Raw genomic sequence first — 144,179 nt, forward strand, 5'->3', positions numbered from 1 at the left:
TGATTGAAGAGATAACTGGAATATCATCTTCCACAGCTCAGCTCTTCATCTTCCTCATGACGTATTTTAAAAAGGCCGTTTTTAAGACACAAGGCTCAATTTTTTTTTTTTGTAAAGCGCACTGATAGATATTTATTTGCTCAGCTCTTAAGAACATTTTTTTTAAAGGATTCTCAGTCTCTGTGAACATGAAATCTTAAAAATATGTACTTCATCTACCTCCACTTATTATCTATTCAAAATGAGCATTCATCATAAACTCCTAAAGTAATTCATTCGGATGAATTATAGTTACAAATTTAATGTACAGGGTGGGCAAAAGTAGGTTTACAGTTGTTCATATGGAACATAAGACAACAATTAATAAATAGTAACACAATAAGAACTCTGTGTTTTGCACACTCACAACTGTAGACCTACTTTTGCCTCGCCCTGTATACATTTTTAGCTAAGTCAAAATTTAGCTGTGGAATCCATAATAACTGAAGAAAATAGGAACATCATGGACAGAAAGCAATAGAACATGCTACCTATGGGCTGCCTTATTGAATACTTAATCAAGTTTCAATATAATGGTGTCCTTTTGAAATCCGGAAGATTCTTACAGGGTGATTTTCAGGTCTGGACTTCTCCTAACTTTGATAAAGGAAGACTACTTATTTTCTGCTTAAACTATTACATAGGTCCTCCTTTTCCCTCCATTGACTTCTTCCAGCTCGTTCTCATACCCCGCTTCCCCTCCCCTCAGGCCCTCACCACCCCACTGTCTGTGTCCATGGGTTATGCATATATGCATACAAGTTCATTGGTTGATCTCTTCCCACCCACCCTCCCCTGCCTTCCCTTTGAGGTTCAAAAGTCTGTTCATGCCTCTATTTTTGATCATCAGCTTATTTGGTTCATTAGATTTCACATATGAGTGAGATCATGTGATACTTATCTTTTTCTGACTGGCTTAGTTCACTTGTCATAATACTCTCCAAGTCTATCCATGCTGCTGCAATACTTATTTTCTGTGTAAGTTCTTTAACTCACTGTGATGGGAAGTAAAATATTTTAGATGAAAACTATCTAGTTTTTTTTTTTTTTTTTTTTTTGGTTCTTGTGGGTCATTTTGCATAGATATGAAACAATTTTTAAAAAACATAGAATTAAGCAATAAATCTTGCTAAAAACTTCTCTATTTTAAAATACTAATAAAATATCTCCAATACATGCTTAAAGCCCCTTACTGTTTAGTTATTCGATTAACTAAGCTGCTGGAAAACATATTTTGGTGATTTAAAAAATATACCTAAAATAACTTTTAAAATTGAGCTACTTAATGAGTTAAATAATAAAATGGCAGCAACAACTATAATGTTTACAAGACAAAAGTTGATACAAAGGCAATGAATGTAAGAAATATATATAGATAAAATGGAGCATTTAGAATATTAAGGTACTAATGCATTCAAAAGATTAGAAAGAACCAAAATAATGTTCTCAGTATATCCTATCTAATAAAAGAGTAATATGCAAATTGACCATCACTCCAACACACAAGATGGCTGCCCTCATGTGGTCAAAGATGGCTGTCCCCATGTGGACACAAGATGGCCACTACAAGATGGCCAGCAGGGGAGGGCAATTGGGAGGGACCAGGCCTGCAAGGGAGGGCAGTTGTGGGCGATCAGGCCAGCAGGGGAGGGCAGTTGGCAGGGACCAGGCCTGCAAGGGAGGGCAGTTGGGGGCAATCAAGCCTGCAGAGGAGGGAAGTTAGGGGTGACCAGGCCGGCAGAGGAGGGAAGTTGGGGGGAACCAGGCCTGCAGGGGAGGGCAGTTAGGGGTGACCAGGCCTGCAGGAGAGGGCAGTTAAGGGCAATCAGGCTGGCAGGGGAGCAGTTAGGCATCAATCAGGCTGGCAGGAGAGTGGTTAGGAGGTGATCAGGCTGGCAGGCAGAAGTGGTTAGGGGCAATCAGGAAGGCAGGCAGGCGAGCAGTTGGGAGCCAGCAGTCCTGGATTGTGAGAGGGCAGTCAGACATCCCTCGAGGGGTCCCAGATTGGAGAGGGTGCAGGCTGGTCTGAGGGACACCCCCCCTCCGCACGTATTTCGTGCACTAGGCCTCTAGTCCTATCTAATAAAAGGGTAATATGCAAATTAACCATCACTCTGTCACAAAGATGGCGGTGCCCATAGCCACAAGATGGCGGCACCCAGTCCCCTCAGCCTCGTTGGAGTCCCCCAATCCTGGGCGGGGCTGCCGCTGAGAGTGGGCGGCGTGAACAGCATGGCGGAATGCTTGCTTTGTCACCGCAGCGACGGAGGGCCTCTGGGCAGCAGGCACGGAGCAGCCGGGATGGGACGCTTGCTTCGTCACCACGGTGACACCCCGGCCGCGGAGGGCCTCTGGGGGACGGGGCCGGCCCGCAGCCTCCGTGGCCGAGCGCAGACCGGAGAGGAGACGGCAGGCCCGCCTCCCACGGAAGCAGCGCGGCTCCCTCCAGGCTCCCGTGGAATCAGCGCGGCTCCTGGTGGTGCGCTGTGGTCCCCACCAGCTCTCTCGGAAGCGGCGGGCGGCCTCCTGCACTTGATATTGCGTGATGAGCTACTAGTTTCTTTAATAAGATATATAATAACTGATCTTTGAAGCCTGACAACTCTTTTCACCTCTCATTAACTACTAGTATACTCCCTTCTGCTTGCTATGTTAATCTATGACATTATCCCGCCAAAGGCCTATATACTTCATGCCTGAGCTATTCAGCTGCCCTTTAAGTCCATTCCACACTGTGGAATGGCATTGTTTTCTCCAGAGGGCCTCCATTTACTCTAAACAAGCATTTTCAGTGTTGTGACTTGCTACAATAAGAAAACATTTCTTTTCTCTTTCCCTTCCATTAAACTAAGCATTCCTAGTCCTATTTCCTTATGACGATGGTAACGTTCTTCTAATTTCAAAGCTTTCTTATCTCTCCTGTCTTGGTAGGTCACGTGCAGTGACATCCCAGTGTTCTTCTATTTCAAATACAGTGTCTTCATTCTCCAGGAGCCAATGCCTGGACACCTAATAGAAATAATAATACCCTACTGCCTCAATAGCTAATGGCCATTGACATCGAAGGCACTCTTCTTAGAGCATTAGGTGTATCAATGCACTGAATCTTCCCAACTACCCCAGGAGGTCAGTACTCTTTTCCTCACCTTTACACAGATAGGAAACTGAGGCACAGGGAAGTGACCTGTTTAGTCCAAGTCATAGAACTAGCGATTAGAAGAGCCGGGAGTCCACACTGGGAGTCAGAAACATCTGGATCAAGTTGACTCCTCCATGATGATAAACATCGAAGTAGGAACTTATAGATACAGGAATGAATAGAGGGATGTATTTCACATTTGAGGTGCCTTTTTACTCACATTCTGCCTTATCATAATTTTTTTATCCTAGCTTGGGAGATGGCCAGATGTCATAATCGTACACTGCTTCCTTTTTTTATTCTATCCACGAAGTCACAAACTTATACTGTGGATGGACTTCAGTTTCTCTCGTTTTAAACTGAGATGCACGTTGGCTTGGCACCTAGAGTAAGAACTAATATTGTGAAGTCTATAAATCCTTTAAAGATTTTTTTCACATAGCATATTTTATTTTTTAAAATCTTTATTGTTGAAAGTATTATATAGGTCCTCCTTTTCCCCCCATTAACCTCTTCCAGCCTGCTCCTGTTCCACCTCCACCCCCAGGCTCTCACCACCCCCATGGTGTCCACGGGTTTACATAGCATATTTTAAATCTACCCAGAATTAATGAGTCATTAAAAGTTAAGAGCCAAGAATTATGTTTGTACACAAAGCACTATCTGGATATTTAAAAAATACATTCAAATGTCTATCAAAAATCTGTAGAATAAGCTTCCTAAATCATGGATTTCATGGAAATAAGTTTAAGAAAATTATACACACAATTCCCTAGATTTTTCTTTGAAATTTCCACAAGCATTCCAAAATGTATTCACAGTGCCAGATGGTGTTACCATATACCCGTTTCTTTATCTATGTAGCACCCAATTTGGCAATGTACCCCCAAACTGTTTAATAAATGCATTTTGGTATTTATTTGGATTCATAAACACCAGAAACCAAAGGGTAAATAAGGCCCTGAGAAAGGAAATCTCTCATTATCTTTGAGGTTATCTTCATCTCCCATCTAAATGCCAGTCAGGTAAGGCTGCTGGAAAGGGGCTTTAAAATAGACAACCGCCAAAGAATTCCAGAGGCAGCAGTGTGCAGGCTAGCATACCTTTGCTGTTACACTCTTTTACTAGAAGCCCGGTGCATGAAAATTCATGCTCTAGAGGGGGGTCCCTCAGCCTGGCTTGCCCCCTCTCACAGTCCAGGAGCCATCAGGGGCGGGAGGCGACCTGGCAATCAGGGGAAGGCGATGCCCCATCACACCTCTGCTGCTGCCAATGCTGGCAGCACAAGTCTCGGCTGGCCCTGGTTACCTGAGCCTCGGGCGGCCCTGGGAAGCTGGGAAGCCACCATCCAAGTCTTGTCTGTACCTCAGGCCGGCCCTGGGCAGCTGGGCAGCTGCCATCCAAGGCTTGCCTGCATCTCAGGCCGGCCCTGGGAAGCTGGGAGGCTGAGGGGACTGGGGGATTCTGGAGGCAGGTGTGCGGAGCGGCTGGGCCTGACTGGGGCACTGCCATCTTGTGCCTGTGGGTGCCACCATCTTTGAGGGCGTGACAGCCAATTAGCATATTCCCTCTTTATTGGCTGTGGGCACTGCCATCTTTGAGGGCAGGGCAGTCAATTAGCATATTCCCTCTTTATTAGATAGGACTAGAGGCCCGTTGCATGAAGATTCGTGCAATAGGCCTTCCTTCCCCTGGCTGCCGGCACTGGTTTTCCTCCGGCACCCAGGACCCAGGCCTTTGCTCTGGCCACAGCAGAGAAGCCAAGCCTCTTCAGTCTTCAGTTTTTGCTTGGACCAGAGCCTTCAGTCTTCACTCTGTGCCTGCGTATGCAAATTAACCTTCCATCTTTGTTGGGTTAATTTGCATACTCACTCTTGATTGGCTGGTGGGCATTGCGGTGGTACCGTCAACTTGTATATTTCTCTTTTATTAGTGTAGATAATATAGCAGACAGAACCATGAACAGGCCTGGAGCATGTAGGTCATGCTGTTGCACCATAAAGAGGTCAACCTTGCCCAACTGGTGTGGCTCAGAGATTGAGCATCAACCCAGGAGCCAAGAGGTCCCCGGTTGGATTCCCAGTCAGGGCACATTGCCAGGTTGCAGGCTCGATCCCCAGTCTGGGGGGTGCAGGAAGCAGCTAATCAATGATTTTCTCTCATCATTGATGTTTCTTTCTCTCCCACTCCCTTCCTCTCTCTCTCTCTAAAAAAAAAAAAAAAAGAGGTCAACCTTAACTTTAACCTCTTTATGGTAGGAAGCCCAATTGATAAAATACCACTAAATGTTCATTATATTCTCAAATAGCTACTTTCTAATAGGATACAATAACCTAATATGTATAAAATACTATTTGTTTATGCAACATATTAATTTAGAACATATTAGAATCCGTTGTTTTTATAAGTGTGGCCCACTAATAAAATTATTAGTCTACCCACTTCAAAAGAGAATATGGAAAATCAGTAGTATTTGCTGCTTATCTGCCATATGCTGTTACTTATAAAAATTCCCTTTGGACACTCATCCTAACGTAACAATTAAGAAAATGTTAATTTATCAGGTTATCTCTAGTTATTTCTATACCATAGTAGTTCAGTTTCCTAATTTTCTGTGGATTTGTGAACATTTCCTATAACCTGTATGTATCACCTACCTAAAATATTTCCCAGAATATTTTATAGTTGTTGTTTTGTTTTTTTAAGTCTAGCAGGTCAGTATGACCTGAATTATTCAGGTCTGTGACTGAGGCCTAGAGCCATCTATTAATATCGATATAAACAGATCAAGGAGCCTTGAAAGGCACAACACTTTGTCCTATATCAGTGTTTCTAACTCATCCTCAGATAGCACAGCATTTACTGAATTGTCACAGTGTGTTGGCTCAAGTACAGAGTGTAATGGAGACACACAGATTTATTTTGGACTTTATAAGTCCTGAATTGAGCTTGTCCTATTCATAACTAATATAAAATGAAGCAAAATGTTACCAGTTACTCTTTGCCTGGAAAAGGCACAATTTTAGGGCATTTATTAAGAGCTGCCTAGCTTAAGACTAGATTGGATAGCCTAAGACTAGATTGGGTAGCCTAAGACTAGATTGGGTAGCCTAAGACTAGGTTGGGTAGCCTAAGACTAGGTTGGGTAGGTTAAAATAAGGAGCTAGGACTCAGAAGACAAGACTTTACATCTGCAGTGAAATCAGGTTTAAATCACATGTTTTTCCATCTTGTCCAAGTAAAGCAACAACATGGGCTGATGATAATAAACTGGGATAAATTGGGACAACCCATTTCACAGTATCACTGTAAGGATACAATGATGCTGTGTATGTGGAAAGAGCTTGCAAACTTTAAAATATTACAGAGATGTTATTAACATTGCCTACAAGATTTTCAGCTTCTCAGGCCAGGGATTATTATCTGTCCATTTTCTTAAACCTATACCACACCTGTCACAACTATAGGTCTTATGAAAAGCCTCTTACTTTTTATAATGGGTCATAATAAACTGGGGTGCTTCCCTCTTCGTTTTTCTTTTGGTCCTTGGGACAAAAAGATTTGTGATACGTGTGTTTTATAGCAGGCATTGCCTGTATTGGATATTTTGATTTTTTTCTCAATCATTCTCTAGTTCACAGACCTAGTATTTAAACATACGAGGACCTGAATATCCTGAGAGATATGTAGGGAAAGTAAAACAGATGGAAAGTTAAATATACTCAAGGAAAACTGAGAATTAATTTTTTCTTATATTTTGAGGTCCACGATTCTTACAATAAATGCTTAATTTAATGAATCTTTGAAGAAATATTTATAACAGGCTTGCTATTTACCGCCTGCTGTGCTATATAGGGTCTCCATCTTGTTCAACGGTATTCTGAAGGATTTTACAGTATATTTGTGGACTGAAGACTTTTGTAATAGAAACAGTTCAAGTACAGGGCATTTGGAAAAAATCTAAATCCCTTTGGAAATGCATTAATCAGTAACTGGGATTTATAGGAACATGTAGACAAGATCCATTTGTAAATCAGGGTTTGGACACTTATCCTGTAAAGGACAAGACAGTAAATATTTTAGGCTTTGTGGGCTAGACAGTCTCTGACACATTATTCAATTCTGTCGTAGTTCAAAAGCAGCCATAGACAATGAATAAGTGAATGGACGCAGCTGTGTTCCGATAAAACTTTATTTACAAAAAGAGCAGGCACGATGAATTTGGAGCATGAGCCATTATTTGACAACTCCCATTATAAAGAAATTCTCCCAGCTCTTTTTGTAATTGAATAAATGTTCAATATGCACCTTTCATGTCTCTAGGGCATGAATCAGTCACCCTTGACCTTTGTAATACATCACCTTTGACAAGGGAAATGGCAGCCACGACAAGATTCTTCATTCCTTTAAGGCTGAAAATGAAGGTACAGTACAAACGTGGGGGTTCTGGAGATGTTCTCTCTGGAAGAAGTGACAAAGTGAGATATCTGGGAATCTGGGTGCCAGGGTGCCATTCTTCTTGATCACCCTGTATAATGCAAGTCAGCAATTAATTCTATGTGGGATGAGGAATGTTACAAAGGAGTTCCAAATTGTAACTTGAACCTCACGTTTAGAACACAACCATTTATTTGGCTTTCTGTAGAGCTCTGACTTCTTCAGACTTTCAAAAGCCAAATAGGGCAGGATCAGAGAAGAAAATGAGTGAGTGTTATATGAGAAAAAGGAATATGTGTACATATATACACATGTGTAGCTCTACCTGCTAGATATCAGCATCCTCACCCCCACCCCCTTGGTTATGACAACCAAAAATGTCTGTAGACATTGCCGAATGAACCCTGGGCGGGGAGGAGGGGGCTGATGTAGGAGGGGGAAATGTTATCACTGGTTGTGACACCCTAAACCCACCACTTTGCCCACCCCACATATACCTCTAGAATAATTCTTTCCTAGCCAGTCTGACTGAACCTAAGGGCCTCTTTCCAAAAATCTAATCCCTGTAACCTGACAGCACAAGGCCTTCCACAGGTGTTCTAGTTTCTCTTGCAGTTGGAATCTAGTTTACTCCCATCATTGGAATCTAGTTTTTCTAGATTAGCCATGGTCATAGGTCCTGTCCTTACCTACTCCATTCATTATTTCAGCATGCATCTGAGCGCCTGCTATATTCTAGATACTGGGCACTGGGCACACACGTCTACCTCTGGTCTTCGGTAGTCCCGTCCAGTCTTCTGGGGGAGACAAATGCATACATGAACACCTGTCAGCCTTATGATGAGTGTTACGAGAGAGGTATGTGCAGGGTGCTACGCAATTGGGGAATATATTTCGTTCACACTGAAGGTGGTCACAGAAAGTGGCCGAAAGGAAAGTGCCAGCTAAGCCAGCCGTAGCTTCAAGGACCAATCAGAATGCACTAGGTAGAGAAAGGACAAGGCTTGCAGGTAGAGGGAGTAGTGTATCGAAAAGCAGGGAGGAAGAAAACCTGGCTTCTGGCTATAGCATCAACATAGGGTGAGGAATGAAGCTGGATCGTAAGCAGGGGCCAGGTCTTGAGGAGCCAATGAAACCAGGCCAAGGGGTCTGCAAGTTGATCTTGAAGGTTCACTAGAAGCCGAGGGAGAGAGAGTGCATCGGCCTTGCAATTTAGAAAGACCTGAAGTGCAGAAAATGACAAATGTGGGGGCTTCGAAGAAGGCGCTCAGGCCCCCCTCAAGATAAACATCTGGTGTACTGTCCAGTAAAAGAACAATCGCGCCAGATTTCACCCTTGCGAATCTCAACGTGGGAGGGATTCTTGTCCCAGGAACGTTGCCCAAACTGGCAAGCAGAGGACAGGCTCACAGCCCCTTCTTCCACCCAGGAATGTGGACAGAGGGAACCTTTCATCACCAAGGCAAGAAGAAAACCCCTTTCCTCTGGAATCTAGGACTTCACCGAGAGGCTGATTTCCCGATGGAAAAATCAAAATACTGTATTTTTCCCAGAAAGAAAAAAAAATGGATAAAGCTTCCTATTTTTAAAGATATGGTTGGGCTAATTTATGGGTCAAAGGAGTTTTGCATGCCTGTGTCTTCGTGCACTGGCTGTTGAACAGCTCATCGTTTCTATGGGAATATGAATTTCAGGTTGACTTTCAGAACACGAGCCATTCGCCAGCCGTGAACTGTGCATGCCGCTGCAGGGAATGTGCGAGCAGAAATGACAGTAGTAAAATGCACCGGACAAGTTGTGATTAGAACTCTTCCATCAAGAAGGGAATCTGGGGCAAGTGAAGAGCAGTACCGCTGACTGACGCCACATAACATGCACATGGAAGCGAGCTCTAGGCTGTGCAGGCCCTGCTGGGGCTAAGCGGGTCTGCGTGCTCTCCTAGGGCCTGCCACCTAGCAGGTGCTCCGTCAATGTTCGGAAAAGTGAGGTGGGTACACTGCAGTGGCTCTCCATACCCACATACCCGCTGGTTCGATGAGGCGCAGGAAAGCAAGGACGAGACAGGCAGCATGGACTTGCCCAGGACAGTGAAGTAAGCTAGCAAGTCCCTTTCTCTTAGGAGCAGAAGCCCCTAGGCACACGAGGTGACTTCGATCACTTCATAATCATCAGTAGAGTAAGTTAATGTGAATCCCATGGCCTGTTGTGATTTGTTTTCAGAGCTGTTTGTAGCTGAAACATGGGTAGCCTTCTTCCTTCTGGCTCAACCATTACTCAGAGGGCCCCAGCTTCCTAGAATTCTTCACGAAATTTCAATCGTAAGGGCCCCATTTTGCGTTTTCACTACTGACCTGATCTATCTCTTGCCTCTCCCAGTGGCAGCAGGCAACTTTTCCTCCTTAAAGCGGCGCTGGGATGAAGCTATGGCCTCTTTTCAAAAACCTTCTCCCCACCTCTCAGACACCTGCAGAATCAAGTCCAAACCTCTAGCCTGCCTTTGTGGCCCCGCAGAGCCCTCACCTGTAAATTCCACCCACCCCCACCACCTTTGTAGACTAGTCAGTATGATATCCTCAGTGTTGTCTAAATAGAAGGTCTTCATTCCTCCACTGCGCTTGGCTCATACCCCAGAGGCCTGAAATTCTCAATTCTTCCCCCTCTGCCTTCAAAGCACATTTCTGAGTCTGGTCCTGCTTGGTGCAGTAGAAGTCTGAGCTGATTTCAGCCCCCTCACTCCACTCCTTGCCTGGAATTATTCGATGCCCCCCAGTTCTCCATGAGCAATAGTGACAAGTGGAGGAATGACCCAAGGCCCTAGAAAGGCGCCTGGCACATTTTAGGAGCTCAACAAATGTCTGTTAATTTCGCTGAAGAAATTCAACAGATCAAATATTTGACACTGTGAATTTAAGATTATCACCCACCTTCTCCCTTTGACCAGGACTCCTCCTCCCTTCCTCCCCAGGTGAGAAAAAGCATCTAAATATTTTAACTTTGATCAAGTTAGCTTTGATATATAAAAAGCAGAACTTCCTCTTTAACCACAGAAATATGAACTCCCACTCCACCCACCGCCTGCTATTGAATTCAGGTTACTTGAAAATCACCGACCTGGATCATTTCTTACTAACTAAAACGTTGCATCTTCCCTGCAGTTGCAAAGGTAACCTTACCTCTAGCCAGCCAAGTCACCAACAGACTCTCCATGCGAGAAAAATGTTTTTTAAAAATGGAGGTGTGAGTATAAAACTCCCACAGGCAGGACCAGAACAACAGGTGCTGCCTGCAAACGCAGGACACCCAAACGGACCGTCTGAGGGAGCCAAAAGCTTTTAGGCAACATAATGTTCTTCAACTGTTGTTTCAGGGGCTTTTCGATAACAAAAGTCCCCCCTCCCCTTGGCCTTAACGTTTTTCGCTCACCACTTACTGCCGAGTGAGTGTCTGACTTATCTGAGCCCAGTCTTGGTCGCGGGCAGTCATCTCGCTCAGCGACCCGAGCAACCACGTTTCCTTAAATCAGAGCCCGGTGGACTCTGCCCGTGAACTACATTACCCAGCGGACCCCGCGCCCTTCGCAGGAAGGACGTCTGCGCACAAGATACTCAGTTCCAAGTTTGGAGCTTTTAGCTGCCAGCCCTGGCCCATCATGTAGCTGCAGCACAGCCTTCCCTAACGTTGCAACTGGGGGAAAAATCACTTTCCAGTCTGTTTTGCAAGGTGTGCATTTCCATCTTGATTCTCTGAAAGTCCATCTGCTGCATCGGTCAAGAGAAACTCCACTTGCATGAAGATTGCACGCCTGCAGCTTGCATCTTTGTTGCAAAACTAGCTACAGAAGAGAAGCAAGGCAAAGTCTTTTGTGCTCCCCTCCCCCATCAAAGGAAAGGGGAAAATGTCTCAGTCGAAAGGTAAGAGCCTATTTGCATCAATTGCAAAAATGCAAAGGGCTGTGCATGCATTTATGAATGCACGGATGCAATTTTCGCCTAGCGATTGCATGTTTAAGTTTGAGGTTTTCCACAGCTCAGTTGCATTTCCTGTTTAGTATGTGTCTTTTTTTTTTTGCAGACACAGAGAGTTCCTGTAAGGCAGGGCTTGCAGTTCAGCTGTGCATTGACGTTATTTGCATTCTTCTGCTAGGATTACTGAGCTCTTTTTGCCTTTTGCACAGTCAGGAGAGATAGAGCAGGTTGGTAGCGTCTAAATGTGCAATGCTTTATGTAATTATAAAATTCTTTGGTATGCACGCATATTATAAGTAATTTTCTGTGCAACAGAAATACAAACTTTTTAAAAGTCTGTGGGTGAAGATGAAAGGTAAAACTTGAGTTAAAACTAGTAGGAAATTAATGTAATCTTATATTCCTTTGGGAATGAGCCGTCGCTGTGCCAGTATTTAGCTAAATTTCCATTGATACGCTTTGAACATTAAGCAACTTCTGATTTTTAAAGGAAGTAAAGGTGAAGTGTGCATAATAGCATATTACAAATAAAAAGCAGACAAGGAGTCGTTCTCTTCGGAGATTTTGCACTTTACACTAATTGCTTATTGACTCACAATATTTAGAAGCAGTAATGAGGACATTGATGTTTTATGTCTTCCCATTTGGGAGTTACTTTGCATCTCGGTAGGGGAAATATTGGGAGAAAACTGTACTTTGAAACATTACACCAGCGTGGAGGGACTGTCCTGTTTCATTAACAACCATAATGAAATCTTTTAAGTGTAATTGCATATATTTAGTCAGTTATAATAGGTCAGAAGTTCCGGGTTATGGTGTTTTGTTTTGTTTTATTTAATGTTTTATTTTTTTTCTGTTTCTTTTCTTTTTTTTTTTTTTACACAGTTATATTTTGGAGGCTTAGTGTCATGCTGGGGAGGGGATTAAAAAATAAAGTTCCTGACATGGCATCAGGGAGCTGAGGGGGTGCTGTCAGGTGCTCTAGGACCCTAAGTCACTTGTTTCAGAACAAATCCTTAACCATAGAGAGAACATATGCCAAAGAGAATGTATGACTGAAGATGTGAGTTAAATACCAGGCGAGTTAGGCTACCTGGGGTCACTATGTAAGTAAGTATGCAGTGTAAGTACTAGGGTAAGAGCTGGTGAAATTAACGTGTTTCATAAGCTTTCTGCCACTTTTTTGGTAGTAGTTGCGCCACTTTTTAATTCTGCTGGATGGGAATCGTACATGTTAGCCCAAGAAGAAAGTGATATGTGTTCTCAAAAGTTCGAGGTAGGGCTCTGTTTTTCTTTGAGATTAGGAGAGCATGAAAATCGAAAAACCTGGGAGCTAAAGTACCTAGGAATTGGCCTTTGAGGTGCAGAGGTTCCTTAATAACAGGGGAAACCTACAATCTCCTAATTGATCTGAGAGGTAACAGTTTAGAAGTGATGTTCCATGCTTTGATGTATTAAAGAGATGGCATCTAGTTTGTATTTGGTATAGATTCACTCATTCATTCAATTCAGTTTTATAGTTTAGCATATGTATAAATATATTATGACATATGTGTATATACTAGTATATGTGTTATAATATAATATAATATAATATAATATAATATAATATAATATAATATATATCCCCACACACTGCACAGGATTTGAGTGCATACAAAAGTATTTAAAATGTAGTCGTTTGCATCAGGAAACTTACCATGCGGTTGGTGAAAGAAAGCATGTATTGTTGAAAGATAGCAAGTCATTATACTACAAGATAATCGCATAGCTAGTGAAGAGAAATGGCCAAAGTTGGAGTTTAAAGATTCCTCTGGGAGATAGTCAGGAAGATTTCAGGAGGAAAGTGGTGTTAGTCACAATCTTATCTTTGGACCTCAGGGTCTAAACGAAATCAGGTTTCTGTTTGCATTTTTTGGGGCCCACTCCTAAGGCAGAGCAAGTTTTTGAGTTGGGAAGCTAAAAGAGATACTAGCATGGTATGCTTCCATTATGGGTACGCCCATAATAAATCAGGTAGCTTTCTTAATTGGGTTCCATTTGGAAGGTGCATCTGGTGTGAAATTGGGGTCCCTGTCCAAAAGGAAAGTCATTGATAAAAATAAGTAGGTGATCATTTCAGAAATGACGAAGGAGCCCTGGCCTGGATTTTAAATGTGGAATTGGCCTCATTCAGCTATGGTATTCTCAAATGGCCAAGACATTTTTTTTTTTTTTCAATACCAAACTTCTTTGTAATACTAGAACCAAATGAAATGGGAGGAAAAGTGAAAGGTGGATACAACCTCTTAGCACATGAAGAATTTAACAACATGTTGAATTCAAGGGCCTTTCCGAACCTTCTAGATCACTATAATTCGGTTTTACAGACCTCTAATTTAAGGCACAGCACAGGCAAAAGAATTACAGGCTCCCTGGGAGCTGGAAGGACCGGGTTGCTTCTTTCCAGCCTTCCCAACAGTGAGATTCCGAGAAAGAATTTCTTAAAAAGAAATGTTGTTTTCCACTGTTGTAACTTTAGGTGGTATGCTTTTCAGCTTGTTTATATTAGCTGTCTGGGGTTGAGCTGACATTTTTCAAATATTAAAAGTGGTAGCATGCCTTTTGAGGAAATCTGAAGTGTAAGTTAACAGGAAGGGTACCCAGAAAGTGCAGGAATTCCTGCACTTTACAGGAAGACAGGCTACAGGAAAAATGTGTCATCTACATTACCCGGGAGAGCAGAACTATTGTTATCAGCCATAATGATCGGAGGGAGGGAGGGAAGCAGCAGGAGAGGGAGGTCAGGCATTTCCTAGGTCACCTGAAAATATACAAAAAGTTTGCCCCCGTTAAAATGCACTCTTCCTCACCTCTTCCTCCATTCACCTTTTAAAAATACTAGCTTATCTTCATTTAGTATAGTAAATATTAGAGAGTCCCCTTTTAAAATCATTTTAAAATAAAAAAATCACCTTTAAAGAATATAGTGCTAGGTCAGTCATGACATGACTGCAAGGCATAATCCAGAAGCATGTGGGAGAGTGATAGGCAAGGACTTAACCTCTCCATGGGTTCGTTGCTTTTGTAATTCATTCCACCCTGGGCAATGAGATGTGCTAATTTCTCATTCCGTGCAAATTCCTTTGTTAGGTTGTACCAGCCGGACTTGTCATGCTTAGCCTGTAATCTGAGCCAGTATGTTTTATACGCGCGTCTATCTCAGGACACAGAATCAGAATAGGTACCTTGGGTTTCCGGAGCTGGTTTTGTACTGGTGTGGCCTTCAGCACCAGACAGCAAGCTGCAAGTCAGGGGCAGGGGCTTGCAGGGGGTCTCTGGTGGTAAATGTAATGCTGGAGGAAATGGCTAAGATTCTCACCGCTTTGTTTTTTTCAGATTAGCATTATTGTAACCACTTTTCAGTGTTCTAAAATCTGAAAGATCTATAAGGATTATTTTTAAAACTTAAAAAAATACATAAATCATACTTGTTCATTATAGAAATATTCAAAAATATGGAAAAGGAAAGTAAGAACCACCAGTTACCGTTTTGGTATATGTCCTTCTGGATTTTTTTTTTCTATATGTATATGAATGAATCCAAAATATGTATAAAATTAATTTATATTTAGTTACCTTTTGTTTTACTTTCCAATATACTCCGAAATATTTCCAAGTTAATCTGTTTCACCATTCTTAATATCTAATTCTATTGTATTTATTGAAATAGAACTTTGGTGTTTATTAACTTATTAAAAATTGAGGTATAATTAACATACAAAATTATATTAGATTGAAGGTGTACAACATGATTCGATATCTATTTATATAAAAGCCTAAGCAACTGTTCGACTGTTTGACCGTTCGACTGGTAGCTATGACGTGCAATGACCACCAGGGGGCAGACGCTCAACGCACAGGCATGGAAACATGGAACAGACTGATGAATCTCAGAGGGGAGGAGGTGGAGGGAGGGCGGGAAGAGATTAACCAAAAATCTTACATGCATACTAGAGGCCCGGTGCATGAATCCTTGCACCAGGCCTCTACTTTGTATATATTATGAAATGATCACAAGTGTAGTTAATATCCATTGCCATATATTAGTTGGAGATTCTGTGTGTAATGAGAACTTTTAAGATTTACTTTCTTTGCAACTTTCAGATATGCAATACAGTATTATTAACTGTAGTCACCATGCTGTGCATTACATTCCCATGACTTATTTATGTTATAACTGGAAGTTTGTATCTTTTGACCACTTACACCCATTTTGCCCACCCCCACCAATGTGTTCTGTGTATCTATGAGCTCAGTTTTTGCTTTTGGTTTTTTTGGATTTCACATATAAGTGAGATCATATGGTATTTGTCTTTGTCTAATTTATTTCACTTAGCACAATACTGTCAAGTTCTATACATGTTGTTGCAAGTGGCAATATTTTATTCTCTTTTATGGCTGTATATATGTGGAATCATATATGAATATATGTGTGTGTGTGTGTGTGTGTGTGTGTGTGTGTGTGTGTGAGTGTATTCTGATTTTTTATGTATAACAGTCAGAGTTTTTTATCCATTCATCTGTTGAAGGACACTTTAGTTGTTTCCATATCTTGGTTATTGTAAGTAATGCTGCAAAGAACACGGGAGAGCTATTAACTTCCAATATTATGAGTATTACCATGATGACCATCCCAGTTCATATGTTTTTGTGCATTCTATGGCTTTAGACTAAATTGCCATGATTATCCAGTTCTTCTCCACTCTCCATTTTTGTCTCCACCTTTTAAATAGCTTTTTAAGTTATTGTAAAATGATATATACTCGCTGAAAATAAATTCAAACCAAAGGGAAATTCATTATAAGGAAATAAGAATCCTCATTCACACAACCCAGAGCTAATTAATACCTGTTAACATTTTGGTGACTATCTCCTTGCATTTGCACATACATAGATATACACTTACGCATGCTATTTTGCACACTACATATGACATTTTGCAACTTGCTTTATACTCTACCATATATCTTGGACATCTTTTCATATTTATACACATATAGTTACCACATTCTTTTTAACAGTTGCTTATTTCAATTTGTAAAAATGTAGCCATTTAATCAACCCTCAATTAGACTTTCACAAAGTTTCAGGTTTTTTTTTTAACAGCTGTAAACAAATTTGCAAGGAATACCTTGAATATACATCTTTGCACATTTGCCCTATTATGTCTTTAGAATGACTTCCTAGAAGTGGAAGTGCTAGGTCAAAGGGCATGCCAAATTGCCCTCCAGAGAGCTAATAATACATTCTTATTTCCACCAATAATGCTTGGAAGTGTCCATTCTGTTCTTTTAAACATCATGGTTAATATTGCCAAATAAATTGTTCTCCAGAAAGGTTATGCCTACTTTTCTTCATCCTAGGTAGAATAATTTTAAGAAATCTCTGCTACCCTAGCCGGGTGGCTCAATTGATTGGAGCATCATCCCATACACCAAAAGGTTGTGGGTTTGATCCCAGGTCAGGGCACATATGGAAGGCTACCAATGGATGTTCTCTCTTACACTGAGGTCTCTCTCTCTCTCTCTCTCTCTCTCTCTCTCTCTCTCTCTCCTGCTTTTTTCTTTTCTTTCCTTCTCTCTAAAATCCATAAGCATACCTTCAGGTGAGGATTAAAAATAGTAATAATAAAAAAATAAAAACGTATCCTCAGGTGAGGACTCTACCAAATCAATAAGAGTTATTAATACTTTACTCTCATTTGCATTTCTTAGTAATAAAGAAGTTGAATTTCCCCCTTTTTTGACATTTGTGTTTCATATATTTGACTTTTTTTTTTTCTCAGAGAATGTATCTTTAACATTTTAAATTGGGGATCGAATCATTTTAAAAGTTAAGTCAGAACATTCCAAAATTGCAAAGCTTAAGTAATCATGGGTTGAAAGATGGGTTCTCTGCATTTAAACAATTTGATTTCCTGGTGAGTTCTGATTTTCATTTTAACCAAAATGTCTTATGTAAACATCACATACTTTATAAACTCATTTTGTTGTACTGTCTGTAGCTATCGAGACCCGTATGCAAATACTAAGAAAAATGTAATGATCTGATTAACATTCCAGTCTGGGAAATGACTTACTTCTGGACATTCTACATTTTTCAGTTATCTCCACAGGCAAAAGCAGTTTTTCCTTAGTTTTATAAATAATTCTTACCTAGCACATGGTCGTGGTATGTGCATTGTTGCAGAATAATTTCTTTTTTTTTTTTTTTTTTAGCATCATGTGGAATGTCTAATCATAAAGTGTGGTTTACTTTAGTTTATTCGATTTGTTAGAAGAATTAGGGCTAGGATCAACTTTGATGATCTCACAAGTTAAAGAAGTCAGTCTCACTTACCATATGCTTAGGCTGGCCTTCCTTAGTGAATGTGCCTCGTTATGCATTCTGATGTAAGAATCTTGAGCTATGAAAGAAATTTTCTCGTCCAGCCGTATCTTTTAAGAAATGAGCAAACTGACGCCATGGAAATAAATGCTTTGCCCGAGGTAGAACTTACGTCTCTTGATCCTCTGTCTCAAAATTCTTTTCACCAAACCACACGCAAACACTAGTCATCCACATTTGCAAAACATTTTTTTTCCTTCATAATCTTTAGTATATTTCACATTTTTGGTTTTGTTTGCTTTTGTGGGGAGCAGCTTAGCAAGGGGGCTGATGGTCAAATCAGTGGGGGTTCTTTTTCTGTGCCCAAGAAATGGTGATATATGAATCATGGCGGTGGGGTTTCTTACCAGTTCTCTGCCAAAGGATATTTTGCAAATGCTTTCATTGTAATTCCCATTGCCTACACAATATAGCCGAAGGTTTAAACCACTGTAATTGTTGTTTGCCTTTTCCCGACAATCTCTGAAAGCCCCTGCTGGGTAGCTAACATTTATTCTGGTACATCTTTGCCTCTTCACCTCTTTGAGTACTGTGTTTATATACACTGAGTGGCCAGATTATTATGACCACCTGACGTTTGTAGGCAAATTAGCTGTACACGGCATCGTATGGGATATGGAAGCCGAAGGCCTGTTTGAACACCTTTGCTGTCTGCAATTACCAACATAAAACATCTCCAATTTGCACAGGAACACAAGGATTGGACAGCTGAGCACTGGAAAAAAGTCATGTGGTCCGATGAATCATGTTTCCAGTTGCATCATGCAGATGGCAGAGTGAGAATTTCGCGGAAACAGCATGAAAGCATGCACCCCACATGCATGAGTACAACCCTTCAAGCTGGTGGGGGCAGTGTTATGGTTTGGGGCATGTTTTCCTGGCATGATTTGGGCCCTTTAATTCATGTGGAACAAGGTCTGAATAGCACAACATACCTAAGTATGGTTGCTGATCAAGTTCATCCTATCATGTTGATGGCGTATCCCAATGGAGATGGCTTCTTCCAACAAGACAATGCGCCATGCCACGGTGCTCGTATTGTGCAGGAGTGGTTTCGAGAACATGAGGGAGACTTTACCCTGCTTAGGTGGCCCCCACAATCACCAGATCTCAATCCAATTGAGCATTTGTGGGACGAAGTTAAAAGAGCCATCAGGCAGCTGGTTTCACAAACATCAAATCTCACAGAACTGGCCAGTGCTATTCATCAGGCATGGTGTCAGATTCCTCGCATCACCTTTCAATATCTCGTGGAGTCAATGCCAAGAAGAATCACCGCAGTATTGAAGGCAAAAGGTGGCCCAACGAAGTACTGATGGGGTGGTCATAATAATCTGACCACTCAGTGTATAATAGGTGCACGCCTGGCCAGCATGGCTCAGTGGTTGAGCATCGACCTATGAACCAGAAGGTCATGGATCGATTCCTGGTCAGGGCACATGTCAAGGTTGGGGGCTCGATCCCAGGGGGGATGTGCAGGAGGCAGCCAATCAGTAATGCTCTCTCATCATTGATGTTTCTATCTCTTCCTCTCCCTTCCTCTCTGAAGTCAATAAAAATGTATTTTTAAAAAATAGGTGCTCAATAAATGTCTGTCAATGAAAGTAATTTTTATTAGTAGGGAATCTATTTCCTCTCACCTTTCATAAAAAGTTTGGGGCGACTAAATTATAATGTGCTTCCTTGTTTGCCTTCATATTCTCATTATACCTTTGCTTGATTATTTGGAGACTGAAAGAATAGCATAAACAGCAACTTACCATAGCTGAAGACATGTCATTTCTCCTACTGGTGCCCTTTAAACAGACTTAAAGGTTGCAGGATCCTTGGCTAACTAACTTTCCCTTTAAAAATATACGGAACTAAGATGAGTTGTCCAAAGAACCTAATGGGATAGGGTCAAAGTGAATCTCTCCATCCTGTGCTGGTCTCTGGGGCTGGTTTGCAAGTTACCTCTGAACTTGAGCCTCTGAAGGATTGTCAGAGGTAATCTGGAAGTTTTTAGCAGCTGGCTGCACCATGACAAAACAAGGGACTTCCCATGGATAACCCCCAAGGAAAACGATCCCCCACTTCCTCCTCGACCACTGCCACTGCCCCTGCTGCCCCCCAAACTCTGGGTTTTGTTGCCCATTCTGTCTCCTTAGATGGTCTCTTTCCCTGAGCTGCTCCATACAGCTTGGTCTGCAGCCCTGGAAACCCCCTCTTTCTACAGAAGGTTCAAGTTGTAACCCACACATGGGAAGTCTATTACAAATCCTAATAACTTAGTCAACTCTGTGCTGAGTTGAAGCATTAAATGGGCACTTGCTGAAACTCTCGTCATTTGTTTTATTTTCTATTCTATGCATCCCTCCTTAAATTGGGTTAAGATCAGCCCTTTTTTAAAAGACTATTATCTGCAGATCTAGATGCTGATTACAACCCACACCCCCACACCTAATGCTATCATCATCATCATCATCATCACTTATTTTATGAGTCACTTTCCATGTATTATGCTTTTGAACTTCACATGAATCCGTTGGGGACAGATACAGTTATCATTAACTTACAGATGAAGAAACTGAGGCTCAGGTGAGCGAACTAACTTGCCCATGGCTGGGTAACCCTCAGCAGAAGCAGGGTACAAAGCCAGGCGAATCTGACCGCAGGGACCACGCTCATAACTGGGGTTTGGGGTTGGGCAAAGTACCACTCGTGGGCCAAATCCCACCTGTTAAAAAAGAATCAAAAGAATAACATTTCATTACACATGGAAATTTTATAAAATTCAAAGTGAGTGTCTACAAATAAAGTTTTATTGGAAAACAGCTATGCCCATCCATGTATTTGTATGTTGTTCGTGGCTGCTTTTCGCCCACCATTGTAGTGTTGAGTCGTTGTGATGGAGACTATTTGTCCCACAAAACCAAAATATTTATTGTCTGGCCCTTTTCAAAAATAAAGTTTGATGGCCTTGTCCTTTATGACTGTACTTAGTCAGCGCCTGGAGTCTTTTCATGGTGGGGCCTCCATATTACATTCCTCTTTGGCTTTAATTGGAAGTTGTTAACCTGGTTATTACTTGCTAACTGCTCAGCCCGAGATCTCGGGGACCCACCCACAGGAAATGTCTGAGAGATGCTTCTGCTTAGGAGATGTGCAGGCTGTTGCTCATTTTCACTGAGCTGAGTGACCGGTCTCCTGTTGCCCATCCTGGGGTCCTTTCCCCTCAGCTGCATGCTTCCTGCTTGCCATATATATATTTCTTTCCCCCCACTCCCATGGAGAAGCTGTTCATTCATTCTTTCCTTTGTCCCTTCATTCTCCCCTCTGGAGCCCATATTTTGTTTAAAAAGCAAATAAACTAAAAGCAACTCTGCTATGACCCCCGTTGGTTGCCTGGCTTTGCTGATGACGATCATGACCCAGATCAGAGGTTCCATCCCTTCTTTTGTGTGGCGTCAAGATGGAAACCTCCCTCCATGGTAAGACAGCCTCCAACTCACCCAGACAGGTTTCCGGGTATCATCTCCTGCAAAGGTTAGAGCTATTTTCTCACATTACAGCTCCTCCCCCTACACACACACACACACACACACACACACACACACACACACACAGCCCTGGGTGGAACATATTTGGAGGGGGGATGAGTATCCTTTTGCATAGAGTCCCTTCATTGTGGGTATTGTGTGCATTTCGAAAGGAAGGTCGTGGTAAAGGTTCTGGAAATGAAGGGAGGAAGCGGGTGTGTGGGAGCTACGTGAAGACAGAGGAGCTTTGGTGGGATGAGCCTAGATGTGTTCACTGTATCCAGAATGAGCTCAGTTGGAGTCACATACAAGGAAGTGCTCATTCGAACCATCCTCAATGGCAACACCACTCTGGATTCTTTCTGTATTCCCAACACTGTGCTTAGATGCACGGGAGCGACCTCCTTCTCCCCTCTCTATGGCCTGGCGAGAGTGAGAGGTGATGCCACATTTTGTAGATGAGCAACCTGAGGCCAGAGAGGTTAAGGAACTTGCCTCTGATGGCCAGGCTGATAGTGGCAGAGCGGAGGCTTTAATCAAGGTCTGTCTGACCCAGAACCTGAGCCCCTGCTGCTCCACCTGATAGACTGATCATTCCACAATAGACTGATGAGCCTGTTCCCCCAAAGACACGGTTAGAGATAGAACACATGAATGGATCCCCTGGGAATTTGGGCATCCCAGGGACAGGGATGTTAATTGAGAGGGGCTGACCTGTGTCCCTGTTCCCTTTGACATGTTCCTTTAAGTCTCTGTCGATCATAGAAGACTGAGTCTGACTCCCTCTGACTGTTAAGGTTGAATTCCAAGCATAAATTGCCCACTGGATGAAGGAAGCTGGTTACAGTTGGTTTACAGATAGGTACTGGTCTGTACACACTGGACCACAGGATGTTGATGTTGAATATCAGCAGTAGTGAATATTGATTCCATTCGCTGTCTTACAGGCTGTAACTAAGGAGTGTATAGCAAACTTAGTGTTTCCCTACACATCTAAGTTTAATTGTTATTTTTTTTAATCTTTATTGTTGAGATTATTACAGATGTCCCTCTTCCCGCCCCCCCCCCCCCATTACCCCGCCTGGTTCCTGCCCCACCCCAGGCCTTTGTCACCCTATTGTCTGTGTCCATAGGTAATGCATATATGCATATAAATCTTTGTTTAATTTCTTCCCACCCCATCCCCCTTCCCTCTGAGAATCGTCAGTCTGTTCCATTTCCTTGCTTCTGATTCTATTTTATTCACCAGTTTATTCTGTTCATTAGATTTCTTATTCATTTATTTTGATTTTTAGATTCAATTGTTGATAGGTATGTATTTGTTGCCATTTTGTTGTTCATATTTTTTATCTTTTTCTTCTTCTTCCTTTTCTTAAAGAATACCCTTCAACATTTCATATAATACTGGTTTGGTGGTGATGAACTCCTTTAGCTTTTTCTTGTCTGTGAAGTTCTTTATCTGACCTTCAATTCTAAATGATAGCTTTGCTGGGTAGAGTAATCTTGGTTGTTGGTCCTTGCTGTTCATCACTTTGAATATTTCTTGCCACTCCCTTTTGGCCTGCATAGTTTCTGTTGAGAAATCAGCTGACAGTCGTGTGGGCATTCCCTTGTAGGTAACTAATTGCTTTTCTCTTGCTGCTTTTAAGATTCTCTCTTTGTCTTTAGCCCTTGGCATTTTAATTATGATGTGTCTTAGTGTGGGCTTCTTTGGGTTCCTCTTGTTTGTGGTTCTCTGTGCTTCCTGGACTTGTAAGTCTATTTTTTTCACCAGGTAGGGGAAGTTTTCTGTCATTACTTCTTCAAATAGGTTTTCAATATCTTGCTCTCTCTCTTCTTCTGGCACCCCATAATGCGAATGTTGGTACTCTTGAAGTTGTCCTAGAGCAGTGGTTCTCAACCTTTCTAATGCCACGACCCTTTAATACAGTTCCTCATGTTGTGGTGATCCCCAACCATAAAATTATTTTCGTTGCTACTTCATAACTGTAATTTTGCTACTTTATGAATCGTAATGTAAATATCTGTGTTTTCCGATGGTCTTAGGTGACCCTGCTAGTGGTTCTCAACCTGTGGGTCTACAGTGGGAGAGCTGTGGGTCTACCTGTGGGTCTACAGTGGTGACTACAGTGGGAGAGTTGCTATGCAGGAGACACCCTATGGAGCAGGACTTGCTTCAGTGGGACTTTGGTGCTCACTGAGTCTGTCCCTTGAGTGTGTCTTTTATGGATATGTAGAGTTGTAATCTGGTATGGTCTGACACTGACCACTGGGTATACTGGCTCTTGGGTCTCCAGGGAGGTGCAGAGTCAGCCACTGTCTGGGGCCACCCAGCAGGAGCTACAGAGAGATCTGCAGATTTCTCTCTCAGGTTTAGAAGTGCCTAGGTGAGGCCCAGCTATGAAGCAAGGCAGGCTGGTGCTGGTGCTGGGTCTTGGGTCTTTTATTGATAGGTTTGGAGCTCCCTGACCCAGCTGAAATTTGTTTGAGATATTTTAGTCTGATCAAGGACAGGCCATTCATATGCAAAAGCTGCTGTAAGCAGCTTGGGTGGAGTTGTAAATTGGATGAAGCAGAGTCTTAGTGAATCACCATGGCAGAGTGGAGCAAACAGAAATGGCTGCCAGTCAGCCCTGCCACCAGGTAGGTCCCAGCATAGGAGCAATGATCCCTGCAAGCACCTCTGTCTGGAAGAAAGCCACCCCTGAGTTCCTGCCCTGATGCCAGACAATCCAGTTTCTCCTCATACTTGTCTGTGTTCCCCAGAGCATCACCCTGGTGCTGGAGCTCAGAGGAAGCAGGACCTTGTAAGTTCATTTCATGGTGCTGGCCTGTTAAGAGGAACAGCTGGGTCTCCAGCAGCCTCTTAGACACTGAGCCCCAATCCTCACTGGTTTTTACAGCCCGTAATTCTTACTGCCTGTAGGGATTTCTTTTCCCAGCTCTGGGACCCTGGCCTGGGAGTCTGGTGTGGGGCTGGGACCCCTTGCTCCTCCGGGCAGCCTCCGTAGAGACGATCTCCCTCCCCCTTTTTGTGCTGGACCAGCCCATCCCGTGCCTCTGCACCTCCTACCAGTCTCAGTGTGCTTTCTTCTTTACTTCTCTAGTTGTAGGACCTCCATTCAGCCATCTTTCCAGTGGTTGTGGATGATGGTTGTTCTGTATTTTAGTTATAATTTTGATGTGGTTGTGGGAGGTGGTGAGTATAGGCGTTTACCTATGCCACCACCTTCAAATCTCTCTAAGTTTAATTGTTTTAAAACAATAGTAAGAATATGGTCAGTGTGGCACCACACCTAACCAGAGGAATACTGACTGCAGCCCTTTTTGGCTTAGAGATTTCTTTTCTTCCTGGTTATTTCTCTGTAATTGTAACAAGTGCAGTTTCCTTGAAATTGTGAATGAACCTATATCTCCACTGTTTTGCTCGTGTGCTGGATGGAGTAGAAGGAACAAGAATTACCTTTATTGTGGTAGAGGAGGGTTTAGGGATGGATTTTCTTTTAAGGGAATGGATTCTCTCTCGGCTGTCTCGCCAACCAAAGCAGAACAGCCACACCTGTCCCTGAGTTGTTTCCCATGATCCAGGTGGAAGCCATGGGAATAGATGGTCGGGATGTTGAGTGGCTACTTACTGATTCCCTTTCTCTCTTCTCCCTCTGCCAATCCCACATGGGAAGGATGGGTTAGAAAGAAGGGTAAGGCTAGAATCTGAAGAACTAGTGGGAATAGAATGGTAAGAAGTGTAGGAATCATTTTGCATTGAATGGACAGAAACAGCCTTTCTGTGATATTTGAAAACTATACGCATATTCTTCCTGCTTTACTTACTCCTTCCTGCACCCTAAAATCCTTGGCCATTTGAAAAAAAAAATAATCCCAAAGACTCTGAATGTACCTAAAGTGAGAGCTTGGATAAGGGATTTGTTCAGATCTATTCAACAGATAAATTTCCAATCTATATTTAAGACATTGTGAAAGGGGGGACTAGACAAATAAATGCATTCCACTCTCCTCTTCCATGTAACTAGCTATGAGCCTTGAAAAATCTACATCACCCCTAATTTTAGCTTCCTCACCTGCTATTGGAGAGACTGACCCTTATTTACTAGATTGTTATGAAACTTGAGTAGGTCACGTATGTAATATGCTTAGGCTAGTGCTTGGCATTCATTTATTCAATAATTATTTATTGATTGCATCTTGTTTGACTACAGTAAGCTCACTATAAACATAGATTTGCTTCATTCTTCTTTTTCTCTAGCCCTTGAGGAGCTTATAGTTTAGTAGGAGATTAAAAAAAAAAAGGCATAGAACTGTGCAGAATACAAGCTAGAATTCCTGGCTATGCTTAGAGGAGGTGCTATGAGGTGGGAGGTCCTATGGATGAGGGGGAGATCAGGAAAGTTTTTACGATGAGCCTGGAAAGTATCAACATGACATTCAGAATTGATGAGGAAATTGTGTTCCAGATCCAACGTATGGTGTCTAAGGGCACCGATAGAATGTTAATATAGGCAGAGCAATTCTTTAGAAGATAACAAAGGGAAGATGCCCTAGAAAATTATCTGGAGCTTAAACAACCTTACTTGGTGTTTTTTAAGAACTTCCTTTTTCATACCAAGCTCTATACCGTTGTTATTGCTTATAATCAAAATAGGTCAATGCCTGGAATATATTGTGTCACGTACTTTTAGGTGTTTTTGGATTGTGGAAACTCCAGGAAATCTGGTGGTTAATAGTTAAACAAGTATATCATCATATCAACCGGGTTTATAGGCACGCTGTAATTATGTAAGCAAGCTGTTGGTTCAATAATCAATGCCCAGCTAAGTCGGGGAATATTTCCCAGAACATGGCCACAGCTGTAATTTTCATGTCTCCTAACCTGCCAACCTGCCTTTTCCATTTCTTCATGCTTTTCCCCTTTTCTAGAATCATCTGAAGTCAGTTAAGAAGGAAGAGAACTGTTTAATGGACTTCAGAGTTCTCATTGTACTGTGGAGCTCCAGATGGCTCTTTGTTTTAGCAAACTTAATTTCTCAGGCGTGATATTGGATACTGGCAAAGGAGTTTATATATTTGTGTGTGTGTGTGTGTGTGTATTTTTAATTTCAGAAAAAAATTCATCGAAGGGATAAATATATTTAATCCAATGGATAGGTTGAATTAATTTTTCTTTCATTGTCTTAGTTTCAGATGTACAGTGACCTAAGCTCTGGAGCTTACAATAGGTTGTTTCTCAGGGAAGCTTTTACTTAGTCACCTTTCTGCTTTGTGACTTTATTCGACTCAGGGTCAGCAGAGCGGGTAAGGCAGGTGGGCTGAATCACCCAGTCAGAGTCCGGCAAGTCACAGGACAGCTTTTGCCTCACCTTGCTGTCCAGGTCAAGAGAGCACATGACCCAACCAGATGGAGAGGGCCTGCCAGCTATACCATCTCATTCGAGTGGCTGGCCAAGTCTTCTCGCTTGGGACTTTGTTCCTGAATGAGCTTCTATTTTTATAGGCAACGTAGGGGAGGGCGGAGATACAGATTTAATACTGGAATTGATTTAAAAATGAGATTGAGAAATTTTGATTCATTAGGGTTAGAAAGACTTTTTCCAAATTTCATTTTTCTTAGGGTGTGACCTAAGAACAAGAGAGTCAGTGGATGGAGTGGATGGGTGGGTGGGTAGGTGGAGGTTGCAGAGGGCCATGTATTTCTTAATTGAATTGAACAAACATTGTTAACAAAATTAAATACATAATCTGCACCTAACACTGTGCTAGGTGGATGCAAAGATGAACAGACTTCTGTCTGTGCCCTCAAGAAGCTCACAGTCTGGTAGGAGGTGTTCGTTTGCTGGGGCTGCCATGACAAGCTACCACAGAGTGGGTGGCTTACACCACAGAAGCGTGTTGTCTCACGGTCCCAGAGATTAGACGTCCGAGATCCATATGGTATGACTGTTGGTTCCTTCTGAGGGCTGTGAGGGAAAATCTGCCCCATGATTTGGGTGGTTGCCTGACAATCTTCGGCATGCCTTACCTTGTAGACGCACCGTCCATTTCTCTGCCTTCATGTTCCCGTGGCGTTCTCCCTGTGTGCGTTCCTGTGTCCAATCCCCCCTCTCTACGAGGACACCAGGTGTGGGGCCTTAAGGGCTGACCCTCTTCTAGTATGACCTCATCTTAACAAATGATACATGCAGCAGCCCTACGTCCAAGTAAGGTCACATCCGAAGGTATTGGGAGCTAAGACTTCAACATAGGACCCGGGGGCACACTTTGTAAAGTGTATGATTGTCTAGCAACTATACTATACATTTAAGACTCATGCAAAATAATATTGAATATAAACTGTAATTGAAAAGAAGACTTCAATATAAGAATTTGGGATGGGAGCGGGGGCATATACCAGGGGAAGACAAACATGTCAGCCAACTAATGAACCTGATGCTGCTCTGTGTGAGGTGCATGTAGGTTTTGGTGTAAGACGCAGGTGGGATACTAAGGAAGGTGAAGGGTGTAACTTAACAGGGAAGATCAGGAAAGCCTGTTGGTAGATGGGGGAGATTAACTTGATATAATGGAACTTCAGTGTGGTTCTCATAATAAGAATAAGCAAGTAAACCCAGAGACTTGCCATCTGGTCCTTGAACAGACTACCTGCTCTTTCTTCTGATTTTCTATCGTAATGACAGACTGGATGCTTCTATATGGGGGCGGGAGGTGTTAAATTAGCACATGAATACACACACACACACACACAGACACACACACACACACATACATGCTGTCACTGTATTGATTCCCAAAACTTATTAGTGTTTAGTGGTAACGACACATGCCAATCACTCAGTTGACACAAGCAGCTTCCATGTATTCAGAGGTGGCACCTGGAGTTTGGGGGAAGGAGACAGCCTTCCCTTTGTAACAGATGGTGTGAGTCCTAATGGAACGAAGCTCAAAGAGGGAATGAGAGCAAGAACCAAGGATCTGTAGCCAGGGGAAGCTTATTTTTAGAAGAGGCCTGTAAGCCTTAAAAAAAAAAATACTACTCGAGCGTTACCAAGTTCTGACAATATTGATTATTAACCAAAGGTCTTTTCAACTGTGTGTATACTTAATAGAGTTAGAAGGCAGCTGTATTTTTTCCTTACGTGGTCTGAGTAGGTTTACATTAAAACGATGTATAAAAATACCAGGATCAGCTTCCGTAAGAGGGGACAGGAAGGGATGAAATTGTCAGGACCTGTTGTGTGAGGTGGTTGGGGGTAAGGTCAGTGGGAAGGAACTTTCCCAGCTTAGAACAGACGTCCATCATTTGTCCGATGGTCCTGCCAGGGTATTGACAGTGGCATGTTTCACATGTAGGGGCCAGGTGGGCACCCCAGAACCTGCTGTGGGAAGGCAAGGGATTCTTCAGGGCTCAGCAGCTGGTCCTGGGAGTGGCGATCCAAACAGCAAGAAGAGGACAGGTGCACAGCAGACGTGAGGCAGAAAGTCAAGTCCAGATGAGTCAGCATGCAGGGCAAAGAAAGTAAAATCAGGGCGGTCAGTGGGAAAGCAAGGACCAGAGAGTGACCGGGTCCCAGATCCCAGTGTGCAGACCCCAGGCGTGAATATATGTGTGTGTGTGTGTGTGTGTGTGTGTGTGTGTGTGTGTGTGTGTGTGTTTATTCCACCTGAGCCCCGCATAGAAGAAACTGGTATCCACCTCAGCTCTTTCTTTCAGCTGCAGGAGCAATCTTTGTTCCTCTGGCTGTCGTGTGGTGATGCATCATAGGGAGCCTGGGGAGGTTGGGTGTAGAAGGATTCGCAGAAAAGCAGCAACAGAAACTAGTTTGGGGCTTGTTTACAACAAGCCCAGACTTATCTCCACACTGAGAACCTGCCCACAGCTCTCCGAGTGGGACCAACAGAGTTGGAGGAAAACAGGAAACAGCGATCCAGCTGGGGTGTCAGCCGCTGCGTTTAAGGCTGAAACCAGCCACTGGTTTTTCTGTCCCTCAGCTTAGTAGGTGAAGAAGCAGCCCTGGCCCCTCCACATCCAATGCCAAGGCCAAGCTGGGAAGAAGACATTGTTCTGAAAGCAAATGGGGATTTAGACTCAGTCTTTGCGAAGGCAGCCGGGCAGTATCGAGACCCTGTAACAATTTTTGTTCCCTTCTATTTATTTATTTTTAAATATATTTTTATTGATTTCAGAGAGGAAGGTAGAGGGAAAGAGAGATAGAAACATCAATGATGAGAGAGAATCATTGATCGGCTGCCTCCTGCACTCCCCACACTGGGGATGAGCCCGCAACCCAGGCATGTGCCCTGACCAGGAATCAAAGTGCAACCTCCGGGGTCATATGTCAACGCTCAACCACTGAGCCACACGGGCTGGGCGTGTTCCCTCCAATGTAGCATTTCCATGTATGAGACTATCCTATGATAGCAAGTAATTTTCTTTGAGTGCCTACTATGTGCAAGGCTTTGTGATAAGCACTTTACTTATTAGCTCTAACCTTCACAAAAACCTGCAAGGTAGGTAAAATCATCCCCATTTTACAAAGGAGGAAATTGGAACTCAGGTTAGTAACTTGCCCAGGATGGTGGTTTGCGGAGCTGGGTGGTGGTTTGCAGAGCTGGGATTTGAATCTAGTTCATTTAAATCCCAAAGTTCATGTTTTTCCCTATGTAACTGCCATGTCAGAATAGTGAAAAATAAAAAAACACCCTATTGCATAGTAATAAGGGAATTGCTTCAGTGACAGATACCTACCTGATACAATGGTTATGAAGAAAGGGCATAACATTAATGAAAAGATACTTATGGCCCAGGAAGAAAGGATGCATATACTGTATAGCTATATAAAAATATATGCATACGTGTTTGTGTGTATTTTGTTTTACCTCAGTTCAGTCTTTTAAAAAAAATATTTTATTGATTTCAGAGAGGGAGAGAGAAGTAGAAATATCAGTGATGAGAATTGATCGCTGCCTCCACACCCCCTACTGGGGATCAAGCCCGCAACACGGGCATGTGCCCTGACTGGGAATCGAACTGTGACCTCCTGGTTCATATGTAGGTCAATGCTCAACCACTGAGCTGCCCTGGCTGGGGGAATTAGGGAGAATTCCTAGTAACAGTCTTTATTAGGGAGAATTTCACTGAATCCAGTTGCAACCGAGTTTGCATTTTCTGACCCCCTTTTTTCCCCTCTGTCCCTTCACATGGGCTCCTTATTCTGCTTTCTGAATCTTTTCTGTACACCCCCCCCCACACCCCCCCGCCCAGATCAGGCTTTTGCTAGCTCATCAATATGCACATGGTTTGAAAGAGCTACTAGCCCTGCATCATCTATATGACTTTGTAGGTTTAATACCCACCACTCTTTCTCTGGTCTGAGATCCAATTCTCTGTCTCACAAATTCTCTGATCCTGAGTGGCTGCTGGATTGACTCGTCTGGTGTGTCCATGAGGGGTAATAAGCCCGTGGCTCACTGCCCACTTGGAGCTGCTGTAGAAACAGGTTATCCGAGTCAGGGGGCACAATTGCAACAGAGGAGTAGGTTGACATAACAAAGCAGGCGGGAAGGAACTGCATGAGAAGTGAAAACAAATATGGCTGCTTAGACTTAAACGTGAATGACCCTTTCTCAGTGTTGTGGTGTTTTGTATCATTTTTAAATTTGCATACTGTTCATAATACAGAGCTTGGTTATTATAGAAGGCAATTCCTCTCCTCAGATTCACTCATTTTCTCTGTGAGTGGAAGAGACCCAGACTGTGTATACATTACCATGTTCTGTTACTCATGGCCTTTAAAAGGAGGCCACTTGAGCAGTAAAAGAAGCAATAATAGCAGAACACAGAAAAGGAGCACTGGTGCTCTCTAATGGCAAAGGGATAAATACAAGAATAGTTTTTGGATGCCGGGACAGTTGCCCAAGTGTACAAAGAGTCTGGGCCATAGATACCTGACAAGATGTAAAATGTTTAGAACCATGAAATGTTACAGCTAGCAGGGACCCTGGAGATCATCTAGGCTGAACACCTCATGGTATAGATGAAGCAATTACCATCAGAGATTAACAAAGCCAAGGTGATAGTGAGCTAGGTCTGGTGAACAAGGTGATAGTGAACAAGGTGATAGTGAACTAGGTCTCTTGACACATCTGGGCTGCTGTTATCATCCCAGGGGCAGCTTGATGCTAAGCTAACCTTTGACTCTCTGGGGAGCCCTTATAGTCCTCCTATCAAGAAAGAAACTAACTCCTGAGGCATAAAGATAAAACATAAACCAGGGCCCCAGGCACAGTGGGAATCAGGACCTCTGTTTACTCCATCTGTCATCAGATGATTGAATGGGTCTTCTCCACCACGCAGGCAGCCATTCATCATTTACTCATTCCCTGTACATTGATTAGAGTCTTCTCAGTGTGGTTCCCGGGGAGGCACCAGGGAGTGTGCAGAGAGACCATTTCTACTTGCCAGAAGCTCACATCTCGTGGGGACAGACGTGTGTATCAATATTTATGATTTAGTGACAGCTCAAAGGAAAAATGATAAATTGCTTGGATCTTGGAAAACAAATGGGAGAGTCAGAGGTGGGAGGTGGGATATCAAAAGCAGACCCAAGCGTTGGGTCTGTGGAGACTGAAATGGCACAAGCGTCCAGAAAAATCCCAAAAGGGGTTGGAATGCCGGGGTCATCGAATAGAGCAGCGAGAGGTGAGGTAGGAAAAACAGGCCAAGGAGTGGAAGGCCTAGCCCTTCCGGGAGCATTTGTTGCCTGACTCAAATACACAGTGTGAAGTACTACCGAGAGAGGGTTTCTTCCAGCAGCTATATTTAATACAGTTTTGCATTTTGGACTCAACCATGCAGCCATGTCCCTTAGCAACAGGTTTTGTTAATAGTCTGAGCTCGTTATGGCATGGAGAGCCAAGTTGGCATTGAAGAGCTTTCCTTTGGCAAGTCTACGACGAGCTTTCTTTATCAGGTAGGGGGAAAAGAGCTATCGACCTTTATAGGGAAGAGAGTTTGCACGGGTTGATTAGTATTGGACGTAGTTTTCTTAGCTTACCATTTGATGACTCAACTCATAATGACATTTCGTTGGCCTTGCACCAACGTGCACTTGCCTCTGTTTTGCAGGGCGCACTCTGAGGTCTGATTATACGGTTTTCACTCCTATGGGGCTGTCTCCTACCCCGCTTTTTTTTTTTTTTTTTAGCTAACTTGACATTCCTGCCTGCGAAGATGCAGGGAACTTGTCTGCTCACCCCGTTTGCTTCAGGTCACATTTGAGTGCCTGCCATTCTGGAGGTTCAACCGAATAGAAACTCCAGCCTGTGTGTGGGAGGGCCAGGGAGTGTCACTGTCTGGACCTTTGGAAGTCCATCTTGATCTGTGGAAGAGGAGACTGCTCCATGGTTCTAGAGTCTTGAAGAAATTCAGGAGGGAGCACCTAGATAATGATGAAATGCAAAACCAAACCCAACGTGTTTTCTTCCAAATGATAAAGCAGTTAATATTATTTTTCAACCTTTTTTTTTAAAAAAATATATTTTTTTATTGATTTCAGAGAAGAAGGGAGGAGAGAGAGAGAGAGAACTTCAATGATGAGAGAGAGTCATTGATCAGCTGCCTCCTGTACACCCCACACTCGGGATCGAGCCCGCAACCCCGTTATGTGCCTTGATCGGGAATCGAGCCTCAACTTCTGGGTTCATAGGTCTATGCTGAACCACTGAGCTATGCCAGCTGGGCTTTTATTTTTTGTTTATAACTAATAATATTCCAAGTTTGTATATCCACAACCTTGCACAGGCACAGTTCCTACTAGCAAACTTAGCAACAAATTCGAGAAAAAAGATTAACGTGTTCTCTGTCTTTTAAAATAGATTTGTGACTTCATCTACTTCATCTGACCTCCTTGGGCCTCAGTTTCTTCTTCTTTTAACTGGATGATCACTGCATTCTCTGGTTTTAAAGAAATGCCTATTTTGATTGGGAAGATATGTTAAGGCTAAAACATGTGGAGAAAACAGAGGTATATGTGGTGGAAATAAAGAAGCATGATATTAAGAAGGTTGAATGCCTGCAGATGAAGTATTTCTAGCATTTCACCTTTCCTCAACCCCAGTTGGGCTCAAGAAAATCATCCATGCTTTCATTGTTCTTGGTAGATGTTTGGAAGAAATCAACTACTTCAACCGTACTCTCATAGTATCATGAATTTACATTTAACTGGACTCTTGTTTATTTTCCAGAATGCATTTATCCATTTTCACTCTGCTGAGAATAAAAGGTCAATAACAAAGTTTGAGGGAGAACTTTGTTCTTTGTAGAGGAGTTATAAAATGCAAGGATATGTGACTAAGAAGGGTCCTGAAGTCTACAAGGAATGGTTTAGATCTGATGGTCCTAAAAGTTAAAAGCAAAACAAAACAAAACACCCTAAAATGTAATCTAGTCAGCCCTGGCTGATGTAGCTCAGTTGGTTGGGTGTCGTCCTGTGCACCAAAAGGTTGCAGGTTTGATTCCTCGTCATGGCTCGATCCCCTGTGGAGGGCGAGGCAGCCCTTCGATGTTTCTCTCTTTCCCTCTCTCTTCCTCTTTTTCTAAAAATCAATAAATAATCTTTTGAAAAAAAACACACAATAAAAACATAAAATATATCCTAATCACTTGGAATTGATTTAAAAGGAAAAATGAAATGCCCTACCAGCCGTATTAGATTGTTAGACTTCAAACCACGCTTTCAGAAGTGAGCAGCTGTCACACTTCTCTGTCCTCTGGAGAGACTGAGCTTTGGAAAGATAACAGGTTTGCTGGTTAACGATCTCATCTAAATTCTATCCTTTCCCCCCCGGAGCGTTTGCCACCCCGACTTCACTCCCTCCCGAGAGCACAGTCCTTTGGTTCTCTCCGCCCAGACAGCATTTGCCTCCTTTTCCTCATTGTTGGATATGCTCGTTTTCAGGCACTCTTAGCAGGAGAGTGAATGAAGAACTACTGTCTTTTCTTGGTTAGTTTTATAATAATGATTCTACAGTAAATATTCGGCATGTGTTTTTACAAAAATGACTAGATAGGGGCTTTTGCTCTGGTTAATTATACTTTTCTATCTTGTTTACTCTTGTGTCCTCAGAGCCAGGTTCAGTGCCTGGCACATAGTAGGTGCTCAACAAGTACTGTTTGAAGAAATTATTTATTGACAATATACAAGGTAGCCTCATGCCAAATTGTAAAGTGGACCACGATAGCCTTTGGTTAATTCAGCCCCCCTTTTTAAGCCTTTTCTCTCACTTCTCAAATGAGAACATATATATATTTCAGAGAGGAAGGGAGCGGGAGAGAGGGATAGAAACATGAATAATGGGAGTCATTGATTGGCTGCCTCTTGCACACCCCCACTGGGGATCAAGCCTGCAACCTGGGCATGTGTCCTGTTCAGGAATTGAACTGTGACCTCCTGGTGCATAGGTTGATACTCAACCATTGAGTCACGCCGATTGGGCTCAAATGAGAACTTCTTATCACACCTGCAGAATCCTCATGTGTCTTCTGTATTTTTTATTGGGTGAAATACACACAATATAGTTTATGATTTAAATCATTTTCAAGCATACGCTTCTGTGGTTTTCAGTACATTCATGAGGTTGTGCAACCATCACCACTCTCTAGTTCCAGAGCATTTTTATCACTCCAGATGGAAAGCAGTCACTCCCCATCCCCCACCTTCCCAGCCCCTGGCAACCACAAATCTGCTTTCTGTCTGTGGATTTGCCTGCTCTAGACATTTCCTATGAGGGGAAGCCTGCAGTGTGTGGCCATTTGTGTCCGGCCCGGCTTCTTTCACTGAGCAGCCGTGTTGTAGCAGGTGTTAGTACTTCCTTCCTATCTATGGCTGAATAGCATTCCACTCTGTGGATAGATCCCACTTCCCCCCCTCTTTGTAGTTTCTATCAAAATCTAGCACCTAAACAACAGACTAAAAAGTCGTTAATAAATTGCGTATACATGTAGCAAATAGAACTTAAATTAAAAATTCACCCAGGGAAATTTGCGCTATTACGTAGGAAACAGCTTAAAAATAAAGTAATACATTTCTAATGATGAACTCTCAGGGATGGAGAAACAGTTCCAAGGGGGTAGGGGACTTTTTTAGTGCTACTGAATTAACATATTCATGAATATCTGACTTCTTATAAAGCCAAGTCTACCAATGGCTGTGGGACTGGGAAAGGCACCAAGCAAGTATATGGGCACAAGGGCTGGCTTTTAGTTCACTGTGCTGCCTGCATTTTCCTGGGCCTAGTGTTTTGTTTGTTGTTTTGGTTTGATTTTTGAGCCACACCCTCCGCTACGCTCACTTACATGTTATTCCTAATAGATAGCCTGGCACCGGATAGACACTGAGGAATTGTAGCTCTTGGTCTTCTAACTATTATTACAAAACAGTATTTTCTATCCTGTTGCTCAGTCCCAAGCTCCAGAATCACTCTGCTTGGTTTTCTAGGGTGTTTTGTTCTCTTTCCACCCACCCCGTCCAATTTCTATTCAGCATATTTTTACCCCCTAACATGCATTCTCTCCTCTAGTCATCCTCTCATCTTTCTTTCCCTTTCACAAGCCTTACCCCTCCCATACTTGGTGCCTATCCTTAGATTGACCAATCATCCCTCCTTCCCTTCTAGTCCTGCCTGTGTGTCAGGGCCCAGCTCAAGTGCTAGCATCTCCTGGGACCGATCCCCCCTGTCCTGATCTCTTCCTTTATGAACTTCCTTTGAACTTGGGAGTCGCAGAGCCCTTGGCTAGGTTGTGTCTTTAGTAAGATTGTTCATCTTGTTTGGCCGGCCAACACTGCCTTCTCTAAAATCATACAAACATTTTCAGAATCCTATACGCTTTTCTTCTGTTATTCACAATTCAGTGGACAAGGGTCTGAGTGCTTAGTATTCTATGATAGGCTTTGAATTAAGTAACCAAGATAGTAAGTACCGGCTTTATGCAGTTGCACTTGAGAGTGAGTGTTGCTTTAACCTAATCCCCGCCCTGATAAGGACCTTCACTTGTCCTGTGTGCTCACTACTGGGGAGGGGGTTGGGTGGAATGACTAACACTCTAAAAAAAGGGTGGTATAATGGCTACAGTTGAGGTTCAAATGACACAGAGGCAGTAGTGATTCATTTAGGGGGCATGAGGAGGGCTTCAGAATGGAAATGACATTGGAGCTGGGTTTTGAAGGATGAATAAAAGTTCACCATCCAAGGGAACACATTTTAGTCAGAGTGAAGAATATAGGAAAAGCAAAGGAGGCGTGGACATGCATGTCCTGTTTGGTATGTAAGCTTTTGGTACAACTGGGGTGTGTATATGGGATGCATTGTCCATAGGGCATTGGAGGAGAGGAGGGGATGGTATAACCCAAATTCAAATGTTCTTTTTGACTAAAATGGCCTTGCTCCTCTCTTAGTACCTATTATATTTCTATGAAAGGTCTGAATAGATTTGGCCCGAAAACATTAAGTAATCTAACCTTAAACTAGATCACTAAAGTCTAATTTGTCTCTCTATGCCATTGAAGTACAATTTGGTTCCTCTCAGGTGTTTTTTCCTTTTCTGTCCCCTTCTGTGCTTGTTGTGCGATGTGCATTGTGAATGGAAAGGTTGAATAGGGTCATGAGGTTTAGTGGCTCCTCAGTTGGAAGTTCCTGGATGGAGCAGGGCGCCACACCGATCTTGGTTGTTTTCCTAGCCTTGAGAATGATTTCTAAATCAATGAGAATTTGTTGTCCAAAGGTGTAGAGATTGATTCATGCTGATCTTGGGATTGAAGGAATCCATGGAAAGGATTTGGGGTCGCTCCTAAGAGCTGCCAGAGGGCTAGATAACTAGAATCGGAGAAAACAGAGCTGGAACAAAGCCTCAAAATACACGCAAAAAGGGGGCTCGTGCAGAGGCCACTGCTACCACCAGTGGGCACAGATAGGCAGCCTGCAGCATGTACCACCATTGCGGGGCATGAGGTGTGGTCGCCATCGGAGCTGCTGCCAGTAAAGCTCCCCCTAACTGGATGGAGCTGCCCCTACCATTGTCAGGTGCCGAAATGGCTCCTGCGCTGTCCCTGCCTGTGTACATCCCTGGGGACTGATCCCAGGTCTGCAGCGCTTGCCCTGGGCCTGTTCTTCCAGTGCAAAGGATGCTGGGAACGTGAGTCTTCAGCAGTTTGCTTCTATAATGGGTGGCTGACGCTGCCTCACGAGATGAGGGACTCTCCAAACATAGGGAAGGGACAGAGGCCAAATGCATGACAGATGTCCACTGCTGCCTGTAAGCCGGCCATCAGGTGCATGCCACCAGCTTTCTTTAGCTGGAGACTTATGGGAAATCCGAAGTGCGTTTTCCCCGAGAAAAGATTTCCCCAACTCTCTGAGATAGAGGAAGGAAACTCGACTCGGGGAAGTTAAGCTGCAGAGAGAAAACTCTCAAGTCTTAGATTACTTACTGACCTCAAAAGCAAAAGGGCTGGCTCAGCCTTAGCTAGGTCTGTCAGGAGCTAATTCTAGTCCACGTAACAAAACTGAGATTTTAAATGGGGATGCAGTGCCTGGATCTGTGAACACTTTGCAGTAACCGTAGATCAAACCATAGGTAAAAGTTTGTTTTATCCTCATCAGGGACTCGAGGCAGTAGGGCAGTTATTTTTCTTGTTTTGCAGAAGGGAAGGTGGTTGCCCATGTAAATGAAGTAGCTTGTTCGGGAGTTCTAGAACTGCTGAGGCCAGGACTTGGGTCTCCCATTTCCCTTTCAGTATTTTCACTTATACCCCGGGTATTTCCCTATAAGAATTCCCTTTTCTTTGGGTAACAAATGAATTGTCTGTAAATGCCTGAGGACCATAAGGAGTATTAAAACAGCCCTCGATTTGATGCATAACGATTGGGTTGGTAGGACATACACAGTTGCTTTATTATGCATGGGTGGTCATTTGGATGAGGGATATGTTGCATTTCTATACTCCGGCTTGAAAAAAGTCAACCTCGTGAAGGTATCTCTTCCTTATTTTGAGATATTTATACTATTTAAGTTCAGTTTCAGATGCATCTGTCTCAACTTTGGTTCAAGTTCATTTCAAGTCATTAAAATAGGTAGGTCACATTGCACAAGAAAGCAAATAGGTGCACACACACCTAAGGAGTTAAGAGTTTAAGCAAGAAAAAAATGTTGATTTTTTACCCTGCAACAAAGGTATTTTTGGCTATACAGCATGTTGTCTTACCAGCTGCTGCCTCCTTTAGTGCTATGTTAGCTTTCATTGCTTTAGTGTCTTCTGACAATGAATGGAAACTGGGCTGTTTCCATTAATATCAAGTTTATATAATCGAGCCAGTAATTGACGGCTGACTGTTAAGCTACAGGACTCTGCATTCTCCCAGGGAGAGAGAACAGAGTAAAGGGTGCAATCTAGATTAACATTAGTCAACAAGTGTTTTGAGCGCCGCACGGGAAGCCTAAACTATACTAAGTGCTTGGAGATTGAATTGCTGGATGTAGGATCGTGTTCCATGGGCTAAACCAGTAGTCGCAGGACAGGCTGAGCCAAACGGCTCTCTGTGCCTCAGTTTCTCCACGCATGTTTAATCTGCTAGGTGCCAGCACTCCCTGTGTGTGTGAGCTCATTGCTTCACCACTCACCTACCAGGTAGGTGTTGTTTTCTGCCTTCTGCAGGTGAGGAAACCCAAGCTCAGGGAGGTTGAATCATTTACTTTGAGGTCCTGGAGCTTGTTAATAGCAGGGTGGGGAATGCACACTCAGATCAGGGGCTCTCCAGAGCCACTCATCCTGATTGCCTCTCACCCTCTGCCTTCAGGGCACTTTCACTTCTCCCCTCCAACACCAGAACTCAAGTGCTAATGCCTCCACCTCCTCCAGCACCATTTCTCCAAGGGCCGTGTTTTGAGTTTATTGGGGAATGGGCGCTTGAAAACACAGTGGCTAGATTTCGCAATGATTTTGTGAAAGGATGCTGAATGATGTAATTCTGTGAAGAAGAAGCCCGTTGAATTGGATACTTGCAGCAGGTTTGAGGACGTGCGCGATTTATGTAACTATATATTTTATTGTAATCTTTGTTTCCTACGTACAACGGAGCCGTAGGTAAAGGTGGGTTTGGGAAATGGAATTAGATTGCTGAGAGGCAGTTTAGCAAACAGGGATAAGAAGAGGTAGGAGATGAAGAGAGGAAGAATTAGAGCAGTGTTTTCATGTGGGGCCATGGGGGCATTCGGAAGGGTGAGCATTGGCGGACCAGAGAGGAGTCAGTTAAGAAAGGCATCAGGGGGGTGAGCAGTAGGCAAGGGACAGGGATCCCTAGCGGGGAGTTGGGCTGGGAGACTTGCTGAGGAAGAGATGGGGCTGTGTGCAGGGAAGTGCAGACCTGCCAGACTATTGAGGGCACTTGGCAGAAAGGGTTCTTTCAACCCGAAATTGAGAGATTACATCTGGAAGGCTGCAGAAAGAGGAGAATGCCACACTTAGGGTGAGGATGAAGGGAGATCTGTCAGTGTGCCTAGGATCCAAACAGGGAGACAAAGCCAGCTAAATATTATTGCAGCATGTCTCTTATTTGTCTTTTTTTTAAAAAAATATATTTCTTTATTGATTTCAGAGAGGAAGGGAGAAGGAGAGAGAGATAGCGATATCAATGATGAGAGAGAATCATTGATCGGCTGCCTCCCGCACGACCCCCACTGGGGATTGAGCCTGCAACCCAGGCATGTGCCCTTGGCCGGAATCGAACCTGGGACCCTTGAGTCGGCAGGCTGACACTCTATCCACTGAGCCAAGCTGGCTAGGTCCTCTCATTTGATTTGCTCCTTCTAATGTATCTGCCCGGGACTGCTTCCCCAAACATGAAATCAAGCAATGGCTCAGTTATTTAGCTCTGTAGGGAAATATTCTCAGGGCATTTTTTAAAACTAAAGCTTGATCCTCTAAGCACTGAGGCCTAATTGAACCCTGTCTTTCCCCAGACTCCCTAAGGTGCTCTCTTCTTTCTCATCACTTCATGGGAATCTTAACTGTTTATTTAAGAAACACGGCCATCTTGATGGTCTGCATGCACAGAGAGCTCACCAGAGGTTGCTAAGGTGCGGGGCCTGACTGTCCCAGCCGTGCTGGGCACCTCTCGGGCCTCCCAGGGCTGTCCCTCTGCTTCACAGGCTCAGTGTCACCGTTTTGGCCACACTCCCAGTTGTAGCCACCACCAGCCAAGGCCCTTTCCGTTCTCCGTTGCTTTTTCCTTTAGCTCGTCCCTACAGCCACATCTCCCCTCTTGGCCCTGGTGGCTTCCTTCTTCAGCCATCCCCGGGTAACCAGAGGCTCCTGCATTCTGGTCAGCGAGCGGACTGTTTGCAGGGCCCGGATGTCCTGTTGGGGCTCTGCCTCATCTTGGCTCTTTGCAGCATTGCTCAGAGCGTTTGTTTGCATGGCTGGCTGCAGAGGTGCCTTCTCTCCCCTTTTTTTGCCTCTCCTTTCTTCCGTCCTGGGGGTTCATGGCTTTTCCACATGGCGACTTTGCTAGAAGAAAGGCTCCCCTGACAGCCGAGGTGCTGGTAGCTGTCGCAGGTGATCAGTCATGCGTGCTGTGCGAAGGCCCAGGGCAAAGGTCGCCACTCCCAGCTCGCAGGCTTTGAAAGGGACATCACCACTCTTTTGATGACAGTGGCGAAAGTTACAAAGGAGCCGGTTTTTCTCCTTCTCTTAGTTTGATTGAGAGCATGGGTTGTGGAGCCAGGCTGCCTGGGTTCAAATCCTGGCTCTCCCCCTAATTAGCCTTAGGTGAATTACTTAACATCTTTGTTTCTTAATCTGTAAAATAGGGATAACACTAGTACCCAGGACATAGGAGCTGATGTGAAGATTCTGTTATAGAATATAGTTTATTTATATATATAAAACATGTCAAATATAAAATGACGTTACATTATATGTCTTTATATCATATTGCATTATATTTGTATTATTTTATTATTATACATGACATATATTTATGCTATTATATATAATAACATTATATATAAGGTATAGTATATAAAGTACACGTATATAGTTAATATATGTAAACCCTTTAGCAGAGAGTCGTATACTAGTAAAGCAAGCAGGTGGTATATAAGAGTTTAGTATTATTTTTGGTTTTGTGGAGATTTTTTTTTTTTTTTTTTGAGGCCGAGTACATTTTTATTTTTGACTTATAATCAAGGCTGATTATCATTCCTCAGACTCTCCTGGGTGGTTGGTTGTCATTTCTGTCCTTATTTTAAAGATACAGCAGTTTGCAGGGAATAGGCACTGAGTGAGTATGTGTGGCTTGATTTAAATCTGAAGCACAGAAAGCACCTGGTTGACTGAGAGTCTGAGGCAGTGGAAACATCTGGAAAGGTTGCTGGCCAGGAGGTAAACCAGTCGGTCAACCTGCCCATCTCCTTGGGTCCGCAGAGGGCGCTCTTGTTTCCAGTGCTCTTCTGCTCTGGCTCTGTTTCAAGACTTGGGTTTGGGAGAAAGATTCAGAGGCCAGGCCCTGGCCCAACCTTTGCCCATGCTTTGCCTCTCTGCAATTCTAGAGTTGGGAAGCAGGGGATCAAACTGCTATCATATTTGGGGTAATAAGAGTATTTTTCCTTGAAATAGTTTTCTTTTTAAGAGCTGGATTTCATGATAAAATTGAGCTATGTAGTGAGGCAGGTTTTTTTTTTGTGTGTTGTGTTTTTTTTTTTTAATTCAGAAAACACATTTTGTGAGCATCTTCCATGCCAGAAAAATTTAAATAAGATCCTACCCTCAGTGTAGTTCTAGTCTAGAAGTACAGTTTTGTAGACACGCACACTAAAATATAATAGCAACACTATGCTAGGAAAGTATTTTGGTACTTGTAGACACAAAAGCAAGAAGGTTCCATTGAATCTGTGTGTGAAATGGGATGGGCAGGGGTGCATCTTGAAAATGTTGATGGAAGAGATTTTATTGGAGCTGAATCCAAAGTGTTGAGTAGGTTTGCATGAGTCAGACAGGGAAAGGAAGTGTATTCGAGACAGAAAACAACATGAATAAAAGCACAGAACCTCCAGGCATCCTGGTGGTCGGAGAATTACAAGAATCTGCCACGGCTGAGAAGTATGCATGAGGGAGAACAATGAGCATTAACAGTAGCGGATGGTCAAGAGTTATTTATCAGCGGTCTGCTGGAGCTGGCTCGTGTCTGGCTCATGAGAGAGCCATTTATTAACTAGCCAGTAGTTTTGCAAGTGGGTTGTTTAACTGTTGGTCGCTTGAAATTGACAGTGGTGGAAATATTTACACCATGGGATCAGCAAATGCTACATATGAGGGCTTCTCTCCCCTCCTCTTCCCCCCCCCCCCCCAAGAGTTGCTTTTCTAGCACTCTACTGATTGTCATGCCCTTGTATGCCACTCGGGTCATTACTCTTTAGGGTCCTTCTGTGTAGGCCAGGTGGAGCCAGTGCAGGCTGGCTGGCAGGGGAACAGTATGATAAGATTTGTAACTTAGGAAGGCAACTCTGTGTCTTTGCTCTTGTCCCCGAGGAAACAGGCCAAGCAAGGCCGATATTGAGGAGTGTTTTGGGGGATAGCATTTGAGGGGAAGCAAAGGAAACAGGATTGGGCAGAAGGAAGAGTTGAAGGACAAAGCTGCTGTAAGGCTGGTCCCACAGGGATGCTTTGGAGCTGGAACGGTTCCGCCCAGAGGCACAGGGGCCAGCCAGGCCTTGATACGCCTGCAGTCACTGGATGAAGGCGGCCCCTGTGGAGGCTACATAACCACAGTGAAGTGGCTCTCTTCCACTGGAGAAGGCTCAGCAAGGAGGGGAGGGAATGCCACAGGGCTGAGGCCATTCTGGGTATTGTACCCCATCATCCGCATCACTCTGCTGCAGTTCAGAGGACATATGAACTCCGAGAGCAGTGGGAGGTGAGAGGCTGGGAGAATGGCAGGGAGAGGGTTATAGAAGTCCAGGTTAAAGATGATGAAGGCCTACAGTAAAGCAGCAGCCATGGGGATGGAGGAGGTGGGGACCAGCAAGTGGAAGGTGGGGTCCATGGCACGGGTTCTTCTAAGGCAGCAGTTCTTAACTCGGGGCAGGGGCTGCTCCCAATGTCAGGAATCATTTTTGGCTGTCATAACTGGGGTATGTGGGGTGTCTGTATATGTGCTCCTGACCTCTCATAGTTAGATGTCAGAGATGCTGCCAAGCATCCTATAATGCACAGGACACTCCCCAATAAAGAAATATCAGGCCCCAAAGGTCAGTAGTGCCAGAGTTGATATGATATGAGGACTAAAGGAAGTGTGAGAAGCCTTCTTTCTCTGTTCCTGCCCTGGGAATCTGGGAATTGAGTCCATGATTGAGTACCAGATGGTTAAAGTGAAGACAGTAATTTACTGATGGACAGAGAAGAACTTTTATAAGCAAATAAATATCACATTTATTGATTGGTTGATAATAATTGATTTCCTGTTATTTTTAGAAGTGTTAAATATGTAGTGGGAGAAACCTTTCCTAGTCCTTTCTCTTAGACCTTTGTAAATGCAAATTGGTGGCTTTCCTCTTGGGTGTAGCTCTTTAATTACATTTTCTTCTATTTGCCATTGACCTTGGGCCAGTGGTTCTCAGCCTGAGAGTAAATTAGAATTACCTGGGGGAACTTTTAGACATCCCAATGTCCCCACTGCATTTGGAGCAATTAATCAGGACTCTAGGGATAGGACCAGGCATCATTATATTTTAAAGCTCCCTGGGGACTCCAGTGTGCAGACAAGGTTAAGAACCACTACCTTGGATTTAAAGGACGCCCCCCCCCACCCCCGCCCCAAAATGTCCACAACACTAGCTTTGGATGCTGAAATAAAGAGAGAAATTTAACCTGTGCAGATAACTGTTTATGGCCCGCAGGTTATAACTATTGTATTTGTATCATTATATTATAATAACATAATATAAAATGCTTCAGATTTTAAGGGCTGTATTCAGACAAATTTATTTCCCAGCAACACTATAGAAATTGTTTGCTGTGGTTTGGTAGAAGCAATAAAAGAAATATCAGGAAGCTATTGTGACTGGGCTGATATCTGTATTTCTGGCCAGAAGGGCTTTTTTCATCAATGAGTCCGGTGACAGCCTTTGAGCATGGTGACAGCTTCCAGGTTCCAGTGATTAAGTCATTACCCTAGAAGCCAGCCTCACTGGAGTAAATGATCAGGACAGATGTTCCGCCTCAGTCCAGAGGGAGTAACCTTCGAATATCGTCAGCAGCGTTTACATATTTGATGACATTTTTGAAGAGAACCTAATTGGCAAAACTAAAGGTGATACTTTTTTGTTTGTTTCACGTAGGGAGATAGAGGGCCATTCAAAAGATAAATTCAAGGAACTTTTAAAAAATATATTTTTTTATTTATTACAGAGAGGAAGAGAAGGGGAGAGAGAGATAGAAACATCAATGATGAGAGAGAATCATTGATCATCTGCCTCCTGCATGCCCCACACTGGGGCTTGAGCCTGCTACCTGGGCATATGCCCCTACCAGGAACCGAACGGTGACCTCCTGGTTCATAGGTCGATGCTCAAGCACTGAGCCATGCCGGCTGGGCTCAAGGAACTTTTATAAAGATATGTTGAACTATTTTGAAACTGTAGATATAGGGATACTAGTGTTTTGTGGGTAGGGACATTTTTTAAGGGATCCAATAGCATTTGGTTCACCAACAATGTTTTTGTCATCTTACGAATGAAAAATTCTAACCTTGTGGCACTGGGGTTGCTCAAGCATTTCATGTCCAAGGCTGAATTTGGAAGATTTAGTGCTTTCTTTCCGAAGCAAGAGTTAAGAGAATCATGACTTCCTAGGGCCATGGGGGTGGTGGCCTACAATGTTGTGAAGAGTTTCCAGCCAGGAGCAAAGGGTCTAATGCCTACTATAGCTTCTCAGCTTCCATCATGCTAGGGATGCGAGAGTTGCTTTGTTTATTGCACTGTGATAGAAAGTCAATAGGATTTTGTCCATTCTAAGTAACTGGAGACCCAACAAAAGTAGTTGCAACAACAGGGCTATCTTACCCTCTCTGCGAAGATACCTGGAAATGCATCACTGTTCCAGGGAGGGTTCATTCAATAATTCAGCCATGCCCTGGCTTCAGATGGTATCTGATTTGCTTTCTGGTTCCCTTGACTTTTTCTTCCTGGTCACATGACACCAGCAAAAGGCAGACAGAGAAGGGGGCATTTCTCCCCCTGGGTCTTACTATTTTAATCAGGAAGGAAAAGCTTCCAGGAGCTCCCAGCGGACTTCCCCTCAGGTTTCAAACCTGGAGCCCAAAGTTGTATAACTTGTTCACCCTTTAACCCATAAAGGGGTTACTGTGGTTGGCATACACTAGGGGTTAGCAAACTTCTTTCAAAATCTGATGGTGAATATTTTGGGCTTTGTGGGCCACATGTGTTCTCTGGTCCACGTTCTTCTTTTCTTTTCTGAACCCCGTGAAAAATGTAGAAACCACTATTAGATCTAGGTGTGTGTGCTAGGCATTAGCTGATCAACAACGTTCCTTCTCTTGTCCATTTATACAAATTTAAAGTAATTTGGCAATGGATAATTTGATGAAGAAAAATTGTGTTATAAATTCCGAGGCCTTTAGTTGTCCTTTCATTGAAGTGGGGTTACTATTCTCACTATGTTAGGTTAGACTGGGTTAACATCCCTACCCCCCAAATCTCAGTGGCTTGCTACATTTCCCTGTTGATTCATTTGATGTCCCAAATGAATCAGCAGGGAAACCTACCCCACTCAGTGACTCAGTGACCCAACCTGATAGAGGCTCCGCCATTGTGTGGTTGCACCATCAGGCGCACATGGCCTTCTCAGTCTGTATGACAAAGACAGGTTGGAGAACAGCTCTGAGCTTCTCGCTGCCTCAGGCTGCAGGTGACATATTTCACTGGCCAGAGTGATCACATGGGTTACTCCAAGAGCAAGGAGGGCTGGGAAATATGGGGGAACAAATGGAACATTTGTGGTCCCATTACTACTATCCCTTCCACAACCCCAGTGCTTTATTCATATTCTTCAGAAGGAGAGAATTGATGACATTACACCATTATAACACCAGTAGCTTCCAGTCCTTTGCCTTCTATCTTAGCTTAAACTCCTGTTTTTCTTTCTTACATTATTAGATTACATTCTTCCCTTTCCCATGCCTTTTCCTTTTCTTATACAGAATTGTGTCAATAGAAGTCAGAATGAACCAAGTAGAAAATGATAGAAGTGAAAGGTATGTCGTCATTGGGTTTTTTCAGTATGAAAATTCAATAGGATTGATCACTGCAAAGTCAGAGGCACCTTCTTTTGCCCTTGGAATACTCCTCTAACTCAGTGAGTCTCCATGGGGAGAGCTGTTACTCCCTGGAGTATATCAGGCAATGTCTAAGGACATATTTTGGTTGTTACAAAGGGGTGGGGTAGCTACCACCATCTAGTGGGGAGAGGTCGATATATTACTAAATATCGGATATATTACTAAATATTGTGCAATGCATATGACAGCCACCAACCACAGAAAATTATCAAGCCCCAGAGGAATTGTATGCACATTATAAAGTTGAGAATTACTGCTCGTGGCTGGTCTCATATTGTGGTCCCAATACTACCTATAACACTTTTACACTGGAATACAAGGGCTCCTTCTAAAAAAAGTTATAATTAACTTCCTTTCTTCCTTTTTCCCTCCCTCTCTTCCTCCCTACTTTTCCCCCACTTCTTTTTCAACATGTTTCAACATGCGCATGCATAGGACCTGCTCTAGTCCTACTACTGAATCAGAATCCCAGGGGGTGGGACCAGAGTCTATTAAACAAATACTCCAGGACATTTATATGACCCTGAAGTCTGAGAACCACGTCCCAGGACAAATCTTAATTCTACAGTTATCTCTATTTTCCCCCAAAACTTTGGAGTTAGGTGGCCCAACCTCACGGTGGTGTCAACTCTGTTGAGTTTTTGTGTTGAGTTAATAGCACTGTCATTCTCCTGCTGCCCCCAGATTCCCACCTGGCTTTCACCCCATTTTTGGAATACTTGCATTAAAAAATGCACAGTCTCACCAAGATTCAGAAAAAGGAAAGCCGTTTTGTTTACATCTGTTGCCTTTCTAGAATGTTCCCACTTCTGTGCGTGTGTTGCTCCCTTCAAGTTCCAAGTGTGTTGCCGCTGTGTCTGTCCTGCATCTTCCCGGTGCCCACTCATCTCTGGGTGTCTGCAGTCTGGCTTCTCTCCCCACTTTGCCACCCAATCTCTTCTTGCAAAAGTCACCAGGGCCTTCTTTATTTTCATTTTCAGTGACCTTTTTGAGTGCGTTAAAGCAAACCTCTTAGAGGTTGGCAACCTTATAAAAAATCATGTACCACGGATCTGACTTCTTTGCTGGTGCGCACAGTTGAGCATGACTCTCAGCCGCCAAGCCAGGGAGAAATTGGATCTTACCCTCCCTTTGCTTGCCAATCCCCAGGGTAGGAAAGTAGTCAGTCACTGAAGACTTTTATGCTTAAAAACATGTTTTACAAATTCAGGTTTACTGCAATTTTTTTTTTTTAGCATGAAGCTAGTTATTTTAGTTCCTAATTCACTTAATTACCAAATTTCTTCAGATAAATAATTGCCCCTGTGATTCTTGTGATGTGTATTGCGCTGTGGTTGATTCTGACTAGACTCTTGCCTTGTTTCATAGAATGCGCCCCTATTCAGAGTAGCTAAGCCAGGCATTATCTTCCCTTTGAGGACCTGCAAATGAAATCTTTAAAATCCAGTGGAAGCGAAAGTACTCAAATGGAAAGGAAATAGAGTAAGAGTGCACCAAATGCAGGGCATCCTTCCCCCCAAAACTGACCTCCCTCCATCCCTCTCCTTCCCTTCTTCCCTTCCTTCCTTCCTTCCTTCCTTCCTTCCTTCCTTCCTTCCTTCCTTCCTCCCTCCCTCCCTCCCTCCCTCCCTCCCTCCCTCCCTGCTTCCCTGCCTTCCATCTCCCATTCCTTCTACCTTTCTTTCCCTTCCTTCTTTCTTCCTCTTTTTTACACTCTCAGCAAACACATTCAGACAGTACATTAGGCTCTGGGGAGAGAACAATGAAACAGACTCAGCCCCTTGCCTTCAAGACGCTAAGGGTTTAGCACAGGACAGTGTTGTCATCAAATAAAACAATTTGCTAAACATGCAGGGAAGGTGAGGGTCCAGTGGGCTGGGAGGGAGCGATGAAGATGGGGTGAGTGGAAAGCAGGTCGAGACTCAACCTCGAAAGGTGAGCAGGTGTCCCGCTGCAGCAGTGTTTCAGCCACTGCAGTCCCCTGAGCAGATCCAGCTTTCCTGGTGCAGCTGCGGGGTCCTGAGGGGGTGTGGACAGAGGAGGCTGGGGAAGGAGGGGGCACAAGTCTGGATGTTAACATAGAAAGGAGCAGGACTGTGCATCGGGGACAGCTCAGAGGCCTGTGGCTTGGAGAAATATGGGGCCCTGAAAGTTGGGGGGGCAGGGGGGAGGTCAGTAGGAAGACCAGTGCAAAGTCTAGTTGAGTTTGGTGTTGAAAAGTTGTCTGGGGTCATAGAAACCTTGACAGTCACACAGGTGAGAGGTGCAGGGAGAGAAGAGGCCAAAGACAGATTCTTAGGTCTGGGCAACTTTTTTTTTTTTTTAATTAACATATTTTTATTGATTTCAGAGATGAAGGAAGAGGGAGAGAGAGAGAGAGAGAGAGACATCAACGTTGAGAGGGAATCATTGATCGGCTGTCTCCTGCATGCCCCACACTGGGGATTGAGCCCGCAATCCGGTTAACAGGTCAACACTCAACCACTCAACCATGCCAGCCAGGGCAAGGTCTGGATGACTTTTGATTGGGGGGGGGGGTGGATAAAGGAAGAGTTGCTTTGAAAATCTGTGTGATGCAGATTTAAAACGCTCACTGCTCTTTCCAGTAGGCTGTGAGAAAGTCCTTTTTATGGTGAATAACTCATGTCCCCTTATTCCTTCACCTCCAGGAGTAACTCAGAGCAAATTGCTTCCCTTTCCACGTGACAGCTCTTTAAATGATTGGGAGACAGCTCTCCGATGTCCCTTGATCATTTCCTCTCTGGGTCACACTCCCCCTGCAGTCACGTGTGTCCCTCCCCCTCCCAGGACTGTATGGGACATGGCTCCTAACCCTCTTACCTGTCCTGCTGGTCCGGCCAGCAGCAGGTGGTTGCCATGAAATGGGGAGCATAAGGGAAATGCCTTCTTCCTTCCGCAGAGATTTCTTTCTTCCAATTTTTATAGCCGCCTCTGCATGAGCTGTTGGGTCAGTGCGCCCGAGGGGTGGAAGAGGCAGCTTGGGGACCGCTGAATAGCCTGGCTTTGTCCAGAGGCATGTTTTTCTGACTGTTTACAGTACCCGACAGGGTCGTTTTTGTTCTGGGGAGAGCTGGTTTGAGAAAGCAGGCTGCTGAGAAAGCTGTGGGGCTCCACTTCCCTCTGGGGCTACCTCCCAGGGAGCTGCCAGTTAGCATCCCCCAGGCACCCTTTGCCCAGCGGAGGTCATCTGAGGCCTCTGCATCCTCTGCCCAAGTCTCACACTGATAGAGAGGGGAAGAGAAATGGTCACCAACTTCTCCAGCTTAATAGTAGCCAGGAAGGAGGCCCGGTCAGCATGATTTCGTTTTAATCATCAGTCCCATTACACACACACACACACACACACAAAAAAAAGAAAACAGAAAAGAAAATCCAACAACAGCTGTGTACCACTTTTCCTAACTTTTCCTCCAGGGTTGGCAGTCAGATTGCTTTCTTTTGCAGAAAACACGATGTCAGTTCTAGGCAGAATTTATGTGTAAAAACTTGAAAGGAGACAGTTTGGAAAGGAAGGCGAAATTAGCGAGGTTTTCAGTTTGCATTTGGAATGAATCACACACATTTGGGATTGTAACGTGCAAACAGAATGCTGGATTTTCCTTCTGGGCCTTTCTGCTTTCTGTCCCACCCCTGGGCACGTAGAAGCCTTTCCCTGCAGGCTCTGCCTGGAGCCAGGGGAACCCCAGCCAGAGAGACCCGGAGAGCCTCCTCCCCGGTCAGCAGGGAGCAGGTTAGCATCTCCTGTAACCCGGGTCTGGACTCTGGTCAGCTGATTGGTGTGGCAAGTACATTCCAGCAGGGGGAAAAAATGCTTGGCTGGTCTCTGTGGCTTCCAGAACATGCCGTCCTTCCATAAAATGACCCGAGAACACAGAGTGCTATTGAGGGCAGCTGGGTTTCTATGGAGCCCTCTACTTCTCTCCCCCGAGGGTCAAGACCAAGGTGGCCTCTGACAGTGAATTCTAGACCTGCAGTCTAAAAAGAAGTTTAGATTCAAGTCCCAGTTCTACCCATTATTGCTTTGATGGCCTGGGGTAAAGCTCTTGCCTGTGTAAAGTTTGTAACCACCCTGAACTACAGCTTCGCCTTCCTTCCGTCTGCATGCCATGGGTGTTCCCCCCCACACCCCCCTTTGCTCATGGAAACAGGTCATACTTGGTGCATGGATTTAAAGGTTTATTCACAGGACTCATGGGACCTGCAGCAGTCTCGGTTTCCTCTTCTGTAAAGGGCAACATGACTTCCACTTATGGAAGGCCTTATTCCAGCTTTGAAGATGTATGATTTGCTTACATTATCAATTAAATGGGCGTTTGCTCGGCAGGATATAGGAAACTCTCTATTGCAATATTGTGTATCTATAAAAATATATTCAGAGTTTTAAGTAATTAGAATAACAAGGGAACTTTTGATACAGCATTTGCCTGTTGAGGTCTATTCTGCCATGGAATCTGTTAATGGTAATACTAACAAAGCAGAAAAGTGCATCCCAATATTTACACGGATCACGGTTAGAGTCAGTGATGACTCATGCACCGGCCAGCTGGCTGGATCCCACTCTGTCCTTCTGGTCAGTGTTATACTTGAAGCTGGGTATTCCTCAGCCGGTTGTATCTTTCTGAATACCACGCAGGGATAAAGAGGTCTCCATAAAGCAAAGAAGATGGGAGTAAGGAAAGGAAGAGTTACCATATATGATGATTTCTCAGAGAAATCCTGAGCTGGTGTTATGTCTGATACTTAAGAATATCTGATTGGTCTGCTCTGCAGGCACCATAGCCATTTGGTGCTCAGAGGCTGACGTGGGTTAGTTAGGAAGTGGGCCATCTGCAGCCAGGAAGGTTTGAGATGACCAAGGGGGAAGAGGTGGGAGGAAATGCCATTGTGGTGAGTTTCCTTTCATTGTGTATTGATCGATTCTTCTAGAGGAAGGCTCTGGACTGAGTCCCTTTCCATTTTCACTGCTGCTAGGTTGACTATTAAACAGTGGTTTTAGACTTGGGTGGTTTTTGATGAGACAACTGGGGACATCCTGGAAATACTCTACTGTAAAAATGCTAATATGGGCAAATCTGTAAATATGTAGATAACCATGACTCTCAAATCATGATTGCCTGTCTAACCCTATTTCTTTCTACCTGGACAATCCCTCACCTTCACTCAACCCAAATGCATCCCTTCCCGTCCCCCCCTGGCTGCTTCTCTCTTGTTCTAGTTCTCAGTTGGAACCTGCCATTCCTCCTAGGGCAGCGGTCAGCAAACTCATTAGTCAACAGAGCCAAATATCAACAGTACAGCGATTGAAATTTCTTTTGAGAGCCGAAAACCGACTTCTGTGCATGGGCCACGAAGTTTCAATCGCACTGTACGTGCGCGCCCGCACGTGGTATTTTGTGGAAGAGCCACACTCAAGAGGCCAAAGAGCCACATGTGGCTCTTGAGCCGCGGTTTGCCGACCACTGTCCTAGGGTATAGTTCAGTTTTCCTCTTCTCCATCTTTTCTGTTACTGATCAAGTCCAGACTCCTCTCTTCTTTCGTTGGAACTCTGCAGCAATCTCTCAGTCCGTATTCCTGTCTCCAGGCTGTTCCCCATCTCGATCCACTCTTTCTGCCATCAGAATGACTAAAGAATTAAGTAATTCAGCAACCATTTCTGGGTCAGTCATGCTCTTCGCAGGGCTGAGTGTAGGACAGCGGACTAATCACTGTTTCTGCTCTCACTGATGTTCTAGTGCTGAAGACCAACAAAGCCAGGTACACAGGCACGTAACTAAGGTGTTTATAAACGGTATCAAGAAGGAAGAAACAGCCCTAGCCAGTTTGGCTCAGTGGATAGAGCCTCGGCCTGAGGACTGAGGGGTCCCAAGTTCGATTCCGGCCAAGGGCACATGCCCATGTTGTGGGCTTGATCCCCAATGGGGGGCGTGCAGGAGGCAGCTGATCAATGATTCTCTCTCATCATTGATGTTTCTATTTCTCTATCCCTCTCCCTTCCTCTCTGAAATCAATAAAGAAGTATATTTAAAAAAAAGAAGAAGAAGAAAGAAACAAGGATTTGGGATGGAGGATAAAAGGGTGAGAAGGAACTAGAATGGAAAGAGGTGGAGACATAAATGTTCCAGACAGCAAAGACAGTCTGTGCAGACTCTGAGATGTGTAAAAGCTGGGTGGGCTCCAAGAACTGAAAACTAGGAGGGAATGACGAGCGCACAGAGCCATCAAAGAGAGAGATTCATGGTGGGATCAAAGAAATGGGCAGCATCACATCACACAGGGCCTTGTAGGCTATAGTAAGGAGTGCATTTTACTCCAGGTTCAGTGGGAAGCCCCTTAGGAATTTTAAACACAAGAGCAGTTTTCTCGAATTTACATTTCACTATTACTCTTACTTTGTGGTGTGTGAGTCAGAGGAAGATGAAAGAGAAGGTGTGGAGACCAAGTAGGAGGTTGTTGTGGAAGTCCAGGTAAGAGATGGGGATGGTATAGAGTCTACACTGAAGATTAAGGCATCAGCAAGAGAGATGGAGAAAGTTGGGCAGATTTAAAATAATTGTGGAGATAAAGTCAATGTGCTCTATTGGGTCAGACCTAGGGGAAAAGGACAGGAGGAAGTTAAGGGTGGCTGTTTTGAACAACTGGATGGAGGGGTTGATCTCTTGAGATTTTGACCCTCTATCCTCCTCTCCACTTTTAAGGACTCATATGATTAGATTGGGCTCACCCAAACAATCCAAGCAATCTCCTCATCTCAGCAGGCTCAAGCATCCCACGTGTCAGTGTTGCATCTGTATCACCCTGTCGGCTGTGACGTCCTTCAGAGAAAAGATTATGGCTTAGTCATCTTGGTGTCACCATTACTTAACACAGTGCAAAGCCTGTAGAAAGCTAAAAATTGTTTCATATGAGTTTTAAATTATTTCTCTAGATGCTGTAGTACCTAGCAAATCTCCCCCCTTCACCTTCAGAGCATGTCCTTCTGTTCTCTGATCAGCCATTAGTCTGAGACAACCCTGCTCTGATCTCTTGATGCATTTCAGAGGTCTTGGGCTGTTCTAAGTGGATTGATTCCAAGTTCTGTAAAGCTGAGTGACTTAGCATATTGTCCTTCGACTTGTCCTTTTTAAGGAGGCAGAGATATTTCACACATGCCACTAAAAAGCATGCTAGCTATGCAAGTGGTCACTTAACAATTATGAATAAATATACATTTTCACAACTACTACTTGTAGTGCTTTGAACGGAACATTTTACACCTGAAAAAGAAGTTGACAAAAATATGGTTGATGCCTGCAGAATATATCCACCATAAAGTGCTAAGGGTTGAAAGCATTTTAAAAGTTGTACATACAGGCCCTGACCAGTGTGGCTCAGTTGATTGGGTGTCATCCAGTGCACTCATAGGTTGATAGTTAAATTCCCGGTCAGGGCATATGCCCGGGTTGCTGGTTCGATCCCCTGTAGGGGGTGTATAAGAGGCAGTGATTGATGTTCTACTCTCCCATAGATGTTTCTCTCTTTATTCCTCTCCCTCTCTCTCTAAAAATCAATAGAAATACTTTAAAAATTCTTTTTTAAAAAAGTACATATAGTATGGTCTTAATTTTATGAGACTTTTCTGTATCTGTGTAAATATATACATTTATAGATATGTGTACAAAAATGATGGCAAAAAAGTGCACCAAAATATTAACAAATGGTTTTGCCTGGTGGTGGGAATTTGGCTAACTTCAATTTTATTTTTTATACTTTTTCTGTTTCTAAATTTTATAATAAACATTTTCTACTTTTGAATGCAGGAAATCTGTAATATTTGCTTTTAAAAGTAATTTATTATTACTGGCAAAAATTATTATTAATATTGGAAAAAATGTAAGAGCCACACCCAAAGGCACATGCTTTTGCATGCCCCTCCCCCTTCCCACCCAGCATAATGGCTGCAGTAGAAGCCTTTGCATTCCTAAAGCATCAGGAGTATAAAAGTTTTTAAATTTAATTTTAATTTTTAATTTTGGCCAGTGATGAAGACAGCAAGAAACCAGAAGTTCTTTCTTTTCTTTCTTTCTTTTTTACTATGTTTTTATTGGTTTCAGAGAAAAATGAGGGAGAGGGAGAGAGAGATAGAAACATCAATGAGAAGAGAGAGTCTTAGATTGGCTGCCTCCCGCACATCCCACACCGGGGATCAAGCCTAAAACCCAGGCATGTGCCCTGACCAGGAATCAAACTGTGACCTCCTGGTTCATGGGTCAACGTTCAACCATTGAGCGACACTGGCCAGGCTGAAACTAGGGGTCCTTGATTTGAAATGTTCTTTTGTAGCCAAGAGAATGGAGGTTAATGCACATAAATGATTATTGACCTAGGAGAGGGTTTGGGGGTGACTTAAAATGGGAAAATGCCATCAGCGTTCAAGAGGTTTTTTAAAGGTGTGCCCGATCCGATCTGGTTGACTCCCCAGACTCAGGCAGATGTTCCAGAGGTTTCCAAGGAAGGCTTCTGTCTACCTTGGAACGTGAGATGGCAGCGGGACTTTCTGAATGCAGCTTAATTCCCAAGACCAAAATAGTCCAGTGAGTCACTTGGATATATTCTGAATCAAAGACTTAAAAACCCAACCATGCAGAACCTCCACTGCCTTCGCTCAGAGTAAACGTTGGCTCATTTTGATTTCAAGGCTGCCGAGGGAGCTGCTGCTCAAGGCAGCTGGGGTAGTGTTAGAGCAAAGAGAGATGATTCTATGGGCAAGGAATACATGCTATAGTGTGCGATGGTATGCTACGGCCTTTTAATTATTTTTTCACACTCTCTGTGCTGCTTAGCCCAGTGTAAGGCACATACAACGTGCTGGGTGAATGACAGAGACCAGAGCAGAATCTTATGAAGTACTGACCGAGGAGGGTGCCAGCCATCTGGTTTGCTGGGACTGCCCCGCTGCACAGCTCTCATCTTGGTTTAATCATGAAGTGTCCTCTTTCAAAAGCGTCCCATTTGGGATGATCGCTTTATAGAGTCACCCTGTGACCGAGGTGGCTAAGAGCAATCTAGATTCCCGTGATGTCATCTCTGTCTGCACAGCAGTTGTCTGGCCTGGCAAAAATGTAAGAGCCACACCCAAGGGCACATGCTTTTCAATGCCCCCCTCCCCCTTCCTACCTGGCATAATGCCTGCAGTAGCGCCTTTGTACTCAGCCTTTGCAGATAGATACATGGCACTGTGGAAGGGGCCCTGGCCGATTAAAGCCCTGGACGCGTTGATCTCTTTCTATGGCCACAGCTGTCACACGTGGTGGCAAGATTTCTGGGACTCTGCACTCTGCATTGGGGGCCAATGGGATACAATCCTGAGAACACATTGAAACTGACAAGCTGCCTTGACATTTGCTCTCTGGCTCCTAAGCCATGGATTGTCTTCTTCTTTATGACAGTTTGAACGTCTGTTCCCTTTATTCCTCCGGGGACTCCCGCTCCGTCCCCTTGTCCTTTAGAAGAATGAGTTGAAAGGCAGCATGTCTAATTCGCAGAGGATTTAGTGCCCTTAATTGCCCCAGAAGCCCCAACAGTCAGTCTCTAGGAACAAGCTGACGAGGGACTCAAATTGAGACAAACGTTTGTGTCTCAACAAAGGCCAGGCGGTTTGGTTTTCTGACTCCTGCCCTGGGAGTAATAAATGAGATTGGGGAAATGCTCGAATTTTCTGAATTGGGGTTTAAGTTCCTAGAAACCTCCCGTGCTCTGTAAATTAAGATCAGGGACTGAGCTAGTTCAAAATGAAGAGAATGGTTCTGAACTTGTCTTGGGTTCCTGAGCCCTCTGAGAAAGGATGAGGACTGTGGATCCTGTTCCCAGAAAAGTGTGCATGTGCACACACAAAGAAACCTTTGCATGTAATTTCAGAGGAGTTGTGTTGTCCAGTTGACTCTGTGGATTGTAGATTCATGTAGCAGACATAGCTGGTTGACTCCATGATATGCATGCTTCATGCTCCTCTACCTTCTCTCTATTATAAACCCTATTCTCTGCCCTGGCCAGGTACCTCAGTTAGTTAGAGTGTTGTCCTGATACACCAAGGTTATGGGTTTGATCCCTGATCAGAGCACATACCAGAATCAACCAATGGATGCATACATAAGTGCAACAAATCGATGTCTCTCTCTCTCTCCCTTCCTCTTTCTATCTCAAATAAATAAATAAATAAATAAATAATTTAAAAATATGTACTATTTAAGGAAAAAAAGAGAAGCCCTGTTCTCCTTGTGTATCTCACCCTTCTCCGTGTCATTGTGCACTTGAGCGGAGGCCCTGACCCCAGCCCCGGGGATGGAGGTGGTGGAAGAGTGACTGGGCGAAGCCAATGGCGATGGTTCTGTGCCAGAGGTAGGTTCTGGCATAGGTATGTGATCCTTTGTTGGCCAATAAGACAGGAGGGTAATTCTGCTGGGGCGCTTTGGGTAAAAATTTATCCCTCTTAAAATGATAGACAGACAGTAGTATGGAGCAAACAATCTTGTATTATAGGACCTAGCAAACGAGAGAAGGCAAAAAGAACCCTGTGGGATGGCTTGGTATTGGCCATATGTGGATGTGTATATGTATGTTCATGTGCCGATGCATACATATGTGTATTTTTATGTATGAGTGTTTACATATTTATATGTATGTATATGTCTGTGCACATCCATGTATTTCCTACCTCTCATTGGTGAAAGGGCCGAGAAAAAGTGACACCCCGGTACCAATGAACACACCTAGTACCCAGATCTTGACACCTCTGACTACTGAGAGGAAACACGTTTTCTGCGGAAATGGGGCATGAATCAAGGTGATACTGGAAGAGAAGGCATGCTAGTGCCCTAACTGATCCTTTCTTTCATAGTTGAACTGGCGGGTTTTTAACCATTAAGTTTGTGATCAAAGTAGTGGCTTCCTTGGCCATACACTCATTGTTGCACCTCCTTTGAATTAACCAGCCCCTTGGTTTGCAACAGTGTTCTGTGCGACACCATGCTGGTAGGTTAAGCATTCTTCCCTCCTTGCATAGTGTGCTTGCAGAAGCCTCCCATGCAGAGAAGGCAAACCCATACTCGGAGTGGGGAAGCGGGAATTGCAGGCTCCTCCTCCCCTCCAGGTGGATGTGGTGTGCTATAATCACCTACCCAGGGGCTGGCACATGCCCTTGCAGGTGCTATAGGGCTTGGCATCTATCTCTGCTGCTGATGGGTTAGACATTCGGCAGTGGCAATGGCTAGGTCATTGGTAAGGGTGGTACAAGAGAGCCCATCCTGCTGGACCCATGCACAGCCTCCATTCCTGCCACCTGAGCTCTTCCATGCACCGGAGTGGCTGAGAAGAGGAGGCTGGCTGCCATCTCCTCCAAGCACGCCTCAAGCACCCTTGCTTCTGCTGCTTCACGTGGCTTGAGGGACACGGCACATTGTACCACAGCCTGCACTGCCCTCATCTGTTTGGCCCACATTTCTGCTACCTGCTGGATGAAAATAGAGGATTCTGTGCCAAAGTCTTGTTTGTCATGTGCTCTCAGTAAGTAGGGGGACAAGGTGGACGATATGGGGAAGGTAGGAAAGCCTTATCCTCTTAAGCTCCGAGGATAAAGACTCTGAGGGTTTCTAGCTTAGACACGCATTAAATATGCGTGTCTCCCTTTTTCTCCCTAGGTTAGTGCTTCTGCTTGCGCTTGCGCACATGTTCAGTTCACTGAAACATAATGTAATCGGGTAAATAAATACTCAGAAGGAAGCACGGTGTCGCCAGCAATCACAGCCTCTGCCAGGAAATCTAGAACAGGTTGCATTCTGCAAAAGGAAGAAACGCTACAATAGTCCTAGCCATTGATTTGATACAAAAAAAGGGCTTAGCCCTAGTCCATGGCCTACTTACTCACAGCTGTATTAAATATGACAGAATTTCACTGCCACCATCGAATTTAGACTATTTCTTGGATGCTTATGTAACCTATTTTTTGACTTATTGTGAGACTATTGGGGGAGCTGAGCCCAGGAGATGTGCTTTTATTTCCTATAATGTCTCTTTGCTGCATGATTCGTTTGGCTGTTTGCTGTTCTCCAGTACAGAGAGATTTGGAGAGTTAAACTGATATTCCTGGGAGGAATGTCTTCTTATTTGTTTAAACAATTTAAGGAAAAATATAGTTTTTTAAAAATAGTTTAAAAAAATACTTTGCAGCCTGGTCAGTGTGGCTCAGTGGTTGAGCATCAACCCATGAACCAGGAGATCACGGTTTGATTCCAGGTCAGGGCATTCCCCGTAGGGGGCGTGGAGGAGGCAGCCGATTAATGATTCTCTCTCATCATTGATGTTTCTATCTCTCTCTCCCTCTCCTTCCTCTCTGAAGTCAATAAAAAAAAATCTATTTAAAAAATAGTTTGCAGCCATGTATGGGGGCCTATATTCTTTATTTTATATATAGATACATCATTTTTTTTAATCCTCACCCAAGAATATTTTCCATTGATTTTTAGAGAGAGTGGTAGGGTGCCTATATTCTTGTGAGGAAAGAGTTCTGCAGAACTTAGCCTCATTTCCTAGGACTTTGCACCTCTCCCCTCATCCCCCTCGTGTTCTTTCACCCTCATTGCATAGCACGTGCCACACCTCTGGTTGCTTGTGGCTACTCTGGACCCCTCCTCTTTGTCAGAGGACATTCTGTTCTTCCCAACAGCCCCAACCTGTTTGCAGCTTGGCACACAGGACTCTGCACAGTCTTACCCCCGGGGACAGTACTAGTTTCAGCCTTTCAAAGACCGAAGCTTCTGGGCCAACAGCTTTCAAACACTGAGACAATTGGGAGAGGGAGTAATACATTGAAGTTAAGAGAACATAGTCTTGGCATAAAAGGAGTAGGATATCTTGGCATCCGTCACTTATAACCCCTGCATATTTTGGAGAAATTCCATTTCATTCTTCCTTTTTTTTTGGGGGGGGGAGGTGTGAACCTGAAATAAGAGGCCATAGTACAAGTCAGGAATATGGAGATTGGGAGGTGAGATTAGGTAAGGGAACAACTTTTCCGAAGAAAACATACCTTTCCAAAGCAGCTCAACAGACAAAATGCTTGCTGGGAAAGTTAAATCTTCTGAAAATCGCCTGAGTTCTGTAGTAATAGAAATAAAAGAATAAAAACTAGTGTGTCTTCTTGATTTAAAAGAAAAAGCAATGTAGTGTTAGGATGGAAAAGTTGTATATCTAGCGTGGGCTTTGGGATTCAGACCTGGATGGAAATACAGACTGTTGGAACTTGAGAAAACATGTTAGTTCCTGCACTCATATAGTGAGAATAATATTTCATTTTTCACTTGTTTTTCTTTTTCATTGTGGCAAAATATATATAACACAGACCACACCACCTTAACCATTTTTATGTGTACCGTTCAGTGGTATTAACCACATTCACATCATTGTGCTACCATCACCACCATCCATCTCTAGGACATCTTGCAAAACTGAATCTCTGGACCCGATTAGACAATGACTCCCATTTCTCCCCACCCCCAGTTACTGTTCTCCTTCCTGTCTCTATGAATTCAACTACTCTAGGGACCTCATCTAAGTTGAATCCTACAGTATTTTTTTTTTTGTGTGCCTGGATTATTTCACTTAGCATAACATCTTCAAGGTTCATCCATATTGTAGCATGTGTCAGCATTTCCTTCCTTTTTAAGGCTAAATAATATTCCATTGTGTGCATGTCACATTTTATTTATCCATTTATCTGTCAATGGGCATTTGGGTTGCTTCTACCTTTTGGCCATTGTGAATAAAGCTACTATGAACATGCATGTGCAAATATCTCTTTGAGATCCGGGTATTAGTTTGTTAAGGCTGCCATAACAAAGTACTCTAGGCTGAGTGGTTGAAACAACAGAAAATTATTGTCTCACAATTCTGGAGGCTAGAAGTCTGAAATTAAGGTCTTGGTTACTTCTGAAAACTCTCTCCTTGGTGTATAGATGGCTGTCTTCTTGTATCTCCATGTGGCCTTTCCTTTGAATAAGTAATGTACTGACATGGCTCAAGTTGAAGATTTCCAAATTTTCTCTTCTTATAAGGACATCAGTCATGTTGGATTAGAACTGACCATAATGACTGTATTTTAACTTAATTACCTCTTTCAAGACCCTATATCCAAAATCATTCTGGAGTACTAGCGGGTTAGGACTTCAACATATGAAATCTGTGGGGATACCATTCAGCCCATAATACCCTGCTTTCAATTGTTTTCGGTATATACCCAGAGTAGAATGGCTGGATCACATGGTAAATGTATTCATAAATTTTTGAGGAAATAGTTTATTTTTATAGAGTGGTTATGAGATTCAAATGCATGTAAAGAACTTAGCGGATGGTTGGTTGGCCCCAGAAAATGTTGACTCTAATTAGTTGTATAGACTGTAAACTGTCTGATCCCAGAATTTTCAGGCAAAGAAATTAAGTCCAGAAAAGTTAAGCAATTTATGCCTTCAAGTTTCTAGTGAGCAGCAGACTCAGAAAAAGAACCTAGGTTCTGACAACGTCAGGGCTCTCTTATTACCATGTACCCCTTCTTTGCAGTCCTTCATATAAACTGTTCTATTATTTGCTATTAACTATTCGCTGGCTTTTATGGCATTTGATTCTTTTCTTCCGTTTTTAAACCTAGTTTTCTGAATAGGTAACATATTTGTATATCTGTACCATGAAATATCGTTTGGCATTAGAAAGGAAGAAGTACTGATGCATGCTACAACATAGGCGGACCTGAAACCATTGTGCTAAGTGAAAGGAGCCAGCCATGAAAGCCCACATATTATCTGATTCCATTTATATGAAGTGTCAAAAATAGGCAAATCTATACAGACAGGATGTAGGACCAGAGAGAAGGATAGTATTGGTGGAAAATGGAGACTAAATGCTAAGGGGTATGATTTTTTTTGTGTGTGTGTGTGGGTAATAAAAATGTTATAAAATTGATTGTGGTGATGGTTGCACAACTCTGTGAATGCACGAAAAACCATCGGATTGTAAGGTTCAAACTGGTGAACTGTATGTTATGTGAATTATATCTCAATAAAGCTGTTACAATACAAATTAGAGGGCAAAGGTAATGTCGTGGATCTATTGTAGACCTTGGGGTCGGCAGCCCTGGAGATTAAGATTTCAAACTCTTCAGTAGCCAACTTTCTACTATTTCTCAAAGAGCGGAATGTATCACATACTCACATGTGATCTTGGGGACTCATGGGCAGTTCTTGAGCTGGTAACCACTTCTGACTCATTTGTTTCCACGTTTGACGATGAGCAGCTTTGGAATGGAGGAGGTTCTTAAAAGAAATAAGGACGTTTTAGATCCCACCTACCTTCCAGCCTTGCATAGTAGGGTGCCTATTAGAATTTCTCTCTCACACTTTTTGTAGACCATCAGCCAGTTCCTCGGGAGCTTAGGCGTGGCGGGAGTACTGAGTAGAATTTCATTTGACGCTGCAGGCGCTCCTTTGCTGACCTATTCTATTCTGCCTGTTTCCAATGTGTCTTGGCTTCATGTTTCCCCGGGTCCCAGGGGAAATCTTGGCAGAACACCCTGTTATATGTCAATACGAGTGCCTCTCTCAGCTTTTCTTCACACTGAATTTTCTCTGGGTTGTCACCCTTTAAGCTCTTCTTTTTTCTTCTTGCCTTAAAGAGAGACCCTTCTCTCCTCTCTCTGAGTCTCCCTTCTCTCCACTGAGCTGTAAATCTCACGAGGCCCCCCGGGACCTTGCCCCGTCACTTCTGTTCACTTCTCCCGCCTCTTTGCCTCTGTCTCCCACTTGCTTCTTTTCTCCTCTAGACTGTTGCTCAAATTCCCTGTCACTTTTTAGAAAGCAGTAATAAGTGTGCAACAAACAAACAAACAACCAAACCCAAAACAACCAAACACCAAAAGTTCCCATGGCTCTTTATTGCTTCTTCATTATACTATATGCTTTATGTTTTTTTCAGTTACCTTTTGGGAAAAGTCTGTGCATTTTCCTATTTTCATGGATGTGTATTTTTTGAGGAAGAGGCCCAGGTAAGGAAGTTAAGAGCCCCACGCTGAAGTTAAGTCTAGAACATATCTTACCTAGACAAATTCTGGATGTGAAAGTGAACTGAAGTTGCAACAGGAGGCGAGCAAAGTGTCGAAAAACATTTTCCCAGGCATCATGCTAGCGGCCCAAGGACCACAAGTGGACTCGCGTTCCGGTGACGCGGCTAGATGCAGTGAGAGTGCTATTTGGTGGAAAGCCTAGTTTTATTTATTGTTTAGCTCTTGGAGGATGGAGCAGTTTCCTGGAGAGAAAATAGTGTCCTTAGTAGGAGACGCGGGTTCTTCCTTCACAGAAAAAGCCCCCAAATGGTTGTTGAGATGCATTTGGTTTTGTGCATTTATTTTACTTGGAGTGTTACGGTTTCTGGTGGCTAGCCAGCTTTAAGAGTCTCGGTGACCTTGAGTGTTTAGTCTAGTCTGGGGCTGGTTAATCCTCTGGTAGGAAGTGGGAGGCATCAGGTAGAGATTCCCATCAGCATGAGGTGAGCAAGGAATCCATTAGTGGGCTGAGAGCCCCTTTCTTTGATATGGAGGGGGCGTCCCTCACCACACACACAGCCAAGTGTCTCTGAGACACAGTGTTTTGCAAACAGAAGCCACAGTCACAGCTTTCAGTCGCTTGACCATTAACCTCCTGCTAAAGTAATTTCTGTCAGGTAGGACCTAGGCTTATCAATTTCATCAGAACCCCCACCCCCACCCCCCATAGAGCAGGGGCATTAGTTTATAAACACCCCCCAGAGCCAGAGCCCTCTCCTCTCACAGTAGAAAGCTTTGTGATGTTGTCAGTAAAGCTGGGGCCAGAGCACCATTTAGTGAGGAAAGTAGCTGGTTTACTGACGGAATGTTTCCATCTTAGCATCCGGGGAACTGAAGTCCAGAAATGTTAAAACGTTCGTGGCAATATAGCTTTACAATCGAGTCTGGCTCTCCCGCAGGACCCAGCTCATGTCACCATGGTTCCCGGGAAACCGCTTTCTAACCTGCCTGCTATCTACGGAAGTCTGGACATCAGAGTAGAAAGCCTGTTCAGGGGATTTAATCCAGGACTTTTTTTTCTTGGCTCCCAGCTGTAATATTGCCGACACAGTTCAGCAATCAGCCTTCTACAAGCCAGTGCAAATAGCCTTGTGATGAAGAGTAATTGCAACTGTGGGGCTAAATATAATTATCCTATATGGGAAGGCTGCCTGCTCACCTCTGGACCAGCTCTGGACGTGGAAGAAGAAATAAATATTCACCCCATGCAGTGGTAGGGACCATTACATTAGGATTTATGTGACAAGCTGAGCACTGCGCCTTGCATATAATAAATTCTCAATAAACATTAGTTGCTTTTATTATTCTCATGAGCAGCTACTTGTTAATAACAAAGCAGCTGCCAAAAATAGCAGTGTAGCCGACTTGGCAACTTTCCTTTACCTAGCCCGTATTTACCCAGTGGCACTGCATATGTTGCTGGGTTCCTTTAATCCTGCTAGGTCCTTAGCAGTATTCCCATTTTAAGGATGAGGCTTAGATTAATAGCTTCCCAAGGTTTCACAGCTAACGAGTGCTATGGTTTGGTTCCCTTCCCACTAGGCCTCTTCTTTGTTTTCCAGCTTAACCGTATGTGACGCTGATGGAGACTTTTAATTCATCCAATGGTATATGTGGATGAATGAGCGCCTCCCTCAGCTCTTCATGCCACGATCCAATAAGAAAGACTTGTGAGAATTGCCATCAATAATATGCAATTAAAATCCGTCTAATAAAAACTTGCAACTTAAAATCTTACAACATCAATATATCCAGGAGTCATTATATATATATATATTAACTCTGTATTTTGGGTTAGCCCTTAAAACCAGTTTGGGGAAATTGTAGGTCACTGTGTATGAGACATCATGGAACATATTGAATTCGTACCTTTCCCTCAACTTTTCTGATCACATAGGTAGGTGGGACATTCTCCTGGTGCAGTAGGGAATTTATGTACTTTTTGTGTGCTCAGTCTTGGAGAGTAACCCATTGACATGCTTCAAGGTGACTGCCTGGAACAAATTCTAGACTCATTACCTAAGACTGGAGAATTCCACTTCTTTTGAGGCCCTGCGTTAGGGCCCCACCTGAAGCAATGTTTTGTAATCAAGGTGACGATGGTTGATTCAGGAGTAAAAACTAAGGGCCTGCGTCTCTCAATTCCCCCTTCAGGGTTCCATGAGGACCTGAAATCATTTTGAAATATGAGTCAACTTACATAAAGAAAACTGTTTTGAACATAAGTTGTTTGCTTTTGTAAATGAGGGTTCTCTCTTCGGAAAATCTAACACTTAAACTGAGTGGTTTTCTCAAAGTGATTCCTTCGTCTTGGTTTTTTAATGGCCCGTCATGAACGTCAAACTGGCAGTGCCACCCTGGGGAATTGCACTAAGCCAGGGGGGTGTATGTGGCAGAACAAAAGACAGAGGCCACTCCATCTCTTGCCAGGCCGTGGTTTGCAAAACACACTCTCAAACGTGTCCAGCCTCCGTGGAGAGGAAGGGGATGCGAGACTGCAGAAACAACCAAGATGCAGAGGATTAGCCTCCGTTTCTTTGGCCGAGGGTGTGGGTTTCAAGGGGAAGAATCCTGCTGATTTTTTTGTTGTTGTTGTTAATCCTCATCTGAGGATATTTTCTCATTGATTTTTAGGGAGAATGGAAGAGAGAGGGAGAGACAGAGAGAAACATAGATGTGAGAGAAACACATCAATTGGTTGCCTTCTGCATGAGCCCGGACCAGGGCCCGGGCCGGGGAGGAGCCTGCAACCAAGGTACATGCTCTTGACCAGAATCAAACCCAGGACCCTTTGGTCCGTAAGGCCAGTGCTCTATCCACTGAGCCAAATGGGCTAGGACCCAAGTTTTTAATATTGCTTTGTCCCTAGTTTCTTTACCTTCTTGACATAAAGAATATTAGAATGTGCTGCAGGCTTGGAGAAAGGGCTACATTTCTTCCTTATGATTTTTCCTCTGAGATGGCATCAAGTTAGAAAGAATTGGAAGGAACCCGGCCGGTGTGGCTCAATGGTTGAACGTCGACCTATGAACCAGGAAGTCAGGCACATGCCCAGGTTGTGGGCTCAATCCCCAGTAGGGGATGTGCAGGAGGCAGCCAATCAATGATTCTCTCTCATCATTGATGTTTCTGTCTCTCTCCCTCTTTCTCTCTGAAGTAAAGAATATATATATATATACACACACACACACACACACACACACACACACATATAGAAATCAATAAAACATACATATGTATATATACATATATATATATACACATACATACACACATATATATGTGTATATATATATATTTATATATATATATTTTTTTAAAGAAAGAATAAGAAGGAGGCCAGCACCTTCTCCTCCTTTGTTCCAGCGAAGGGCATCCACTGAGGACTCTCTACCAATACGCATTCCTCTTAGTTTGCAGTTAATTTCTCAACTATCCCTCTTTTGTAACCTTTAAACGAGAGTTTTCTGTGATTCAGTCTGTATTTAAGAAAATCTTTATATTTTGGAAAATTTCAAACCTGCTCAAAGGTAGATAATATAATGAACTGCCACAAGTCCATTGACTAGTGTTGACAATTACCAGCTCATGGTCAATCTTATTCATCATATCTCCCTATGCCCACCATATTATTTTGAAACAAAAATTCTAGAATTATGTTATTTTATTTGGAGGCATTTTAGTGTTTATCTCTAAAATACGAATGCTGTTTTTTAAACCTAACCAAAACGCAGTGAGCATTTGCAACGATCAAACGCATCACTACATTCTATGTGTGTGTAACCCGTGGCCATGTTTTGTTTTTTTAAAGTGGAACTTTTTAACACTCTCATGACTCCATTTCCTTTTGATAAAAACTCATGAATGAAGCAGCATATAAATGAGGAAGGAGATGAGCACAGACAGCGGGGATTTCCCATCTAACCGCTGCCTGCCTCCTACCTTCTCTCTGGGCTCAGACCACAACTCAAGGCCATTGGCTGTGATTTGCTTTTAGGTTCTTTCAAGAGCACGTAGGCCCAAATTGTTAACATTACAGGACAAACTTTAGCCCTACCGGGTCTAAAAAGAGAGCTTCAATCACAGGGAGTTTAGGAAACCCCCGGAGTGCTTTCAGTCTTTGCAAGGACCCCTAGGAGGGAGCTGTTAGTGCTGCTCTCCACAGGCTGGCTCATGCTCCTCTGACACACCCAGAGCTTCTTCCTGTCCCTCACGATGCTTCTTCCTTCGCATCTCCTTGTCTCCAAATGTCCTGACCTTGGCTGCCCTTGCTCCCATGCTCTTCTTGCTTCTCTGCCTGGCTCATGAATTTTCTACTTCTCTGTTTGTCACTCCCAGGTCTATATATTCCACTCGCCCATCTCTCTGAGGCTCCATTTGCCAGCTTGAAATCCGCCATGCCCTTCCAGCATCTTGCACTTAACACTCTTGAATTTCAAGTGCTTACCTGCCTTCTCCCACCATCATCCCAACTGGCCTGACTTTCCTTTTTCATTTAATTCTATCTAGGTGGGGAAAAGCCAGGTTACTACTACTATTAATACTACTAACAACTGCCATCATCACTATCTACTAGTATTACTACTACTAACTACTACGACTATTTACTACTACTACTACTACTACTACTACTACTACTACTACTACTACTACTACTAGGTGTCTGATCTTCTGTACCTTATCCAGTAAATTACCAGAGCCCATAGATTTTGCCTCTGAAAAGTTTAAGCAGCTTATTTATGAGCCAGATTGCTGTGGTCTCTGCCTCTTATTTCTTGGGTCTAATGCTAACTGTGTGTATGGGCCAAACATGGCGTAGGGCTTTGAAGAGCCTGCATTCTTGTGGAAGAGATGGGGGACCAGATAGGTTCAGGCCCTGTAGGAAGAAGACATTCAAGATATGCCAAGTGAAATGTGGCCACACAGACAAGGGGTGTTTAGTGTGTGTGTGTGTGTGTGTGTGTGTGTGTGTGTGTGTGTGTGTGTAAGACTTCCTGAGGAGAACATGCTTGAGCTGTGTGTTGAAGTTGACCAGTGGAGACAGGTGATAAGAACATTCCAGGGATATATCCTAAGAATCCCGAAATACCAATCAGAAAGAATGTATGCACCCCTATGTTCGTAGCAGCATTATTTACAATAGCTAAGATCTGGAAACAATCCAAGTGGCCATCAGTAGGTGAGTGGATAAAAAAGCTGTGGTACATTTATACCATGGAATACTATGCAGCAGTAAAAAAGAAGGAAATCTTACCCTTAGAGACAGCATGGAGGGAACTGGAGAGTATTATGCTAAGCGAAATAAGCCAGTCAAGGAAAGACAAATATTACATGATCTCACTTATATGTGGAATCTAATGAACAAAATAAACTGAGGAAAAAAATAGGTCCAGAGACATGGATGCATAGGAGAGACTGACAGATCTCAGAGAGGGGAATGGGAAGAAATTAACCAAAGAACATATATGCATATATACATAGCCCATGGACATAGACAATAGTGTGAGGAAGGCCTGGGTTGGGGCAGGAGCTGGGTGGAGGGGGGCAACAGAAGGGAATATGGGGGATATATACTGTCAAAAATAAAAAAAAGAACATTCCAGGGAAGATAAGAACAAAGACCTGGAACTTAAAACACCAAGGTGTGTATGTGTGGGATTTGTGTGTGTGTGTGTGTGTGCATGTGTGTGTAAAACATAGTTTCAAAACATCCTGCAGATATAAGATGAATCTCATTACCTTATTTTTTGGAAACATGGAGGACATGACATGACACTCCTTTACTGAAAAACATAGCTGACGTCTCCTCTTGAATCTGAAACTGAAAAATTCTTAGTTACAACCTTTCAGTTCCTGGGCAAAATGGCTGTCACATTGGAATTTATATGGGGAAGTTAGACAGTAAACCAATAAGTAATAAATACATGCAAAAATAAATACATAAATGCAAAAATAATTGAGACTACAAGAAAAGGTTATGAGGCATATAAATAGTAGATGGTCTTGGAGATCTCTTGTAGACACAGTGGACATTTTATTTTATTTCTTATATTTTTATTGATTTCAGAAAGGAAGGGAGAGGGAGAGAGAGATAGAAACATCAATGATGAAAGAGAATCATTGATTGTCTGCCTCCTGCACACTCCCTACTGGGGATGTTCCCTGACCAGGAATCGAACTGTGACCTCCTGGTTCATAGGTCCACGCTCCACCACTGAGCCATGTCGGCTGGGCAACACAGCGGACATTTTAAACTAAAATGCTGGAGATCTGGGAAAGTGGCACCCAGTTCCCATCCCATCCAGTTCCCATTGTGCTAGATGTCGGTCAGTGAGGACAGTGATTTTCGGAAGGTCTGGGAAGGTCCTGTGGGGTGTGCAGTGAGGTGAGTTCGGAAGGTTGAGTTCCCGTCCACCAGGGGACTGCAGCCCCGTAGGCGCTGGGAACACAAAGGTCAAGTCCAGACTCAGCTGCCTCCTTGAAATCAAAATGACTGCACAGGGTAGCTTTGCACTTCCCTCCTCTAACGTTTATGTAATCCCCAAGACGTCTGGCAGACTGCTTGGAGTCTCTCGGGGGTGGGCGAGATCCGGCATTTGGGGGACGGGAGCGTGTGTGCCCACTTTCATGTCAACTTCGCAGAGCCGGCGTTCCCCCTGCGCCCCCTTCCCCTGCCCTGCTTCCTCCGTGGCTTTGCATCCGATCACGGCAGTTTAACAACACAGAATGACACTTCTCCGCCGGTGTTCCTGCCAGCTCCCCTTGGAACTTGAAGCCTAGATGCAGGGACTAAGGAGAGGGCAGCCAAGGCTCCAGGTTGCCAGCTACTTGGCCGGCAACCCCATTCACATTGGGAAACAGGTTTTTAAAAAAAAAAATTTTGGCCCTGGGAGCAATGCCATCCTTTTGTAAAGCTGTGTCAATAATCATAAACCCTCATCCTTATGCCCACCGCGCCCCCCCCCCCCCCACGTCAGCCAAGATGACAAATATTTGGGTGTCAGCATATCCTCATGGTGCCACCTTTTGTTGACCCTGTGGGATTCTCGCCCTGTTTGGGTTGGCACGGGAGCTCGATCCTCTGTTTTATGTAATAAGGCACATGAGAGAAGCCCTTTATGCTCTGCCTCCCCGAGTGGGCGCTGAGCAAGAGGTCTTGTGTACCCCATCATTTTCGGTACGGGCAAAGCGAGCGAGCTAGCATTTCTGTGGCCTGGGAAATGTTTTCTAACCATGGGCAAGGTTTGGTGTATTTTTTCCCCCCAGTGCCATTTTGTTCCAGGCCAGGATCACAGTGACCCAGCTTTGTTCTAAGATGAATTTTGCAAATATGTGTGTGTGTGTGTGTGTGTGTGTGTGTGTGTGTATGTGTGTGTGTGTGTGTTGGAGGGGAACAGTGCGACTACAATGTTTTCAGAGAAAACAGGCATGGGTGTGACACGGGCTGATGTCACGCAGTCCTGCATAGGCTGGGTCAGGCCGGGGAGGCTCACCCTTTGCAGATTGCACCAATAAAAGGGCAAAGCTTGTGGAGACCTCCAGAAATTCACAGAATTCTCTCTTTCTGAGAAGGCTGGTTTTTAGCATGTAACATAAATAGAGCCTACGTTCGGATATACTTTTTTTTTTTGGTCATTTTTGCTTTAGTATATCAAGGGAAAATGCTGTTGAACATCCTCGGCCACTTAGCTTTATTATTCATATGGCTCCCTCGTTAATTTTTTGTCACACCGTATCCCAACGTGAGCGTCCGGGGTTGGCAGCCCTGCCAGCGGGAACAGATTGCTTTGAAATCAACACAGCTTGAAATGGACCACATACTGTTTTTCTCCCTTTTAAGAAAGGAGAGAGGCATTTATATAGAAAGGCTGCAGAATGCTGTACTGTGCAGAATTAGTGTATAGATTTATTCCTCTGGGTCTGGCTCATGATTAATGCCACGCCTTACTGTCTAGATGGACCCACTTCCCTTCCCTCTTTCTGAAGTTGCAGTTTCCCGGGAACAATAAACTCCCGGAGGTTTGCTGCGATCAGATCGGCCCTCGAGGAGGGTGGAGCCTGCTCAGTGCTGCTGCCTTCTGCTGCACTGTGGTCTCGGGCGCTAAGCAGAGCATGGCTTCTGTGGGGTCTCTGCCCACCAGCCCTCCTTGCAGCCTCCAAAACCTCACCAGACTCCCTCCCGCTGGCTTCTCACGGGGCTGTGTTTGCAGTGGCGAGCAGGTAAGTGAATTATGGAATGTGGGGTGTGTATGTGTGTGCTTTGTGAATTTTGTGCCATTTGATCCACTTTTTAAAAGGAAGGCAGGGTATTTTCCAGCCTTGTAATCCAGCTAGGTTTTGTGTGTCCTGGAACTACTTTTCTCGTTGCCGTCGGAAGAGAACTCAGGGCCTTTCTCACACCCCCAAGACGTGGTTGTTGTCTCGGTCCTTTATTCCATTAGTCTCCGTGCCACGAGGTATCTCTCTCTTTCTCTCATTGACTATTTCGTGGTATAGATGTGCTGAGTGTGTGGAGTTAGAGTGTAATGATCGGTTGCTACTAAGGAATGGCGAATAATTCATTGCTATGGTGTCGTAATTCCTTTGCTCTGTTAAAGTTTGGCAAAAGAGGTTTTCTCCATAAAGAGCTATTTTTCTTGTGTTGTGTATCTTCTAAGAGCTGAGTAAGAAGAAGTGAAGGAGAGAGAAATGCAGGGATTGAGGAATAACATCTGCTTTGGGTTTGCTGAAATGATACCTGGAGGGTTTTTTGTTTTTTTTTTATCGCAGGTGGGATAGTTTTTATGCTTGTTTAGGTTTATCTTCAGAATGTCAAGGGAAGTATCGGGGTGTAGCTGTTGGGATTGCCTGTATCACCTGTCACCTATACTGGCATCTGTACCTAGCTCTCTGAATTTGTTATTCATTGGGTACCAGACTATTTCATTTAACATAGTGTTCCCCTTCTATTTGATGGAGGCCCATAGGTGGGAATTAGGCCATTTACCTAGTATTTGGATTCTCACAATCAGGTCCCACCCTTAGTATTCTTCTAGAATTCTTCGTGGGTCACAGTGCAGCATGGGGTATTGTCAGCAACTGGCTAATTTAGTAACATGTGCTAAATGGCCCTGAGTTCCAGGTGTAAGAAAGTCAGTGGTGAGTGTTGAATCTGATAAAACGTATAGTTAAGCAGACATGAGGAGGGAACCTGTTATAATGAGGGTGGTCCTAAAAGGCGTTCCCCCCTGGCTTTGTACAGCCTGGCAGAATTGAACTAGATTTTGGATTTTGAATGCATGGGAAGCAAAAAATAAAAAATAAAGAAGAAGACTCAATTACAAATTGCATTGGGCTTTGATAATATGGCCAGTTTTGTTCATCACTGTCTTACATGACTTCGTTAATGTAAGTGTACAGATTCTTTCTCTGAATGATTATAATTAACAGCTACTTGAGGTGTCTCAATGCCCTTTTATAGGTATCTCATTTGATTCTCATATTAGTCTAACTAGAGGCCCGATGCACGAAATTCATGCAAGGGACTCGGCCCTCACTGCCTCGCAGCCTCAGCTGGCCCTTGCTGCCCCGGCTTCATCCAGAAGGTTGTCTGGAAGGACGTCCAGAAGGTCATTTGGCTGTTCGGTCTAATTAGCATATTAGCTCTTTATTATATAGGATTAGAGGCCTGGTGCATGAATTTGTGAATGAGTGGGGTCCCTTGGCCTGGCCAATCAGGGCATCTTGCCCATTCCCTATTGGGGCCGGCTGGTGGGGGCTGGAGGAGGGGCCACAGGAGGTTGGCTGTGGGAGTGTTGAGCTTCTGCTGCCTAGAGGTCAGTGTGTGTCATAGCGACTGGTCAACCAGTCATTTCAGTCATTCAGTGGTAACGGTCGCTTAGGCTTTTATATATATAGATAAGGTAAGTATTGATGCTACTTCGTCATTTTACAATGGAGGACATGGAAAGGCAGAGGAAAAGTGACTCTGAGGTCACTGGCTGGTAGAAAGTTGTTTGTTTTTTTAACTCAAAATTTCATACTTCAGCCCAGCCAGTGTGGCTCCATGGTTGAGCATCAACCTACAAACCAGGAGGCCATTGGTTCAATTCCTGGTCAGGGCACATGCTAGGGTTACAGCTTGGTTCCCAGTGTGGGATGTGCAGGAGGCAGCCAATCAATGATTCTCTCTCATCATCAATGTTTCTGTCTCTCTCTCCCTCTTCCTTCATCTCTGAAATCAATAAAAATATATGTTTAAAAAAATCCCATATTTTCATCACCCCTCTCTCTCTAATCATCTCTAAACTTCTTCCATTGTGAAACAGTGGAAAGAGCTCTGACCTGGGGGTCCAGAAACCTGGATTCCGATTCTGACTGGGTCATAGCTGGCTCTGTGATGGTGAGCAGTCCCTGGAGTCTTTGGAAGTCATTGTCCAGCCAGCAGGTACAAGGCTTGATTTCTAAAGTTCTGCATCTGCAGAATCCCTCCCCAGGACCTTATCCAGGGCCTGAGTCAGCTCCGCATGCTCACTGGCAGCATGTAGGAGAGGTGAGAAGGAAAGTGGCACCTGGGTGTCCTATGCAGCTCTGCTTTGGCACCAGGAGACACCTAGGATCTCCTTAGATGAGGAAAATCCCTGGCCCTTCCACAGCGATTTCCTCTGATCTGCTTCCTGAGCTGGCGCTTCTCAGGCTGTTCTTTTCACTCATCTACAAAATAATTTGGGCTCAGCCTTCTTGTGGTTTCAGCCCAGCGATGAACGCATCGGTTACGTGCCCATCTGGCTCCCGGAGAAGTGATAACCTCCTTGCATGAGCCCATCTGTTATCTTAATCCTTTTGGAACAGGGCGAATGTAAATAAATATTATTCTATTTCTCTCTCAGGTGTTTCAGCTTCTGGCAGGCGGTTGAGAATGGGCAGGGCAGACGGTGGGAAAGTATTTTTATTTTTTATTTTACCTCCATGGTTTTCTATCAGTTGTTCACAGGGGATTTAGAAAATGGTGGGATACTGTGATAAGGGTGACTATGTTTCACTGACATGAAAAAAAAAAAGACACAAAAAAAACACACACCTATAAGCAGCACCGTCTACCGTTACCATTGTCCTGTATAAGAGAGAAGTTGGAATGACAAATTTCCATCAGGGAGAAAGGCCAGGTCTTCCTAGATAAACAGAGTTGGCATTCCTTTTTGTTTGTTTGTTTTAGATATATTTCTATTGATTTCAGAGAGGAAAGGAGAGGGAAAGAGAGAGAGAAATGTCAATGATGAGAGAGAAGACTAGATCAGCTGCCTCCTGCACAGCCCACACTGTGGACTGAGCCCGAAACCCATGCATGTGCCCTGACCAGGATTCACACTGTGACCTCCTGGTTCATAGGTCAACACTCAACCACTGAGAATGCCGGCCAGGCCAAGAGGTGGCATTCTTAAACTGACATCTTCACCCGGGACCGCGGAAAACCTCATCCATGACTGCAGCTCTGCTCAGCCTTGCGTGTGGGCACTTGTCACTCACAGACTTCCTGGGCAGGGAGTGGAGCCCTGAATGGGGGAGATGAGAGATACGGTCCCAGGTCAGCCCTCTCCTGCTGCTGCCGTCCCTGTCCCTGCGCTAGTGCGGTGACACAGACCCTAACGTTATCCTCATGTCTTTCCCTGCAGGCAAGAAGCGAAACCCTGGCCTCAAAATTCCAAAAGAAGCATTTGAACAGCCCCAGACCAGTTCCACGTAAGTTGGCAAGATCATCGTCTTCATCCAAACACTCACACTTTACAGATTTCTGGGCTAGGGGGCTTCACGTTTGCACCGGCAGGCAATATCCTGACCTTCGGAAGAATGGTGAGAAGGAAGAGTCCTTCAGAGGGAAAGCTGGGTGCTCGCCGTTCTGAGACTTGCACTAATCACACTAGGTCGGTCAGTCTGCAGTGAATGGGTAGCTTTGAACTCGGTGTCGTCTCACACGACTGGTTGGCTGGAAATTGAATGCCACAGATGCATTTGGCAGATGGGGTCCCCCGTTAGTCCAGCAAGGACTCCGGGTGTGGACTGTTTGGGCTTTTCCATATAGATCTGAGCAAACAAGTAAATCCTTGTGAGAGCCACGACTATAAAACTCGGGGTGAGATGGAAAATGGTCTTTGATGAGAACTCAGATTCCCGACACCTAGATCCTATCCCACATAAACAGAAGGCAAAATGAGGTAAAGGAACACTTAAAAATTTTTTTTTTTTTATTAGTTGAGGCCTTGGCCCAAGTCCCCAAGTGAGCTCAAGTCCTGGAGAAGCAGGACACCCTCTCCCTGAGGTTTAGGTTGAGCTTTATTATTTTTTGGCCGATGCATTTTCAAGCGCTCCAGCACCATTTGTTGAAAAGGCCACCCCTCCTCCATTTACTTGCTTTTGCTTCTTTGTAAAATACTAATTGAGCATACCTAATGGATCTATTTCTGGGTTCCCTATTCTGTTCCATTGATCTGTGTGTCTGTCCCTCTGGGAATATCACACTGACTTGGTGACTGCAGCTATACAGGGCTATATAGCACGATTTAGCATTAGGGAGAGCAATTCCTTCTATGTGGCTCCTCTTTTTCAAAATTATTTTGGCTATTCAGGGCCTTTCTCTTTTTCATATAAGTTTTAGAATAAGCTTATTGATGTTTTTAAATAAACTTGCTGAGTTTTGATTGGAATTGTGTTTAACCTATAGATTACAATTTAGGGAGAATTGGCATCTTTTACTAACATTGAGTCTTCCTATCCATGAACACAGTAGATTTCTCCAAGTAGTTAGATTAACTTTGATTTTTTTTTATCAGTATTTTATAGTTTTCATCATAACATTAGGTTTTAGCCTAAGTATTTTTTTTTTTTTTTTTGGAGTGGGGAGAACAATTGTAAATGGCATTCTATTTTTTTATTTTGGTTTCCACTTCTTTATTATCAGTATCTAAATGTGCAATTGATTTTTGTGTTGATCTTATCCTGTGATCTTACTTATTAGTTCTAAGAGATTTTTGGTAGATTTCTTAGCGTTTTATGTATAGCTAGCCATGCCTTCTGCAAAAAAAAAAAAAAAAAAAGGGATACTTTTATTTCTTCCTTTTTAAATTGTATTTTTAAACCTTTCTTTTCTTACCTAATTTCAGTGGCTAGAATGTCCTGTACTGTGCTCAGTAAGATTAGTGAGAGCAGGCCACCTTGCTTTGTTCCTCATCTTAGAGGAAAAGCATTTCATCTTTCATCATTCAGCATATTAGATTTTTATAGATGCTTTTCATGAGGTTGAAGTGTTCTGGGAGTTTTTTTTTATTTTTTATCATGAGTGTATGTTGAGTTTTGTTGAAAAAAAATTTTTTTTTTTGCTCAAATCAGTTGCTGTAGCCACAGATTCTTCTTTGTCCTGTTGATATGGATTAAATTGATTGATTTTTAAAATTTTGCACTAGCCTTGCATACCCAAAATAATTCCCACTCAGTTGTGGTATATTACTTTTTTTGTTTGTTTTGTTTTGTTAATTCTCACCCGGGGATGTTTTTCCATTGATTTTTAGAGAGTGGAAGGGAGAGGGAGAGACAGAGAGAAGCATTGTTGCGAGAGAGACACATCAATTGGTTGCTCCTGTATGCACCCTGACCAGGGCCAGGGAACCTGCAACTAAGGTACATGCCCTTGACCGGAATTGAACCCTTCAGTTCGAGGGCTGATGCTCTATCCACTGAGCCAAACTGGTTAGGGTGTTACTTTTTTATATATTGTTGAATTCGATGTGCTAAAATTTTGTTGAGGATTTTTGTCTAAATTCATGAGAGATGTTGGTCTGTAGTGGGGTTGTTGTTGTTTTGGTGTGTGCTATTATTTTCTGGTTTTGATAGTAAGGTAATACTGGCCTCATAAAATGAGTTGGTGAGTGTTCCTTTTTTTTGGCAGGCACTATATGCAATAGGTCTTAATTCCTTTAAAATATTTTGGAGATAAAATTGACATATAATATTACCTTAGTTCCAGGTATACAACATAATATTTCAATATATACAATTCTTTTAAAAAATGTTTTCTAAAATTCTTCAGTGAATCAAAATGAGCTTGTGTATTTTACCCCTAGAGCTTTTTTAACTACAAATTCACTTTCTTTAGTAGTTACAGGACTAGTCAGCTGATGATTTTCAGCATGGATAAGTTTCGGTTGTTGGTGGTTTTCAAGGAATTGGTCCATTTCTTCTAAGTCGTTGAATTTATGAGAGTAAAGTCATTCATAGTATTTCCTGAATATCTTTTAATGAGGTTTTCCCCTGATAGTAGTAATTTGTGTCTGTCTTGCCTCTTTTCTGTGTCAATCTTGCTAGAGTTTTATTCATGTTATTGATTTTTTTTTAAAAGAACCAACTTTATTTTCCTGTTTTCATTTTTATTGGTTTCTGCTCTTTATTTATCCTTTGGGGTATATTCTTCCATCAATCTCTCAACTGTCTTATATTACTTCCCTTTAAAATTTTTACTCTTCACCTTCTAATTTGCATTAATTTTCTATATTTTATAAACATTTGAAAACCACCATAAATCCTTCCTTCATACAAACAAATGACTATAAACCCATGCGAAGATAAAAGTAGTTTCTGTATTGTGTTTCCGTGAAGGGATAGAATAAACTTTGACTATACTTTCCTATTTCACTGTGTAAAGCATTATTGTAGACTATACCACTTTCGCTCATGGAAAGCCTTATTATTATTATTGTTGTTTTAATACTGAGGCTTAAAGTTTTACTCCTAAAGAAGTGGCTTCCACATTTTGAATTTTCCTTGGCAATTATCTGAGGTTGGCTTGGTGACTCTGAGCATTTATACCCTGCCTCTTTCTGCTGTACTACACAAAAATAAATAGCCCGGGACAGAGCTCCATTCTCTTTAGTTCCATGTGTGTGGTCCCTCTGCTTGAGCCTTTTCTTTCAGTAACTGATGCCAGTGTGTCTTTGACTTAGGTTTCCAAGCTGTCCCCTCACTTGATTGGCAGCAACTAATTCTACGTCGGTTCTGTGCCAGTCAGCATTCTTTCACTCAGCCCTCACAAGAAACTCTCCCTTTATAAGTCAGAAAACAGACCTGTAAAAGGGTCAGGTGTCTTGCTCAAAAGCAGCCGAGCATAGCCTTGTGGGTAAGACTTCAGGCTCTGGGGCTAGAATGCCGAGGTTTGTAGTTGGGATCTAAACTGCACGAGTTGAATACCTTAGACAAGTTACTTAACCCTCCTAAGACTCAGTTTCCCCTTCTGAAAAAAAAATAGGAATAAACAACAATGTGGTTGCTATGAAGATGAGATATCATAATCCATATTATGTATCCTAGAGCCTGTCCCATTGTCATTTCTCAGTGAAGGTAGTGCCACGAGTTGCTGTGATTATTATCCCAGCACTATTATTACATGGGAGAACTGGAGGCAAATTCAGGGCTCTCTGGCTCTCAGGTATGTTCTGGTAGCCACAGATTAGACGGGTAGAGACTGTGGCCAGGTGGTCCCTGGCTATGAATGAGGGAAGTTGAGAAGATTTCATGGTACGGCTCTGGGTTCTAATCTCACCATCTCTTACAAAGGCCTTAAATGATTTCCTCTGTTTCAATGTCAGTTCTCTAATGTTGGATAGAAGAAGAAGACTTGTAACAATAACCAGTGAGCTGATTACTCATGCAGTATTTATAAATAAATAATTGTAATACACCAAAGCTGGTTATTCATATAAAACACTAACGCTAGGTGCCCTTTGGAATACCTTCCAGGGAAGGAATTTTGTCACAGGCTTGGTTCTTTCCCCAGCGGACGAAAATATTGAAGAAGTGACAGAAAACATCCACCCACAATATAAACCTCCTACCCAGAGACTCCATGCCCCAGGCAAACTTACGTGCCCAGCCTTGGACAGGACACAGTGTCAGCTAACCCAGTCCCATCTGTCGGTCTTGGCCCCGTCCTCTGATGCTTTTGGCGGACCTGCTGAGCCCTCCAGCCTGGGGCGTGGGCGGATTGATCATTTTCATTAGGGGAAGCCTGAGTGTTGAGAGCAGGCTTTGTGGGTTCAGTCAGACTTGGATTAGAATTCTGGGTTCACCACATGGGAGCAGGTTAGCTAAACTCATTTGGAACATGGGAATAATGGTACGCATAGGAAAAGGTTGTGTGTGTGTGTGTGTGTGTGTGTGTGTGTGTGTGTGTAGGGAGGGGGTGGTAAATAATTCATGAGCTGCAGGTAAAGCACCTAACCCGGTTTTCAGCATGTATCCTTTCCTCCTCAGGTCGAGACTCAGAGTCAGGTGATGCTAGTTTTATTTGCAGCTCTGTTGAGGACTGTGGCTTCAGCAGTTTCTCTGCACTTCATTTTCCTCAGCCTGCAAAATGGCACAAAACCCTCCTCATCGGTAGAGGTATGGTGCGAAGTTAGTATAAAGCTGCCGTCAGCAAATTCTTTTGCAAAAGGCCAGAGAGCAAATATTCTAGGCTCTCTGGGCCCCAGTGGCCTCTGTCGGTTATTCTTTGTTGTTTGTATTTTTATAACCTTTCACTTGTCCAAATCGCTCTTAGCTGGGCCGCAGGCTGTCCTCTGCAGAGCCCTGGGGTGAATCCCGGACAAGCAGGCCTGGAAGAGGGCTCCCCCGGTACCCTCACTGGATAGCAAGAAAGCGGAGGCAGCCCTTTCTGCTGCTTTTAGAAGGAAGAATGCTGAACAATTGCAAAATTTTTTTATTGTTTATACTAGTCACACGTTTCAAGTAACAGTTGTCTTTATATCCAAGTTCCACTTCTTTGGAAGTACACACAAATGGTGACAGCTGAAGAAAAATAGCTTTGGAAAGCTTAAGAATGAGAACTCAGACTTTTACTAATTTAATTCCTCTGGAAATGTGTTTCTCAAGAAACATTCCCTGTTCAGAAACATAAGATATATAAATACGTCACTGGGCGTGTCCACATGTGTGTGTGAGTGTGTGCATGTGTGTTTTCCATGCTCTTCCTCCCTCTCTCCCTCCCAGGCCCTGGTTTTCAGTTTGTCTAGGAAAACTTATTTTAGGTATTCTGTGCATTTCGAAGGGATTTTGAGGTGAGAGAAAGCTTACCAAGAAAGCCAAAGACTCAAGCTTCTATCTGTGTTTATATTCCTACGTCTCCCTCGTTGTTTTCTTTCTTTAGTTGCAGCAGAAGGGGTAGAGTTACAATACATTAGGGTTGGGAAAAGTTATCATTGGCAAAGGGCTCTCTTCTCTCTTCCTTTCCTCTGCCGTGCCTTCTGTCCCTCCTGGTGTTTTCCTAGAGACAGCCCTGGCATGGACGGCCCCTCCGTTGCTTTATTATTTGGCCATATTAACAGTATGTTTCCTGGCACATACGATTTGCGTCGTGATGTTTTCGGTGCATTTATTTCAGGAAAATGCTTTTCTAAGCTCCTCGTTAGGAGCAGAGCCAAAGCCAAACGTCTTTCTCTTAAGTGGCTTGATATCAGTCCAGGCAGCAGTGAAGCAGTAGAAATAAACACACGGCCGTGCCCCGTCTGACGGAGACTCGGGTTCAGCAGGCCTCGGGCTGCTGGGCTGAGCCTTGGATGGTGTGTGCACTCTGTAGAGAAGAACTGTCACAACTGAATTAGGCAGCCTGATAGAGGAGAAGGTATTCAGACCTGGAAATCAGGGGGGGCCTGGGTTCATGTAGCCTGATAGAGGAGAAGGTATTCAGACCTGGAAATCAGGGGGCCTGGGTTCATGCAGCCTGATAGAGGAGAAGGTATTCTGACCTGGAAACCAGGGGGCCTGGGTTCGTTGTGACCTTGGACGAGTCATTTCACCTCTCCGGACCTTTTCTCCCCCATCTATAAAGGCAGGGACCAGATAGATTTTGAATTCTTATGGTCTGTGAATTTTGTGAGTTAAGATAACCATTTTGCCAATTATTGTTTTTTTTTAAAAAAACAGTTGTGGAAAAAGTAGGGGGTTCACTGGGCACTTGGTGTTCTTGGATGAAAACAAAGTTTGAGGCGTACTGGAATAATATAATTATATAACTATACTCATAGGGCTCATATTTGTTGGATATTTACTGTATGGTAGGCATTCTGCTAAGCACTTTACTGGATACTCTTACTCTATTTGAGGTAAGTATTTGATACTCCTACTCTATGAGGTAGGTATACCAGTATCCTCAGGTTAAAAAAGAAATGGAAGCTCCAAGAGATTAAATAATTTAAACCCAAATGTATTTTATTCCAAATCCCACACTGTTAACACTTGTATGCTGCTTTATGTTACTCATAAACTTCCTCCTTATTTGTAAGGAAAAAATCTCTCCAATCACATTTGATTTGGGAAGGACATTTTTGACTAAATGCTCACATTTCCCCCTTTCCCCCCTTGTTTTCCTTAGGCCGCCTCGAGATTTAGACTCCAAAGCTTGCATTTCTATCGGAAACCAGGTGAGAAAAGTCATGTTTCATTGAAAAATATTGTCTGTAATATTTTGTCGGGGGATAGATCAGAAAGTTTGAATTTAAAAAGAAGTAGTATGTGGAGCTCTTGATAAAAAACTTCAAGACAAGGTAAATATATATTTACACACACATAAATATATATATTTAAATATATATATTTTTTATTTTAGAGAGGAAGGGAGAGGGAGAGATAGAAACATCAATGATGAGAGAGAATCATTGATTGGCTGCCTTCTGCAAACCCCACACTGGGGATTGAGCCCACAGTCCAGGCATGTGCCCTGACCAGGAATTGTACCGTGACCTCCTGGTTCATAGGTCACCACTCAACCACTGAGCCAGGCTGGCTGGGCTTGATATTTTTGAATGTCAAGTTGAAATCAGGCTGTTGTGGTCGTGATGGAAGGCAATTGAAGATAGTAGATCCCTCCTCTGTGGGGAGGGAGTATTTCTCAAAGTCCAAGCACAGACCTAGCTGCCATCAGTCAGCACATACGCATGTATTTAAGGAGGCATGGCTGACGAACCCCAGTGTAGACAGCTTAAACAGAGCAATTTGGAAGCTAAATTGGAGTTGGACCTCTATATCACCTGTGACAGGCAAGTGGCATGCTTTGGGAGTCTGAACATCTCCCAATGCTTCTTACTTTCAGTGGCTGCTTGAAAAAGCTTCGAGACCAGTTGCTTCTGGACCAGAAATAACCCTTACAATGTTGGGAGAAACCAGAGAGAGGACAAGGTAGTCTGTTGTTAAGTTTATTTTTCTCTTTCTTATTGCATTCTGTTTCTCCCCTGCAGAACTTTGAGGTGAAGGCAGATGACCTGGAGCCTATCATGGAGCTGGGCCGAGGCGCGTACGGAGTGGTGGAGAAGATGAGACACGTGCCCAGTGGGCAGATCATGGCAGTGAAGGTAGCGTTGACCTTCCCCAAACGTTTTCTGTCTGTGGTGTGTACATTTGTCCATCCCCAGTGCAAACCATCTTTCTTCACAGAAGCAAAACAATCTTTAAAGGGCGAAGCAGAAAATATTATTTGTAGGGAACAGATTGCCCTCCAAATGTGTGGAAAATACTTCCTTAATATCACCTATTACCAGGTCCAAATGAAGATTACCTTGATGGTCTTGAAGTTGGTTTTTTGTTGTTTTTTTTGTCCCCCTATTGGTTCTTCTAATTAGAATTCAAACAAATGTTCACATATTGCATTTGGTTGTTATGTCTCAAAAGTCTTTTACTCTACATGCTATTACTTTTAAAGAAGTGTCCCTAAAAACCAGGAAACCAGAACTGAGGGAGAAAATGGTCTCCACTTGTGGAAAAAAGGGAGGGTAAAATACATCTTGAGTGAATTTGCATAGTTTCTGCACTATAAAAAGAAATGTACAATCATTGCATATTTCTTGAGTAGATGCTGGGAGGACCTTGGAGAGTCGCCATCTCTAGATGAATTAATAGATTTGGGCCATTGTTAAGAGTGTGGGTGGTCAGATGACTTGGATCCCTTTGTTTTTGGAGAATGGAGATACCTTTTCCTTACCTTGTAGAATTTTCAGTTTGTTCTCCTGCAGACTCTTTGCTAAGTAGGCAAAAAATGTGAATGCCTCGTGATGTATTGTTCCTGTGATTTAATGAAATAATTGTATTTCTGTAAGGCTCTGTTTGCTGATGTGCGAGGTTCTTCTTCTCCCACAAGCACCGGGATATGAACGAAGGATTTCTCCGTTTCTGTTTGGTCCCTTCTTTTCCCCACAGCTGTATCAATTCTCTTACAGCCGCTGCTTAGTCCAATGTTTCTTATTTGTTCCCAAAGTGGATCTTTTAGCCTTTATTGAAGGACTCTGAATCAGCCGGAGTAACTCCTACTGTGGCCTCTTTGCACTGAACAGACATAATACAATAAACCAGACTGTTTTTGTAATTTGGAAATACATTTCCAAACATCTGCACATTTTCCAAAATATATTATCAGTTGTTCGGTTGTTTTGTTTTTTGAACCAGGGGTTATTCGGGAAATCAAATGAATAACAATCTTCCTTATTTTTCCTTTGTTACAAATAGCCAGTCACTTAGGGAGGCTGTTCGAAGGGTTGTTGCTAGAAGTTGTGCCATGGCTTTGTGTACTATTTTCGGGAGGGGACACTTTTAAGGTCCCTGCTTCATCCTCAGAGCAGTAACCCTGCATTTTACCATGCATTCCCACTCAGCGGATCCGGGCCACCGTGAACAGCCAGGAGCAGAAAAGGCTACTGATGGACCTGGATGTCTCCATGAGGACGGTGGACTGTCCCTTTACCGTTACCTTTTACGGCGCACTCTTCCGGGAGGTAGGTGACCCTTCAGTTCAAAGTTGAGGGGAACATTCACTCACAGAGAAGTGCCTCTGATCACATAAATGCCGTGCACCATCACGGTCCTCTTTCTTTTTTTAAATTTAATTTATTTATTGTCTAAAGTTTTACACATGTCTCCTTTTTCCTCGCTTGGACCCACCCCCACCCCAAGCCATTCCCACCCCGGGCACGCCCCCACAGCCCCAGTGTCTGTGTCCATTGGTTATGCTAATATGCATACAAGTCCTTTGGTTGCTCTCTAATCCACCCCCCCCACCCCCGCCATTTGTTTCTGGATCTATTCTTATTCATCAAATTATGTTGATCATTATATCCCACATATGAGTGAGATCATGTGATGTTTATCTTTCTCCAACTGGCTTATTTCACTTAGCATAATGCTCGCCAGTTCCATCCATGCTGTTGCAAATGGTAAAAGTTCCTTCTTTTTTATAGCGGCGTAGTGTTCCATTGTGTAGATGTACCACAGTTTTTTAATCCACTCATCTGCTGATGGGCACTTAGGCTGTTTCCAAATCATGGTCCTCTTTCTTGATGGACAGGTCTCCTAGAGTCTTGGGCTTTGCATCGATAGTACGATGCTCGGGTGCAAAGTTGGCGGAGATGAATATTTTCAGATGTGTTGTGCCCTGTTCAAGACGCTGTGGCTCTTTCTCCTCTCTGTTTTGCTTTGTCTTTTGGCAGAACTGTCTATATCAATTGTCTGTTGATCAATTTGGATATAGCTCTTAAAATATGAAATATTCTGCCCTGGCCGGGTCGCTCAATTGGTTAGTGTCATCCTAATATGTCAAGGTTGCAGGTTTGATCCCTGGTCAGGGCACATATAACAATCAACCAGTGAATGCAAAAATAAATGGAACAACAAATCTCTCTCTCTCTCTCTCTCTCTCTCTCTCTCAAATAATTGAATAAATTAAATATTAAATATGGTCTGAAATATTCTGTCCTTTTGGCTTCTTGCTATGTTTTTATGTAGCCTGCTTTTGTACCTTATAGACTTATATATTTCTCTCTTTGCTCTACTTCTGCTTTTATGATGCTTCAACCTCACTGTTCAAACCAGCCTTTTGATTGACTATGGCCAGTGCTCCACACGGAAGGTCAGCCATGGAGCAGGCTTCTAGACCTAACTCCTACGGCCAGTCACAGTAAAGGCCTGGATTTGGGGCATTCTATTGCTTGTCTGAGTATTTCGATGCTAGTTTTCACTAAGGCGTAGGTGATCACATGCCAGTTCTGCTTGGCTGTCTGCTCATTTGCTCCTTGGAGATCATCTTGCTTGTTTAATGAATTCCTGAGATTTTGAAGAGAAACTGTCCATTTCCTTTGAAAACTCAGGCAAGAAGTAGTTCTTCCTGACAAGTGCGTCCTGTTCTCTCTTTTTCCCATTTCCATCCTCTCTAACCATCTCTGAACCCATTGCTCTCTAGGGTGATGTTTGGATCTGCATGGAGCTCATGGATACATCGCTAGATAAATTCTACAAACAAGTGATTGATAAAGGCCAAACCATTCCAGAGGACATCTTAGGGAAAATAGCAGTTTCTGTGAGTACACAACGGATCCTACAAGGAGAGCGTGAGATGTCCAGGCCTCCTGTGTCTTTGTGTCCCCAGTATGAGGACACGCTACCATAGGACCATCCAGTACATGTTGAATGCTAGAGTGTACCTAAGATGGAGAGATGAATGCTTTTCCCTCTGAGCACTGCAGCAGATTCGACTTCTGGCTCAGTGTGGTAAACTCTCAGTTCAAGTGCCTCTCAGTTGTGCCTTCATCTGCTATGACTACATTCCTGGTGTCTATATTCTGATGCCATTTAATTTTTATTTTTATTAAAGATTATTACACATATTCATAGGACTCCTAAGCATAGAAGGAAGCAGAAAAAATTGAAATGGAAGGAAGGTGTTTGCCCTTAAAAGCTATTGAGGTTAAGGAGAGTGGAGGGAAAAAAAATGCTGGAGACGAAATGAAAACCAAGGTATAGGAGTGAGACATACTCTCTGCTATAGGATAGAGTCCTCTCTGGTGGGTAGAGTCTAGTTCGTGTAACTTCCTGTGTATTTTTCTGGAAAGGACCACCACTCTCTGAGAAAATACTTCACCTCGTGACCTTAAGTCAGGGATAATCAACCTGGATATGCTTATCATTCGATTTCTTTCCAGGGATGGGGGACCTCAATCTATCCTGTGTTTCTCTTGCAGATTGTAAAAGCTTTAGAGCATTTACACAGTAAGCTCTCCGTCATCCATCGAGGTAAGCATCCTGGGGCTGCCCTGGCTGTTCCGCTCCTAGAGTTTGGGTCTTTGACTTGAGTTCTACCCCACAATGGCTGGGAGTGGGATTGAGTCAGGCAAGAGCACTGAGGGTTTTCCCTTGGGACTGGAGAGCAAATCCTACAAGTGGCTGCTCTTTATCTTATCCAAGGGCATCAGAAGGCATGGGCTGTATATTACATCTTAGTAAAATATAAAATACCTGTTACCAAGCAGAGCTGTGGGATCACCCGATGGACAGTTCCAGAGAATAGGGTAAAAATTCATTCAACCTGGCCCTCACCTGGGAGCTTGTTAGAAAGTAGAACTGCGGGTCACAAAACCGACTGATTGCATTTTAACTAGATGGTCATTTCTGTGCACATTCAGCTGTGAAAGGTGTGGTCTAAAGCACAGCCTTTTCAGACTCCAGGAGGCCAGATAAACTGAAAACAGTGGTAGATGTGTCTCTTCTTTCTTTCCCTCCTTCCCCTTTTCCTTCCTATCGACCTGTTATCTCTTTACCCACCCAGCCACCCATATATCCATTCTTCCATCTTTCCTCAATCCACATATCTACCCACTTCTCTCTGATACTCATTTCTCCAGCAGTATGCAGCACTATATTTTTACAGCCCTATAATAGATGCCCTGAGAAGTATCTGAGAAGAAAATATATTCTTATTAATGTTCTACACAGGAATTCTTGATAGGGAAATAAGCAGATATATAACAAACCCATGGAAGCCCATGAGAAATATGCAAGTACCAAGTAGGGAATTAGTATAGGTAGAATATAAAACAAGGACATAATTTGTTCAAGCAGGTTTTTGGAAAAATTAATGGAAAGTATTGATAGCTAATAAGGCATTGAATTTGGTAATTTTTACGTTCTCTGAGCCAGAAAATAATGTGAAATACCTCCAAAGGATGCCTGTTGCCATTGTTATTCTTAAAAATTGGAAAAATAGGAAGGAGGAAGAGGAGAAGAAGTGGGACAGAGTCCAGATAGGAAGAAAAATGTGGATTACCAACAAATGTGAACCCAATTGATAAGGGTTTATTTTAAAACGATGAAATATTTCATTAGATGGGAGAATGTATATACAATGAAACAATAATGAAATGAAATGTATGCCTACCATTCCATCGAAGGGGGGCATTATAAAGCATAATTGTAAAAGTTTTTAGAATAACTTTTTTTTTCCTGATTACATGGACTTTGTGAACAGTGTCCCAGGGGAACAATGAACTATAATTTTTAATTCCATTATCCAGAGATAACAACGGTTCATCTACTTGGGCAGGTGCCATATCTTTCCCGGCTTAAAGATTCAGCAATACCCCTCCATCCACATGTATATTCTGTGACCTGCCTCATGGACTCAGGAATATCTGAGTTCATGATGAGTTCCACTCCATGACCTCTGACCCACCTCTTAAAGGGGCTTCGACCAACACTGGCTGGTTTGATTGTATTTGGTGTATTGTTACGTCACAGTGTGCCCTGCACTAACTGTTAATTCCTGCACTAACTGTGCAATAGATCATTCGAAACTGGGCTTTTAAAAATTACGTTATTGTCATAAGAACACTTCACGTGAGATCTCCCATCATAAGAGAGTTTTAAGTGTATGGTATAGTGTTCATTACAATGGTGTCCAGCAGGTCACTAGGATTTATTCAGATTGAATAATTCAGACTATGCCCATGGAATTGGGCATTTGATTCAGTAATAATTTGTCAAATTCTTACTACGTGATGGAGTTTGGGGAGAATAAAGATGATAAAATAGAAGAAACAATTCCTTTTTAAAAATACATATGTTTTTATTGATTTCAGAGAGGAAGAGAGAGAAAGAGATAGAAACACCAGTGATGAAAGAGAACCATTGATTGGCTGCCTCCTGCATGTGCCCCAACTGGGAATCGAACCATGACCTCCTGGTTCATAGGTCAATGCTCAACCATTAAGCCATGCTGGCTGGGCTTTTCTTTCTTTTTATTTATAATTTTTTTTTGGATGAAACAGTTCTTATCCATTGGTGGCTTCACACAATCCTATAAGAAAGACAACCCATGAAATAGAAATCAAGTTGAAAGTAACAAGAAGTATGTAAGTGAGTCAGGGTGGCATTTACTCTTCTGTTGGCCATGGGGAAAGGAGGCTGAGGAGAAATGGAGATTTCAGGCCCTCTGGTGGCAGGTAGGGGCGATGCATCTTCAGAGCAGGCTGGGATGATGGCCTCTCCTTGTTCTTGCTTTCAGACGTCAAGCCTTCCAACGTGCTGATCAATGCTCTGGGCCAGGTGAAGATGTGCGACTTTGGCATCAGTGGCTACCTTGTAGACTCGGTGGCTAAAACTATCGATGCAGGATGCAAACCGTACATGGCTGTAAGTCCAGGGCGGGGGGTGGCATCGGAATGCAAACCGCGCCAGGAAATAGGAACTGGATGGCTTCAGGAGGGGAAATGTAAATGTAACTAAGACCCAAGAAATATTCTGCATCTCCTTTTTTTTCTTAAACATTTCCTGTCTGAAATCCTCAGTCACTTGCTTCATCTATATCTATATTTTAAATCAAGCAAAAAGGTATATTGTTAGAATCAAAGACAAAAAACAAACAAATAAAAAGATATACTGTTTGAAAAACATGTAAATAATGCATGCAGCCCACACAGTTTCCCACCCTCAGTCGCAAGGGCGTGCCACCTTGTATGTTGAGGACCGAACAGTAAAAAGAATTTAAATGACCCAACTGAGTCATTCAGGTTAGTCTGGGAGAAACTCATAGCTGTGAGGACTCACTGCCGTCAGCAGAGACCCGGGGGCCCCCTTTAACTCACAGGACTCCTACTGTGTTCCATGTTGAAATGGACTTTGTGCTTGGAATTTAAAAACTTCTTGTCCCTGTTTAACTACAAGTGCGTCAATTTATTAACACCAGACAGTAGCCCAGGGACTCTTACTAAATGTTTTTTTTTTCACTGAGTTCTGGACTGTTGGACTATTGGTGTTTTTTGGGAGGTTGTTTTGTTGTTGTTGTTGTTGTTTTTTTTTTTTTTAGGATGCTTTCTTTTTAAAAATATATTTTTTATTGATTTCAGAGAGGATAGGAGAGGGAGAGAGAGATAGAAACATCAGTGATGAGAGAGAATCAGCGATGGGCTGCCTCCTGCACGCCTCCCACTGGGGATCGAGCCCACAACCCAGGCGAGTGCCCTGATCGGGAAACGAACTATGACCTTCTGGTTCATAGCCCCACGCTTAGTCTCTGAGCCACACTGGCTGGGCTGGACTGTTGGTGTTTTTAACAAGGAACAGTCTGGACGGGCGAAGCAGCTTGATATCCCGTTTCTTCTGAAGGAAAATGAAAACCAGTTTTGAATTGTGAGGGGACTGTAATTTATTCTTGTCTCCAAGAAGAAGACCAATGTAGAATGAGGGCAAGAACTGTGGCGACACTGATATTTATGGTCGTTAGTGAGCCTGCTTGGCCTGGGAGGCAGCGTTTACAGCTTCAGACAACTCACTTGGCAACTGGTGCCACCCTCACCCCCAGAGACTTTACTGAGCTAAGAATGTCACCTCTGTCTTTTTCTGTCTCCTCTCCAGCCTGAAAGGATAAACCCGGAGCTCAACCAGAAGGGCTACAGTGTGAAGTCTGACATTTGGAGTCTGGGCATCACCATGGTAGCGTATGATAACCATCCTGGGCGATGAGGTTCGGGGCATGAGACCGACAGGCAGACGCCCTACCTGCTGGTCTTGGGCATCCTTCTGGCGTGAGATGGCAGGGGGTTCCGAGTGGCAGCGGCTTGCAGTAGGTGCAGGAGAAATGCGGAGCTGGGATTGGGCAGACCCGGGTTTGCTCTTTATTCCACCTCTCAGTAGCCGTATGCCCTTGCGTAGATGATGGACGGTCTTACTGCTCCCATCTGTAAAACAAGAGGGTCCGACTATAGCTCCCGGTAGTTTTCTTAACCCTTTGCACTCGCTTGCTTTTTTCTCGATTCCTTTACTCTACTCAGGATTTAATTTTTTAAATACCCCAGATTTTACAAAGCGCGGCAGTAGAATAAAAAACTGGAGTTTCTTTTCATACAGACTTATTTATTTGGATTTTTTATATTTCAAATTATTGATACATTCAAAGAGTAATTTTAATCTCTATAATTTTTCATGGTGTGATATTTTTTGAAACATTCACCCACATGAAGACCTGGTTTACATTCACATGTTTCGCAAATATAAATCGTCTCTCTTCTTCCTCCTTTGATTTTTCTGTTAGAACAAACAACACAATCTTTGTGTGTTTTGTTAGGGTGAGGTGTGATTATATGGAGCTTTCCATCTAAACGTTGCTCTAAGTTAGTGGATAATAATCTACCCCTGGAAGTTAGTGTACCATCTCTGAATTCTTCAACAAGATCATGTACTAGTTTCCTAATAAATTTCACATGCGTTATCGGTTTTTCATTTTTTCTTTTTTGGCATCAGTTGAGACGGCATTTACATTTTACTTGTCCTTTCATGCTAATGAAAACAAGAAAAGATACTGGAAAAATAGACAAAAATCCCCCTTCCCCCTGCGGTGAAACTACGTGTCGAGTGTGGCTCGACATACGAGCTGCTACCGATGCTAACCGTGTCGAGTCACACTCGACATCCGAGTGCAAAAGGTTAAAATGAAATTATTCTAATCAAGGGTCAAGGAAGCTTAAGCTACTCAAAAGAGTGCCAGTGTGTGGGGACCCTGTAAGAGCTGTGCTATCCAGGACGTATGCATCTCCGAATCTGGTTATGATAGATGTCTTGGCTGCTGAGGTCAGGTGTAGCGAAAAGACATGATAAAATAGTGTGATTTCCTGAGGCTCAGCCCTAAGGTTCTCCGATCAGTGCCTGGTGACTGACTTTGGTGATTGTGGATGCTCAGTGTACGGCCAGGGTCTGAGTTCTCCACGGCGCTCCTGGCTCCTTCCCAGGCGCAGCAGCTGTTTAATCCGTGAGTTACTTCATGTCCCTGCCCAGCAAACATGTGATCTATGACAGCAAAGCGGCCTTTATTCAAGTCCAAAAAAAGATCAGTCCTCGGGTCCTCCGTTGTTTTTATTTTGTTCCCGGGAGGGACCTGCAGGTGGCAGCAGATGTACACAGTTCTAAAAGTCTTAGGGCCCAGAATCACTTTTCAGGCTGAAAGGTGGAAAATCCGGTTGCTTTAAATCCTGAAGTGTAAGACTGCGGCCTGTCACTTTAAAGTGCCACCATGGGTAGGGGGAGGACCCGGTTTTAAACAGGCTTAGGAAGATCGTATTTGACCATCCCTAGCACTAGGAAATTGGCAGCGGGGTGTGTGTGTGGGGGGAGAGTAGAATGGGGGAGGGGGGTTGCTAGAGAACTTATGATTAGTTTTCTTTCCCCTGAAATTGTACTTGAACTTCCCCATGGTTTCTTCCCCCTGGTTCTCCTGGGGGAAGATATAGCACATTCTGTAGGGGACTTTGATTTCAGCGTCATCTCCTTGTTCTCCTCTCCCCCCCCAGATTGAGTTGGCCATCCTTCGGTTTCCCTACGATTCATGGGGAACTCCTTTCCAGCAGCTCAAACAGGTGGTAGAGGAGCCGTCACCACAGCTGCCCGCAGACAAGTTCTCCGAAGAGTTTGTCGACTTTACCTCGCAGTGGTAAGAAAACCCGTCTCCCAGGTGCCCGGGCGCAGGAAAAGCAGGCATTCTGAGAAGTTCCTTCACCGGGTTTATAGTCCATCACGCATGCCTTCATTCCAGCGCATTTATGGAGTGAGCCCTCGGAGCTGGAGCAACAGAGATGCCTCCATCCAGCCCCTGCCCTCACTGAGCTCAGGCTGTGGCAGGTGGTCCAGGGGTGGAGATATTTCTAGAATATTTGGGGAGCTCAGAGAAAAGGTGTTGGGGTGGCGTTTCTGGAGGAGGTAAATCCTGAGCTGACACCACGTGATGTGTTTTCCAAGTGAAAGGCGAGGAGGGGAGGGAAGGGTATTCCAAGCAGGAGAAACCTCGTGCCTCATGTCATAAAGGCAAGAAACTCTGTTACGAAAGGGTTAAGCAATTGGATGTTGATTAGGACATAAAGAGAAAGATGGTGGGGCCCATTGGAGGTTCAGGGGTGGGAAGGAGGTAAGCCGCAAAGGATTACCTTGCATGAGAATGCAGGGGCTAATTTCAGAGTGTTACTCAGGTACCTAGAAGACTTGAAAGTACTTCTAGCGTTTGGTAGGCTGTCTCCTACAGAGAACTTGCTAACTGGCTCTATGTTAGACCCCTAATGCCGGTGGTGTGACAGACAGCATTAGGGGTCTGAGAAGGGAGTGCAAAGATGGTTGGAGTGGAAAGATAAAAGGAGCCATGCGAATGCTGTAAACTTTGTATCAACATTGCCAGCGGAATGGAGGCAAGTAGGAGAGGGGGCAGTTTTCTCTAGAAAATCTCATGGTTTCTGTCTGCATAGGGACCACGGTGCCTAATGTACCCGGATGCTAATGATCTTTGTGAGTGATGCCGGGAAGGGATTCGAAAGGACAGCACAGAATGGAGCCAAGTGAGCTTATTTGGGCATCCTGCAGAAGCAGGGGAGAATTGGGGGAGGGGGGCGGCATCAGAGAAGGGGTCCGGCCCAGCTGGGACTCTTGGAGAGGACCAGTGCTGGCTACTTGCTGCTGAGAGGGGCTGGGGATCTGAAGGCTGTTGGGGGGGTACAGCGTCTGCATGCTCCTTGGCCTCCATGTTCTTTGGAGGAAGCGTTGTGAATACAGCTTTTGTTGGGAAACATCATGAGACAAAGCAACTGTCTGTGGCTGGTGAAACCGAGGCCTCTTGGACTTTTTGTTAGCTCTAGCCCCATGTCACCCTTGAGGTCTGAGGGTGGCCTACCGTTGTCTGTCTGTGTTTTGACGGAATGATTTTACGAATGGCTCAGGTCTTTGTGGAAGCATTTTAATTTTTCATATGTATTAGCACACCGATGCCTACTTCCCCGATGGCAGGCTAATTGTTTGGCCGGCTTTAGTACTGAGAGTTTTAAGTTTGATCTGGAGCCGGGTGGAAAGAGTGAGAAAATTATTGTAACCTAAGGGCACCTCTCCTATTCCACGATGGAGAGAAGGACACAGCCTCTGAGGGCGGCTCCCTTGTATGGTGGTTTCTCCATTTTCCTACATAGAAAACTGTGTTTTTGAGACACATCTTCATGAGAGGACCCTTTTTGGAGTGATTGCCATGAATTTTTTTTATATTTTTATGACCTAAGCCTTGATTCGTCAACACATCTCAAAAAGCCCCAGCTCTTTATTGTAAGTGAGGACTCTAGATTTGGAAAGTGGAGGATTTAATATCAAATTTCGAGATGACTATATCTATGCTTTTGGCACCTACATCTGTCTCTGGACTAACCGTAGACCTAGAAGAAAAGGGGTATATTGCTCACAGCCTCGTTATCCATCAGATATCCGTGAGCTCTCGTGGGAGGCGTGCTCCCTCAGCATTCGATGACATCACAGTGGTGCTCCGTTCCATACAACTTCACCCAGGGAATCCACTTGGAACCACTGTCCTCGGATCGAATGTGTGGGGTGTCAGTTCGTGTGGTGTGTGGGGCGGAGTAGGAAGCGCTCACAGGCGATCCCCGTCACAGCCGAGTTAGCTCTAGAGCCCAGAGATCCAGCTGCTGATTTCTTTTGCAATAACATCAGAGACACATAATCTTGAGGGGAGGGGTGGAGGAAAGAAAACCTTAAGGCATTTATTTCTCATGAACTTGAAGGAAAAAAACCACAATGACTGTCCAACCCTTCCTTACTTTGAAATAGGGACTCCTGGGTGGGGTTGTCTTCCCCTTCCCCCCACAGTGGCTTTCCTATCACAGGGGTTTTACAGGGCTCCTGGTGTGAGTCGTGCCGACCATGGATGCCTCGTTCAGGGTTTCATCCCAGAGAAGTCTGATCGAGAAGCCATGCGGTCTAGCCCAGCAGAAGGCTTAACAAATGGGTCTCTCCAGGCAACGGGATCCCCGCAGGCTTACATTGTTCCCCGCACCCCCTTCCTATAGTCTCCAGGCTTGGGGACTGACGGAGGTCCCTGGAGACCACCCCCCTGAGAACGCCAGAGCAGCTTGGCTTCACGTCTGCTCTCCCTTCAGCCGGTGGAAGAGGCTCTGCCCAGCTGACCTGCCTGGGGGCACGTTGGCGTGTGTTGGGGGCCCACCCGGACATCGACACTGTCTGACTCAGAGGAACTGGTATAAAACAGAGACAAGCAAATATAGTTCCCAACTTGTTCAGGAAGGACAGTAAAAGAGGCACTGGCTATGTATTTAGCTTATGACATATGTATGGCTTGAAAGGCAGTGTGTGTGTTTATTTTGTGGATGTACCGCTTAGCCTTCTTGGAAACGATGGAGGGTTGGGGGGAAGAAGGGGGCAGATTCAAGCAGACAGAAATCCTCCAGTCAGCACAAACGCCAGCCTAGCAATCCTCAAGAGAGCATGAAGCGGCCTTTCGGTGCCGGCTACGGTCAGGAGCGTGTGTTGTGGCATTTGGACGAGAAATTAGGGCCGTTAGCTAATTGCACGCTTGAAAATGACAAGCCACTTGAAAATTCAAAAGTCTTGACTCAGATCCCAAAGAAATCAGTGTCGCCTTGAGCTCCGCCGTTATTTCAGACTGAATTTCAAGCACTTCCTATGGAACACGGAAGTGCCTTTCCCCCTCACCTGACACTGAGCGCTGTGCGGTTCCGAGGCCATGTTTTGGAGTGTTCTCCACTTGGAAGATAGAGTGGGCTCTGTCGGTCACATTAATGCAATAAACAGCCTTGGTTTGCTGTGAACATATTTTCTGTCAACACGGCAGTGGTGATCACGGTCAATCTGGAGCGTCCTGATTAGTGGCTGTAAGTCGAGAACTAGCCTGCTGCCCAGCAATCTCTGAGATTTCAGGGGTCCTTAACCCGTTCTGACGGATCCACTTGGGGGAGTTTCCCACATTTTCTTTATACAGATTTAAAAAAAAAAAAATACTGGAGAAATGTTCTTAAACTCTTCCTGACTTAAAATGACCTGTCCTTAAAAACCGGAAGTTTTAACTTCTTCTACCTGAAAAGAGATGGTAAGTCCATTACCAAATAGATCCCTGCCGTTGGGAACCACCGGGAGAGCCCCGTGGAATCTCAGGAGACAGGGACACGCAGAGTCGTGAGTGGGAGTGACAAGGCCTCATTCATCTCACCCAGGCACACCCTCCCATGTCAGTCCACCCCACCGTTGGTAATTCCTCTTTCTAACCCCCTCTTACTTGTATCCTCCGTTGAGATGAAACTTTCTCTCATAGGTGGTCTGGTCACTGGGGTCGCTAGGTCCTAGATCAGCCCTCAGTTCCAGACTGAAACTTCTCTCCTCACCTCTACCCGTACCTTGTCTCAGGTTCCCTGGCTTCTACCCACAGCATTGCCCGGAATAAACTGGTAGGCTGCTTTAAGTTGTTCTTGGTTCAAAAGCGTCCTCTTCTCCTTCATTTCGTTTTGTTTTAAGCCACAGTTTCTCAAAGCGTCTCAACTACTCCACTCTCCTATGGCTCTGTTCCTGCTCCCATCCCCTCCTCACTGTCGGGCTCCGTGGCCGGAGCAGCGCTCACCCTGGGTCTCGTGTGCTCAGAGCGATCTATGAACACAGGTCCCAGCCGCCTCCAGCACCAGGCCACGTTCCTCTCCATTCGTGTCCGATTTTGTGGCCCAACGGGCAAGGGCAGTCTGTAGGTTGCCTGGCAAATCACAGTTTTTGAAATCATCCTTTTCTCCATTCTGTAACCTTGGGTTCCAACTCCAAATAAACCACTTCTTTTATTTTTTTTTTTTTCCACTGTAAGGCTGGGGATGGATTCAGGGGTATGTGGAGGGGCAGGTCTGTTCAGATGGCAGTTTTATTGCTGTTGTCTCCGAATATCCAATGTTACTAAAATGTCTGTGTCTGTAGACAGCTAAGTGAATGGGAGCCACTTGATAGGAGTGCATGACCACAAAGTATTGTAAGGAGAGAAATTGCTAAGTCACCAGCCGTGACTTTCTCTTTCAGGGAACGCAGAGAGTTGGAAGCAAGCAGCGTTACCTTAGACATTTTATTGGGAGTATTGCTTCTGTCTCAGGCAGGTTTGGCTAAGAATGTATAAAAGCAAATTGTATGTTAGGGGATTGGGAGCAAGGAGAACAAGGTATTGAAGATAGGGAAGAGATAACAGATGTAATATAAGGAATACCTGCCAATTTCTTTGCCAGTGCGGGTGGAGTACAAATTGTTTTGAAGGAAAGTAGATATGTATTTTGAAATATAATGGCTTTAGATCAGAAAAGCTAGTTTATATGCCATTGGTAAAGTACCAAAGGAAAGTAAACACACAGACGCACACACACTCACACACCTGTTCTTTCCCATAAGGTACACGCGGAGTGATTTAAGATATAACTTGAAAGTATAACAGAAGAGGAAAGTGAAGACAGGAGATCTTTGGTTTCAGTGTTTTTAAAGCAGGTTGTGTTTAGTTTTCTACAAGTTCTGAAATCTTAGGCTAGTGAAAATGCAGATGATTTCTAGATTTTAATGTGATTAATTTTTTCCCCCTTTAAGCTTGAAGAAGAATTCCAAAGAACGGCCAACATATCCAGAGCTTATGGTGAGTACTGTTAGCATCATAAACATGTCCAAACTAAGAGTGAGTAGCAATAAAAGTACCTAAGACCTAAATCGCAATCGAACAACCATAGAGGAAGAGCTGACTGACTCATTGAGATAGTGATAACTGGAATAAAACTGTGCATTGAGCCCTTCATTTGTCCTAAATCCTCCTGTAGTATAACATGGTCCATGTTAACAGTCTTAGCAAACTTTCCATGCTGATAAACAATAGCATCTAGGCCAAATATGTCTATAAAATTTATATTTTCAAACGTTAAAGACAGGAAGAGTCATATATTACTATATAAAATGAAGGAAAGCATGATTTAAAGGATTTTAATATTGAAAGACATGTCAATGCTATGTGACTGATTGATTTTTGATAAAATATTTAGGATTATTTGGTGAAATTTCTTTTTGATGGGTGTTTATGGAGGAAAGAATCCCTTCTTTTTTTTGCTTCTGCTTTTTACTGTAGTGGAGAAAAGACAGAGACGTAATAATCTGAATTATACGACTTCAGCATTCACAGTTTACCATTTGCATGACCTGTGGAAATAAGACTTCCAAGTTGTTGTTTTAAAATAGTTTCTCTTAAGTTGTGGTACCTTCTTTTCTAAGCTAATTACAAAGGATTCTTTCACATAGATGGCAGGCACCTGAACAGACTTGGCAGTCCTTAACTCAGTGTATGTTGAATTTTGGGAGAAACACCTTTCTTTTGAAATATTATAAAATTTAGACTATTTACTAATGTATCTTAACTCTTCCTCCCCCACCCCCCAGATTTGTTACAATTGTCAAGGTTTTAATTGTAGCAGGGGATGGAAGAGTTCTGTTCATGCACTATTGCAGAATAGAGGAGAGAAAACATTGACACCTTTCTTCCTAGAACACAGGTACCCAGCAGGCTTGCTTGCTCCTATCCTTCAAGCAGTACTCAGCTTCAAGACCAATCAGGGCAGGGGCAGAGGGGCAGGTTCCTGACTCCTCTGAGCAAGAGGTGTGGTGAGGTGGCTCCAACTTAGAAAAAGGATAGCTTGTTGGCCATTTGTATATCTTCTTTGGAAAAATGTCTACTCAGGTCCTTTGCCGATTTTTAAGTCAGACTTTTTTTTTTTTTGCTATTTAGTTGTACAAGTTCTTTATCTATTGTGGATAGGATATTAATCCCTTATCAAGCACATGGTTTGCAAGTATTTTCCCCCATTCTGTAGACTTCCCTTTCATTTTGTCGATGGTTTCTTTGGCTGTGCAGAAGCATTTTAGTTTGATGTGATCCCACGTGGATTTTTGCCAACGAGTACATGAAAAGGTTCTTACTATTACTAATCATGAGAGAACTACAAATGAAAACCACCATGAGATATCATCTCACACGTGTTAGAATGGCTTTTATGAAAAAGACAAGAGATAAGTGTTAGCGGGGATGTGGAGAAAAGGGAACCCTCGTGCACTGTTGGTGAGAACATAAATTGGTGCAGCCACTATAAGAAGCAGTGTGGAGGTTCCTCAAAAAATTAAAATTAGAACTATCATCTCATCTAGCAATTCTGCTTCTGGGTGTATATTTGAAGGGAATAGAATCACTGTCTCAAAGAGGCATCTGCACCCCCAGGTTTATTGCAGCATTATTTATAATGAGGCCAAGCACCGGTGGGGTCCCTCAGCCTGGCCTGTGGGGATTGGGCTGAAACCAGCAATCCGACTTCCCCCAAGGGGTCCCAGAGTGCGAGAGGGCACTCTGAAAAGTTGCTGTCGCTCAGCAGTTCCTGCATTGAGCATCTGCACCCTGGTGGTCAGTGCACATCATAGCTACCAGTTGGACAGTCAAACTGTCAGCCAGTTGGCCAGTTGCTTAGGCTTTTGTATATATAGACTAGAGGCCCAGTGCACGGATTCGTGCACCAGTGGGGGTCCCTCAGCCTGGCCTGCACCCTCTCACAATCTGGGACCCCTTGGGGGATATCGGAGAGCCAGTTTCAGCCCAATCTCCGCAGGCCAGGCCGAGGGACCCCCACCAGTGCACGAATCCATACACCAGGCCTCTAGTATGCATATAAGATCTCTTCCTGCCCTCCCCTCGCCCCGCTTCCCTCTGAGATTCATCAGTCTGTTTCATGTTTCCATGCCTGTGCATTGAGCATCTGCCCCTTGGTGGTCATTATGCATCATAGCTACTGGCTGGTCAGACGGTCACGTAGGCTTTTAGATAGATAGATAGATAGATAGATAGATAGATAGATAGATAGATAGTCAAGGCATGGAAATAGTCTAAGTGTCTGTTGATGAATAAATAAAGAAATTGTGATACACACACACACACACACACACACAAACATACTCTAGAATATTCAGCCACAAAAGAAGTAAATTCTGGCACAGTGGTATGGCTCAGTGGTTGAGTGTCGACCTATGTATGACTCAGGAGGTCACAGTTCGATTCCTGGTCAGGGCACATGCCTGGGTTCCAGGTTCAATCCCCAGTGCGGGGCAGGCAGCCAATCAATGATTCTCTCTTGTCATTGATGCTTCTCTCTCTCTCCCTCTCCCTTCCTCTCTGAAATCAATAAAAACATATTTTTTTAAAAGAAGGAAATTCTGTTCTTTGCAACACCATGGATGAAGCTTGAGGATATTATGCTAAGTGAAATAAGCCAGACAGAAAAAAAAATACTGTATGACCTCACTTATACGTGGATCCTAAAACAAAAAGAAAGAAAGAAATTCTAATTCCTGAGTAGATTGGTGTTGCCAGGGGTGGAGGGTGGAGGAAATGGGTGAGGTGATGAAAGGGTACAAACATCCAGGTGTAAGATGGAGAAGTTCTGGAGGTGTTGTGTACAACAGGGAAACAGTAGTTAACAGTACTACATTGTATGCTTGAAAGGTGCTTGGAGAATAGCTTTTAAATGTTCTCACCATACAGGGAATTGTAACTAAGTGAAGTGATGGATGTGTTCATTAACTTCATTGTGGTCATTATTTTGCATATATAGATGTATCAAGTCATCATGTTGTACACCTTAAACTTACACCATGTTGTGTGTCCATTATATCCCAATAAAACTGGACAAAAGAAAAAAGGTACAATTTGGACATGTCAGTGAAGGAAGCGTTCTAGAAAGCCAATTCGACGATAGGTGATAGATAGCCACAGCCAATCCCATGGGTTTTCAGTTCTGTTGGTTAAGTTTTAAGTCTGAACCGCCCTCCAACTGGGTGGCAGAAAAGGATTGGAGAAGAGACAGGAAGCTCCTTGGGCTTCCATGGTCCTTGTAGAAGAGGCAGCCCCTGCGACTCAGCATTCTACCAGCTTTATTCAACTAAGACCCCCGTCAAGAGGGGAAAGATGAGTAATGCTTGAGAAAATCCTAGCATAGTGCATGTTCAGGTTGACTATTCCCCCCATCAGGTTTTTAATAGCCCGCCGGCGGCCGTTTCTGCCCTGGGTCCCCCTTTTTGGTTTGCTTATGCAACCCCCAGAGCAATAGAAATGAATTTCACATCCAGTGCAGCAGACATGAGTGGTCCCTGTGGGGTCCTATGGAGCCTGGACTCCTATTGGAAGCTTGCCTTGTTTGTCAGTATTTTCATGTTAAAGAAGAACAGTTCCTATATGTTTCTGATTATTTAAAATACAAAACTTTTTTTTTCTCCTTCTAAGAGACCTCTTATCAGAGGTTTCAGTGGAAAACACTAAAGAAAAAGTGCTGATTTCTAACTTTACATACATCGGCCGCCGGTGTTGAATTCTACCTTCCCTGTGGAGTCTAACGCTGTGGTCTTCTGTGGTCTGCACATTAATGTTGTCAGGTTGTGTGGGCAGCCCTTTGCTTGTATGGCGTTAGTCTCTGTGGACTGGAACTGGACTTGCCTTTTAAGGCCATAACTGCTCTCTGCTTTTCTGTGGAATTGAGGTTTTTAAGTGGAAAATCTGAGTCCAAGCTCTTTGACTTCAGCGTTGGGAAAGCACTTGCGAGAGGCCATTGTTTAGGTTGTAGGAGTTGGTGAAGAGATAGAAAAGAAGACAGAAATCCTTCTTTCAGGTGAAGGACACTATAATTAAGGCCCCAACCCAGACATGTACCTCTTATAGAAATCTCAAATGTTTTTCTTTCTAACTTGGATTGAGTGGGTGTATTTGCTTTCCTATCATCTCATTTGCTTGTTCTCTCAGACTCCCATTGGGGGACATGACTCAGTAGGTTTTGTTCTTCTAGAGCAGGGACCAGCCAGCTTTTTCTGTAAAGAGTTAGATAGTGACTGTTTCTGGCTTTGTGGGACTGCTCACTTCTGTTATTTGAGTGTGAGAGTAGCCATATTCAGTATGTAAACAAATGGGTGTGGCCGTGTACCAATAAAACTTTATTTGGAATATGGGCAGTGGGCTAGATTTGGCCCCTCGACCACCGGTGGTTGACCCCTGTCCCAGATGATAACCACCAGAAATGATAACCAGGCAACATAAGTGATTGCCCAGGGAGGTGATTATGCTCTCCAAATACACTGGGATGTTCTAGATTGAATGGCAGTGTTAAGGATGATTTGACCCCATAAAACCATCATCCTGAGGGGTGAGGTGTTGTTCATAGGCTATGGAGACCATTGGTGGTTGTATTGCCCCAATGCTCCTGGCATTACGTTCCTGGAACTCCATGTTTTCCCCAGGTGCAGCCACTGGTGAATTCTTTCCTTCCTGTACCTGGCTCCTTTTTTGAGAAACCCAGCCTGGCAATGATTTCCTGGGGCCTAATTTGCTCATCCCCTGGTCACTGTCCTCGCTATTCTTAGTGCACTGCTTATAGAAGGGCCCGGGTTCCCCCCTAACCTTTTACAGCCTCCAAACCCACACACACAGGCGAGTCACACTTTCCATCCTGCCAAGCCTGCCTGCTTCCCTTCGCTCTGCCCTCTGGCTGTCATTGCATTTCCCCAGCCTGAGAATAAACTGGGAGATGTCTGGGAATTTTTTTTATGAAGAGATGTCAGGTCAGGTTATTGAATTCATTCACAGACTTGGGCTCCATCCACTGAACTAAAAGCCACCAACAGAACCAGAGGCAAGACGGGCTGGCTGGCCTGGGAAGCAGTCACTGAGATAATCTGAGGTTTCACATGTCCTGTTTTGATAGTAAAAGACTTTGAAGTACATTAAAAGATCGCCAAATGTCAAGGGGATGTGGGGAAGCTAATAAGCATGGTGGGGAAGCACGTGGTAAGTGTGCTGTGTGAGTGGTTAGTAATCAGAAGCAACGCTGTATTTACTTATCCAGAGAGCTCAGGACCAAGGATCCGACATCAAGAACTTCAGTTAATCTCATGGGTTTGAGGCTTCGAGCCAACACCCAACCTCTGTCTTCAGATGGGCCAAAGCAAAACGCCTTTCCCATTTTCTGTGTCCTGATACTGAGCAGTGACCACCTACCTTCTTCGGGGCTTTATATTTTTTTTGTTCCTCTCCCATTTGCATTGTTTCCTAAAACTTCCATGGGTGGGCATTCAGTTCCCCGCAGGGCTGACTCATCCAGCCCCCTCCTGTCCGGTTTACAACCAATATAATTAGAAACGCTACAGCTGGGCAACATGAAGGTTGTAAACTAAAATCCCAAGTCAGGGGAACAGAGTGAGTCACATATATACTCGTCTGCATGCAAAAGTGCTCATATTTAGCCGCTCCACCAGTTGCTGGAAAGAATACCAGCAGACAATCAGGAAGGTGGCCCTGTTGGGTGGCAGGGACAGTGGGGAGCAGGACACGGCTCAGGTCTTACCTGAAGGGACTGTCCGTCTTGATTTGGTTGGTTGGCTGTATTTCCCCTGTGAGAGCTGTGGATCATGAGCTGATGTATCTCCTTCTCATTAGAGGTGGAAGCTTCCAGTGTACAGTCAGGCAGTTGCTGTAACAACATGGAGTTATTTAGGGAAGACGGTTCTGGTGCAGAGAAAATGGCTTTGTTTCCTCCAAACTTGTTTTGAAATGCATGGCCTCTCGTGTCAGACCATGTTTATTCCCCGAGCAAAGTACTGGACTTGATGTTCTTATAAAGTTGATTTCATGTGACCTGCGTGAATAGAGACCATTTCTTTGGCTTTCCCATCTTGGATCTCCGAGTTGTGTTTTCCGCACCCATAGCTAGAGTTTGGCAGTCCACATTATTTTCCAGAAGGATCAACTCTTCCTCAAGAGAGACAGACATAAGTCTAACTCGTGGCTGTCGATGTGGCTTAGAAAGTGGCTTTGTTAACCCTTCCAGTCCAAACCAGCTCTCCAGGGTCAAGGGCAAGCAGTGCCTTGCCCGTTTTCTGTCCTGCAAAATTGGTTTTTTATTCTACCACCCATTTCCTGAGAAGTGACTGTGCATAAACCTGTGAAACTTCTAATTATTTTACTGCTGTAGCAGTATAACAGTTCTTTGTAGGGCTGGATTATGTATAAACCAGAGTTTGGACTGTCTTTGCTGATCCTTGTATTTTACCATAAATAGGATCTTATGTAGCCTAATTACATCTACTAGTATGTGTTTAAGCACTAGATCCTCTGTAGTGGGAACATATCAAAATGGGAGAGTGGCAACTAAGAGGAAATATCTTTAAAAATGTTTGCATCACTAGATGTGAACTTGATTTGGGATGAGGTAGGAAGAGTCCAGTTTAGCCCTGATAGGGGTATTAATTTGTTTACCAAACAGATCTGTTAATTAGCTCATCTCATACCTTGTCAGTGACAAATTTTAATACCATGTATTTTTTCTTTTTTCTTTCCCAGCAACATCCGTTTTTCACTCTACATGAATCCAAAGCAACAGACGTGGCATCTTTTGTAAAATTGATTCTTGGAGACTAAAACGATGGACTCAATTGGTTGACCCTCCTGTGGATTGGTGGGTTTACGGGGTGAAGCAAGGTCACTAAAGCGCCAACAGAAACTCATCCTTGAGATAATTTAACCCTGCCTCTCAGAAGGCTTTTTTCTCCCAATTTTCCCCCCTCCAAAAGGGGCCTTGGAATCTATAGTATAGATTGAACTGTCTAGATGGATGAAATATGATAAAAGCTTAGGACTTAAAAAGGTGATTAAATATTTAATGATGTGTCATATGAGTCCTTAAGCTTCGCAGACTTTTCTTGTTCTTTACAAAATGAGTGCATTGGCCCTGGTCAAAAAGGTGCTACAGTAGTGATGAAATTGTAAGTAGATCTGTAGTCTGTCCCACTTATTATTTTAATATTTATGTTTAAGCGCTTGGTTGGAAAGATTCCATTTTATGCAAGGAGGAAGACACAGAAGACAAGGCTGGGTTGTCAATATTTATAGGGCTTTTATGTTTTAAGTTCAACTGTGTCTGTGGTCCAGAGGAAATTATTTAATATGCATCTGTAAGAGTATTATAAAAGTATCAACAAGCAGCTCCTCTCGTGAAATATCTGTGTTTTCAGCTGTTGTGGCTGCCGCATGTTCTCAGATTTCTGCTCAGTCCTGGGTCCTAACCACATATTCCAGGTGCAGTGAGTGGCAAGGTATCCTGGTCAGACTCTTTTCCCGACTTTGGAAAACATAAAGTCATTTTTCTCACAGCTCAGAGTCACCAACTGGGTTCTTTTGACATTTGTGGTGTAGTCTTAATGGAATGTGATTCGTGATGTGATTTTTCTACCACCTCTCTTTCTCTCTGTGTGTGTGTGTGTGTGTGTGTGTGTGTGTGTGTGTGTGTTTGTATTTGATAAGTCCCACATTCAGCCAAGTGGCTTCTGTGAACATCTGTACTCAGTAAGGAAGACATTCGTCAGTCATGAGGGCAAATAACACTTCAAACCACACAGAGAATTGGTTCCTTCTGCTGTTGCTCCTTCTACAATGGACAGACCTCAAGGATTGCCTTGTAGCTCACGGATTCACTTTGTTGTTGTTGTTGTTTTATTCAGTGAAGAAGCCTTACTATCCATGGAAGGGCTGCAGTAGAAGAAAATGAAAGGCAATTAGGTGTCCTTTGATCAGATGCAGAGATAATGGGGAGGGGTGGATTAATTCCTAGGAATGGACTGGCAGATTTCCACGACTTGACTTGAGGCACATCTTTCTTCAGTAGCATGCAGGCGCTTGCTCCACAGGACGAGGCTAGCTCCGCTGTGCATTCCTAGCTAGCTGAGTAAGCAGCAGACAAGAACTCTTCCTCGCAGCCACACACACCAATGCGTCCTCTGATTTGGGGCTTAGGTTCCTCGAAGATCAAGGAGTGAAGTGATCCACAGGGAAAATGCAACCAGGAGACAGTGCTTTGGGACTTTGTGTTAAGACAAGGCTGCTCTTGCAATACGAGGCAGAAGATTTTGATGAAAAAAGGAAGAGGAGGACACACTCTTGTTTCTTTCTTTGCCTCAAGTTCACAAATATGGAGAGAAGGCTTCTCCCTCAAATCCTCCCCTTCTTCCCTTTTTAGATTTCAAAGTGCAATCATATATTTTTCTCTGTTTGCATTTTCTCTTTGCTCTTGATCTCTGGCTCATAGCAGTTGCCCAGAGTGGGTGTGGCATTTCAATCGCATACGTCTTTGCTTCCAATTCTAAGAGATACCTGTTTGAGTCAGCATCAGTTTCATCTGCTCTGAAGCTACCCCTGTCTGCATCTTTTTCTACCGGAAAAGGGGTGTGATCCTAGTGATTATGGCTGTTCCCTTCCAGACCCACTGTCCCCCATCTGCAAGTTCCTCTCTGAGTCAGAGAGAAAAAAACAATCACAACTGTATTTTTTTTTGCTTTTACTCATCCATCGTATGCAAAAAGGCAGTAGTAGATAGAAATCTGAGGTCCTTCCGTTACAGCTTTGTGAAATATGTAAAGCAAAAACATCTCTCTGGTCTGGGTCAGGTCACTCCTACCTGTTGTTCAGTGTAGTTTCTACTTGGAAATATTCTTACCCAAGAGAGTTTCTCATGTGTACACCTCTCTAGCCGGTGAGCCCCAGGCCTGGACTTGCACAGTGGGGTAGAGAAGGAGTTAATTACCATACTGGGGTACAGAAGGAGTTAGTTACCATACTGGGGTACAGAAGGAGTTAGTTACCATACTGGGGTACAGAAGGAGTTAGTTACCATACTGGGGTACAGAAGGAGTTAGTTATTATACTGGGGTACAGGAGGTAGTCGATGGTCCTCAACCCCAGTGCACATTGGAATTGCTGGGAGCTTGGGAACACCGTCATTGTCAGGGTCCCAGGGATTTGATTTTCATCTGTCCAGGGTGGGGCCTGGGAGTCGGTGTTTTTTACAAGCCACTCATGTGATTCTGGTGTGCGCCAGGGTTGAGATCACTGGTCTAGTACCTCCTAAAGAGAGAGTTCACATTTCTCTTGAACATTTGCAAAGCGTGAAGAGGGACTGTGGAGAGGAACGGGAGCCCCCACTTCTTTCCCTGTCCTCATCAGTGGGGACACCTCTGCTACCGTCAGAGAAGGCGTGCCCCTGGAAGACTGATGGGAGATTGGGAAGTCTTTTCCCAGAGAAGTGATGTACTGCATGGTGATGACGTATCTTATGTACCAAAGTAGATTGGCTTCCTAGCCTTACAAGTCCAAATTGTAGAATGTGCTTCTTTTTTTAGAACTGTGTTATAAGTTATAAACAACTGATTTTAAAATATAGAGATGCATAAACTGTATTTAAACTGATATAAGTTGGGAGTCTCTGGTAATACATACATGCATATGTATGTATATATATGTACATGTACAGGTATATGTATATTGTCCCCAAAATTGCATACACGCTTTAACAACTTATAGCTCAATTGATGTTTCTTCCTTTTCAGATTTAACCCATTGGAATTAATAATTATTCAAAAGTGTTACACTGTCTGTGTGTCTGAAACACTATATATATATATCTAGAGAGAGAGAGAGAGAGAGAGAGAGAGAGAGAGAGAGAGAGAGGCATGCACCATCTGAATATTAGCTCTGTCTATATCAGTGTAGTAGAAAGTCAGTGTATCTCTACAAAAGAATCATGCTCTTTTTTTCTGGGTATCATATAATTGTCCATATTATAAATTGGCTTTATATTTATAAAAATATCCATATATATGTATATATGTGTGTATATATATATATATATATATATATATATATATATACTGTTGATTTCCATGTTTGCCAAAAAAGTGATGGGCATGACTTTAAGACAGTGCCTTCTGTGTGTATGCATCAATGGGTATTGCCCTTCAGAGTAGCCACTATGAAAGACTGTATATTTATATAAATACTGTTGCTAAAATACATTTGCCATTTCTCTTTCAGAAAGGTCTTCAGAATTCATTTCCTCTCCCATCCGTGTAACATCCAGAATCGTATTATAATTGCTCCTTAGTAGTTTGTTTGACAAAAATCCTTATGAGGTATTTTCTTGTTTGCTTTATCTGCCTTTCATTATCAGACTTAGCTCCCAGCTGTGTTTGGCAATTTCTAGAATTCAAATTTGCCCTCAGAGCTGAAGTTTTACTATGACTGAGTTTTTTTAAATGACCATGCATGGGCTCTGAAGATAATTTCCAAATGTATATTTCCCCCCAAAAGTGTGCATTTGTTTTTAAGTAATTTCAACCTTCCTGGAATAAGTGTAGTCTCCCAGATTGATGACTTTGAAGGAGAAAGAACTCACCTAATGCTTATGTTTGATGGTAAAGTATCAGTTGAATTGTCTCTGATTTCAGACATGGCCCTCATCTGTTGGCCATGATTGACAGCCCTGACACAGAGGAACAGTCCATTGTTCTAAAGACCGTTGGGTCCCACTGATAGAGTCAGAAAGAGTTGATTAAATAGCAGCTTCTATCTTTCTGAAATGGAAAATGGGCATATGGCTATAGCTCAAAATTGTGCGTATTTGACTGTGCTTGTCTGTCCTCCAAGCCTCACACACGTACACAAAAAGTGTATGCCAGGGATTCCCAAACTTTCTCTTCATGGTGCCATTGGTTGTCTCAGTAAATTTTTTCATGGTGCCCTAGGCCAAAATAAATACTTAATAATTCCACTTATTAGGCAACTAGGTCCAAACAACGTAATAGTGGTGGTTTGTGCCATGTCCTGCAGATGTTGCTGTGTTTCTTTCATACATTTATACTATCTGATGGTGCCCTCGTGAGTTCGCTGCCCTGCCTCAGTATGTCTCAGCACACAGTTTGGGGATCATCAATATACGTTATCCTGATGTTTGCACTGTCCAAGGTGGTGGTCCTCAAAATGGAATTCTTGGCCACTCGATCTTCTGCATCACTTCATCCTTTGTGTTTCGCCATCCTTCTTATTGTTTTTGAATGCATCTGGTTGATTAGCTTTTTAATTGAGGTCCTCCCCTCTGCTGTTCATCGCTCCTGCCACGCCATAGGTCATAGTATAGAAAATGCAATAGTTATTACCCAGCATTAGAGGAGCTGGCACTGAGACCGAGGGGGGGCCCTGGCTTTTCCAAATGCAGTGGACTTCGTATCTTTGGAATATAATCACAAAGGGGGCAAGGAGGGGCTGACCTTTTCATAGTTGAACACCAAAAATGTTTTTGGTCACCAAGGGGCTTCTTCAGCTCTGCTCAGAAATGACTCTGCTTCTTCCAGACGTGTCTAACAAAACACGTTCTCTCTTGCATGACAGTGCAGTGGATGCCTGTTTCTCTCTCCTACCCCAATGCTTTGCGGGTGATATAGCTCCCTCTGACCTCAAAGGTAGAGTTCATATATTCATAAAATTCATTGGAGCTGGTGGTCAGATCTAGTAACATGAATTAAACCTCTGTTGTGCTGGGGATTTTGCCCTCTTAGTGTCTAGCTATGTAATTAAAGGGAGATTTGCTGGCTTCACGGAGTCTTCCATTTTTATTGAATTAGGAAGTAGAATGCACAGTTTTCATTTGGACCCCTGAACATTTACAGACTCAGATGGAAAAATGTCAGAATTAATCTAGAGAGAGGAAACCTGTTTAAAAAAAAAGAGATACTTTATTCTGGAAGATCCGCATTCTTCTCATCTAGGAGTGTGTGTGTGTGTGTGTGTGTGTGTGTTAGTTAGAACTGTTAAATGTGCTAGTAGCTAGAGGCACTTTTAAATTGGGGTACTCTGGATTCCTCTGGGAATCTGTTAATTGCTAGTACCTTATCCCCAGGAAAATGCACATTGTACATGGAACACGTAGTTTCGTGAACATTTTTTTTGAAGGGATGGAGAGGGGTACAGTGTAAAGACCCCATTAGGTCAATAACCTCTGCTCTGCAGAACATGGACTTGATATTCTAGACCAGGAATTAGCAAACATTTTCTGAAAAGGGCAGACAGTAAATATTTTCAGCTTTGTATTTCATACAGTCTCTGTTGCAACTGGTAGGTGTGAGAGCACCCACAATAATATGTCCGTGAATGACCTCAGGGCTGTGTTCCAATAAAACTTTGTTTAGTAAATCAGATGATGGGCTATGTTTGGCCCCTAGGTCATGGTGTGCTAACACCTGTCCTAGGCCATCAAATGCAAAACTCTAATTGATTAACTCTGTGTATAGAGTTCTTCCATTTAGTGAGGCTTTAGCTCAGTTGCTGTTGAGGCAGATTAGGAAGACAGATGTAGATGTAGGAAGATGAATTCAGAAAGATGGACTGTTCAGTCCTATGAAAATTGCCTCTTGATTTCCTGGGGTGAGTATTCCTTGCTGTGGAAGCCAAGGGAATAATTTTCTTCAGACTGATTCGAGTCCTACTGGTTTTTTTTTTTGTTTTTTGCTTTTTTTTTTGTTTTTTTGCAATAACCAACATAACCTACTTCAACTTGGAAATAAAAGGCACACTTCTCGTAGACATTAACTGCACTCTTGTCTCTTAGCTTTGCTTTTTGCTTCGGGTGTGATTTATGTGCAAGGAGAATCATGAAGCTGGACACTAATCCTTTGGCTTTTCTTTTTCCCGAGAGCCATTAGGATTTGAGACTTTGAGAGGCCATACTTACATCAGAAGCAGAAGGCAGATAAAATTCTTTAAATCTGCCAAGTCATCCACCTCATCTATTTGGGCCTCTTTTAAGGAAGTAAGAAAGAATGGTTTGCGGTCAAAATACTTGTCAGTGGACTTGGAGCTCCAAGGTCACACTGTGACAGGGGACCTCGGCCTACCCCTCGAGTACCATCGCTGGACTTGACATGATGGGGCTGTTTTGCCTCAATCCTCTTTTAAATAATCAGCAACTTTCTATTTTAAGGGGTCTAAGCAAAATGGCCTTTTCCCAATGTGATGATGTTGGGTTGCCAGGCCTGGCTGAATTTCTGAGCCCTACAGCCTCTAGTGAAAGCTCTGTCTTCCCTATGAGACAGCTGTCTAATTGGCTCCGCCTCCTGTGTGTACAATTCTGTCGGGGCACCTTCCTGTCTGTACAGAATGCCGTACAGATAACTTCGTCTGCCAGTCATCCACACTGTCTCTGTTTTCTTCCAGACCACTACAACACTTCTTACTTAGAGCTTTCAGCTCTTTATTCTTCAGAAACATTTGTTTTCCCCTGCCACATCATCAGGCAAACATACATCACACTTAGGATGACACTTGGAAACGCCTTCAGAAGGCAGATGTACCTAAATCCAGCAGCTTACCTAAAAGAATGTTTTCCCTTTACCTGGGGAAACAAAACTGAATTCCAGAGCCTTCAAAATGAAATTCTTCTCTGGGAAAGCGCCTTGCCACCAGGTACATCACTTGCCTCCTGCTCCTGGTGTCTACAGAGAGGATGGGTCGGTTTTCTGGGGTTTAGAGAGTCACTGCGTACAGCTCTGCAAATATCATTGACCTTTGCAGGTTTTATGATGGAGTCATTTGGAATCAAGATTTAAATTAGGGTTTAATTTTTTGAGTTCCCAACCCAAACTCCTTTTACAAGCAAAATTTCTCTAAAAGCCTCTTTTCTATCTGCAGTGAACAAGGGCCTATGTAGAGACACAAAGCAAGGTCAGGGACTTTGAGGTAGGGATGTGTTTTTGAAAAGAAACCAATATCTCCTTGTAACACAAGCATATGTTAATGTATTTTAAAGACATCCAGGCTACTTCCTTGGGGCTGTCAGATCGATGTTCCTTGTCTTGTCACTTGAACTAGGACATCAAAACTCTTTATTCTTAGGCAGTGGCAGTTAGATTTTGGGAGATTTGCATTGTATTCCTTTATTATAGTTGTCAGTGTGGACAGATATGGACAGGAGGCAGTTAATCCTGGCATGCCTGGGTTTTCCCCAGGTTATACTTTTGCATTTCTGGGATTCAGGGCTTTTTTCAAGGAATGAGGCTCTTACGACTTGGAGACTGAGTTCAGGGAAAGCAGGGGAAAGTTCAGGCACTTCCTTGTGTCCTGCTGTAGGAAACAGAACTTACTGAGGAGCCCCTCGTGTCTGTGGCTTCTGCCAGCCCATCATGGTCTCCTCTGTTTTCCTGGATTGCATGTACTTGTTATTCCTCTGCCCATCACATATGACCTGGGCTGACTTAACACATGGGGAAAGGAACTGACTATGTTCATATATCAAAACTCAGAACCAGCACTTCTGAATGGACTGCCCACATGGATTCTGCTGTCCCCAAATCTTGAAAGTTGTAAAAAATATCTAAGGGAACTTTTAGCCAAATCCGCATTCAAAATATTAGACCTTATAATAAAACTTGCCTTGGGCCTTTGAAGGAAGAGCAGCTGGGTTGGGTAATTTTCCTCTTAAGTCATATTCTATTGTGGCCAGAAATGAGTGGTTAACATCATTTTGGGCACTACAAGTGTTTGTATTGGAGTCTGCAAGCTATTTCAACAAACAAGTGAGGCCACTGCCTTTGGGATTGTCATTGGACTTTGGGGTTTGAAGCTGAACTGTGAAGTGAAATCATGGTTTGGGGCTGGAAGAAAAGATAAATGCAGAGAACAGTGCTAAGCTAGGAAACCCATGAACGAGCAAGCTGATAAAAGAAGTTGGAAGGCAGGTCTGTATCCCTTACCTTAGTTTCAGTATTACTGTAGAGATTTTCTCCTTCAAGAAGAACCCATCAGGAAGCCAAACCTTTATTATTTCCTCTAAAAATAATGAACTTCAAGAAGACTCAGAGAGTGGCATTGATTTGGATATCAGAAAATATTCTCATTTCCCTGGTGGTGTTGATTCTACTGAGTCACCATTTTAAAATATGGCACTCAGAGAAAAGGTAACCGATTAGAGGGTTGAGGCCACACTTGGAGAGCATACAACCCATCCATCAGCTACTTTCTGGCTGAAGAAAAACAAAACTGGGCCATTCACTCTTCAGTTCTGGTGGCTTTAAGAAGAATGGTGGACACCAAAGGTGATCTGATGAGTATGCTTTTCCCACAGTGCAGAGAGCTGTGAATGTGCATAGAAACACACTACCAGTCTTCACTAGAAGAGGTAGAAGGCCAAATTTAAAGCAACACTAAAAGCTAGTTTGAATTTTCAAAGCTGTGAATTGTGTGGAAAAGTCAATATTTCCTTTTATTTTCCTTTGATCTCAAACTTCTGTGTCCTAGTGCATGTTCAATACTCGGGGAGTTAAGACTCAAGAGCACAGAACTGGTTTCCAGGCTCTATCAGTGGCCCCCTGAGGGGAAGGGTGTCTTATTGTGAAGGGAAGGGGAAGAGAGTGTGATGAAGGTCACCTTTGTCCATCTGAGCTCCCCATCAACCTCCATTCAGATTATTCATTCGGCTACCAATATTTTTCCCTTTAACTGGAAGTCTCTGTGGCTATTCAAGGCTTGGGAACTTTGGATGAAGTGACAACTTGAAGACCCTAAAGAGCCCAGGAATCTGGGAAATGTAGCTAACAATGCCCATGAGTGCTTGGGTTTTGCTAAGAGAGTTTGGAGGGAGGAGGAAGGGCAAGAAGAGAGGGTCATTTATTTTAAGCCTGCATCATTTGAAAGAAAATGCAAAGATCAATATGTGATGGCCATGCATATCGATCCTTAAATTGGTTCTTTTTCTAAAGTGCTTGAAAACAACCTGATTTCAGGGACAGGGGTGCATGACTGCTGGGCTCTCCATGGACGGTGGAATTTCTAAATGTCTGTGTTTGCAGAGTAGGAGTTGTAATTTCTGTTCACTGATATGTAGGAAAATGTAAAAGCTCTTTGGACAATCTTGGCACACAGAAGGGGATGACCTGAGACTCAAGCTAACAGATTACTGTTGCTGGGTTTTACCAAGGTTACAGGTAATGGGAATCCAGTACAGCCTTTGGATGCTGAAAACCATGGTGGTGTTTATCTGTCATGAACGGAACATGAGGGAATGCTTAGACGTCAATGGAATCGTATAGGGTGCCTTCTACACACACACAAAGAGTCTATGGTGAATTCTGATCCTGGTATGTTTGCCACTAAACCAAATTTAATAGCTAGAGTGGACAGCAGCCATCTCAGAACACTGTATATGTCAAAAAGACATTTGGCGCCCTAGCCAGATTGGCTCACTAGATAGAGCGTTGGCCTGCGGACCAAAGGGTCCCAGGTTCGATTCCAGTCAAGGGCACGTACCTCGGTTGCAGGCTCCACCCTGGCCTGGGCCATGGACAGGGCATGTGCAGGAGGCAACCAACCGATGTGTTTCTCTCACATTGATGTTTCTCTCTGTCTTTCCCTCTCTCTCCCACTCTTTGTAAAATCCATGGAAAAATATCCTCAGGTGAGGATTAAAAAAAAGACATTTGGCAAAAATTGGTAGAGTTCTCAGCCAATCCCTGTAAAAGCCACCCAAGGGGGTTTGATTAAAAAATTTCAGACAATTTACCTGTCACATTACTCCTGTGTTTGTCTTCAGTTTATTTTTTGAAACTCATATAGCGATTTTCTATATGAACTGAAATGAGGAAATGATGTTTTACAAAAATAACAGATATTTTTAGAAGAGAAATGTTTTCTTTATGTAATTAACTTCCAAATTGGAACATAATTCCCCAATCATCCCATTGGGTCATTTAAAAGCTGAAAGGGGTATTAGGGATGTAGTTTAAACTTTTAATTTAAACACAGGGACATTTTTCTATATATTTTGTGAAAATCTCGATGAGATGCTAGATCTAATTTCTATATGAAATTGAACTTTACAAGAATTTTAGGAAAATAGGTGGGTTTCCCTAGCTTCGTGTTTCAATTTTTATCTCTGAGAATGTTGCTTCCACTCATTAATCTGGTCTTTGTAAGGGAAAAACCCCCACTTTTTTCCTTACCTTGTGTGGATTTTATGATGGACCTTCCTCGTATTTGTATACATGACCGATTGTTTTCTTCTGTTGCACTCCAAATCTGTTTTGACGTCATGTTCATTGTAAAGACAGCTGTTGGGCAAGGGAAAACATGCCTGGTGTTTAATCCCCCTGATGCTAGAATGAAGTAATTCCATATGCTAGTTAGGAGGCTCTGCTATCTTTCCCTGGTACCTGAAATATTCTGGAAGGAGACTGGAGGGCTGTGCACCCATGTCCTTTGAAACCCAGCTTCGACACTGTGTCTCAGGAGAGTTTGAAATAGAAGAATGGCTACCATGTTGTGGATTCCGTCATCAACTGGCATCCCACGTCTTTCCTGCCATGTATAGCATGCTGCTAGCTGTCCCTGGTGGAAACCATCTCTTGTTCATGGATTGTGATGTCTTTCTTTTATGAATGAGACAGGCTGAACTGTCGAGGATGGAATTCATTCGAAGTTCATCAAATAAAGATCTCTGAAGGATGTGGGTGGGATGTGTCCACATCTTTGGGGTGAACTTTAAATTTCTGTTGTAACCCCACAGGAACGTTTGCTCATGAGCTGTAAAAGCAAAGAAGGAATCAGGGGTATATACTTAACTCTGTTTCCCATGTGGAAATGTGTGGGGGGACTTTCTTAAGGTGAAAATGTTCCTAGTCATTGTATGGGAAAAGGAAAATTATGACTATAACTTGATAACTGCAGGGTTATATTTAAAAAAATTTTTTTTGTGGGCGAGCGTGCCTTTGTTGTCTTTGCTTTATTGGCTCTGGTGGCTCCCATGCATTTTCCTTTTAGCCTAGCTTTCCCATTGTCCAGGTTGTGTGCATTTTTGTCATTTTTTTCCTTTTGAACTACTGCTTATTATCATTGTTGATGTTATCTCAAAATCCCCAAACCAACAAAATTGCTGATGCGCGAGACTAAGGGTAGACGCAAGTATTTGTAGTGATGTAGGTTAAGTTTTTATGGGGTTACCTGAAATGTATTGAATTGAGGGATAATGTGGCTTTAAATAAATCATGTTTGTTTTTAACATTTCGAGGGGCCACCTGTCCTGGGTCCTTATTCATGAAAAAGTCATGTGTTCATAGGCAAGGAATTAACAGTAAGTAAATAAGGAATGGTAATCGTTGCCAAAGGTGGGGATCATTTGCCTTTTATAGGTCATTCTAGAGTAAAATTTCCAATCAGAGTATCTCGTAAAAATCATAACTTTATAATCTCCCTCCTCTTTCCTGATCTAAGAGCATAGTAAAGGAAGAGAAAGGTTCCCATGTGCCACAAAATAGTTCTTTGAATCTGTATGTTTGACCAAGGAAATGGCTGGGGTGTGGAACTAAGTGGTCGTTACACAGTTCCTGTGGTGACCACTCTGACTTACTCTTACCGCCTCAGACAGAAAATGAAATTGTGAGGTTAAGTCAAACCTGAACTCCTCTGTTCACAAGGAGCTTACACTTTGATTTCCCATCTCAGGATATTCTTCCATTTCATGCCGAGGAGGGAGTGACAAGCTCCAGATACTGTAACTGGCCTCCGGCTGTGTGTACGTGTGTCTGTACAGCTTCATGCCACGTGTGTCATGTTCAGTGTTGTGTCAACCTATGAACTAACTCAAACAACAATTTGAAGACTGAGAAGACAGTGACAATGGCAAAAGACACCCAACCACCTCTCTCTGTAAAAATGCTGGCTATGCCCCTCACAGCAGGACAAATAACATAGGTGTTCAGGAGAAAGGTGTCCTTGACAGAAATGGTGTGTTGATCTCATGGGAAAATGTACAACCAATAAAAGACATCTTTAAAAAAGTGCAATGAGTCTGTACATTGATTGAGTTGTTCATGGGAATCTTTTGTTCCAGAAATACTGCTCTTAGGTATAAAAGTCCTACAGGTCAAAGCTTGGCTTGAACTGTTCTTTTTCTTTCCCATCTCTATTACTGCACTTCCAAAACATAATGGAACAAAACAACGGTACTGCAGTCTTGAAGACACATGAGAAAGCCATTTCATCTGCAGTGAACTGTAGAGTAATATTCTTATGGTCAGTATTCCCAGTTTAGAAACAAAGGCCACTATTTCTTTATCAAAATCAGATGGCTTGTGGTGGGGACAGGTCAGATGACTTAACAAAAAGATTAAGACCAAGACCTTTTGGCCTTCATGTGTTCCTGAGACTGAACTATTAGGACAACTGGTCATTCAGTGTTGTTGTTGTTTTTTTTTTGTTTTGTTTTTTTAGGCCAACTAGTCATTCACTGTTTTTCTTGATCCTGTGCATAATATGTGCAATATTAGGAAATTTGCTCTATATAATCAGGCAGTGGAGTGAAGCAGATGTTCTGGGAAAGAAAGAAACTCTTAGTACAAGAAAATATGGTTGGGTCTTCCAAGTTCTTTGATTTCTCCTATAAATGGAGCGACTAGACCTATTTGACTTGTGTGTACATTGATCAGGAGAATTGCTAGACTTATTGCTGACGGTTTCAGTGGATCACCAGCTGTACCCAGAGGCACACATTCAACTCTCTCTTGCTTGTTGCGTAAACCAGTTGATGTTGCTGAATCAGAAATTGAACCCTATAAAAGCCCCTAGTATTTCACTCCAGATAGATGTCATTTCAGGGGTTGGAATACGAAATGGAGAGCACCCCCTGTTTCTGCATGCATCACTCAAGTGACTTTCCAACGACAATGGTCTCTGTTATATTGATTTTGACGTCCTCTCCTGCACTGTATTAAGATGCTGCAACCCTTCATTTTCCTTAAGTGCGAGGCCTCTCTTGACATGAGGCAATTTGTTTTGTTTCTATAAGGGGTGAAGTATGTAAACAAGATTCTCAGACATCATATGTGGAGGTTATTTCATCCACTTCTCCACAGCCATTTCTTATTTTCCACAGGAAGGGAATCCAAAGCCATTCCTTACTTTCGTATTTAACACATCAAATATTTATAATGTTTTCTTTTGATGGGTATAATGCCTTCTTTCTTTGTACAACCTCCAAATGATTCCCCGCTTACTCAAGATTATTGTAGGAAACTAAAGAGAGACCATTGGACTAATAAAAGCTTTCTGTGGTTGTTTCTTGGTGTTCTGGTCATTTCCCATAGCATAGCAACCCCCCAATCCTAATAGCGTAAAACATCAAGTTTATGCCTGTTTCTCCCAGTGCTGGGAGTTGACTGGGCTCGGCTGGGGGATCCGTGCTTGTCGTCGGTCATGCCATGTGGTCAGCTCATCGGAACAAAACTCACCAAGAGCTTCTTCACTCCCATGTCTGGGGTCTGGGCTGCGGTGGCTGGACTGGGGTGAATCTGGGGACTAATAAGGCATTTCTCTCTTCATGTGGCCTCTCTCTGTGGTCAGCTTGGGCTCCTCACAGCCTGACCGGCTCAGAGTAGTCGGAATTCCTCCATGGCTGTTGGATTTTCCCAGAATTAGTGACCCAAACGTCTCAAGCAGAAGTTGCAAGGAAATGACACAGTGTAATTTCCACTGTGAATGCTGGGGCATGTGTTTCACGGTGGGGAAGGGGCATCTTTGAAGACTAGCTACCATGCCTGGTCAGTGCTGTGTGGTTAAAAACACTTGTCATTTTAAAAATGGATCTTGTTCCTTCTTCCCTAAATCAGTGGACAAGAGACAGTAGACAAAATGTATTAAGATGAATGATGAAATTAGTTTCCACTTATTTCTCATGCACAGTGTTGTCAAGGAAAGCGCTTTGGTCAAAATGATGTACAGGGTGCCTTGTCCATCTCTGCCAAAAGTCTTAAGCCGGAGCTGGAATTAAAATGACACGGGAGAGAATTGAGCATTGGCTCTAATGACTCAAAGAATTCCTGTTATTACTTCTCCACAACCCCACATGGCCACGGCTCATAAGTGCTTGCCTCGTAGGCCTTTTCTCCTTAAGTGGAAATAGCTTATTATTGTTATTATTATTATTATTATTATTTAAATACTACATTTTGAGAAAACACAGAATACTTTCTGGAAAATAGACATTATCCACAATTCTGAGTTAGTTTTTTATGGGTTCTTTAAAATATATTGTTCTATACTTTTTACACCCCCCCCCCACACACACACACCCCACAACCTTAATGGGATTATGTTGTTGTTACCTGCCTTGCTTTCGAAATTATATCATGGGCTTCTTACATCAATTAATGTAGGTGGCATCATTTTTAATGGCTGCCTAATATTCCAATGTGTGCATTTATGTATATTGAGCTGCTCCCATCAGTGGAAATTTTGATTATTTGCTTTTGATTGCTCTGATAAGTAGCCGTATGCCTACATTTTAATGCATAAGTCTCACTGTCTCAGAGAAGTTTTAAAGAGCTGACCATCCTCAAACATTTTCCCCAGGCCTGAACATCAACAAAGGTTTTGACAGTTGACCCCAGCTCTCTCCTTTCAGTGTTGTGGTGCCCGCCACTCTCCAGGCCAGGCTTACCCTAAGAGATCAGGCTTGTCTGGCAATAAACCCAAATTAGGAATTTGCAGTGCTGGGACCTGCCCACACAATGGTGTCCCGATGATCGTAAACATATATTTCTTGTGTAAATAGGAGATGTCTTTCAGGAATAGCCACAGAGGAAGACATTGTCAGGAGCAAGCACATGAAGGAAAAGCGCAGAGCATAGGAACAGGGAAACAGAATCTGCCTCTGAGAAGCAAAAGGTCACTTTTAGTCCTTGCAATTGGGGTGATGATTACGTGATGCCAATCGGAGGCAAGACCAGCATTTCCAGATGGTCTGGCAGGCACTTGGCCCATTTCAGACCAGGTAAGCCTTAATGAAGCTAGAACTTGAACTCTGCAAACAAAACTAATCATCACTCCCCCGCAATGGGCATTAGCCCTGGGAGCCGTTTTTCTATGTGAGGCAGCTGTTCCGGTTTGGAGATGCTTGGCACCACCCTGGAGTTCGCCTTCTGCGCCCTTGCCCTTCAGAGCCATAGCACCCTTACCATCAGCCCGGAGCTTGTTAGCAACGCAGACAAGAACCTGCAGTGCAAACCCATCCCCAGGCGATTCAGAGCACATCATAGTGTGAGAAGCAGCGGTCCGTCTGTCTCATCCAATGTTTAAGTTTCAGTTGTCCAACCTTGAGCACTGTTGCTAACTACCTCTGGGGGCTGTGGAGAGAGAACAGGTGGGCACATGGGTGAGTGCAGGTCCTGGAGCAAGAGAGGAAGAAGGGGAGGGAAACTTTTTTTGTCTGGGCTTTTAACTTCTCCAAGATTTCGCACAATTCTGATGGGGTTCATTCCTTAGCCAATCCATTGTTCCCCAGGCTAGACTGACAGGCAAGCACCTATCCTACGCATGTGCCCACTTTCCCCCTTTGTTCGATCCCTTCCCCCAGGGATCTGTAGGGAATGGATGGGTGGTTCCAGGGCATGAAACTGTAGGTAGCTTCCTGGTGAAGTTGCCCAGATGACCATGCTTATCATGGCTGGCCTCCTCTTTGCTCTCTTCCTATTATCAACATTAATAACTAGTTAATTAGGACTGTAACAGGTTGATCTAAGAGAGACAGAGGAGAAGAGGAGTCAGCCCAGGTGAACTGAACTTGTCCCTGTGTGTTTGGTCGCATAGAGGGATTGCAGTGAAGGAGATGATGGGCTGAGGGCCAGGGAGACAGTGACTCGGCAGTCTTGATGGCAGGATCACCAGGTCTGGGAGGTGGGCTCCAACCCCATTTCCCAGCGTGAAGGGATGCAGAGGGACCAGGCACAACAGAATCTGCCCACGCGCTTATCCTGCTCTTATAATTGGCGGGCTTGAGGTAAAAGGGATTGGTGGTTCCAGCTAAGAAATAGTAGGAGAATAAGGGGCTAAGAACCAGACCCATGGTCTTGGGCTTGCAGCATCAACAATGAAAACATTTGTATTTCTCAGCTGGAGGGGATGGGTGACCCCATGCAAAGTGTAGGTCAAGGTGCTCAGGTGGATAGACCTTGGATCGTTTGTTCTTCACTTTCAGGAAGTGCCTAAGAAATGTCTAAGATGGGGGCCATGACCTTGAAAGGTGGCTGTACCCTTTGGAGCTTAGGGTTTGTCAGTAGGCAACCCTGTGCAGGCCATGCAGATGGACTGTTAAAGACCAGGCCCCCTCGTCAGAACCAGCGGCTGTAGAGCAGGTGCACTAGGCTCATTCCGGGACTCAAAGGAGAGGAAGGAAGGCATTCATTTAAGAACCACATTAGAGACAAGTCCTACCACCATTCAGACATGCAGTTATGCTCCATGACTAAACATCTACCCCTTCAGCTCCTTTAAACTGTCGGAACGATGGCCATGAAATGGTAACGTTTTCTAACATCACATTGGAATATGCCAGACAGGAGAGGGTGCGGGCAGAGCTCAGCCTCCCCCTTACACAAGCCTGTCCGGATGAACCTGGGAGAACGCGTGCATGTCATATGCAGTCTGACACGCAGTGAATGAACGTCTCCTGTGGTCAGAGGAAGTTATGGAAAATGCAAAGTTAATATCTTTTGCACGTGAACAGAGAGCTCATTCGGAGCTAAAGGATACCACACGTTGACTAGGTGTGTGTCAGGTGGCAGGCAGGGAGAGGCTGGGAAACACTCCATGGAAACTCTCCGTTTCCCCTGCTGCTCATCTGTAAGAGACTTTTTGGCATTGCCTAATGGAAACTTCAGAGCAGATGGAAATATTTTGAGATGTATCATACCCATGGGCCTGTAACATGAATTCCCATTTTCCGCACAGGGGTGAACACAGGGAAGTTCTGCATTAGCCTTTGGATCGTAGCAACATTTCATAAAAACGATATTTTATGCTATGGCTTCAAGGTGGTTTAGAAACGAGTCCGACTTGCAAACAACGAACAGCACAGAAGCAGGGTCTCAGTTCTCCCCAGTTTATGAGGAAGGTCAACGCTCGGTTTTGTGTCAGGCAGCGACAGTCCTAACCTTTGACAACAATTCAGCACATTAAAAAAGTTTATTTTTTTTCCTCTCAAGAATTAGGTCTGTTGAGGCAAGAAATCATCAAGCTCGTAGGAAATGGAATAGTATGCCAATGGTTTTTGTTTGTTTGCTTGCTTGCTTTTTATCAGATAACTGCATCCATTTCACGTTGTAAAGTTATCTTTGGAAAGGTCCCGATTTCAATCATTTTCTGATTGCGTGGCGCGTTCTTTAGAAAAATGGGTTTGTATTGGTATGCCAGCAGCATTGCCAACAATAAGCTCTATGTAGTAAAATCTATACTCAGGACTTTCATGGACCTATGAGTAGGGAAATAAGTCCTAATGAAATTTAAATATACTGACGAATCGCATTTCCCAACTTTGTAGGTACATGGCTCTCACTGCTCAACAGCAACTGAAACCTGGTCTTCTTCCATCTGGGTGGGCTTCTGTTTTTCCCATCAGTGTGAGGGGTCTGGTTGGTGCTGAACGGACAGCTCTGGATATGGTCAGATCAAGCTGTCATGGGACCCACGGGTGGTTTCAAAGAGGCTGTAAACTTCACAAAATTAAATGCAAAATTGCACATGTATGAATGTGTGCACGTTCTTGAGAGGAGCCATAGCAGGAAACTTTGCAACCAAAAAAAAAAAAAAGACACAATTTGTTCCTTTATTCCTATCAAAAGAAATGCTATTTTCACAGAGAGTACAATATTTATCATAAATTTTAGTAATCTGACCAGTCTCATATCCAGACCATGTAACTAAATGATTTTAACAAATTAACACCCAAATACACACATCAACTTTTCCACAGAGGAAAGCAAGGTCTCCCTGTGCACTATAAAGACGGTTTAAATGAAATATACCTTATCATATTTTTGCAGGTCCAAAGGCAATTTATCCCAAAACTTTAATATAATTGGAATTGGAAGAGAGTAAACTCTGACAAAAGAGAGATCAACCGAACAGCAAAAAAAAAAAAATAAATAAAATAAAAAAATTTCTGTGTTTGATTTCACAGGACAGCAGGTCCTTGGATAACCTACTGTCATTAGCATGTCGATGAGAAGCTATCGGAACTTAACTTCTGTTTAAACAATTAGCCTGTGGTAAGATTGGTTTCATTACACATTGTTTCCATGAAAGTTGCAGGACCTAATTGCCAACATTAAGTGGGCGCTTGATGTCACAATGTTAGTTCTTAAAGTATTTGCTTTTATTGTGTTTGGTGTTTCTGAAAAAAAAAAAAAAAAAAAAGCCTATTAATGTTAGGGTATGTTTTGGCCATGGTGTGACTATGAATAAGCATTAAGAAGTTGTGAAGCGGTTGGTAAATGTTTAAATGAACTAACTTTATTTTAAATTAGTCAAGACAAAATTTCTCTTACAATTTCCAGGAATATTTTGATCAGTTCACATACTTAGTAGTATTTTATGGTTCCATTTTTTTCTTTCTCTATCAATCTTTCAGCAATGATTTTAAAAAGTTATATTTTTATTGATTTCAGAGAAGAAAGGAGAAGGAGAGAGAGAGAGAGAGAATCATTGATTGGCTGCCTCCTGCACGTCCCCACACTGGGGATGGACCCCACAGCCTGGGCATGTGCCCTGACTGAGAATCGAGCTGTGACCTCCTGGCTCATACTACTGCCAGGAATGATGCTCAATTACTGAGCCACGCCGGCCAGGCTCAGCAATGCTTGAGCTCCCTAGAGTTCCACAGCACTGATGGACAAACTATATTAAAGTCACTCATAGTTTCTTTCTGGTGCCGCCTTCTGTCTGTCGATTTAAACTATTGAAATTGTTTAACATTTTTATAAAAAAGCAGGTAACACTGCATGATGTGCATGATAAATCTGCATTTCTCCTCCTGTCTCTTAAATATGAGGTTCTATTTATGTCCATAATATGGTGAATGCTCATGCTCCAATACTAAATTCTGGACAAAAAGAAATTACTTTATGAAAGTCTCAATTTAAACGTACCCTTTAAATGCAGTTGAGAATTTGATCATCACTGTATCAGTCATAGCTCAATTCAAATTCAGTGTGCTAGGGTATATACTTTTTTTTTTTTTTTTTTACATAGAACATAATGGTACAAAGAATACATGCTTAGTCTTCTGAAGGGAGGAGTTTTATTTGGAACATTTTAATCCAGGTCATCATGTATCACCCAAAAGCTAGAAATTTAAGATGGCCACGAGGGGGCAGCAAAATACACTGGATTTCCTTGATTGGTGAAGCAAGGCATTGGCTCTGGGGCTCCTGTGCTATTGTGAAGGGAAACTGAAGTACCTGGGATTTGAGCCACCTCAGGCATAGGCATTTCTAGTAAGGCGAGTGACACCATACTTCCTAGGCTCACCGAATAGATGAGACACCAGCTTTCTAAGTATTTCTTAGGAAGGGCGCACAGACGGCTAACCTCTGGCAGTTCACTTACTTCCCAGTGGAACAGGGAGGGAATTCCTTTCCCCTCTTTTCCAATTAAGATTTCCCTGGACTTAAGGGAAGAATAACAATAGGGGAAAGAGTCAATAAGACTTCATTTTTAAAAATAGGGAAACAGGCTCTCTTATGAATCACTGATCATCAGGCACCTTTACCTTTCAGCAGGGAGCCTTACAACATGCAGTCGAGTTCAGGGTACCAGGAAAGCCTGGATTCTGCTGTCAGAATTCCCGAGTATTGTTAACCCTGGGCAGATTTCTTAACCTCTAGGTGTCTTAGTTTATTCGCTTATAAAATGAGAATAATGCGAGAACTTGTTTCAAAGATCCAGTTTAAAAAAAAAAAAAAAGCATGCCATCCCCTTAGCTCAGTTCCTGGCATATGGTAAGAATACAATTAAGTTTGCAGTTATAAAATTGTTGTAATAGATGCGTGGCATGTGGGAGTGCTCAGTAATTATTTCTTGATAACTAACAAGAATATACATGATCTCATTTAATTCTCACACTAGTATGAGAGCTAGGTTTTATTTTCCTTCGTTTTTACAGATGAGAAAGGTCAGGCTCAGTCATACCTGAAATAGAAGAGCTGGAACTTGAACCCCCGACTCTCCGATTTCAAGGCCCTGTACTTTCCACCACACTTGGGTAGGCAGACTACCATCATCTTTCCCCTGCGCTTGGTAACTCCTACAGTCACCTGAAGTCACTTGACAGTTCTTGAAAAGGACTCCGCCGTTTGGCTAGGCCAGTGGTCGGCAAACTGCGGCTCGCGAGCCACATGCGGCTCTTTGGCCCCTTGAGTGTGGCTCTTCCACAAAATACCACGGCCTGGGCGAGTCTATTTTGAAGAATTGGCGTTAGAAGAAGTTTAAGTTTAAAAAAGTTGACTCTCAAAAGAAATTTCAATCGTTGTCCTGTTGCTATTTGGCTCTGTTGACTAATGAGTTTGCCGACCACTGAGGCTAGGCCAGTGCAAGACAATCACAGGACGTTTTCCAGGCACCGATTAGCCCCACATAGAGGGTGTGGGGAGGGGGGCGAGGGGAGGGCGTTCTTGCAATCATGGAGGACGGAATTGCTATTCAGATGTCTGAAACGCAGAGCAGGAAGTCAGTCGAAACTTGTGATCACGTGCGCTTGTGCATCTCCCACGTCATCCAGTGAAACCCCTCTCCGTGGGAGCAAGTTGAAATGAGGTGACTCACCTACCACCTACGGTGGAGAGAGACACAGATGCCTGGGGTCAGAGCACGCTCCTGGGGGCTTTAGGTCTTTGTAAGAAATAACAGGGGCATTCGTAGAATTTGCTCCACCCGGTCCCTCTCGCTTCTCGTGAAAGGAGGCAAGACCCCTCTTCCGAGTTTTCCACTGGAGACGCCACCCTCCTCGCTTCCAGAAGCAGGTCCCTCACCGTATGCATCGGAGAACCCCAGGGAGGGTGCATTTTAACACACACACACACACACACACACACACACACACACACACACAAATACCCTCAGGTTAAAGCAGCTCGATAACCCACAGACTCTTGATTGTGGACCAGAAGTTGCTTCCCGTCAGGGAGACGTACAGCACCTAAAGCTACAAACAAAAAGGCCCCTAACCTATACACATTGTAATTTTTTGAGAAAAGCATGGACACGATACGAGGTATCTCCTTTAGCAACTATTTATGTTTTTTTTAAAAAAATGATGTGACGAAAACTTGGGTGTTTCCCAAAGGACTGAGAGCCGGACTTCACGGGATCACACACGTGCACCTGCTGGAGGAGGTCTCGCGAGGCCTGAGCACACGTGCACCTGCTGGAGGAGGTCTCGCGAGGCCTGAGCACACGTGCACCTGCTGGAGGAGGTCTCGCGAGGCCTGAGCACACGTGCACCTGCTGGAGGAGGTCTCGCGAGGCCTGAGCACACGTGCACCTGCTGGAGGAGGTCTCGCGAGGCCTGAGCGCTCAGGATGCTCTCGCGCTAAATCCGGGCCACTGGAGGCCTCTCCCCCTCGCGGTCCTGGGAGTGTAGCTTCAGGGCGCTGTACCCTGGGCCACCGTAACCCCCCCTTCCGTCCCTCCCATCCCCCCACTGTCCCCTCCCTGTCCCCCATGCCCCCCTCCCCCCCAAGCGGGAGCCATGCAGCCTGGAGCGCGCAGGGTCGTGTGGAGACCTGTGGCCTCTGGACAAACGTTATGGAGTCTGGCGGGCAGGTGCGGATGTCTGCTCGGCTTGGCGCCCAAGCAAGACCCGTAAGTTCCCTCGCTGCTGCTGCTGCTGCTGCTGCTTTTTGTGTTGTGGGGGGCGGGGGGGGGGGGGGGCGGTGTGTGTGTGTGTGTGTGTGTGTGTGTGTGTGTTAATCTTCACCAGAGGACATTTTTCTATTGATTTTTAGAGTGGGAGGGAGGAAGGAGAGAGAGACCTGGATGTGAGTGAGAGACGCATGGATCGGTGCCTCCTGCAGGGCCTGGAGCTCACCACCACCCAGGTGCGCGCCCTTGACCGGAGTGGAAGCCTGGACCTTCGGGTGTACCAGCCGGCCCTCTCAGCACTGGGAAACACCAGCCAGGGCCGTTCCCTCGCTTCTGAAAACCCGCCACCTACTAGTTGCGGGCTGTCGTTTCACCGGGGAGCCTCCCCCGCTCCCCCAGGATTGGAACCAACCGCGTCACCAATGAAGAGCGCCCGCAGGGCACTTGGCCACCGTGGACACCAGGCAGAACAGTGTAGGGCTAAACGGAGACCGCCTTTAAACTCGCTCCCCTTTCTGCGAGTTCCGTGTTGGTCCAAACAAATGCAACTGATTCGCGGGTGTTCGTTTTGTCTCCTGCTGCTTGACTGAATTGATTGACCCGTTCTAGAAGTTCTTCGGTGGAATCTTTAGGGTTCTCTCTCTATACAGTCTCAGGCCACCTGCAAATAATGACGCTTTTACTCTTGGCCATCAATTTTGGGTACCCTGTAGAATGCCACGCCCCTTCTCACATTGGGCCTTGACTTTTAAACCTGCAGTGAGACACTTTCTAAATTTGTATGAAGGAGATTTTTAGGTCAGTCTTCAACATGGGAACGTGTTCTCACTGAAGGAATAAGTCAAAACGGACAGCGTGAATGTATTGAAGCTCAAGTGTGTCCGTGTAGCTCTTTCCCCAAACTTCCCAAATTGCTTCCAGTGAGTGGTCTGTCCCCACCAAGGAGGGGCCTTCGCAGGTGGAACTTCTGTAGAAAGGGAACCAGAAACGTCATTCCTGAGATTCCTTGTCTTTTTCTTTCCTTTCCTGTCCCCCTCCTTTCCTTCCCTTTCTTCCTCCTCCTCCTCCTTCTTCTTTAAGAAATGACATAATTTAAGATGCTGCCACAGGTGATTTGAAACATATATTTACCTTCCTATTTTGGAAATGACCTAAAAGGAAAAAATGATGTAAAGGAAGAAAAGGACAGGTTAGGATAGTTCATTCTTGTCTTTGTGAGAAGGACCTTTTCTGAGTAGAAAGATTGGTCTCTAGTAGCACAATATGGTGGTTGCTGGGGGCCCTCTGATTGTGGTCCGGGTGGTGTTTGGAAAATGCAATGATGATTTAATTGTGCCTGTGTGATAGGGGGTGTGGTGTGAACAGAATTCCCCCCATGGCCCCAGGGGAGCAGGCGGAGTGAGGATCCCCTCCTAATGGTATAAGGAAGTACAAGGATGGAACCCGAGAGATGTGGGGTGAACCCCAGTTGGCCTGGAGCTTCCGTTGTGTTCTCAGTGGCCCATTCCACACCCTGCACCCTTGCCCGAGCTGTAGATCTCAGCTGTGTTGTTCTGACTCTCCAACCTGACGCTTTCCTCTCCAGATGCAGGTGAGAACTGCCTCATCAGGTCAGCAGGGAAACATGCAACATGGAATAATCTGGAAACCTGTTTGGGAGAAATCCCTTTTGTCTATGACATTACACGTATCTTAATAGCCTGGCCTGTAAATCAGCTAGCAAACAAAAAATAAACAAGAACCAGAAACAAAGAAAGAAATAAAGAAAAAAATTAATAGTATCAATAACCAAACCAGACCAAAACTGTTCTCTGCTTCTCTGGGTTGCTAACTTTTAACATCATTTTTTAAATGTCTTATAAAAATAAGACATTTTCCTGTAGAAAATGCAGATAAGCCAGAAGAAGAAAATGAAAATCGCCTACGATCCCAGCATTCAGGGACAACATATATTGTTAACATTTTGGGGTACAGACTTTCAACTTGCATGTATGTGTATCTTTTCTCCTACACACATTCAATACACACAACATATACATTTTCATAGCATATAAAATTTATAAAATTTGAAACATTTTTGCTTTTCTTTTTCTTAATAAGCATACCCATCCTTTAATAACTGCAAATTTTAAGGTTGTATGAATATTCTGTAGTTAATGTAACTGGCCATTATTAGGTCTGTAAGGGTGTTTTCCAATTTTTCCTTCTTGTTTTATAAAAGTTATTCTTGTAGCCAGTTCTTTGTGACATTGTAAGATCTTTCTTAGGATAAATTCCTGGAAGTAGGATTTCTATGTTACAGGGTGAGAACATGTTAAATAGCGTTTAAGTATTTAGCATTTGTTGCTAATGAACGGACACCAAGCGACTTATAAAAAAGGTTTTACCAACATATTTCCTCCTCAGCAGTGTATGAGACTGCCCACCTGAGTGTAATCATTAAAGAATATTTAAAAGTGAAAATTTTAAAGGAGAATAACTGGACAGTTTAATGTCATCGTTTTGAATATTCAGCCTTTATTGTAGAACCCAGGGCTTTTTCAGGGATCCGCAGGTTCCCAAAGGACTCAGTCATAGTCAAGGCAAAAGCCTCCAGGGGTCCTGCCGATGGTATTGTATGTTCATTTATAAGAAAGGTCACGTCTTTCTTGCTTTATTCAAAGGAGCGGAAGCTGGCTGGCTTCCAGGTGGGATATCCTGATTGGAAGTCACCTCTGACACTCTGCTTTGCTCCTTCCTTGCCATGTTTTTGGTGCAGGTTCCTTAAAGAAGAGTGTGATGTCTACACATGCCGCTTTGCACACACACATGGTGTGACGGACACATGACCCACTTAGTCATCCTGTTTCGCTTTGAGGCCCAAGGGGGCAGGGCGGGGAGGGGGAGAGGAAACAGGCTGAGAAAATCGAAGGCTCTTCCTGGGGAGTCCATATCAAACAGTAGTGTTTGGCCCACGAACAGCTGTTACACAAATTATTTGTATTAGTAACAATGAGTAATAATTTAAAAAATGTTGTGCATGCTTGCCAGCACTCCATTAGAGCTATACAGTATGCTTAGGTCAAAGTCCTAGTTAGACCTTCCGTAATAGCCTGGAAAATAATGCCTTACATTTGCAAAGCTCTTTGGACTTAACAGAGAGTCTTCATATGGATAAGGTCATGTATGGCGAGTTGTCAGATCTGGCAGTATTTCATGCTATTGACTGTCTTTGAATAGTACGTCTTCGATTTCAGACCTTCTGTAGAATCCTTTCTGTAGATCCCTTTTATAATTTAAATCCTTACTTAAAAAAACAACACAATGATGAGCTCAACTCTTTTAGCCTATTTCTTCACTGCATGCACTCAAATAGGAAATGTGGTCAACAGTCATGACACATTTAAACAAATGAAAAGATATAAAAGTCAAACTGTGGCAAGAAAGGCTCTCACTCGGTGCCTGGTCCTCTGGGAGTCGCCATGAAAATGTCCTGTGGGTCTCGGGTTAGAAAAATCCCCAACCATCTTTCATGCCTGGCTGGCAGTAGAAAGCTTGGTGTCCTGGCTCGGGTCCAGTGCAAAGGGGAATTTCAAGAGCTGGTTCACATATTTGTAATTTTCCAGTTTGAGGCCCACACTTCCTCTCCTGGCCGCTTGTGCTCTCGGGGAGCAGCCAGCAAATTGGTTGTGAAGAAGGCAAAGGCTCCTTGCTCGCCTTAAAACCGTCAAGTGCTGTGGGAAGTTTTTGGATGAAGCGTTCAGGGAGATCATTAATTTTGTAACCCCGCTGTGGTCATTAATGCACTTCTAGGCTTACAGTGTTTTATTAGTGTGGTTTACATTATTAGTTTATTTGGAGAATCATTATGAATTATTGATGGTGCCATTCCACTAGGGGGAAGCCCGGTAAACTGGAGGAAATGAAAAGCCGTCGATGTTGCTCTTTTTAATCCTGGTTTATGAGCAGCTGCGCTCCAAGTGCTTGGACAATCTACAGAAACCGGGGTCAATCCCAGAAAAGAGGAGCTGCTGCAGAGGGCTAGCAGAGGAAGCGTCAGGGAGCAGCAAAATAGGAGCATGAACAACAGAATGACTAAAATGGAGGATTTCCAGAAAAGTTGGGAGACAAAGTGGCTAAAAAGATGAAACCAAGAGCCATTTGACTTTGCAGGTTACTAATAGCTTTTGTTTTTTAAATGTATCTTTATTGTTGAAAGTATTAGAGATGTCCCCATTTTCCGCCCCATTAACCTCTCCACCAGGCTCCCGCCCCCTCCCCAGGCCTTCACACCATTGTCTGTCCATGGGTTATGCATGTATGCATGTAAGTTCTTTGGTTAATCTCTTCCCTCCCCTCCCCCGCCCTCTGAAATTTGTCAGTCTGTTGCCTGCTTCATGTCTCTGGTGGTAGCTTTTAAAAACCAGAGCTAAGTGCTAAGAGAAATATCCCAAGAAGATGGACACACGTGGCGTGTCCCACGTGGGCTGCATGGCCCGTGACAGATGCTTGGCTGGTGTCATCATGAGGGGTTACTCTGTTCACAGTGAAGGGTGGCTATTGGGGTACGGGGAGGGGAGCACAAGGCATTTCCACAAACATCAGTCCTTTCTCATCACAAATAAACCAAAGCCCCTGCTCATGCGCCTGCCCTCAATCCCAGCATTCTTGCCTGGTCAGCTTATCTTTCCACGGGGTCTTCGTGCTCTTGTGACCTTGGCCCTCGGTAAATGTGACCCTACGGCACAGATGAACTGAGACTTGCTTGCACCTTGTCAAGTGTCTTTCGAAGAACATCATTTCTTTCAAAGTCGTTTTGTTATCATGTTGATGAGAAAAAAGAATCGATTCTTAGTCACTGCGGGGAGTTTTCTCCAAGGACTTGGTTTCCTCCCACGCCCCAAAGACATGCACGTTAGGGGAACGGGGCTGTCTGCACCGTCTCGGGCTGAGTGGGTGTGGGTGTGAGTGGGCCCTTTGATGGGAGGGAGGCCTGTCCCGGTGGCCCCGGTCGCCTGCCACCCTGAACTGGAATGAGTAGGTTGGAAAATAAATGATCTTATTTGTTTTTATTAATCTTTCTTAAATGTACGTATATCTCCTCCCATTTATTTCAGTGTTTGCCATTCGAAGCATTTGGGGTCTTTATTTAGAAGTTTGGTGATGTTTTTGTGGCCAGAAATATGCCATAGAAAGTAAACACTTGTTTATATCAATTAGCCTATGGAAAATTGGTTTTGTCTATGTCAAAACCAATCGCTTAAATTCACAGTTTCCAACAACCTCCTGATGATGTTAAGTGAGGACTAATTGTATACGCAAGCCTCCTATATACAGGTACTGCTTTCGGAGGCTGCCTGTCTGATAAGAACAGGGTTGTAGATTTCAGGTGTCCTTACCAGTTATTTTTTGCCCAGGCTGGGAGAGGAGATATTCCAGGGATGTCTGAGATTGGTTGGCTGGCCAGCAGAGTTAGGACTGTCAGACACATGAGCATTTGGATGTGCATTGTGCGAATACACACCCCTTATTCCTTTACTTGTCCTGAGCGGCCAGCCTCTCCGTTAGAGCGCTGAAGGACACATGTGACCAGTGGGGGCGGTATATTTATACCAATGGGACAGTTAGATTACATTGCCATTTTTCCTGTTTTAATCTATGAGAGTGGGTTAAATAAAATTTTAACCTGCATTTTAGACCTTAGTGAGAATCTCTTAAACCCACCCTTTCATTATGTTAAGTTGTTAATAGGTTAATAGAAACAGCTATGCAAACCTAATATTTCAGCATTAGTTTATGGCAATGCTTAGAACACATTCTTTTTAAAAATATATTTTTACTGATTTCAGAGAGGAAAGGAAAGGGAGAGAAACATCAATGATGAGAGAGAATCATTGATTGGCTGCCTCCTGCATGCTTCCCCCTCCCCCCAATGGGGATCAAGCCCGCAATCCAGTCATGTGCCCTGACCAGAAATCATACCATGACCTCCTGGTTCATAGGTCAACGCTCAACCACTGAGCCATGCCAGCTGGGCAGAACACATTCTTTATAGCCAAAGTATTAATTTCTGATTTTAATCAGTGTGTTGCCTTCTTATCCTGTGGCTGAGACTTGGCTAACAATCTAGATATCATCCATGTGTATCATTCGAGTGGCCATAAAAGGGGTTTATTTTACCCCGAAAAATCATTAGAAGAATAAATCCTGTTATGGAGAATAACGATTTGACCACAACATCTGTGACAAATAGAGAACTGACTAATTAAAATTGACCTAGTTGGAAAATATGTATTTTGTTCATGAGTTTTTACTGTGCATATTCTTGTTTAGCAGAAAGGGAATATTTATCTAACATTGAGCGGAAAATATTACAGGTAGTTTTACTATAGACCCATGCAGGGGGTATATTGCATTTAAGGTTCTAGCCTTCTATATTATAAAAGAAATATTAGGTGTTTTCAAAAATAATGAAAACTAAGCTTTGCCCTGACGACTCTGGTTGCTGGCTGCCATTTGAAATGTATGTGAGTTCAGTGTGGGGCAGCCAAGAGCACAGGTACAGAGAAGGCGCACCCCTCTGAGACCTCTGAGGGCACAGTGTGTCGTGTCTGACCTGCTGCGCTTGGGGATTTCAGATTCGGTCTGGAAGGGTCCTGACTGCAGTGAATAGTTGGCTTTGAATTTTGACATAACAGGGATAACTTGGGGTTTTTTGGGGATTTTGATGATGATACATGATGACTCTTTCTTATCTGGCAAGGAAGGTGTGTTTTTGAAGTGCTGTGATGTAGTAGGGTGAATCTTTCTGGAAGTATCTCATTTTGATTGTACTCACGTTTTGATTGTTGTTTGAAATCAGAACGTCCTAGAGAATTCTTGTGTTGCTCTGAAAACAGGCAGGAACTTGGCTTACTCCCTGGCAAAGAGGTATGGCACTTCCAGTTACCCAGCTTAGGAAGCAGCAGGCTCTTCCTCCCCTGGGAGCCAGCTCTGCCCCGGGAAAGGATTCGGCCCCGTCCAAGGATTTTTTTATTCCTTGTGCCAGTTTGAGCACGGAGCACCTGAACAGGCTCGATTTATTTCTGTTCAACAAGAGAAAAACAACTCTCATCTGTCAGGTAGTCTAAACAAATGCTTGTGGAGTATTTACCGTGCACTCTCAATCATGCCACGTGCTTTTCGGGAATAGGAAAACAGATTAATGAAACTTTCTGAATCACCTCCCCTTTCCAGCATCCTCCTTTCCAGGCAGGATCTCCCTCTTATCTCCACCTAAAAGTCCCAAGTCAGACAACACTGGGAATCGCATCCTGCTTCGCTGAAACATCTGACACGTAGAGAAGCAGAACAAAGGCTGGCACAGCTGGAGCAGCTGGGGCTCTGGCCTTGGGGCTGCTTGGACTAGATTCCTTGCCCTCCTTCTTGCCTGTGTCCTGGACCTCTTGCTGGCCAGCTTTGTGTTTTGTTCCTGAGTTTACTACTGGTTTCTCCAGACTGTGCGCTTGTCTGTGCATCTGCGTCTGCGTGTTCCAGAACCGACCCCCAGCTCCACTGTCTGTTAGATTCACCTCCCGAGGCTGCCCTGTGTTGATCTGACTTTGCTGAGCAGGGTACATATAAGAGTCATTTCAGCAGCAGAAGCATGAGGGTGGATTGGAGGTGGGAGGCAAGGAAGATGGAGCAATTGGAAACTCACTCTTCTCTGGGAGTCTGGGAAAAGGGTGATATTGCTAACATAGAGCGGGAAGGAAGGAGGAGAAGGGGGTATGGGGGAGAATAAAAGGATCAGTGCCATTTTGTAGGTGGAGGCATGCTATGTGGCTCCAGTAGGCCGTCCTGGAAGTATCAGCCCACAGTTGGAACAGTCTGGTGAAATAGTGATGCTCAGATCCCTACCTGTGGAATCTGGTTGGTCACTAAATCCATGGAGGCTAGATTTTTTCCCCCACTTGTATTCAGTATTACCTTTTGCATTACGCTCCTTAACATTACACTCATACCAGCGTTCTCATTTGGAGGGATGTCCAGTGCATGGTGCAGCTAGAGAAGTCATGATCCTGGTGTGTGTGTGTGTGTATGAGATTATTATAACTCACTCTACCAGGACACATACAATCCTTTAACTTATCTGACCTCCTAACTTGTAAAATATGGTTAATAATATCCAGCATATCCATCTCCCAGGATGGCTGTGTGCCCGAATGAGAATGTTGCTAAAATCACAGAGTGCTATATGAATAAAGCAAGTCCATCCTCATCCTTATCAGTCCCAAACGGATGTCTTCAGTGTGATTTTTAAACCTGTTCCCCCACTGCTTCCTATAAAATAGGAAGTCACCAAATGGGAACTCCTTTCTTTGCTATTAGTCTGTGGATCCTAGATCTGTTTCTCCTGAAGTGACAATTAGAAAACAAAGAGAAAGAAAGTCCAACTGCATAAACACATCTATTTCTATTTTAAGCTCAAAGTGCATCACCCAAACCACAAAACCCCAAATCAAATTTAGCTCCTTCCGAGCCGGGGCCCAACCCTTGGGCTCTCCCAGAGGTGAACGCTGGGAAAGTGTCTGCTCCCGGCCCAGGCCTGTGTAAACGGCTTTTTCCTCTTCCCCCCGCCGCCCCTCCAGCGCACCTGTTTGCCAAGCCCCTTCCTTTCTGGTCCAGGCATTTCGATTCTGTCAGGACCACCTGTTAAGGATGACGCAGATTTGGCCCTACGCACATCCTCGCCTTGTTGCTGTCTTTAGGGTCCCAAAGTGTGTTGATTCACCCCACAGGACGTTATTTTTAGTCTTTATCTCTCGGTGGGTTTGTTTTCTTCCCGCCACCTTTTGACCTGAGAGCTGGAAATAAAGCCTGCCTTTCTTAAGGACGAGAAAGTTGTCAGCCATTTCCTTCCTGCTCACATGAAAGGCTTGCCCACAGAGGCCCCCCCGCCCCGGACACTGAAAATGTCAATGCCCTGGGTCCCGAAAACACCCCCACTTCGGGAGCACATGGCATCTCCTCCGTGTACACTGGGCAGAGCGGGTGTGTGCTGTAGGCAGCTGTCCTTTCAGAGGGCCCTGAAGATGCTCAAGGGGAATAAAAGCAAACTGCATCTCCTCTCCTTTTGATCCTGGTTACTGAACTCAGACTCTGGATGGATTTGAGTAGCCTGCCTACTTCTGTTTTATGAAGTAATGAAAAGAAAGTCACAGGCAAAGAGAGAAATGACTGCTTTGGGAATGAAACCAGGCGAAACCATTGCTTCCTTGGACTGGAGACTAGGTGTTTTTATGAAATAAAATACAGGAAGGTGCTTTATAAATTGTAAATTACGAGGTGTATTAAAGGGCTTGAAAATTATAGTACCCCCCTCCCGATTTTAAAGTGAATGTATGTGTATAGATAATTCAAATAGATTAGAAAGATACAAATGAAAGCGAAAATGTTGGAGCATCCAGCATAGTTTTTGGTACTAGAATCCATTATAGGGCTACTATAATCTGAACAATTGCTTTTTGATGAACTTTATTTGAGGGGACTATTATTAATATTACTGCAACGAATTTCCTTGTACCTTTATTTTAGTGAACTTTTCTATCATTATCCTTCAGATTGCATTCTAAATGTGAAATTATGGACTCACATTTAACGTTTTGATACACATTTTCAGGCCATCTCCCCAGAAGACTGTATCCACTTACAGTTTCTCAGAAACTACACAAAAATTCCCACTTCATCAACTCATGTGGACAGAGTTTTATTTGTCTTTTTAATCTTTGTTACTCTGACATCTTTGTTATTGGGTAGTTTGAATATCTTTACATATATTTATTAGTTATTGATATGTTGTCTTTAAGGAATTGATTTTTAATCTTTTATCTTTTCCCCCATGAGGTTATCTTTTACTAATTGATTCATAGGAATTATTTTTATCGGATATTAATTTTTTCTCTTACATATGCAAATATCACCCCAGTTTGTTATTTGTATTTCAACATCATTATTTTTTTTGTCACCATACACATTTTTTCTTCTTTTTCAAATTAGCTTTAGCTGTCAGTCCTTTATGATTTCGGCTGTTTGTTTTCCATCGGATGGCTTTTTCTATCACTGAGTGGAAAGCTTGCTTCTAGGCAGGTTTTGGAGCTGCACTGAACAAGTTTAATCCTCCTGTCTGTCTCGTATTAGCTGAGGCGCAGAGAGGTTAAGTCACTTGCCCAAATTTGTGAATGGGAATGATAATACCTATTTCATGGTGTTGTTCAATGAGACAGTGTGGGCTTAGGAGTCCAGGGTGGCAGGCTTGAAACCCAGTAAGGGGCGTGCAGGAGGCAGCCAATCAGTGATTCTCTCTCATCATTGATATGTCTATCTCTCCCTCTCCCTTCCTCTCTGAAATAAAAAAAAAAAATTAAAATAAGATAAATTCAGTATCTACTGTTAATAGGTAATCCAGAGACAGAGAGACAGCATGAACATGGTTTTAAAAGACTGGAGAACAAGTGGTCATCATAATAAAACAGATTAATTATTAATAAAATAATCAGATATTACTTGAGTGCCTAGAATTGGTTGGTTGATTGATTCATCCAACCAATGCTCAATATTTATTTAGTGCCTACTATGTATTAGACATGATTCTAGATACTGAGAATAGAGAGCTAAGCAGACACGTCCCTGCATACATGGAGCCCAGAGCTGAGAGGGAAGACAGCTAACACAGGAGACTGCAGAGACAAAGCGATTTTAGATAGTGACACGTGTATAAATAAAACAAAAGGGGTGAGGTCAGAGATTGTGACTGGGGTAAGGAAAGTAGTGGAGGAGCTGCACTGCCGGTTGGACAAGGAAGGTCTCTGAAGACGTGACACTTGTGCTGGGACCTGCGTGATGGAGGATGTGAAGAGCGGGGAAGAGTTTTCTAAGCAGAGAGGACCGCTGGTGCAAAGGCCCTGAGGCAGGAATAAGCGGGTGGTTCTACGTGTAATCGTTAATTTTATGTGTCAACTTGGCTGGGTCAGGGTACCCAGATATTTGGTCGACCGTCATCTTCCCCAGAGATGTAATTTTTATACCAAAGGGCTTCAGAGTGACATTAATCCTAGTAAGGGTTTTCTTTTCAGTTAATCTGGTTTTTGGGGGTTTGATTGTTGAGTAATGCTTTTCTGTAATTTTTGCGTCTTTGAGTTAGCAGTCTCAGGATTTCCCTCTTACGGTTTCCATTATCTATAGTGGGCAATGTCTGTTTGGAAATCACTCTATAATTCTAGTGTTTACCTGCATTAAACAGTCACCGCAGCACCTTAGAGTCTTACCGAGCGAGGGCCTTCAAACAAAGGGCAGAAAATGTTCACGTCTTTGTGTCCCCGGTGGTGGCTTTCTGATGCCGTGTCCCCTTTAAAATAGACTTTTCATTTCATTTATTTGTGAGTCCTGATACTTTTCTGGGTGACCTCGGCGTGTCTGAACAGCATGGGCCAAGAAACTGTTTTTTTCCGGCTTGCAGACGTCAGATTGCTTCCTTTCACACCTTGGAATGTCAGAAATTTACGGACTTCTTTCTCTCGGAGATGTTTTTCTCTTGCAGTGTTATTATGGTGACGGTGGTATTCTGTTTACTTGTTGCTGAGTAGTTTTCCAAACTCAATTACAATAGAAGTAAAAAGCCACCCCCTCTCCTTCCACCACCCATCGCATCAACAAGGCCAGCAAAATCAGCTCTTGCAATTATTTCTGTCACAAAGAAATTTTACATGGGCCTTCTCAAAGCTAGAGATTTAACACCAAAGTGTGTTATGACATTTGTAAGGTTTGCCTTAGGATAAGAACAAGGAAATAAATTCTCTAAAATTTGGTATAGTCACTGTATCATGGAGTAAACTTGCTATATTCCATGATTTATTAACCTATTTCATTCCACTATCCATTAAATTCCATTATCTATTAAATAGCAATCTTTAAAAAAAATATGTTTTTTATAGATTTCAGAGAGAGGAAGGGGAGAGGGAGAAAGAGATAGAAACATTAGTGATGAGAATCAGTGATTGGCTGCCTCCTGCACTCCCTCTACTGGGGATCAACCCCACAACCTGGGAATCGAACTGTGACCTCCTGGTTTGTGGATCAACGCTCAACCACTGAGCCATACCGGCTGGGCTAAATAGCAATCTTGATAGAAGGTTCTGGGTTTTTACTAAACAAAAGCGGCAGAGATTTGGTGGCAGAAGTATCTAGTGCTCAGGGAATACCAGTGGCCCCTGCCTCCATTTCCCAGCCTCACTTGCATTTAGGGTAGAGCAAACGGCATGTGAGCTATGAGCAGAAAGAAGTTCTATGCTACTTTCATGCTTGGCCATAAATGTTCTTTCACGACTGTTCAATTCTCTCCTCCTGTGCTATAGAGGCCCTGGGAGCTGAGACAGTGGCGCCATCGGATGGAAGTTACGTAGCGAGGGATGTCCTGGAGAGAGTTCTGCATTGCACTTCTGAGCAAGAAATGAACCTTGGCTGTGCTTTGGCTTTCCTCGCTACTTCACCCTGGCGTAAGTAAGTTAACCTATTAGACATTTTTCAGACGTGTTTAATATCAGAACGATGATTCAGATTTTCATCCTGGTTCCAAACATCGCCTTGGAAACTATCCTATATGTAAAGGTTTTATTTCCACAATCTTGTAATTCTTCTCCCAGTGATTTAGACATACACGTATCTTGTAATTCTTCTCCCAGTGATTTAGACATACACGTATCTGGAAAAGCTTTGGTTGCAGTGTTGGGTTGCTCTTTGCCAAGTAGCCCCATGAGTGTGAAATGATCAGACAACCCCAACAATGACAGCTGAGAGGGAGAAAATGTAGAAGCAATTTCCCATCAGAGTTATGCATTTGTGCCCCATACAGGGTAGGAGGAATGTTTATGAATATTGTGCTGGGGAAGCTCTAAAAGTGTGGCCTGTAATGGAGTGATAATCACTTCAGTTCCATTGGTCTTTGGAAGTGAGCCCTGGAGGAAGTGTGTCTCACTCCCTACCGCCAGCCACATGCCTTCCCTTCGTAGGTACATGGCATTCACAATCCATTTCTTTTCTCAACTTCTGAAAAATTCCTCCCGTGAACACCCCATCAATCAACTAGTGAATTACTCATTCATTTGCTTATCAGACATGAACTGAACGCCTTTGGTGTGCCTGGTTGTAGTGCCAGTGATGGGTTACATGGCAAGTAATTATTCTGTTCCATGGATAAACTGTTTAGTGGGAAATTATTTCAAACTTAGAGAAAATTTGCTAAAATAGCACCAAGAATTCCCATAAATCCTTCTTGACATTCCCCAAATATTAAAAATTTACCACATTTATCACTCTTCTTTTTCTGAAATTTTTTGGAATAAGTTGCAAGCAAACATGATGTCTTTCTTCTGAAATGCTTCAGTACATGTTTCCTAAAAATAAGGATTCTTTTTCATACTTCAGTGAAATCATCAAAATTTGGGGTTTATTACCATTATGCAGTCCTGTAGTTGGCAAGTGTGGCACGCCATTTATGCTTGTAAATAAAGTTTTATTGGAACATAGCCACACTCATTTGTTTATGGATTGTCTATGGTCGCTGTCTCCTTATGATGATAGAATTAAACAATTGTGTCAGAGACCATATGGCCTATAGAGCCAGAGATACTATCTGACCTTCTTGGGCAGAGGGGGAAGTATTTTGTGGGAAGATACTTTGAGTCATTTAAGTAGCCGACTTTTGGGCTGTATAAGGCCTGGGATATCATTTGGTCTGGCCCTGTCAAGGCATTAGGGGTGCGTTAATTTAATGTTTGACCAAATATAGCAGGCTAATTTTTAAGTTGATAATTTTGTATGGCCCACGAATAGAGAACCCCTATTCTAGAGAAAAACATTTTGACCCTTGACCTAAGTGAGAGATTTTACCAAATTTATCCACAATGTCTTTTATTATAAAACAACAACAAAACCCAATTTTTCTAGTATAGTAGCCCATCCATGGTCACATGGTATATTAAGTTGTTATGTCTCTATTCTATTCCATTATTAAATAGCTATTCAGTCTTTCTTTATTGTTCATGACTTTCACATTTTTTATGAATACAGGTCATTTATTTTATAGACCATACCTTAGGTTTGCCTGAAGTTTCCTGATTAGATTCATGGTGTGCATTTTTGGCACAAATTCTCCAGATGTGAGGTTAAGTCTTAGTGCAATGTAATAGGAGACCCTTGTTGTCCATTTTTCCCATTGCTGGTGATGTTAATTTTGATCCTTTGGTTAAGGTAGTATCTTTCAGATTTTCTCCATTATAAAATTACTGTTCCGTTTGTTTAATAAGTATTTTGTGAGAAGATACTTTGCGTCATTTAAGTATCCTTTTTTTTTTCTTAGCAAACTTTTACCCAGTGGTTTTAGCATCAACTGATAATTTATCTCTGTAACAGTTATTATTATGGTGGTTGCCAAAGTGAATTTTAAAATTCTCTTATTCCTCTACATTAATTTGTTTGAATTTTATTGTATCTATATCTATTTATCTATCTGTTTATCTGTTCATCCATCCATCCACCCATCTGTCTGTGAGTGTGGACTCTTGAATTTTAAATTTTATTTTGTGGCCTATAATCTGTTACTAGCATTGTTTATTTTGATGCTCAAAATGTTTCAGGACTTTTATTTTAAATGATGATTCATTAGGGAATAACTTGAAATACAAGTGGGCAAGCATAGAGCCTGGAAATACTTGGTACTCAGTGAATATTTGTTGGATGCAGTTCCTAACTCACAGGAATAAGTCCCTAAGTGTGCAGTGTTTGACATTGCATTAGGCTTGGTGAAGACTTAGTTTGGAGTAGTACTTCAGTACCCTTCAAATATTACAGTCAACTTAAATAGAAAGCACAATAATTATTTTCTTTTTTAAGAATAGCATGATAATTATTTTCTTTTTTAAGAATTATTTTCTTTTTTAAATAGTTATTTTTTTAATTTAATTTTCTCACTTGCTTTTGAGATTCTAAAATATTCTTATAGGAAACATGTTTTTCCCTAGACACATTCTAGTTTTAACTCAGTGGGAAAAGTTACTGAATTCCCTCGTGGTCTGGAAACTACTTAGTTTATCTTAGTCCTGGAAAGTGATCATCCCCAGGGATTCCGGAAAGGTCTTTACGTGAATCTAGAAAAACAGATTACAAGTAAAAACAGTTCTGTGTATTTTCAGATCTCTATTTTCTGAAATCTATAAAAACTAACCACAAGAAACATTCGAGGAAGCCATATTCCCGGATACAACACCACGCCTCTTCCGCCTCATTTTCTTTCCTAATTTGCCAACAAGGGAAAAATTACCGCACATGCTCTGAATTTTGCTGTTACGGTTACCATTTGTGATTTGCCCTTAAAGTTAGTGAGTGGGTTGGGGTGCAATGGGCCCGTGTGGAAATGATGGGACTGTCGCTGAGACTGTCTGTGCCTGGAAGGAAGCCATGAGTAGTGAGGAGGAAATGGCTGAGACCGGCTTGGAGGAAGTGTAATGGGTGATATTTTCCCTCTTCCCAAGTCAGGTCTTTGCTTTTCCCGTCAATAACTCGATAACTCAGAGGATGCAACCTGACTAATTCCTTTCCTTCAACAAGTGGCTTAGACAGGCGTGATGCTTATTTCTTGGCAGTCCTTGAAGTGTCTGACTGGGCTTCGGTGGGACTCCCAGATGGCCAGTTTGTGCACCTCTGGGAGCCTCTGTCTAGCTGCTACCCGCCCCTGTCTGGGAGGTAGCGCGGGCAGAGGTTGATCTTCCCTTTGGTCCTAAGGCACAGAAGAGAAGAACCAGTAAGCTTAGGTGCATAATAAATGACCTTGCTTTCTGATTCACTCCTGCATTGCCACTGGGAGTAAAACTGTGTCTCACAGTTTTGGAGATGAATGATCTGAGGAGGTAACAGCACCTCTTTCCTGGAAGGCGAGCCCCACAAGTGACTTACTCTGTTTGGATAGCTAAATCCAAGTTATTATTGGGAGTGACATGACAAATCAGATATGGGCAGAGCAACCTAGAAGACATATATGGAATGTCAGGCATCCGTTGTGTTTCCCAGGAGGGTCAGGCATTGTAGTTTACCTGGTGTCTGTCTCAACTGCCCACCCCCCTGCCATCTCTTTGTTTTAGCTTTTCTCCTCCTGAACTCCCCTTCAGCAAGCACTCCATCTCCTGCGTGTGTCCTGTGGCACACCATCTAAACGGCCCGTCCACATTGTGAGGAACCTTGGAAACGGCAGCCCAGGTGGGAGATAACCTTTGACAGGCTCTCTGCTGTTCTCCAGCAGCTGGAGTCACGCAGGGGCAGCAGGAAGCTGCTGCAGCAGCCGGGCTCTGCGGAGAAGACGATAACAGCAGGAGAAGCACCTGGTAGCAGCAGCACTTCGTCCAGGAAGAAAACAGGATCTAAACTATAAACAACATCCTCACCACACAAGTGAGCGCACAGCTCACACCCGACTTGGGCTCCATCCTTTCAAGGCTCTCCTGAGAACCTTCATTGAAACAGGAAGGTGGTCATGAGATGAAGCAAAGTTTCACAATTTCCGGTGGATATCATAAAGAGGTTTATTGTTGCTCTTTGACTTCTGCGCACAGGAGTATGAGCCGCTATGTCATATCTGCAATGTTGAGCTTGCTTTTAGCTGAGTAAAAGTTTCAGTACCTCAGGACTGACACTGTTTTTAAAGGAAATGATACTAATTGGAACAAAACTAAAAGAAGAAAGGATCTTGATTGTCTTACCTTCCCTAACGTAGCAGCTGTTATCTCTCCTAAACACTATATTGGCAGCAGACGATGGCATTTATGAAGTGTTCACCATTTAAGGAGGTGCAGGGGCCTTCAAATGTATCATCTCCCTGAGTCCACAGAAAAGCTTATGCACAGAGGGGTGAGGTAGCTCTCCCAACGTCTCACAGCTAGTGAGTGGTGGACCAGGACCGGAACCCAGGCTAGCTGGCTCAGAGTTAGCTCACCTGTGCTTCCACTCTTCCCCTATCTGCACTGTCCTTGTTTTTCAATAGGCATTGTATTGCGTCCATACTCTCATAAAGACCCTGCAATTGGTCTGTGAAAATCAACGATAACTATGTTAATTTTGTTTATTAACGCCATGAATCTCTCTTTAGTTGTACATTCAAAATACCCATGAAATTTCATTCCCAAAGCTATTTTCTTATGGCAGAACCACAGTCCTGATGGCATTCAGGCAGCACTCTTACATGTTGTGTCTCGCCTGAGATCTTTTTTGTGTAAATGGTCAGGAAAAATAATATCTCTACCTTAGAACTTCTCTATATATACTCCTTGTTTATTGCAAGGGCAAGAAACCAGGAAAAGAGGAGTTGAGAAGGAAAATGTCAACATAAAATGCACCTGTCCTGGTTCTGAACAGGCATGACTATCCTTGTTTTATAAGAACCTCCACAGTGGGCATTCCTTCTGGATCCTGTTCTTCAGAGCAGAGCCCTCCTGACAGCTTCAGAGGTTGCCTCACCTGGATTGCTACCGGCGTTTCTGAGAGGATGTGAAATAGCAAGAGGTTAGGGCTTTCAGAAATAGGTCTATCCTGGGAATGCACCCACCTGCCTGGGCTAATTAGAAAAGCTGCAGTTTCAGCAAATAGCTCATTTCACTAAAAATAAATTGGAGTAAATAGCTCAAGGTTGTTCAGGCTCATGGTAAGCCCCATGTTGTCATAGTTATCTTTATGTTATCAATTTATTCATTCGGGCAGCAAATATTTATTGAGCACATAGCATGTACTAGAATTGTTCCATGGCTGGATGCAGTAGTGAGCAAACACTGTGATTAATAGGTCTCTGTGTTATAAATACTCAACGGTAGATTGAAATAGCAAATGATGCAAAATGATGATAATAAAGATATAATTGCTTTGTTAAAATTCGACAGGCATTAGCAGTGGGCCAGGTACTTTCCATGTAGTAACTTCTTCATCCTTCCCAAAAAACCTTGTGTAGGCTTTAATGTACAAAAATGATTAATTCTCTGGTTCAACCAAATGCAATTATTATTCCCATTTTAAAGATGAAGAAAAAACAGAAGCATAAAGACATCAACAGGTTTCCTGGACATTACCCAGATAAAAATGGAGCTGGGATTCAAACCCAGGGCCCCCTGACTCCAAGGACACACTATCAATTACTGTGTTGTACTGAAAGGCAGAACTTAAAACCAAATGTGACCAGGAGATTGTTTTAAAGGAAGATTGGCAGCTGTTGATACCATCACTGTGGATGTTAATACAATACTAGTATGGCTAGCTCCCATTGGCTTAATTTTATTTTCATCATCATCTTTAGATGACAGTAGCATTTGGCCCTTATAATTATTTCCAGGTGCCAAGATA

General features: G+C 43.4%; 1 protein-coding gene across 3 annotated transcripts; it reads left to right on the forward strand.

Moving 5' to 3' along the window:
- Positions 1-11,267: 11,267 nt before the first annotated feature.
- MAP2K6 (mitogen-activated protein kinase kinase 6) lies at positions 11,268-115,913 on the forward strand. Of its 3 annotated transcripts, XM_054709034.1 has the most exons (13): positions 11,268-11,526; positions 74,740-74,806; positions 81,480-81,528; positions 82,342-82,455; positions 83,749-83,868; positions 85,329-85,445; positions 86,107-86,158; positions 88,425-88,552; positions 89,774-89,851; positions 91,702-91,841; positions 96,809-96,854; positions 103,626-103,740; positions 115,599-115,913. In XM_054709034.1, exons 1-12 carry the CDS (start codon positions 11,511-11,513, stop codon positions 103,701-103,703), a joined length of 1,005 nt encoding a protein of 334 aa, XP_054565009.1. In that variant the 5' UTR covers positions 11,268-11,510; the 3' UTR covers positions 103,704-103,740; positions 115,599-115,913. The 3 variants fall into 3 exon arrangements, with proteins under 3 accessions (XP_054565009.1, XP_008154482.1, XP_027988090.1); XM_008156260.3 differs by lacking the exon at positions 115,599-115,913 and having other exon boundaries at positions 103,626-104,396; XM_028132289.2 differs by lacking the exons at positions 11,268-11,526; positions 115,599-115,913 and adding an exon at positions 71,214-71,308 and having other exon boundaries at positions 103,626-104,396.
- Positions 115,914-144,179: the final 28,266 nt, after the last annotated feature.

This window comes from Eptesicus fuscus, chromosome 20 (genome assembly GCF_027574615.1).
Source record: "Eptesicus fuscus isolate TK198812 chromosome 20, DD_ASM_mEF_20220401, whole genome shotgun sequence".
In the NCBI taxonomy this organism is placed as follows: domain Eukaryota; kingdom Metazoa; phylum Chordata; class Mammalia; order Chiroptera; family Vespertilionidae; genus Eptesicus; species Eptesicus fuscus.

What these genes read in the sequence shown, in the direction of transcription:
- MAP2K6 (XM_054709034.1), top strand. An exon ending in CAGCCCCAGACCAGTTCCAC is followed by an intron (nt 74,807 to 81,479) that starts GTAAGTTGGCAA and finishes TGTTTTCCTTAG; the next exon opens with GCCGCCTCGAGATTTAGACT. An exon ending in GGCAGATCATGGCAGTGAAG is followed by an intron (nt 82,456 to 83,748) that starts GTAGCGTTGACC and finishes ATTCCCACTCAG; the next exon opens with CGGATCCGGGCCACCGTGAA.